General features: G+C 45.3%; 1 protein-coding gene and 1 long non-coding RNA gene across 3 annotated transcripts; one reads left to right on the top strand and one right to left on the bottom strand.

Moving 5' to 3' along the window:
- Window positions 1–8,867: 8,867 nt before the first annotated feature.
- On the bottom strand, window positions 8,868–77,806 carry LOC147106016 (glucoside xylosyltransferase 1-like). 2 transcript variants are annotated; one of them, XM_086008683.1, is made up of 8 exons: window positions 77,393–77,806; window positions 42,053–42,145; window positions 28,784–28,979; window positions 28,176–28,307; window positions 24,454–24,705; window positions 18,950–19,073; window positions 18,391–18,563; window positions 8,868–11,236 (listed from the first exon to the last, which is right to left on the bottom strand). In XM_086008683.1, exons 1-8 carry the CDS (start codon window positions 77,572–77,574, stop codon window positions 11,075–11,077), a joined length of 1,314 nt encoding a protein of 437 aa, XP_085864809.1. In that variant the 5' UTR covers window positions 77,575–77,806; the 3' UTR covers window positions 8,868–11,074. The 2 variants fall into 2 exon arrangements, with proteins under 2 accessions (XP_085864809.1, XP_085864810.1); XM_086008684.1 differs by lacking the exon at window positions 42,053–42,145 and having other exon boundaries at window positions 77,393–77,801.
- LOC147106017 (uncharacterized) lies at window positions 77,471–102,463 on the top strand. Its single transcript, XR_015081313.1, has 3 exons — window positions 77,471–77,562; window positions 97,090–98,485; window positions 101,068–102,463. It is a non-coding gene; the product is annotated as an uncharacterized LOC147106017 (long non-coding RNA).
- Window positions 102,464–144,179: the final 41,716 nt, after the last annotated feature.

The raw sequence follows: 144,179 nt of genomic DNA on the forward strand, positions 1-144,179 counted from the left end.
ATCTTAGTTGGGCTGCAGTTGAAGTATTGTGTACAGTCTTGAGCACTCTATTTTAGGAAGGATGTAGAAACTATTGAAAAAGTGTAGTGCAGATTCAATGCATGTTACCAGGGATGAACAACCCCAACAGTGATAGACCGGAATGCCGTACTGCTATCGTTGCCCGGGAGCTCAGACGTTTCGACATAGACATCACCGCCCTAAGCGAGACCCGGCAGGCAGGGGAAGGCCAGCTCAAGGAGCAAGGCGGTGGTTACACCTTCTTCTGGAAAGGCAAACCCGAAGAAGAACGCCGCCTCCATGGGGTAGGCTTCGCCATAAAAAATGAGCTAGTTGAACGTCTCAGAGACTCCCCTTGTGGAATAAACGAACACCTCGTGACTCTACGGCTCACCCTAGCCCGGAACCAGTGCGCTACGGTCATCAGTGCGTACACCCCAACACTGGAAGCCACAGACGAGACCAAAGAGAAATTCTACTCCAGCCTCGAACAATCCCTGTCCCGAGTCCCAACGGGCGACAAGCTCATCCTCCTCGGTGACTTTAACGCCAGAGTTGGAAAGGACACAGACCTCTGGGGAGGTGTGCTCGGCACAGAAGGGGTAGGGAAAGCCAACTCCAACAGTACCCTCCTCCTGTCGAATTGCTTAGAACATGGCCTTGTCATAACCAACACATTGTTCCATCAGAGAGATAAGTAAAAGGCTTCATGACAGCACCTTCGCTCCAAGCACTGGCATCTGCTGGACTACGTCATCGTCCGAGCGAGGGACCGCAAGGACGTCTGCATCACCCGCGCCATGACAGGAGCTGATGACTGCTGGACAGACCACTGCCTAATCCGCTCTGTCATCTCCATCAATGTAGCCCCAAAACAGTGGCGGCAACAGAAACAATGCCGCAGGAAAATCAACGCTGGAGCACTCAAAGACCCCGCTAAGAAAGCCCTATTCAGCCTGTGCCTCACAACCAACCTGGCAACTCCCAGTGATTCAGAGATACAGAGTGCCCACAGCACCTGGTCTGCACTCAAGGCCTCCATAATCAGCACCTGTGAAGAGACGCTCGGTCACTCGACCAGGAAACACCAAGACTGGTTCGACGAGGAGATCCAGGAGCTAATAAGCCGCAAGCGCAAGGCATTCCTGATCTAGAAATAGCAACAGAACTTGAGAGCAAGAAAGCAGCTCTACAGATGCCTGAAAGCCGAGGTCCAACAAAAAACTCGTGACCTAAATAACAGATGGTGGGTGGAGAAAGCGCAGGAGATCCAGCAGCTAGTCGACAACCACGACGTGCATGGATTCTTTAGCGCAGTCAAGACCACCTACAGCCCAAGCACCCAAGGTCCTACCCCACTGCGGGCCAAGAACGGAGAGGTACTCATCAAGGACAGAGAGGCAGTCAGTGCCCGCTGGAAGGAGCACTTCGAAGATCTCCTTAACCGAGACTCTGTCTTCGACGCTCCATCTCGCAGCATGCTACCCGCCACCACCTCAGCACAACCCCAGCCTGGCATGAGGTTGAAAAGGCCATCCGACAACTGAAGAACAACAAGGCCTCAGGAGCAGATGGAATCCCCGCCGAGGGAATACATGAACTCATTTCTCTTATTTGGAAGGAGGAGAGCATGCCAGGGGATCTCAGACACTGTAATCGTGACCATCTTCAAGAAAGATGACAAGTCTGATTGTGGTAATTACAGAAGAGTCTCCCTGCTGTCTGCCACAGGGAAAGTCATCACAAGAATCCTCATCAATCGCTTTCTCCCAGTGGCCGAAGAGCTCCTCCCAGAGTCGCAATGCAGATTCCGCCCACTAAGGGGCACAATGGACATGATCTTCACCGCGCGTTAACTACAAGAGAAATGCAGGGAACAGCACCAACCACTGTACATGGCCTTCTTTGACCTCACAAAGGCCTTCGACACTGTCAACCATGAGGGATTATGGAGTGTCCTCCTCAAATTCAGCTGCCCTCAAAAGTTTGTCACCATCCTCCGCCTGCTTCACGACGACACGCAAGCCATGATCCTGACTAATGGATCCACCACAGGCCCAATTCATGTACGGACCGGGGTCAAGCAAGGCTGTGTCATCGCACCAACGCACTTCTCGATCTTCCTAGCTGCAATGCTCCATCTCACCCTCAGTAAGCTCCCCACTGGAGTGGAGCTAATCTACAGAACAAACGGGAAACTGTTCAACCTCCGTCGCCTCCAGTCCAGATACAAGGTCATCCCATCCTCTGTCGTCGAATTACAGTATGCAGATGACGCTTGCGTCTGCGCACGCTCTGGGGACGAACTCCAAACCATCGTCAACACCTTCACTGTAGCGTACGAGAGCATGGGCCTTACACTAAACATCCGTAAGACAAAGGTCCTCTACCAACCTGCCCCCGCCACACAGTACTGCTCCCCGATTATTAAAATCCATGACAAGGCCTTGGACAACGTGGACCACTTTCCATTCCTCGGGAGCCTACAGTCAATATAGGCAGACATCGATGACGAAGTCCAACACCGCCTTCAGTGTGCCAGTGCAGCCTTCGGTCACCTCCAGTAGAGTGTTTGAAGACCAGGACCTCAAACCCAGCGCCAAACTCATGGTCTACAGGGCAGTAGTGATACCCGCACTCATGTATGCTTCAGAGACATTGACCATGTACAGCAGGCACCTCAAAGCACTGGAGAGGTACCACCAACGCTGCCTCTGCAAGACCCTGCAAATCCATTGGCAGGATAGATGCACCAACCTCAGTGTTCTCGCTCAGGCCAACATCCCCAGCATCAAAGCTTTGCCCACGCTCGATCAGTTCCGATGGGCGGGCCACATCGTCCGCACGCCCGATACGAGACTCCCAAAGCAAGCGCTCTACTCGGAGCTCTGACACGGCAAGAGAGCCCCAGGTGGGCAGATGAAACGCTTCACGGACACTCTCAAAGTCTCCTTGAAAAAGTGCAACATACCCACTGACACCTGGGAATCCCTGGCCCAAGACCGCACAAAGTGGAGGAGAAGCATCCGGGAAGGCGCCGAACACCTCGAGTCTCTTCGCCGGGAGCAAGCGGAAGCCAAGCGCAGGCAGCGCAAGGAGCGCACGTCAACCCAAGCATCCCACCCACCCGTCCCTTCAACCACCGTCTGCCCCACCTGTGACAGAGACTGTAGGTCCCGCATTGGACTCATCAGTCACCTGAGAACTCATTTTTAATGTGGAAGCAAGTCGTCCTCGGTTCCGAGGGACTGCCTAAGAAGAAAAGACCAGGGATGAAGGATTATACAGTTATAAAGAAAGACTTGAGGAATTAGGACTATTTTTACTAGAGATTAAAAGGTTAAAGAATGACCTGATCGAGCTCTTCAAGATACTGGAGGGTTATGACAAGGTAATTAGTGATGGATTGTTTCCAGTGATTGAGGAGACAGCAATAAGGGCACAATTAAAGAAAGTCATAAAAAAGGGGAGGTTGGAAAAAAATCTCTATGCAGGATAGCTATAAATTCTTTTAAAAGATGATTAGTTGCCTAAAAAAGAGCGATATTAGCGATTATAGGGAACAAGCAAGAGACTGGAATTAGACTAGGGGGCTTATGTGGAGGAAATCACTGCCTCCGATGTAATGGAATGAATAGCCTACTTGTGTTATAACATTCTGTTTCTAGTACAATGCAAACCATTAAGCTCAAGTCTACTTTCTGTGATCTCGAAGGATATATCAGCTAGCCACGTGTGAACAAATGTCAGCATTGGTTCAGTGGTAGCACTATCTAGTCCAACTCTCCCCTGCCAAAACTGCTCACTATTCCAGGATCATCCTGGAATGCAAAGATAACCCCCAGCTTCTTTTCTCTACTAGTCTTAAATCCTTCTCCCCGCCTCCTCCACCCTCACCTCCAACAAGTGCAAGGAGCTCATGGACTTCTTAGTCACTAAGATCGAGACCATCCGTTCAGCTGACTCTGCCACTTCCCTCCCTTCCCCATGCCCACCGCGCCAAACTTCCTCTAAGGTTTCCCCCTGCCCTAGCCCTGAACTCGCATCTTTCTCCAGTTTCTCTCCGATCTCCCCTCATGACCTCTCCGAGCTCATCTTGTCTATGAGACCCACCTCCCTCGACCCTATTCCCACTGAACTGCTGACCACCCAACTTCCCTTCCTGGGCTCCATATTAGCCGATATTGCTAACCGTTCTCTCTCCTCAGGTACTGTCCCCCTTCCCTTCAAATATGCCATCATCACTACTCTACTCAAAAAAAAACACCCTTGACCCCTCTGTCCTTGAAAACTACCACCCCATCTCCAACCTCCCTTTCCTCTCCAGTCCTTGAATGTGCTATCACCTCGCAAATCTGTGCCTATCTATCTCAGAACTTCATGTTTGAATCTATCCAAACCTGTTTCCACCCCTACCAGAGTACCAAAACTGCTCTTATCAAAGTCACAAATGACATCCTATGTGACTGTGATCATGGTAAACAATCACTCATCATTCTCGACTTGTCTTCAGCTTTTGACATGGTTGACCACGCCATCCTCCTCCAGCACCTCTACTCAGTCATCCAGTTGGGTGGGATTGCACTTGCCTGGTTCCATTCTTATCTATCCAGTCATAGTCAGAGAATCGCCTGCAATGGCTTCTCTACCTGCTCCTGCACCGTTACCTCTGGTGTTCCCAAAGGATCAATCCATGTCCCCTCTCCTATCTACATGCTGCTCCTTGGCGACATCATCCAAAAAATACGTCAGGTTTCACATGTATGCGAACGACACCAAGCTCTACCTCACCACAACCTCTCTCAACCCTTCCAGTCACGCTGCTCGTCTGACATCCAGTACTGGATGAGCAGAAATTTCCTCCACCTAAATATCAGGAAGACCGAAGCCATTGTTTTTGGTCCCCGCCACAAGCTCCAATCCCTAGCCATCAACTCCATCCCTCTCCCTGGTCACTGTCTGAGGCTAAACCAGACTGTATGCAACCTTGGTGATATATCTGACCCTGAGATGAGCTTCCAACCACATATCCGTGCCATCATTAAGACTGCCTATTTCCACCTCTAACATCGCCCGACTCTGCCCCTGCCTCAGCTCATCTGCAATTGAAACCCTCATCCAGGCCTTTGTTACCTCTAGACTTGACTATTCCAATGCACTCCTAGCCGGCCTCCCATCTTCCACCCTCTATAAACTTAAGCTCATCCAAAACTGCGCTGCCCATATCCCAACTCACAGCAAGTCCCGTTCACCCATCACCTCTGTGCTCACTGACCTACATTGGCTCCCAGATAAGCAATGCCTTAATTTTCTAAATTCTTATCCTGGTTTTCAAATCCCCCCATGGCCTTGTCCATCCCCCTCCCTGTAATCTCCTCCAGCTGTACAATCCTCTGGCCTATCGGCGCTCCTCCAATTCTGGCCTCTTGGGCATCCCCGATCTTAATCGCTCCACCATTAGTGGCCGCGGCCCCAAGCTCTGGAATTCCCTCCCTAAACCACTCTACCTCTCTTTCCTCCTTTAAGAAGCTCCTTAAAACCTACCTCTTTAACCAAACTTTTGATCATCTGCCCCAATAGCCCCTACATGGCTCAGTGTCAAATTTTGTTTTATAATGCTCCTGTGAAGCGCCTTGGGACATTTTACTACATTAAACGCACAATATAAATGCATGTTATTGTTGTTGTGCCAGAAAGCTTGCAGGCCAAGTCCCACTTCAGAAACTTCAGCACAATCTAGGCTGACACTTCAGTGGAGTACGGAGGTTGTGCTGTACTATCAGAGACGCTAAAATAAGGCCCCATCTATCTTCAAGGTAGATGCAAAATAACCCGATTCGAAGAGGAGCATGGGAGTTCTCCCAGTGTCCTGGCCAACATTTATCCCACCCAACACCACCAAAAAAAAAACTGGTCATTTATCTCATTGCTGTTTGTGTACAAACTGGATGCCGTGCTGGCAATTGACAAGTGACTACACTTCAAAAGTAATGCATCAGCTGTGAAGCGCTTTGTGATGTCCCGAGATCGTGAAACACACTATACAAGTTTGTTCTTTCAAATTACCAATGTACGAACAAATTTGGTACAGGAACAAGGTTAGGCCTGTCAGTTCAATGATTCTACTTTGCCATGGCAACCGTTGATCATTTTAACTTCAATTTCCCACCCTTTCTTCAAATGCCTTACTACCCTTACTTCTCAGGTAAGTATCTATCTCCCTTTTAAACCCTTCAATTTATTCTGCATCAATATCTTTATAGGGCAGTGCATTCCACATTCTGACAACTGTTTGTATGAAGTTGTTCCCCTGAATTTGCCATCAAGCAGAGTAGCTGTAATTTTATTATATCCCCTTGTTCTGGATTCCTCAACCAGAGAGAAGAGTTATTTCCTTTTGCCATATTAATTCTCTATTATTTTAAACACCTCAATTGGATCACTTCGTAACCTCATTGCCAGGAAATGTCATCGAAATTTACCCAGTCTCTCATGACCAAGTTCAGTTACCCTAGGTATCAAGTCAGATGAATTGCTGTTGAACTTCCTCCAAGACCAGTATGCCTTTCTTAAACTGAAAACAATATTCCAAATGAGGTCTGGCCAAAGTTCTAAATACAATGCAAGGTAAATCATTTTTTGCTTGGCCCCTCGCCATTGGCTCAGTAAGTTTATCCAATGAGGAACTGAGCCGTACAGATCAGGAAGGTCCCAGGTTTAGAGTCGGGCTCATCGTAGACACAACTGTAACTTGCGTATATCACACTATTTCAGCCATAGCTGGGTTTCACTTAATAACACCATTATAGAGCTATGCTTAAAGTCCATGATTACAGTACAGCTGAGCATGGTTAAGTTTACAATTTGTATTCAATGCGTTACTGAAAATTTCCAGCATTCAGCTATTCCTTCAAAATATGAACATAAAACATACAAACTCCTCGTTTTAGGTGGTTAACTGCTGTAATGTTGACCAGTTCTGTATTCATCTGTGATACTCAGCTCAGCTTCTCCTCTGGGGAATCATCGGTGCTTGTTGTCTTCTTTAGTTGTCTTCTACTCATCCTAGTTTAACTAACCATGCACATATGTTATATCTGTACGGTGTGCTGTTACTTTACTTCAGTTCAGAGAGCAAACAGTAACTAGTGGGGTGCCACAAGGATCGGTGCTGGGGCCTCAACTATTTACAATCTATATTAATTACTTGGATGAAGGGACCAAGTGTAATGTAGCCAAGTTTGCGGATGATACAAAGATGGGTGGGAAAGCAAGTTGTGCACAGGACTTAAAGAATCTGCAAAGGGTTATAGACAGGCTAAGTGAGTGGGCAAACATTTGGCAGGTGGGAGTATAATGTGGGAAAGTGCAAGGTTATCCACTTTGGCAGGAAAAATAAAAAAGCAAATTATTATTTAAATGGAGAGATTACAAAATCAGGTTCAGAGGGACCTGGGGGTCCTTGTGCATGAAACACAAAAAATTAGCATACAAGTACAGCAAGTAATCAAAAAGGCAAATGGAATGTTGGCCTTTATTGCAAAGGGGTTGGAGTATAAAAGCAGGGAAGTCTTGCTACAGCTGTACAGGGTATTGGTGAGACCACACCTTGAGTACTGCGTACAGTTTTGGTCTCCTTATTTAAGGAAGGATATACTTGCATTGGAGGCAGTTCAGAGACGATGCACTATAGGTTAATTCCAGAGATGAAGGGGTTGACTTATGAGGAAAGGTTGGGCCTATACTCATTGGAATTTAGAAGAATGAGGTGTGATTTTTTTGAAACATACAAAATACTGAGGGGGCTCGACAAGGTAGATGCAGAGAGGACGTTTCCCCTCGTGGGGAAATCTAGAACTCGGGGGCATAGTTTCAGAATAAAGGGTCGCCCTTTTAGAACTGAGATGAGGAGGAATTTCTTCTCTCAGAGGATCGTAAATCTGTGGAATTCTCTGCCCCAGGGAGCCGTGGAGGCTGGGTCATTAAATACATTTAAGGTGCAGATACAGATTTTTGCAAGCTAAGGGAGTGAAGGGTTATGGGGAGCAGGCAGGGAAGTGGCTTTGAGCCCAAGATCAGCCATGATCTTATTGAATGGCGGAGCAGGCTCGAGGGGCCATGTGGCCTACTCCTGCTCCTATTTCTTATGTTCTTAAGTTATTCAGCCACAAAATACTTTACAAGTCTTACTTTTGTTCAATGTTGCAATAGTTCTTTACAACCTGCTGTCCTTTCTAGAAACTTTATCCATTATAGAACATGTTACACTACTAATGCATAAGTAACTATCCGAAGATGGGTCCACAATCCTGTTTTCATAAATTTCTTATAGGAATCACCTTGCTAATTATAGCCACTTTTACACTGGTGGTCAGGTACCAGGAGAGCAGTGCTCAAGCAGAGAGTTGCGACCTCAGAGCGGCAACTCTTCTATTTCCTGTTGCTAATCTCTTTTGGAGGGCTGGAAGGAAGAGGAACTTGGACTCCATGCCTCTGACCTCTACTCTCGGGACACACAAAACCTTGGGTCCTGGGTGCCAAAGGTAGAGATTTACGCTTGTTCATACTGCAGCATGCTGGTGGTGGAAACAATATGATGACAGAACACCATTAGTGTACAAGTACGGTTCAATTCTCACCCAGTTTTTGTCTATTTTGCCATCTGTTGTTATCCCAACCTTCAGCATTTCAGACAGCTGGCATACCAGACTTCGGATGAGCAAACCACAATCTGAACACCCAACTTGCTCATTTTGATTTATGATCAACCTCTCCAGGACTCATTTAATCTCAAGGCTTCTAACATTCCCAGCTCCAGTGCTTATTTGAATGATCTCAGGGCAATATTATGCACAATGGTTCATATCCAAATTTCATATTCAATTTTATTTCAGTAACAAAGCACATTGTATAATGTTTACCATAACAATAGTTTTTGAAGTATATAATTAATGTCACAGTTATTAAAAACACCTAGATGTAGATAATTCCATGTTTACATATAACTTTTGGCACTGACTTGTAATAGCTATGTTCCACCAGAGGTTACAATCTGAAAGCACTAAAATAATAAGCACTCAAGCTAAAAAGCTTATGAAATAGTGGCTCTCAATTCTCATTAATTTACTGCTAAATTTACAGCAAGTATCAAAATATCAAGAATGAAGCCAAAAAGCATTTTTATCTGCCTCCTATTGTTTTTAAGAAGTGCACTTAACACCCTTTACCTCCATCTTTTGTGATACCCAAGATTAGTAAGGCACTTCACTGTATAAATCAAATACTCTCCAGAGTGGTTTTAAAGAGACTGCCATGTCAGGCAAGATTAGCTGTGGATTTTCTTTATTCTGGTCAAATTAAGTACATTTACAATTAGCTTTATGTATGGAGACCTCAACTAAAGAGCTTGTATTCAATTAACAGTGGGCTCAAATGAACATTTTTAAATAAGAAAAAAATGAAGTTAGCTGAATTCCAGAGTAAAAAGCCAGATGTAAACTGCTCAAAAAAGAACTCTAATTCAAACCATTTCAGAAGTTGAATTCAGAGTTAGAATCCTATAATCGTTGCAACTTCCTAACCTGCTGTTCCAACATTGACGGAGTCTACCTGGGCATTAAACACTGCAGTGTGGTGGCACAAGCAGGTTTCCAATAACTGGACACACATTCAGTTTAGGTAGCAGGGGAAGAAGGGAAGGAAGAATCAATACACTGAGGTGGTGAGGCTTTGTAAACCAAGAGTGAGATCGCAGTAAGATTCAATAGAACAAAAAAAATGAACTAATCCAGTTATTGTTTTCACATTATCGCTACATTGTGAAATTCTATTATGTCTGCAATTGTAATAATAATTGCAAGAGGAAATTCCAGGAGTAGTTTCGGTAAATTGCTCATGCAGAATTGCTGCTGCCTTGCCTACATAACAATCACTGCACTCCAAAAGTAGTTCTGCGAATCAGATATTTCTACGTGATATGATGTTCTATAAATCCAAGTATTTATTCACACTTCTAAACTACTATTACCTCAATTTTACCCAGTTAGCCTGAATATTTACACAGTTTTCAGATGTTAGTTCCAGAAAGCCTTCAAAAAATATCTGGCTGGGGGCAAGACTTTGACTCCTACAAACTTTCTGATGTCATACCCACTAAACAAAAATTGACTATTACAAGGCAATGAATACATTTCAATGCATCCAAGGTGGCGATTATCTTTATCATTTTAAATGGAGGCGGCTATGTTTTTCCTGCAATATCAGCTGTAACACAAATTCCACCGACTTGTATTAAAATGGGTAGAAAGCTATTTATTGAGCTTTGCTCATTCATTAGCTATGTAAACTGTCTGCACTTCGACTTGAAATGAAGTTACATCATATCAAGTGATTCTATTCCATTTATGCAAAAATTAGAAAAATTGTTCAGTAAAGGAATCAATCTAGCATATTGTCTAGTATTTATTTATTGCTGGCAAGATTGTAATCGGCTAAAGTGAACTATTTTTAGTTGCTCAGTTTCTTCATCAATAATCAGGCAAGCAATCAACTCAATTACACAGCACTGATATCTTCGCACTATATTACAGTGCCCCTAACTGATCCTTACACAGAGTAGGAGCAAAAACACCTAATGTGGTGTACTATTCAAGACCTGATTGTCATAAACATACAGGATACTAACGGTAACTTTGTAACGTATAACTACAGATTAATTACTATAATTTCATAATGAAACGCACATCATACAGATTGTCGACGATTCTAGTATATCTTCACATGACAGAATAACACTCCTGCCTCTGTAAACAATGTCTTCCACTAAATAAATTCTTCAATTTTTAAAAAGGTAAATCAGTGCTCAAGTGTGAGATAATGATTACATTCACAGAAGTTGGCCTTGAGGTTTCAGTGTAGATACAGTGCTTGGTGTGAGCACTTTCACTTCCGTATGTCACCTCAATATTTTAAGAACATCCTTCAGACCTTTATTTAGGTCACGTGAAAACTCAAGTCCCTGAAGTTCAAAGACAAAAATGCACGCTCTGAAAAAAGCTTTTAGTGATTTGCAAAATCACCTTCCTCTTGAAATTTTGCCCTGTAAAGTTCTTATACTCTTCTGCAGCTGTTGTGTAAAGACCTGATGGATCCTTCCACAGTATGTATTTGTAGTTTTCTGCAGTTCTTTTTCAAGTGGATGTAGGAGTGAACGGATGGGATCTTCCCCAAAAGGGTACTGTAGAGATTGCAAGACAAGAATGACAAAGTATCAATGAATTACTTACATTTGAAGTAAAAACATACATTTTCTTTTGTTTGAAAAGCAAAACTTAATTCAATCTTCAAATACCAGCTTTTGAACACTGACCCACCTTTCAGATGTATCTCAGATTTTCAGGAATTCAAAAGCAGTTGAATAGACTTGAGAGACCAGTGAAAGGATAAACACACTATAGCCATTTACAATTTATTATTTCCTAACTTGCAATCAGTGAAATAAACAAAGGTTATAATGTTCCTGTATATCACTACATAAAATGTGGTAATGAGCTAGTACAAAGCACTGGTATGGCCCCACCTGCCATACCGTGTACAACTTGGTTTGTCGTGCCAGTTGGGAGATTGTCATCATTGGCGAGGGTGTAGTGAAGGGCAAGTCAATTTATACTTTGGTTGGGCACTTGGGCTAGGAGAAAACTGGGAATGTTTAGTTGAAAAATAGGAGGTGCCTAGAGATTTACTTGAAATATTTAAGATTCCAAGGCATGTAGATGAATTGAACGTACTTAGCAAAGAAAGCAATTGAGGCAGTGGGGGCGGGGGGGAGGGAGGGGGGGGGGGGGGGGGAGGGAGGAGTGAGAGTGTGAACGCAGTGCATGGCATGTATAAAATTTTGGGGTTTGGCCAGTTGCTCCTTCATGGTCTCTTCTAATCCTGTACATTACAAATTACCTACAGTACAAAATTTAATTTCACCGCCATCTGGCATTATAATACTGTACCCAAAACAATCTTTTTCCACATGGATTAATATAAATACACAGTAATAGCAGTGGGCTTGTGGCAGACTGTACTGTTAACAATGCACACAAATTCACACCTTAAACACAGTACCCAGGAGCAGCATAGTGAGGTGCGATCTCTGTCTCAGTGTGTGTGTGTGTGTGTGTGGGGTGCATACTTCAGTGCTTTCTTGCAATTCTTCTGCTCTCTGGAGTGGATATTTCACAGGACGGAGCAGAAATATGGAAGTAGTCTAGTCGCTATGTTGTTCTGGATGAACAAGTTACTAACTAGACAACATATGAAGCACATAAACTAAGGACAAACTACAAGTAGCTAAATTTGAAAATTACAAGTAACCACGTTCAAGAAAAGGCACGCAGCACTCCATTCTCCTGATCACCATACTGAAAGTCAGGAACGGGCACATGTAATTTTAGTAGAGCAAAACCCAGAAGCTAAAGGATATTTTGTTTTTATTTTAAGCCTATTTTGCTTTCAGCTCATTCATATAACAGGTCAACCCTGACTATATATCAGAATCTAATTTATCAGCTCAAATTATCAGCTCAAACTTTTTAAGGCCGGCTAGAACAAAAATCTTGAGCCACTCATGTCTCTCTAGCCAAGAATACCTGTACAGGTTGAGCATCCAAAATCCGGAGTGCCGGAATCCGGGACAATTGGTGGCAGGGTCGTCCAGAATCCGCAAACTGTTCCGGAATCCAGACACCCTGTCAAAACTTACTCACATTAAGTATAGTTACAGAGTACTGCATTGCAAAAACAAGAGAGGGAGGCTTACCGTGCGTTGCGAAGAAGCGAGGACTACAAGGCCTGCGAGGAGAAGAACTACAAGGTGTCCAAAAACCGGAAATATCGCAACCTGGGGCCAGGCATTTCCGGACTCAGAACGTGTTTCTGATGTCCGAAGTCCAGAAACGCCCAAGCCCAGGTTGCGACATTTCCGGACTTCGGACATCAGAAACACATTCCGAAGTCTAGAAAAACACGAAAACCGGCTCGGCCTCAGTCCCAAGGTTGCCAGATTCAGGATGCTCAACCTGTACTGGTAAGTCTGCAAAAAATGTCTGCATGCAATGTCCCTGTAAGCTGCGCTTGGCCTGTTTCTTTTAATGCACAATCTCTTTAAAAGTCGGTAAGCGGCCTGCACGGGACCTTTGCGATTACTGCGTGGTCGCACACATTAGGGGGAACATTGTCTGCACACATATGTCTGTCCGTCTCTCTTCCCTCCTCCACTTATTTCTATCTCACTCTTCATTTCCATTCCCTTTCCTCCCTTCACTTCTTCCTCCTCCCCAACTTCCTCCTCTTTCCCTCTCCTCTACTCTTCCCTATCACTTCTTTCAAAATTACTTTCCCTTTTTTCTCCTCCCTTTTCTCAGCTCTCGATTTGTCCTTACAACACTTTTATTTACTTGACTTCCTGCACTGTTTTGCTGCTGTTTGAGGAGACTACAGGTGTGGGAAGGCAGCAGGTCATTGAATGAACACAAGAAGCAGGAGGGAGCAGAGTGGCACCTCTGACCAAGCAGGCTGGTAAGCAGGAGCAGGTGGGCCTCTGGAGGAGATGGGGTGGGAGAGGCCTGGGCTGCTGAAGCACCATAAAAGGAACAAATTGGGCTGCTGAAGAAGCACAGGGAGCGAGAGGGAATAGATTTCTGAACATCAGAAGAGGCAACACTCAGCAATGGAGGGAATGTGCAACTATATGTCCACCCTTGGAAAGTACTTACACATGAACCGCAGGTGAGGGACAGGTTCAGCATTGACTGTGATGTCCTCCGTGCTTAAAATGGTATCTGAACACTGGCTCACACATTAAAACTGAACATGGTAAAGGTGCTGGAAGACTTCTGGCACCTGTGGAATCATACTCCAGCATGAGTCACCACCTTTGGGGATGGGTGGGGGGACTAAAATAAACGTAGAGTTTCTATTATATACTTTAGTTTGAAGCAGGTCAAGGGTTTCATGCTAGAGCGGACATGAAGTAACAGAATTGAAATCTGGCAAAAGCTGTTTCCACTCAACACTGTACCACTGCTTTGTTTTGTATTTGATTGATAGTGTACTAAAATTTCCCAAAAACCTTGGCAATTTCACATCCGAGACAAATTTGAAATTACATCACCATGGGGATGAGTCACTGAGTGAACATAAAAGGGAAAGGCTCTCTCGGGCCTCACTTCCAATTTTGGATGCATAGCAAAATAAAATCCTACTTCTCTTGCCTGTTACCTTTGTATCTTGTATTTCTTTGACAATCATGACCTTATTAACTTGAGGGAAAAAACAGCTGTGATTGCTAACTTCAATGTGGTGGCTGGAAGATTATAATAGTGATAAGTTATATACTAGTCTGTGAGATATGTGTAAAGAAACAATGGCCTTCAAGTTGCATTGTGTGAATATTAGTTTACAAACTTAGTGCATCCAAATGAAATTGCTTTCTTAATAAAGCCTCTAACCCATTTATTTTAAACAGGTTAGTACGTCCTTTAAAATAGTCCACAAAAGAAAGTAAGTTGTATCCAAATAATTGTATAGGGTAATTTCAAGGCCAATCTATTGAATACATGAATAACTTACTATTGCTTCACACTCTGTCCATCACACTTTAAATGTCACAGAATTTAATGTGAATTTCTGCATCATACTTTAAGTGTAAAAGGAAGAAAGGCAGTCATTTGCATTTTACAGAAAAACAGAAAATACTAGATCCACAACAACTGTAGCATCTCAACTGACCTTACCACAAACAAAGCCAAGTTTATGGTCCCAGTTTGAATAACAATTAATCTTTGAACAATCTCAACCAGTATTTATCAATTAGACTTTATAGCCTTAAAAGGGACACAATCTACACTTCAGCAGCAGAATAATTCATTGCATTTTACATGGTGTAATGTTCCTGTGTTAATAAAGCAGCGCCTCATGAGCAAGTAGGATCATTAGAGATTTTTATTCAATATGATCACTTATATTTTGTAACATACTTAGCCAATAAATCCACTCCAGATTATTAGGACTGAGAAGTTTGTGCAGGTCTTGTACTGTGAAAACCACCAGAACCTTTTTGGAAACATATTTTTACGCTCTTCAAAAAAAAAAACCCTTTCACGTTTTTATGTTTCTAGTGCATTGACCTTAATGCTAGCATACGCAGAATACAAAACATCAAGGAAATTGCACGGAGTGATAAAAGCACTTTGTATATACTGTTTTTATGATACTCACAGGACATAGGCTGCAATCAAAGTTTTATAGCAATACACTTCCGCTGTAATCAATACAGTCTCAACTCCTAAACAGCAGATATCTTAATTTCTATTGTGAAAATCTCTGTCAATGAAAAGCTAGCTACTGGATATTGATTTTTTTGAATATAAATTTTAAACCAAGTTTTAGGCATCCTCCACTTGAAAGCCCAAAAGACATTGAAAGTCTATCAAAAAAAACTGCAAGCAAGCCCAACTCTGTGATTACTCAACATTATATCAGAACACTGTCAGAAGGAATGTGTGTGCGTGCAGACTCCTTAACCATCTCACAATATTCAAACTAAAGTTGAACTGTTCATATTGTATTATGAATCATACATAGAACCTATAGATGCAACCAAAACCAAAGCTCAACAGGATCACTAATACCAGTCACGCATAGTACGAGCAGGTACCTAGAGTGCTTCAGAAACTTCCCTCTTGGGACATCATGGGCTGAATTTTCATTGGGCCGTGGAGTCGGGATTGGAGGCGTGTGGGGGTTTAAAATCCCGAAATCGGGGGTCCCGACCCCATCCCACAAATGAGGAGGAATTTCTTCACCCAGAGAGTGGTGAACCTGTGGAATTCTCTGCCACAGAGGGCGGTGGAGGCCAGTTCATTAAATATATTCAAAAAAGAGTTGGATATATTTCTTAAGGCAAAAGGGATCAAGGGATATGGGGAGAAGGCAGGGACCGGGTACTGAATTTGGATGATCAGCCATGATCTCATTGAATGGCGGAGCAGGCTCGAAGGGCCGAATGGCCTACTCCTGCTCCTATCTTCTATGTTTCTATGTTTCGTGCCAATTAACCGGCAGTTTTTAGCCTAATCCCTATTTTCATTATTGAAATGTGGGATTCCCGACGGCTCCAAACCACGCCAAGTTAGCGAGGCGGGCCGTCGGGATGAAGGGCTTGGAGGGGTCAAGATGTCCGGTGTTCAGGTGAGTGATGGGTGCATGAGTGCAAAGGTAAGTGTGTTTGGTGTGTGTGTGTATAAAGTGTTTAAAGAAGTTCTACTAACCTTTTATTTACCTTTACAGCCTTCCCTCCTTCAGGTCTCGGGAGTCCCTCATCTCACCGGCACAGAAAGCAGAATGGCCGGCAGCTGTCAAAATCTGCAGCATTCAGCTTTCTGTTCCAGGGAGATCTCTAAATCATCCTGAGAGGAAGGAATTAATCTGGAGTACAGATTGTCAGTGTTTGACAGCTTCAAACAGCTGTGAAACGCTGATATTTCATCTGTCAAAAAGGTCTTGACAGATGAAATATCAATCTGTGATGTCACCTGTTGCCGAGTGGCCCTTAATTGGCCTGCTGGGCAGGCTCAACAAGGTCAATCAAGTCAAAATCGCGTGGGTTGGCTAGAACCCCAAAAGTTGTAGTCCTGCCTCCTCAATGAAAATCCAGCCCCATGTGTGTCCAAAATGCAGCACTGTTAAGAACATAAGAAATAGGAGTAGGCCATACCGCCCCTTGAGCCTGCTCCGCCATTCAATATCATGGCTGAACTTCTACATCAACTCCACTTTCCCGCCCTATTCCCATATCTCTTGATTCCCTTAGTGCCCAAAAATCTAATCGATCTCAGTCTTGAATATACTCAAAGAACGAGCATCCACAATCCTCTGCGGTAGAGAATTCCAAAGATTTACAACCCTCTTGAGTGAAGAAATTTCTCCTCATCTCAGTCTTAAATGGCCGACCCCTTATCCTGAGACTATGACCCCTACTTCTAGATTCTCCAGCCAGGGAAAACAACCTCTTAGCATCTACCCGGTCAAGCCCTCTAAGAATTTTATGCATTTCAATGAGATCACCTCTCATTCTTCTAAACTCCAGAGAATATAGGCTCAATCTACTCAATCTCTCCTCATAGGACATAAAAACAGAATAGGAGCAGGATTAGGCCATTTGTCCCTCCGAACCTGCTCTGTCATTCAAAAAGATCATGGCTGATCTTCTACCTCATCTCCACTTTCCTGCACTATCCCCATATCCCACGATTCCCTTAATATTCAAAAGTCTATCGATCTCTGTTGTTGTTGTTGTTGTTGTTGAATACTAACAATTGGAAAATGCTGTCACTATATATCCTATCTACTGGTAGTTTAATTTTTATTAGAGAGAGAGAAGTTAACCCACTGAGGTTGATCTCCTTCAGACATACATTTGGTCTGTTGGATAAATCCTGAGCCTGCTTTCTATTTATGAACAGCCGGGAGCATCTGAAGACAGATTCTGCAATAGAGTGGCAAACAGACAGTTCTCTGCTCTCTTCCCACATCCAAGATATGGTACTGAACAATACAGGTACAAATTGGATAGACTCCACAGCATAGCCTCACCGTACTGAACGCTGGACAGCTGCAGGGCTTAGTTAACATTGGAAGTAAGTGCGCTACTCAGAGGTATTCATGTTTTTTATTAAATTAAAATCCTTACAGAGGCCAAGTTTTAAAAAAATGTTTAAGATAAAAAAAAGAGACACAGACAAAAGCCTACTTCATTTAAAATTAACGAAGTGTTAAATGCATTCTAGTGAAGAGGAGCACTAATGGCTGGCATTTCATAACTTGTGGCAGGAACAACCTTATGATCTATTAATTTATACCATGGCATTGAGCACAAAAGGAGCTTACAACTGCTGCACACATGAATGGGAGGGCTTTATGTACACAGGAGCTCATTACCTGCCAGAGTGGTGCCTTTAATTGATGCAACTTTACTGTAGAATGAAAAAGAAAAAATGTCCCTATGTGCATTGGACTAATTACAAGGGCCATTACTATTGATTTTTAGTGAAAAATAACTACTGCTACATCATATTTCAACACAGGAAACCATTGCTTGAAATTCCCAGTCTTAAAAAGCATCTAACAGGAGCTAAGTAAATAACCCCTTACAAGTGAAAAATGAATACACAGAACAGCACCAGACCCAGGGGCAGCTGTGTTGCATACATTCCAGAAAAATACTTTTTTGCAACAGTATTAAAATGTTACACTTACAGTACAGCAATGGATCATTTCAAACAGAGGGAATAAAGACCTTTCATTATTTTTGAGGCTATATTTCTAGGCTGCAGTACTTACACTTTTTATTGCTTCATACACAGCCCTGAAAGCTGGCTGCTTTTCATCGTGGTAGACGCCACGACTTCCATGAAGAACAAAGATTCCTTCGTCTTCTGCTGCTTTGCAGTTGCTCCCATACATGCAGTGGTCAGGACGATAATTCCATTGACATGGAAAAATAAACAGGCTTTCTGCAATAGGAAAAAGAACATAAAAGATCAGATAGTGCAGTGCAAATGGTTATTTCTCAGACAAGTCTTTATTTTAATTTTAAGTTAAGCATAAATGGATCTTTAAAAGCAATGAAATCTTATGCAAACATTCCACATCAATTTTTCTGGTAAGATTCAAATGTCCCCAAACAACATAGAAACATTCTTGCAGCATATCTGCAGGGATAGTTAAACATCCAACATGCCATACCATTTAAAAACTAAAATGGCATCAGGAGTTCACAGCCCAAATTGCATTGCCAAAAGGGTATTTAAAACATTAATGGATCTTCTGCAAGGGCTCAGACAAGTAGAATATTAATGTGGGGGGGGGGGGGGGGGGGGAAGAAAGAAAGAAAGAGTACCTGGGTTGTGGTGGAAGACAATATTGAGTAAATCTTGGTCTCCCCAGGTAATGTTGAGCTTGTACTTCTTGAAGAGGGGTAGAAGTAAATCTTCCCATTTCAGCCGTGCAGCCGTCATATCATTCTACACGATAGAAAAAAATGCACATTACTCATTTTAACGCTGCAATCTATAATTATTTTGCTGGATAAACAGTTGAAAGAGGTTAAGTAATATTTCTAAATCAGAAACAGACAATAGGAGCAGATATATTTTCAAAGAAAAATGTCCAGGTTCTTGACAAAACACTTAATTAAACTCCTCAAATATACAGTTCCAAACACCCCAATTAACAGTTATCCATTTGCCCACACAGCAAGGATATTTCAAATGGAGGTTTTTCGCTTACTTGAGATCAACTATTGATTATTTTGAACAGAACAAAAAAAAATTCAATAGCAAAATACTGCAGATGCTGGAAATCTGAAATAACAACAGAAAATGCTGCAAATACTCAGCAGGCCAGGCAGCATCCGTGGAGAGAGAAACAGAGTTAACGTTTCAGGTCCGGGACCCTTCGTCAGAACTGGAGATGTAACGGATATTAAGCAGAAACAGCCTTTCATCATCAGATGTCACTACACTTTGTTCCTAATGCTTGAAGCACATTTCGTACCCAATTTACGCTGGCACCTGAAGGGCAGAGCAGACCAGAAATGGGCATCAATCAGACCTTAAAATGGCAATATAAATGCACCAAATTCTCTGTTTCAGAGCTCAGCCTAAAGCAACGCCACCTTATGGGTAGACTTAATAATAAGAGCAATTCAGAGATAAATCGAGTTATATTGAGCACAGAAACAGGCCATTCAAACCAACTGGTTTATGCCAGTGTTTATGCTCTACACGAGCCCCCTCCCACCCCTCTTATAACCCTATCAGCATATCCTTCTATTCTTTTCTCCCTCGTGCTTATATAGCTTACCCTTAAATGCATTTATGCTATTTGCCTCAACTACTCCTTGTGGTAGTGCTTTCCACATTCTTACCACTCTTGGTAACGAAGTTTCTCTTTAATTCCTATTGGATTCCTTAGTGACTATCTTATAACCTCTAGTTTTAGACTCCTCCCACAAGAGAAAACACTTTCTCCACATCTACCCCATCAAACCATTTCATTATATTAAAGACCTCCATCAGGTCGCCCCCTCAACCTTCTCTTTTCTACAGAAAAGAGCCCCAGCCTGTTCAATTTCCCAATATCCTGGTATCATCCTCGGAATCTTTTTTGCACCTTCTCCAGTACCTCTATATCCGTTTTATAATTCAGAGACCACAGCTCTCCCAGGTTTGGTCTAACCAAGGTTCGATACCTTGGTATCAGTTGACGGAACGGCTACTGAGTAACTTCTCTCTCTCTCTCTCTCTTCTCCTCCCCACCCATTACGAAATTGGAGAGATTGAGATGAGGCGAATAATGGCAGTGTACCGCAGCTTGGGGTCAATTATGAGAACTTGACATACTCCCCACGAGAAACAAAGCAGCTCACATTTTATAAAATTAAACCTTTATCTTCTTTTAAAGCAGAGCTGAATAAATACAAGAGACTACTCCATTTGCAAGCACAAAAAGGGAAGGTGGGGGAACAAAACTAATAGTTGTGGGAGTGGATCACAGGCAGCTTTCAGTGCAATAGTGAGGGGAACACCATGGAATTCAGCAACAAAATGTAATTGTAAGCCTGGACCAAGATACCAAAGCAAAAATTATTGTTTATGATATCCTACAAATGATAAATGCTTCATATGGCATTCCTCTGACTATTTTAACAGAGCTGTTAATTATGGCACAAGATAGTTGTGCATTTTAAATTGGAGTACAGGATAGCCACTGACAACACAGGGAACCTGTTATTACCTAAAACCGAAGTCTTCATTAGATTTTACAGCTAAATTTAAAAAAAATCCTAATTATATTTTTGGCTTCCCATCTTGGATAAGTGTTAAGTAACAGAAACTTGCACTTATATTGTGCCTTTACATAGAAAGAACACCAAGCATAATCAGACAAAAGATGCTGAGCTAAAGAAGGGGATATTGGGAGGGGCTTGGTCAAAGTAGTGGCTTTCAAGGAGGGTCTTAAAAAGGAGGAAAGAGAGGTTGAGAGGTGGAAGGCTTTAGGGAGGGAATTCCAGAGCATGGGGCTTACACGACTGCTGCCATTGGTGGGGCGAAAGAAAGGGGTTGCACAAGAGGCCAGAATCAAAGGAACAGAGAGTTTGGGTGAGTGCGTCAGGCTGGAGGGGGCTAGAGAGACGGGAAGGGCAAGGCAATGAAGGATTTTAAACACAAGAATGAGAATGTTAAATTCGAGGCATTGGGGGGGGGGGGGGGGGAGGGGTCCAGGAGCAAATGCTGGTCAGTGAGCACAGGGATGATAGGAGAGTAGGACTTTGTGTAGGTTAGAATAGGGCAGAAGAGTTTTCAATGAGCTGAAGTATACAGAGGATGGAAGATTGGGGTTGGGGGGGGGGGGGGGGGGGGGGGGGCGGGGTGGTGAGCATTAGAATAGTCATGCCTGAGGTTTCAGAAGATCATCTCATGGTCAAATGTGACAGAGGTTGCAAACAGTCTGGTTTAACTTGAGAAACTGGCCAGGAAGGGGGATGGAATTGCTGGCAAGCGCTGAAGACAATGCTGTCGGTCTTCCCAGTGTTTAACTGGAGGAAAATGGGGACCATACCAGGAGGAATGACCAGGATAAAAAGGTTATTCTGGCATCAAAGCTAGAGGTGATAGCGTGCTTGAGCAAATCGACAGCTGCAGCAAAGGCTATGTAGTTGGCAGCTTGAAAGTGTAATTGTAAGTGACTCAGCCTGACACCATCTGCTAAGAAAAGGGTAGACAAGAAAAATAACAGTTTAAAAAGGTCTAAAAAATGGAAGAGATAAAAATGTATTCATGCTAAGAAATATTTTATTCTATTGGAGTTAGTAATGTGTGAGCGAGAGCACAAACAAGCTGGAACACCTGTGACAGAGAAAATGAGAATACTGGGTATGGAGCACTATCCATTTTGGGCACCTTCATGTCAAATGTAACAGGTAAATGCGCAGTAAACTCTATTTTCCCCATTTCTTTGTCCCAGCCTTGGAATAGCATCTATTACTGCACATTTAACAGTGACATACTTACATTTTCCACACCAGCTATTCATTTGTCCTGAGTAAGATTGCTAATTACTCAATTAGGCAGTTTTGGGCTGCAGCCTCACTATGAAGAGTGATCAAGACAGGCTCAACCTCATTTCACACTGGATTCTTAAGGTCAGCAGACAGAGGAGACATTCAAGCAGTCAGGCTGTATTTGAACATAGGTCCTACAGTTGAAAAGCCACCATCTCTCACTCACTGTGCCATCCAGTCCTCTGCTCCATGCACGTCATGCAGTAGTCACGTGACTTAACAGAGATTAAACACCAAGAGTGACTTTTGTAACAGATTTTAAATGTGTTTTTCTAAATTTCACAAGATGTGGGTGATGCTGGCAAGGCCGCATTTATTGTCTCGAGAGGGTGGTACTAACCTATTCATTTCCTGCAATATACACTATAAAGGCAACAAATCGAACACGGTCAAATGCAACTTAACAGTCAATGTTTTAGACTGTTGCTTCAAGTTCATACTGAGTTAACTATCAAAGCAGGACTTCACATTAAATCAGACAGCAATGTCCCTACTATGTTTGGAAGAACTGCACTGTTCAGTCTAAGGACAGTTTTGAGAGACTGCAAGTAGGGGAAAGTCTGTAGCCTTCCCCCAATAATGTGGCAATCAATGCAAGTCAGAAAAAAGCCACCATGAGCCAACTATGAAAGTACAAGTGCAGGTAAACTACAGGAGGCAGCAGCAGTGTTTTTGTGGTCTAGACTCCAAGTTGGTTCACATCTCTGACAAGGCCTTAGATTTAGATTGGTCTCCAATGCTCAGGCCAGGTGGAGATGCTAAATTGTCAGCATTTTGTTCTCCAAATGGATATCAAATTCAAAAAACTGGCATGTAATTCTGATGCCCATTCAGAACACTAAATGGTCCATTTTTGTTCTTCCATTCAAATGACTCAAAAATATTACCAAAATAGATGTTGATAACTGTTTTGCTAACATAAACATAACTGATAAAAATGTGACAACCAAGTATTAAAAATGTTCTTTGATGCTTAATATTCAGTAGTTAAAAAAATTTGAAGTACATATTATTGTGATGAATTTGAAAAAGTGCTTGTGTAGTTGAAAAATATTCCCATCTAATTCTCTGCACAGATTCCACCACAGAAAAGATGACTGAACTCCTAATTATACCCACCAGACTAAAACCTGAACCGTGCATAGCTACACAAATCTAACGGCGCAACAGAAAATAACTATTACAATACTATAGTCAGCTTCCCCCATCTTAATAAGCAACCAATTTATCTTCTTTAAGTGTGTTTCAGTTGGTAAACAAAGCAATTTGAAACTATGCGAGCTTGTGACATATCAGACACTATTCAGTAATTAGCTGTATTCCATGTTTAAATTGAAATCAGACCCTTTTCCCTCTGCCAAAAATAGTTTCAGTGGTGCCAAAGGACAGCCTAATAGCGCCATCTGCTGGCCAAAGTAACTACTCATATTCAACCCTCCAGAACATAGACTCAGAGACCTTTCTAGATTGTAATTAGAGTTTACAGTCATTAATTAAGAAAATGTCTGCTATAACAAGATTCTCTAATTTGGTCACTAACTTTGATTATTCTGCTGCAAACTAATGATATCAGTTGGTACTTGTTAAAAGGTCTGCTGTTTAATGATTGAATTCTATTAGCAGGGGGAAATAGCAGCCAGGGTTCTCCACCTTGATCACTAGCCAGTGACTGCTGCTGGAAAGTGCACGAGAAAAGGACTGGATTTAACTGTGATGCTTCCACAGTCAAATATATCACCCCACCCCACTCAATACTCATTGTCTGGTCCATACACAAAAAATAACACCGTGATCAACACACTGGGTGCTTGTCCCCAAGTAACTGTACAATATGAGTCAGCGTCTTCAGGAAAAAAAAGAGGGATTAAAAATAATATTTCAGACTAAACACTAAAATAGTGGATTGGAGCCAGGAAGAATATATATTCCGTTACTATGTAATTTTTATTAACCGGCTGTGTCCTGGCAATTGGATTTTACACTTGGTATTATTTTATAAATTAAATACAATTAAACCACACTGTAAAATTAAACATTTACCAACTAAATAATCAAAAGTAAGTAATTCAACACTGGAATTTCCACAATAAAAGACAATGGGCTAACACAAAGGTATGAAAAGGAAATGCATTGTGCTATAGTCAACTTGGAAGGATCCCAATGTGTGTTCATTTACTTCCTACATCCTTTAAAGTACATTACAATAGATCAAACAAACCACAATGTACGCAAAATATTGCCAGTTTAATCATGACCAAAAGAAATCCAGACACGCTTACCTTAAAATATTTTTTTCGGATACGGGTCATGTTCATCAACATAACTCCAGAGTTGATTCCAGTCTTCCCATAATATGGATGTCTGGCAAAACGGTTGTACCAGCCAATTCGTGGCTCCTCATGTTCTGGTGCCATTCCAGCAATCTGAGTATGATTGAAATCTTCAAGAAATGCCCATATATCATCCATAGGACGCAAAAAAAGAATGTCTGTGTCTACATAGAGCAAGGAATCCACGTCCTTCAGAATCAACTTAAAAAAAAGGACAAACACGTCAGAAAGAACAGATAGGCAGGTAAAAATAGGTTCTGTTGAATCAGCTTTGTGCAGACTGAAGTTACTGAATGCAGACTACTCAAGATACCTCTTTATTTGGTAACAGTTTCATTCAGCACAGATCACAATCTGTGCAGTCAGTTTTTTCAGCTCCAAATGCTTTACATAAAAGGCAAAATTTAATGTACTTTACAACTAACAGTCCCTTGATAGGTGAGTGATTGCACTGACAAGCAATTTCTTAGAAGTATCCTTGACAGCAGTGTTTGCTTTGCAATTATCTTCATTTACAACATTTTTGTGCACTGGCATTCAATAAGGAATGTTCTTCAGTGTGTCCACTGCACGGGATGGGATCTCTGTTTATTAGTCTTGCTAAGAGGCCAATCAAGGCTTAGCTCTGGAGCAACACCACCCACTTACAGATTTTCAATTACCTGGATGTTACTGAATTTAAAGTCACGGAAGCCTCCGGAATGGCATAATCCAAAATTACTAAAGATAACTACATTTTCTGGTGTCCCTCAGTCCCCCCATGTTCCTATGTACCGGGTTTTAAAACTGGTGGTCTGAGACAGCCTGCAAAGACACATTTTATGTAGAATATCCTCTTCTGGTGATATTTTGATGTTACACTCTTTTTGATACACAATGATTTGGGAGTCTGTGTGCCAAGGCCAGCGCCCATTACTTTAGTATAAAATAACAACAGAAAACACTGGAAACACTCAGCAGGCCAGGCAGCATCTGTGGAGCGAGAAACACCAGACCTGAAACGTTAACTCTGTTTCTCGCTCTGTTTCCAGCGTTTTCTGTTGTTATTTCAGATTTCCAGCATCTGCAGTATTTTGCTATTGTATCCCATTAGTTTAGGGCTGTCTAAAAATATAAGTAGCACCTTAAGGGTCTGCGATCATCCCATTATGTGGGACAGTTCCTTCTATATTACAAATGCAAATATTTAACACTTTTTAATAGCCTCAACAAATTGACAAATATTTGGCTAGATTTTCAAATATGGTTGTTGAGAGCTCTGGTCTAAACATGGGGTCTAAACATGGCAAAGGGTGCTGAAGGGGACCAACACCCCACATATAAATGATGTCAGTCAATGCTAAAGGTTTGACTGGGGTGGTCTGTCTTGCAGGAACTGCCTCTGTTGTCAGCAGTGGGCACAGACAACTCAGTAATTAGCAACAACAGAAAATGCTGGAAATACTCAGCAGGCCAGGCAGCATCCGTGGAGAGAGAAACAGAGTTAACGTTTCAGCAACACTGTTAGGGAACTCTTTTATCCAACGGTCTGACACTGGACAATGACAAGGCATCAACTAGCTTGACTCAATCCATACCATTGGGTTGTCAACTGCAGCATACGTCAGTGAAGTAGAAGTCAGCAATTTCGATGTGGTCTGAGCCCTCTCCTACTAGATCTTGATTAATGTCAAACTGGCTCCTTGGGCATGACAGGACAGGTTCTTAGTCTTGGCCATTTTCTTGGTCAGGATTTAACGTTGTTAGGCTCAAACGATGCTCAGCATTGCTGATGGAAAGGTGCCAGTGACATTGCCACTTATCACAGCATGGCCAGTGGATTTCTCCATGTGTTTTCACCTCATTTCAATATTGAATGCACAACTTCACAGAAGTCAGTCCCAGTGGAGCAGGTAGAGAATGCAAGATAAATATGGCAAATGGATATATTGCTGGGGTTTTCCCCATTGTGGGCACACCAGCCTGTGATTTTTCTGTCAAATGCCCAGCAGGGGGTGTGGGGGTGGTGGTGGAGGGAGGCAGGAATTGCAGGCTGGCAAACCTCAGCAAAACTCCAGTCATTGTCTTTGGAAGATAGGCATCTATCATGACCATCAGCAGTGGCGAAAGTTGTGCTGCACTGCGCTTGGAGCAATCTTTCTGTTTACTAGAAGATGTGGTGCCATATTTTAAAATGGGAAACTTATGCGTCAAACAATCCAAACTATGACAGGTGTACATCAGTGTTGAGGAAAATGAGAAAAACACAACAACAACAACAACTTGTATTTATGCAGAACCTTTAACATGGAAAATGTGCCACGGTACTTCAGAGGAGAAATGCTTCACAGTGGTAGAGGAGGAAAGACATGCCATCATAAGCAAGGTTCAAAAAAAAGGATTGGTTTTAAACCAGGGAAAGCAGTAGCAAGGTCGTGGTGTTTAGGGATGGAGCTCGAGAGAGTAGGGCCAAGACAGCTGAAGCCTCTACCACCAATGGTGGAATAGAGGGAGAACGTTGCACAGGCCAGAGGACTGAATACCACGGTTACAGAGGTAGAGTGGCTTGAGGCTATGAACAGCCTGAGAAATAAAAGGGGAGGAAATTAAATCATTCATATATAAATAAAATAATTTTTTTTTTTTTTTTTTTAAAAACTGTTGGTGTCAATTGATTATGACCATAGTTAGTCCATATTGGACTATAAACAATTCTTGAGTAATAACAAAAAGGAAACTATATAACACTAATAATCTAACCATAGAAAACAGATACAAATCGCTTTCTGACTGGTTTAAGAATTAACCTAAAGGGCTTGGTTATAGAAAACATTGTTTCAGCTTAAGGAAAAGTGAACTTTTGTTTCATGTTGGGGCCCTTTTTTGCAGTGTGGGAGCAGAGGGATAACCAAAGCTGTTCACACAACCCAACAGTGCTGTATTCCAATAGCAAAAACAACACTAGAAGGCACCGCCCACCATGTAATTTGTAGCAGAACAGTTAATCTGCCATCTCAACTCCAGCACTGTGTGCAGAATGCTGAGTGAAGGCAATGAGTAATTTCCACTAGTGTGATACCAAAGTAGTTTCAACTGATTTTCCTCAACTTGATATTTTGACTAGGAGTATGAACAGATAAATAACTACTTTCCTGAGGCCAACCGCAGCCTATTTTGTGGCAGAGTACCTCACGAATTACCTGACTGAACTGCTGTCCATGACAAAGCCTCCCTAGCTTTAATGCTGCAATTGTTTTTCAGTTCAGAAACAGGAGCCAGCTCGAAATATGTTTTATATATAATCTATACCCAAACATAGGTTTCTGGTGTTCAGATTATTTGAGTGGGAAGCCTAATTGAATGCCAAGTCTAACAGAGTGGCCTAATTGTAAAAGGTTCAACAGGAAATATCAAGATGTCCACATTTCTTGAAAAATGACAGTATTAGGATATTCTATAATCATTTTTGTTCTACAGTATCAGAAAAAGCCCCACATTGAGACAGTAGTATCTGAACAAAGAAATATGGTAGCCTCGTCGGCAAAGGCTTGAGGGGCTAAATGGTCTATTCCTGTTCTTATGTTCGCATTCTTAATTACTTTCTTTTGATCATTTTATTAATAGAGAAGTCGTACCAAGTAACATAATTGTTGCAATGGATCTCGATATAAAACATTTAAAATAAATCTTACAGGTAGAAAGAGTCTCTGTGAAGCACAGGGCTTGAACAGTTTCTTCCACAACCCTGCAGTCTCAGCTGGAAATGTTATTGGGTAGATGATGTGACTGAACTTCTGATGAAACGCTTTCTTCCAGGTTTCCAGCTGTGTATAAAATAGAGCTACATCAATAACAGGACGTTCTACCAAAATTATTTTCCAGCAAAGAGCAACCGTAAAATAAAATAAATAAAAGATGCAAGAGGAGCACAACGCTTTGGGGCAATATCTCCTGCCAATCCAATGATCTGTTCTGCGATGGGAAGATACAAGTGGAGTACAGGTATCTTTTCATTCCAGGGTGGGTAGAAAAAAAACGAAGATAGATATTACAGGGCCACTGTTACCTCCCAGCTGTCTGAACAGTGGCATTGGCAGATGCCGGAGAAGAGGTCATCCTCAGTACAGGAGATGTTTAACCCAGCATGATGAGGGAACGGAAGTGAATTTAAAAAATTAAATTATTTTTAAAAGCTTTGAAATTATCAGAAATTCAATATACCCATGGGACACTTATTTTCTCATTTAGACAGGATTATCAAGAAATTTAATAAGTGCAAATATCAAATACAGGGACATACTGAGCTATTGAATTTATCATGGAGTTCATCCTCTGCAAATATGTGGAAATGAAGTGGTTTCTGACTAAATAAAATTGCAGACTTCAGCATAGTTAGAGTTTCTTCCAGTCTTTCTCCACAAGCTACCACCGCCAGATGCATCCTCCCTGATGAGTTTTCTGATGAGTCTGAAGGGCCCTGTCTTCCTACTTCATGCCTGTGGAATTAATCATACCAAGATTTTGTTAAAAATATATCTTGGACACTGGAGAGTTTAGATCCAATGTGCTCCCTGTCAAAACAATCTTAAACCCATGTAGCTTCTACTTAAAAATGAGTTTCTCTCTCAGTGCATTGATGTGGAATGAATTTCCAGGTCCCAACACGAAACAAAGGGGGTAGTTTCACCTTCACTGCTGGGCAGTAATCTGGTGAAGCAGATCTCCCACCCATTGTAGAACCCGCCGATTTTTTATTTTGATTGATTTTAATGGGATGAAATTCAGGTGGATTCTACAACAGGCAGGAGATTACTGACCAGGTGCTGAAGGTGAAAATTACCCTCTTAAACTCTTTCAAACAATTTAAATTTTTACAAAAGGAAACATATAATTGGGGAATCTAATGGAAGTTTCAATCTACAGTGCTCTCTGGAATCTGAACACCTGTAGTCTATGCATTTCACTTTTCTTCACACTTCACATCTAAAGCCTGAATGATCAACTAATCTTTAGTATGTCTCAATGTCTTGTACAATCTCTTCTCCAAATTAGACTCTTCCAAGGGTACACCAAATTTCCCCAGTACTATTAAAATTAATTTTAACTGCACTAACAGACAATTTAAGAAAATTTGAACATTAAGAAAATAATTATCAGTTTTGGTCAATATTGTCCCTGCCACAAACTATAGCCACGGCAACATTTCCCCAAATCAAAATGTGACATCTAGCCCCCTCAGATACCCAATCAGTTTTTTATACTGTCCTTTCACAACTCTTGGACCAAACCTATCCTCTCAGTGTTGGTAACAAATATTGTACAAGAAATGCAGTTTGACCAATCTCAACCCAGTAGGGACGGACTCTCAATATACAAATGTCCATTCTTAGGCAAGTATTGAATTTCCATCTCATTTAGAAAGACTAGTGCAAGAAATGAAAAATAATTCACTCTTCTTACATTTGCTCTCCTGAAGGTGCTGACTCATGCTTGGGCACAGTTCTACGGGTAGTGGCTGCACTCCAGACATTACCCAAGTAGTCATTCTTCATGTGTGCGCCAAGACAGTGTGCATTGGTAGGCTGTTCAACTGTGGAGGGAATCACAGCCCAAGCCTCATCTTGTCCTACCTGAGGTCCAGACACATGCACTTTCCAAAAGAATTTGCTGGATAGTGATCAGGAAGCCTAGCTGATATGATATTCCGCTCGCTCACCCAGCAACACTGATGTAAATAGTAGTACTCCTACTGCCAGGCCAAATACTCCTACTGCCAGGCCAATTGAGATCAGCTCAGTCAGCACGAGCCAGGGATTGAACCGGAGCCCTTCATGATCTGTATAGCTTAGCTACTCCTCGAGTCACTGAAGGAATAAAACAAGCAGTGACATCCTCACCTAGGTGAGCACACAATTCAACTCTTGCCCTCACACCACCAAAAAAAGTAAATAAAAATGGTTCTTGTGTCACATCTATACCGTTGACCTATTTCATCTTCTGACTAGGTCAACAATCCAATATCAGTTTCAAATGGGGACGTGTGCCCTTCTTCACCCACATCCATTTTCACAACTGAGCTGCGAATCTGGGATAGCCCCGGAGGTGTTGCAACTAAGTGGAATAGCAAACTGTCCTTTAAACCCCAACTCTGCCAATTATGAAATACATTAGTGGTCAACAAATTCCTAATGGAAGAATCTACAGAATAAATTGCCACTAATCTGGTAATAAGGCTGGCTGGTATTGAAGATTCACACTTGTGAGGTAGAGATGCTCTTCTGCGGTTGGGTTACAGTTGCAGGACCTTTTACTCGGCACCTGGTCAACACTGTACCCAAGCCAGAAGTGCTATGTGGTGTGCTCAGTACTGCTGTGTAAGCAATCCAAGAAAATTAAAGCATAATCTACTGTCCTGCAGCGGGTAGTCAAAACTGCCCAACGCATTACCGGCACCCGACCATAGAGCACATATACCGAAAACGCTGTTTACGGAGGTCACGGACCATCATCAAAGACCCTACCCACCCCAGCCACAGTCTGTTCGCCCTCCTGCCATCTGGGAGACGCTACAGATGCATTCGCACCCGTACGACCAGATTTAGGAACAGCTTCTTTCCCAGGGCTGTCATCCTACTGAACTCCACAAATAAACTCTAAAGCCTGCACATCTGCCAATGCACTTTATTATGGTTATGTTTATGTTAATGTATTACAAGCCAAATGTATGTTGAATGTTTAAATGTCTTAATCTAAATGTACACTCTCGGGAGCCGCAAGCCTACATTTCGTTGTACTGCACTTGTGCACTAACAATGACAATAAAGTTGATGATGATTATGATATTCCTTTATAATTATGATGATGTTCGCTGGATATTACCAAAACAAGATTCAAACTTAATCCTCTAGCTTATGTTATATTTCGGGATTTTTGAGCATGGGTTTAGGAGGGACTTCAGATTAATTTATAAACTGATAGTAAATTACATTCAGCATACAAAGGGTTAAATGCATAGCGCACACAAGCTTTTGGGAATGTGGATTGGATCTAGATGAATCGACTGGAAGGGAGGCTCCCCACATCCTGCATCAGCTTAAGACAATGGAGGTTTATTACGACATTCCATTAACATTCACAGGAGGCCAGTACTTATTTTAATTGGTAGCTCAACTGGACAATCTCCAAGCACAGAAAACTGGGGGCAGGTTAGAGATCAAGTCATTGTCTTCCTGTTGAACTGAGACAAAAGCTGTCTGTGGGAATCTGGAGCAGAAGTCAAATGCAGAAGGTAAGAACACCCTTAACAATAGCACCAACTAGTTTCAGAGAATTGACAGTCAGAAAAGTGAATTTAGCCCACGAACAGGGATAGTGTGGCATGCTTCATTTTCTTTGTCCCAAGGAGCACTAAGAAATGAATTACAATTCAGTGTAAACCTTAATTTGTTTACATATTTCATGTAAAATATGTCAGTTTGTTGGTTTACAATTGGACTCCGCTCACCAGAACATGCATCAGTCCACCTTCTGAAATACATGAGGAGGACATGTTGGGAGTGCAAGAGATCTCAGTATCCAGTTCGCACAACAGAGGGTTTCACTGTTACAACCCCAAGGTCATGCTATCATATGACTAGATACTGGGTCGTAAAAGGTAAACCACTGACCGTATGGACACAAAGTTCACTTGGGAGAGACCCTAAACCGGAGAAAACATCTAGTGCAAGATCTGAAATTTGTTACAATAACCTACTCTCCCATGTGCATACTCCATTACAATTATTATTCATTGTATATAACCAAAATGACATGCACACTCGGGTGTACCGGTTGAAAAGACAATGCTCTATCCTCTCTGAAGACAAACTCTACAATAGGATCTCCGCTTGATCAATGCTGGAAATATCAGCCAGTATAGAATTGATAAACAAAAGGCTTAAGAACCAGGACTTTTGATATTCATTGAAACTAATGGAACTGTCAAGCCTACCAACTGTGAAGCATGGCAAATAATTGTAACTTGGATGTTGTGTATATCAAAAGGTAACTGGTCTGTGCTAACTGGTGGGAATATCCATATATAAGGGTATCAGATGTGAGACTGCACACCATCCATCAGATTTATGACAGCTGGGCAAAGGGGACGTATCCACCACACCAGGTTAAAAGGAGTTTACAGTGCAAGCAACACCATTAGCTCAACTCAGCCTGTGATTGGATAATGTCTGACTACATGGTTTACGGGCTCCATTAGATGGCTGTACAGAGCTGCTCTGGAATCACAATGCAGCTACTTTTAATCATGCCTCAATTTTGTCTTTTTCAATTGATTACATGGAGATGAATCAACTGCATTTAGGATTTAGTCTCAACTATTAGACAAACACAAATTGAATGCAAGGAACACTGCTGCTAATTGCTGTACCTTCATATTTTTCAAAGTCATCCTTCAGTGTTTTTGACAAGACATCTTGAATTGAAATTTCTATAGTGCGCTGCAATACCACCACAAATAATTTTTTTTTTTTTTTTTTTTTTAAACTGCACCTTGTCACCTATTTATGACAATACAAAACTATTTAAATTGAAATGTTTTTAAATATAAAACTGAAGTGTGGGAGCCTTTTTAAAAAATCAGTATCAATTGCAATCCATTAATGATACAGTAGAGGGCACTACACATCCAAAATAGAAAGGGTAGATCATCCCTCAAAAAACAACTGGCCTGCCTGCAAGATATTAAATTATCATTTAAATTCTGCACACTTAATTACAAACATCAAAGGCAAATATTTTGATTCAACTGGTTTGGATAATGCACTGTAGCATATAGTGCATCAAGGATTTTGTTAATCAGTAACTCAGAACTAAGATCCACCCAAGGGTCCCGTAAGGAGATGTGACAAGTATTATACAAGCCCCTTACCTGTATTTTAAATAGTTCACCGGAGTTGGAGGAGGTTAATGTAGCTCCAATTTTAAAAAGGGGGATAAGGCACAACCAAGTAACCATTTGCCCATTAGCTTGATGTCAGTAATAGATAAAATGCTCTAGGGCATTATTAGGGATGTACTATATGACGGAGGATATTTGAAGGAGTCACCAGGTTAGTGGATAAGGGTAACCCAATAGACATTGATAAGATACCACACAAGAGATTGCTCTACAAGATAGAATCTTATTTCCTACATTACAACAGTGACTACACTTCAAAAAGTGCTTCATTGGCTGTACAGCGCTTTGGGACGTCTGGTGGTCGTGAAAGGCGCTATATAAATGCAAGTCTTTCTTTTTGAATGGTGGCAATCTGCTGCGGTGGATTCAGAATTGGCTGCATGCCCGTAGGGAGACAGTGGTCGTCAAGGGATTTGGATCTGGTTAGAGACTGGTTATCAGTGGGCGCCTGCAAGGATCGGTGTTAGGAATTTACTATTTACATTAATGAACTAGTTTGTACAATGATATACATTTCTTCCTTTATTCTTTAATTGCATTTGTAGGGAACCGGGAAATGATTATTCTAAATTGATTAAGTTAAAATGAAAACTGTGCTTTCTTTTGAGACTCTCAGGTGAGAACAGTTACACTGTCTGTGAGAACACAAGCCAAATGGTTTGATCTGTTAATTGATCAGATACCATATTTGCATGGTGAAACTTTGGGGGAAAACGGGCACATTTGTAACGGATGGAATGTTAAAATGTTAAAAACCTGAATCCCGTCCCCAACCCGCCCACTTCTTGTTTTAACGGAGGTGGGATACCAACCAGCTCCCAGGAGTCGGGTTGGCAATTTAAATATAAAATGAGGCTGCTGCCTCAAATGAACCACCAATTTTAAATTTAACCCTGGCCTGCTGAATTTGAGAGCCTTGGGAAACCCGGTGGCTAAACAGAGGCGAGGACTGCTGGATCCAGGAGGTAAGTGCCTTTCCAATTACCTGCTGGATCCAAATTATCTGCTTCACCCACCCCTTGCAATTGGACACCTCCCGACCAATGTTCCCGGCCGCACAGCGTTCTGCAGGTCCTGCGCAGCCAGTGAGCCGGCTTTTCAATAGAAAAACCGCACACGTGGTTCCCTATGGAAGATGACTTTGTGCAGAACACAAATAGAGTACTGGGAAGCAGCCCAAATTGTCATGGTACCATTATACTAAATAAGTCTGGTGACAACACTAGTTGATGTATGCTTGTATCAAACAGCAGAATGCAACATAAATATTCTTGTGGACAAGACCAATTCTACTAAATGGTTATACATGGAGGCTACCTACCTTTATTCAATTAAATACCCTACAGCCACCACCACTTTTTGCCCTTAATTTTCTTTTCTCTTTTTATTTCATTTATTCTTCCTTAGTAATTTCTATTTCCCAAATTCTTCTTCCAATAGTTTTTTTCAAGGAAGCTTTTACTTCCCAATTCTTTGCATTTTGGGGGTGTGGAGTTGGAAATAGGCAGTGAGGGCACATTCCATTTTTCTTTTTAAAACTGTTTTCTACCGCTCTGCGCTACTGTTATGAAGAATTTTGCCCAAATGCAGTCAAGAGCAAAGTGATTCCACAACCAACAGATGAGATCAAAGTTCTGCCACATTCAGTCGTGAATACTGGTGGACAATTAAAAAACTAATGGGAGGAGGTGGCTCTATGAACATCCCCATCCATCCTCAATGATGGCGGAGCCCAGCATGCAAGTGCAAAAGACAAGGCCGACGTGTTCGCAAACCTCTTCAGCCAGAGGTGCCGAGTGGATGATCCATCTCGGCCTCCTCCGGAGGTTCCCACCATCACAGATGCCAGTCTTCAGCCAATTCAATTCACTCCACATGATATCAAGAAACAGTTATGCGCACTGGATACAGCAAAGGGCCCCAACAACATCCCAACTAATAGTGCTGAAGACTCGTACTCCAGAACGAGCTGCGTCTAGCCAAGCTGTTCCAATACGGCTACAACACTGGCATCTACATGACAAAGTAGAAAATTGTCCAGGTATGTTCTGTCCACAAAAAGCAGGACAAATCCAATCCAGCCAATTACCGTCCCATCAGTCTATTCTCAATGATCAGCAAAGTGATGGAAGGTGTCATCGACAGTGCTATCAAGCAGCACTTACCAATAACCTGCTCACTAATGCCCAGTTTGGGTTCTGCCAGGTTCAATCAGCTCCAGACCTCATTACAATCTTGGCCCAAACATGGAGAAAAGAGCTTAATTCTAGACATGGGGATGGGGGCGGGGGGGGGGGGGGAAAAGAGAGAGTGACTGCCCTTGACATCAAGGCAGCATTTGACCAAGTGTGGCATCAAGGAACCCTCGTAAAATTGAAGTCAATGGGGATCAGGGAGAAAACTCTTCACTGGCTGGAGTCATAACTAGTACAAAGGTTGCGGTTGTTGGAGACCAATCATCTCAGCCCCAGGACATCGCTGCAGGAGTTCTTCAGGACAGTGACCTAGGCCGAACCATCTTCAGCTGCTTCATCAATGATCTTCCCTCCATCATAAGGTCAGAAGTGGGGATGTTCACTGATGATTGCACAGTGTTCAGTTCCATTGACAATTCATCAGATAATGAAGCAGTCTGTGCTGATATGGAGCAAGGCCCGAATAACATCTCCCACCATCAACATCCCAGGGTCACCATTGACCAGAAACTTAACTGGACCAGCCACATAAATACTGTGGCTATCACAGTAAGTCAGAGGCTGGGTATTCTATGGCAAGTGACTCACCTCCTGACTCCCCAAAGCCTTTCCACCACCTACAAGTCAGGAGTGTGATGGAATACTCTCCAGTTGCCTGGATGAGTGCAGCTCCAACAACACTCAAGAAGCTCGACACCATCCAGGACAAAGCAGCCCGCTTGATTGGCACCCCATCCACCATCACCTTAAACATTCACTCCCTCCACCACTGGTGTACCGAGGCTGCAGTGTGTACCATCTACAAGATGCACTGCAGCAACTCACCAAGGCTTCTTCAACAGCACCTCCCAAACCTGCAACTTCTACCACCTAGAAGGACAAGGGCAGCAGGCGCACGGTATCACCAACACCAAGTTCCCCTGCAAGTCACACACCATCCTGGCTTGGAAATATATCCCCATTCCTTCATTGTCAAAGGGTTAAAATCTTGAAGCTCCCTACTTAGCAGCACTGTGGTAGTATCTTCACCACATGAACTGCAGCGGTTTAAGGTGGCGGCTCACCACCACCACAAGGGCAATTAGGATGGACAATAAATGCTGGCCTTGCCGGCGACACCCACATCCTGTGAATGAATGTAAAAAAAATGCAGAGACCAGGCAGGCAACTTGCTCCCAAGGCTCCAATGTCACTTACCTCGTTGTCAGGACTTGTAAGAACATAAGAAATAGGAGCAGGAGTAGGCCAATCGGCCCCTCGAGCCTGCTCCACCATTCAATAAGATCATGGCTGATCTGATCCTAACCTCAAAACCTAACAACAGCTCACCGATAGCGCCACACCAATTATTTCTTATTGTTCTAATGAACTGTAAACCCTTTTATGTTAGCTTTTTGTCACGACAACCATCATCAGTCATGTCATTATGTTCTACTGGCTGTCCATTTCATGAAATTAAGAAAGCAGCAACTTCGAGTGGTCACAATATATACAGCTCAAATTGATACATTTGAAGCTGATTTAAAGAACATGTCAAAAATTTGAGGATGGTGCTGTTATCTGCTTAAGTCTAAACTTGAAAGCTGACTAACTACTTTACAAAATAAAAGCTTTTTTATAGCCAAATTAGAGTAACTAAATTATTTTAAAATATGGGTGCAGACAATCATGAGGGCATCACTGGATGCAGAGATGATCCCAGAGATTCTTTCCTTATTCTTTAAGTAACCATATGCAAAAGGGTTTAAATCTAATTCAGACAACTACAAATACAGTACCTCAGCTTTAGATCAATAACTGGTAAGATAACAGCCAACAAGGCTTCAAGGGTTGCCTGACTAAGCTCAGACATTTTGGAGAAATTGGTATCCCAAGTGGACTGTGGAAAACCACATGACAGGGTGTACAGAACTTTCCAGACACACTTTGATAAAGTTCCCCACAAAAGACTACTGTAGAAGCTGAAAGCAGAGGACATGGAAAAGAAAACCTACAAAAGGGGTAAGAAATTGGCTGAAGGAAAGGAAGCAGTGGATACTTGATGTAGAAGTTGTGAGACAGGAGAGAAGCAGTATTGAAAGGAGTGCCCAGAGAGAAAAGTACTGCGGTCCCTGTCTCTACTACAACAACTTGGATTCAGAAACTCAATTGAAATTGCTTAAATTAGGTGAAACTGAACAAAGAGTAGTTGCCACCGCTCCCACCACAAACATTTATAGCACATTTAAAGTAGTAAAGCATGCCAAGACGCTTCATAGCAGCGTTATCCAACAAAATTTGACACTGAGCTACATAAGGAGATTTAGGGTACAGCTTGGTCAAAGGGGTAGGTTTTATTGAGCGTCTTAAAGGAGGAAAGAGATGTGGCACGGCAGAGAGGTTTAGGGAGGGAATTCCAGAGCTTTGGGCCTTGGCAGTTGAAGGCATGGCTGTCAATGGTGGAGCGATTATAATCCGGGATGCTCAAGAGGCCAGAATTGGAGGAACACAGATATCTCAGAGGGTTGTAGGGCTGGAGGAGATTTCGGAAATGGGGAGGGGCGGTGCCATGGAGGGATTTGAAAACAAGGATGAGAATTTTAAAATAGAGGCGTTGCTCAACAGCGAGCACAGGGGTGATAGGTGAATGGGACTTGGAGAGAGTTAGGACATGGGCAGAGTTTTGGATGCCCTCATGTTTATGGAGGGTAGAAGAGTTAGCCAAAATATATAAATTGGTGAAGCAGTGCCAGATACAGACACAAGTACAAGGTACTTATACTGAAGGAAAAAATGGGAGTCATATTTCTATTATGATTGGTATAGAACTAGAAAAAGATAGCACTGAAAGGGAGAATAGACTCGGAAAGAAACTTGTCAAATTACTGTGCAACAGTAATAAACAAAGCATTACTGCAAAGTCAGTAAAGTACAAGTTGGAGGATATCATGCTAAAAACTGCATGGTGCACTAGTCAGTCAGCACTTTAAATGTTGTGTCCAGATTTGGTCACCAATACAAGAGGGAAGTATTCAGGTCATTGAGGCAATGCAGAGAAGAGCCACGAGGCTGATCCCTAGTATCAGGTGATTGGTTTATGGAGAAGACTGGAGAAACTGGGGCACTTTTACCTTGAAAGGACATGACTGAGAGGGGACTTAGAGATATTAAGTGTTATTGTAGATAAGGCTAACTCCAAAGCACTACTTCAAGGCAAACCGAAACAGAGCAAAAGAATACAGGCCAAAACTGGTGAACGGTCAACTAATAACTGGTGTCACAACAACAACTCACATTTATACAGCACCTTTAACATAGTAAAATGTCCCAAAGCGCTTCACAGGAGCGTTATCAAACAAAATTTGACAGAGCCTTATGGAGTTATTAGGACAGGTGACCCAAAAGCTTGGTCAAAGAGGTAGATTTTAAAGGAGCGCCTTAAAAGGAGGAGAGGTAGAGAGGCGCAGAGGTTTAGGGAGGAAATTCCAGAGCTTAGGGCCCAGGCAGCTGAAGGCATGGCCGCCAATGGTAGAATGGTCAAAATCAGGGAATGTAGGTTCGTGAGCACAGGGGCGATGGGCGAACGGGACTTGATGCGAGTTAGGATACCTGCAGCATAGAAGAATCATTGGGAATGATCTTCCGGGTAGGACAGTGGAAGCAAAAGCTTTAGATTCATTACAGACGTAGCTCAATGACTTGATGGGAAGACAAAGTTATCTTCTCTAGATAATAAACCAAGAGGATCTCTTCATCTGAATTTCTCTCATGATTGCCCAAGAGATTCCAACACTTCATCTGTGCAGAACTTAAAGGTGCAACCACACAAGTTTATCATTGGTTTGCAGTGGTTTTGACTTTACACCAACACGAAGTTCGTGTAGCATAAATGAGATGTTAAAGCCCACGCTGACTCTGAAGCAAACCAGAACAAGACCCCTTCCCTCCGGGTAGTTCAGGTAGTCTTGCACTGCTTCGCTCTGGTGTCAGGCTGCATTTACACTACAACAGTTGTAATGTAACCTAAATGATTGGTGAGTACAAAGACTGATTTCTACTGATCCAGGGTGCATTTACTGTTTCTAAACCTTGAAGTCTGTCACACAACTCAATTATCTAAAGAAAGAACTTGTACTTGTATAGCACCTCTCATGTCCTAAAGTGCTTCACAGCTAATGGATTACTTTTGAAGTGTAGTCATGGTTTTGTACACAAACGCGCCAGTCAATTTAAGCACAGCAAGGTCCCACACAGCAATGAGAAATTACAAATTAATTTGTTCTTTTACATCAAAAGTTATCCAAAAGCAGAAATCCTAAATAGAGGGATAAATGTTGGCCAGGACACAGAGAAGTCCCTTGCTCTTCTTTGAATAGTGCTGTGGGATCTTTTATATCCACCTCAGCAGGCAGACAAGGCCACGGTTTAATGTCTAAAAGAGGGCCCTTCTGACAATGCATAGACAGGCTGGTGGAATGGGCAGACACGTGGCAGATTAAATTTAATGCAGAAAAGTGCAAAGCGATACATTTTGGTAGAAAGAATGAGGAGAGGAAATATAAACTAAAGGGTACAATCCTAAAGGGGGTGCATGAACAGAGAGACCTAGGGGTATGTGTGCACAAATTGTTGAAGGTGGCAGGGCAGGCTGAGAAAGCGGTTAAAAAAGCTTACGGGATCCTGGGCTTCATGAATAGAGGTATAGAGTACAAAAGCATGGAAATTATGATGAGCCTGTATAAAACACTGGTTCGGCCCCAACTGGAGTATTGTGTCCAATTCTGGGCACCGCACTTTAGGAAGGATGTGAAGGCCTTAGAGAGAGTGCAGAAAAGATTTACAAGAATTATTCCAGGGATGAGGGACTTCAGTTACATGGATAGACTGGAGAAGCTGGAGTTGTTCTTAGAGCAGAGAAGGTTGAGAGGAGATTTAATAGATGTGTTCAAAATCATGAGGGGTCTGGACAGAGTAGATAGAAAGTGTTCCCATTGGCAGAAGGGTCGAGAACCAGAGGACACAGATTTAAGGTGATTTAAGGTGAAGAACCAAAGGCAACATAAGAAAAAACTTTTTTACACAGTGAGCGGTTAGGATCTGGCTGCCTGAAAGGGTGGTGGAGGCAGACTCAATCACGGCTTTCAAAAAGAATTGCAAGGCTACGGGGAAAGGGACTAGCTAAAGTGCACTTGCAGAGAGCTGGCATGGGCTCGGCAGGCCAAATGGCCTTCTTCCGTGCTGTAACCATGCTATGATTCTAATCCCTTAATATTGCACTGAAGTGTCAGCCTAGATGTAGGAATTCTGCTCTTGGATAACTTTTGATGCAAAAAATGTTTTCCACCCTTATACCGTGCCTGCTACATCACTTTGCCTCTCATTAGCACTATTGCTGCTCACTCTCTTATCAGGGCTCTGCCTTCCTCAAAATTAGTGAAATCACATTATACTGTTCTGTGATCAGATGAACCCTGGCTGATTTCTCCCCCCTCTCTAACCTGGGGTTGCTGAGTCCAAATGTAGAAATCTGGCTGTGTTCAACAAACTCAGATTAAGGACAAGGAGTAAGTCTAGGCCCTTCCCTGGCTGGCTCAGCTACTCAATGGACAAATTCATTGAGCCATTGGAAGGGCCTTATCTGGTGGTCATTTAGTTCTCATCATGTGTTAAGCCCCAGCTAAGATTCCTGAAACTACTGATTAGATGTAGGAAGCTAAGAAAGTTTGAGTGGTAAAATAAAACTATGACTATATCTATTCACACACCAGCCACAAATCAAACCATGTTAAATTCAACTCGGGAGTATCTGAACCAAAGTGGATTCCTGAAAATTGCCCATGACTGTTCATGCGCTAATGATTTAAATATCAGGAAATAGTAAGGCTTAGAAATGGGAGTTTTCAGTCTCCCATGAGCACAAAACTCTCAAATATTCATAGTGGGATAAAACTGCAGTCTGTCGCTAGAAAACAAGATGGGGCTTAAACCGGCATTTCACTGTTCTGTTTTACAATTTATGCTTGTGATCTCTTATTAATATTGTTGTTGTTCAATGCACAGATTCAGACAGTGGATGTAAAAAAACACTTTGAACTTTATGTACAAGGAATAAAGACTAAGGAGACAGGTGTACAATCTGCAGCATGGCTGCAATCATGCTGCTCAATTGTTCTAAGCATATGAAATATACCTGTGTTACATACACCACATCTCAGTCATTCAATACATTCAGTATGTCTGCCACTCCACACGCAAGCACTTGTTTGCATCCATGTGTATAGGAATACAGTCATTTGTATTAGAACTATCAGTGTGTAACTCTTTTCTGCTTGTTTTCCAAATTTAAGCACTTTTTTCCACAACACTACAAACACTAATCTGATGAAAACCGGAGCATACAAGTTAGACTGTTCTGTATACAAATTACAAGGCAGCCTACCTAAATGCAGATTCCCAAAAGCAGTTCACTGCACAAACACCAGTGGGCAGCATCCAATATGGATTCCAGAAAGACACAGAAACATCTTTACACCTGATTGAATAAAAACAAAGTAGGCTATGTATGAAAAATAACTCATACTTTTCTTAAGCAAAGTAAAATAAAATTAGCAAGCATTAAAGGAAACCATGAAAAGTGCTACTGAATTCAGTTTACATATTATATATTGTCAATAAAACATCATGACCCTAAAATTATGCTGTAGAATAATAGTTTATTGAAGCTTAACACATTTGTCTGAAATTACAGTGTTGAAATAGCAGAGAATTTCAAACAAGTTAAGCTTAAATTAAAGGGTCTATATTTTTGTATTCCAAAGTTCCTCACTGAATATTTCGGGTTTATGCCATTTGGACAAGGACTATTACAAGTGTAAAGGATGCTTTAAACCCTCTTCTGAGAGGACCAGATGCTGTCTTGGAAACGCCCTCTTTTTTAAATAGGTGATGAACTCAATTCACAAAGTTGGCATGACTGAAAATAGAACATGTTGCAGGCATGTGGCATGAGTCTATGAGTAGGTTTTATACACCATGCTCTACTAAAGGATACCCAAAATATTTCTTTAAAGAAGCAGATACGTGCAGGGACCACAAGTGGCTGGGATGATTGACCACACTCTATCTCGTCAGGATAGTACAGGCCAGAGCTTGGATAATTCTTCAAGAATGGGGTGAAAATTAGGAGCCTCAGCACTTCAAGCTTGGGTAGAGAAAAATGTGATGGGGACTCGCATATAAAGAAAATAATTGCTTGGAAAACATACTTGTGTAACGGTACTCAGCATCAGTCACCTTAGGAAAGTAGGGGGGAAAATTTCTCAAATGCTGTTCAACATTTTGTCTTCATAAATCAAGACAAAGCTAAACCTTAAGTGGAACAATGCAAGTCTCTGCTGTTGCATGCTCAACTTTAAGCCAGTTTGGGATCGCAAATATTACTCACCGTTACGAAACAGTTATAAAAACTACAGGGGAAAGTAGAATCAATAGAAATTTCAGCAAAGATGGTGGTCATTCGGCCATTGTGTCTGTGCCAGTACCAGCTCCAAATTAAAGTTATCTACTTTATCCCAAATCCCTGCTCTCCAACAGAATCCTTCACAAAGGCTTAGCTTGAGGTTGCCAGCACCCCTGCCCTACAGTTGGCTACCTACCAACAGAATCTGAGATTCTACCCCAAATACACAGCAGCATTACTAGCATCCCTTCCCACCATGTTCCAGACACAGTGGCCACTTCTAACTTACCCACCCATCTGAATCCTGATGCTGCTGTTTCTACCTACTACCCAAGTCCCCGTCTTCTGCTGCTTCCAACTTGAACACTCATCTAAGCCCCAATGCTGTTGTCTCTAACCATCCATACTTAAAGAGCTCTAAAAACAGAAGAATAAGAAGGGGAAAAAAGTAAAAGAGCAGTGGCTGGAGGAAAGAACCAGTATTGAAGACAGCGAGAGGAAGAAACAGAAATGCATATGGAGACACACAAACAAACATGATTTAAGTGAAGAGAGAGAGTGCGAAGTGAAGGAGGAGAGACACAGAAACAGAGGAGAAAGCAATTTATAGTTCAACTTTAGTACTGTATCAGGACAAGGTATAGTGTAAATGCACCATTAATCAGACACTGCTCACTCACTGGTTGTATCACAAGGATCTGACCCACCACTCCAAAAAGGGTGGATATCCCCGACTTAGGATACTGTACTTACAATCAGACAGATCAAAGTTCGTATCAATCCCAGCTGTCAGGTTTTGATCTGGATCCAGGCCCCAGAAGTATAAGGTGCATTCTACTCGATCACATAGTCCCTTTTTTTTGGGGGGGGGGGGGGGGAGAAAGAGAGAAGAGCAGGACAACCATTCATTCATAATTATACTTCATTTGTAGTTACAAATAATACATGATTCAGCTCCCATTTGCGCTATAAACAACAGTATTGCAAAAAACAACATTCTGGATGTGTTTCCAAAAAGCTCAAGAAATAGCTAATCACTTTCCCACAAGTAGAACCCGTAACTATAGTGTCAAAGTGAAACCAGTAATAAATAAAAATAAATTGGCCGCCAAATAGAATTTCATGCACAAATGATGCGGTTTTAACTAGTGCTGGGACTCCTTTGCCTAGCAATTTAAAACTCACCAAATTAAAAATTCATGAAGTTTGTTATGCACATCTTTAAAAATTAAAATCAGTCTTAAAACGCTAGATAAAAAGAACTTCAGCAGGAAGTGTTCGTTTAAACCACTTCAATTGCTGAAAGAGGAACAGGAAGCAGGTGGTAACCAACATTTTTAGCCACTGCTTTCTCCCTTCTGCTGATGAAACTATGCAAGATTATAAACAGGACATTTTAAATTAGCAAAGCAAAAGCAGAGTCACTACTTTAAGAGTAATGTCACTGCATCACAATATTGGAATACATTTTCTTCCTGCAATGACTTCAGCACAATCTGCTCTATTCACTGCAAACAACATCACACTAAAGGTTCTAGCTTCCTCGTAACAATTTCAACTTGTGTTCACAAGAAAAATACAATTTCGACAAGCAGAGTTCTTCTATGAGCTGACACATGAATTCTTAGGTACGTCATGAATAAGATAGCATACTATGGGATGAATAATTACCATTTACTTATACTGCATTGCACTGCAGATCACTTGGGGGGCCCACCATATTCTCCTGTCTACTCTGAAAGGCTGTAAATACCACACAGACAGACGATTACTTTCAGGCTGAACTTAATTCACATAAAGGTTGAGCGTCCTGAATCTGGCAACCTCAGGACCGAGGCCAAGCCGGTTTTCGTGTTTTTCCAGACTTCGGAACGTGTTTCTGATGTCCGAAGTCCGGAAATATTGCAACCTGGGCTCGGGCGTTTCCGGACTTCGGACATCAGAAACACGTTCCGAGTCCGGAAATGCCTGGGCCACTCCGCATAGCGCTGACGGGTTTCTCCGCCCCGCCTTCTGTTAAAGGGGAGGGACGCTGCGAGCTCTGCAGAGCATCCGATGGCCCACACTAGGCCACCAGGGCGGCGTGGTGCCCTGGTGGCCGCAGCCTGGTGGAAACTCTTAGTGGAGCGGTGTAGATTAAGGAGGATAAAACACAACATTAAAGTTTTATTGCATCACTCACATTTTTCATCGGATTTTTCAAAAAAAGTCAACAAAAAAGTTAATGGTGTACAGGTTGAGCGTCCAAAATCCGGAGTTCCAGATTCCAGAACATTTTACGGATTCCGGACGACCCTGCCACCAAATTCCGGAACTCCGGATTTTGGACGCTCAACCTGTACTGATTTACAAAAAAGATATTACACAGAAGAGAGGACATAACAAGTAGTTGAATATTACACTATACATAAACTATTGCAAAACATAAACATTCGGTAATCCATATAGTTCTTTTCAATTGAATCACTGAGATATTGACCTCACATGAAACCCTTTTAGCCCCGGTTAGTTGAGGCATTGCAAAGCAGGGAACTAGTTCCTCAACTGTATGTCTGACTTTATTTAGGTGTTAAGAATATATTTGATCATCAAATGAGTCTGCTTTAACAGTTAAGACGTTACCCTATTCTAACATCGGATAAGGTGTGAACAGTAGTCTACAATCCATCTGATGCCTTGTTTTCTTTTGACATTTGATTCAAAAGGTTGCACATCAAGGGAGCTTTCTCTGTAAACCCAGACTGTGACATCGGCCAGCAACATTAACCCTTCTCATGCCTGACAGACAACTGTTGGAGTTTACAGATCAAATACCCAGTGTCCTTCAAGAAACCACTAATTCAGTTTTCACCTGAAACCAAGCACCTGCTTCTTAACCAATAGACACTTTGTCCAACAAAGAAAAAATGGATAAATCACATGTTGTGCACTGCCCAATCTCCTACCACAGAGGCAAGGGCACCTTTAAGGATACAGCTATCTAAAGCTGATTTTACTTCAGATAAAGTCATATTAAAAAAATGTTCTCCATTTGACACAACATGGATATTCTGCTTTCGTCAACTTTGCTAACCCATCTGTCATGCGATTTTACACCACAAGAATGATGTTTAGTACAAGCCATATGGTAGTGCCCAGAGGATACAAATTATGCTAATAAGCAAACCTATACATGAGTTCTTAGCTCATGGCACTCTTGCCTTACTTCAAGGGGACATAAGTACAATATCAATGAATTTACACATTAAATTTACACTACAGTAAGGATGTCACTTCAAATTATTCAACTGTGGTGGCACCCTTCATGCACTGGAATTCTTAACTCATCACATGTATTGGAAATCTTAAAACTGAAACAGCCCTAATACATAGAATTGCTTTTTTATTTTCCGTGTAAAGCAGGAGGAACCTATCACAAGTACAAATGTCTCACAATTCCACTTTGCTGGTATTTGGGAGCACAGAAAGTCCCAGTAACCAGGTTTCAGACACCACGCAGCACGGTTAGATCCCATGCTGCCTTGTAACACCCTCAGTGACACGTCAAGAGTTTCCATGGCTGGCACCAGATGGGTCTTTCATACGCAAGAACACAAGAAATAGGAGCAGGAGTAAGCCATTGGGCCCTTCAAGCCTGCTCTGCCATTCAATAAGATCATGGCTGATCTTCTATCTCAAAACTCCACCTTCCCGCACTATCCCCATATCCCTTGGTTCCCCGAGTATCCAAAAATCTATCGATCTCTGCCTTAAAGATACTCAACGACTGAGCATCCACAGCCCTCTAGGGTAAAGAATTCCAAAGATTCACAACCCTTTGAGTGAAGAAATTTCTCAGCGCAGTCCTAAATGGCTGACCCTTTATTCTGAGACGGTCACCCCTAGTTCTAGACTCCCCAGCCAGGAGAAACATCCTCCTATCATCTACCCTGTCAAGCCCCTTATGAATTTTATACGTTTCAATGAGATCACCTCTCATTCTTCTAAACTCTAGGAAATATAGGCCTAGTCTACTCAATCCCTCCTCACAGGACAATCATCCCATCCCAGGAATCAGTCTAGTGAACCTTTGCTGCATTCCCTCCAAGGCAAGTGATATACCTATCAATTCCTCCAATAAAAGGCGAAGAGTTACGAAGGTGACTAAAGGTTTTTATTGACTAAATAACAGAGCCCACTCTCGTGGGTGATCCGATCCAAGCAGGAGGAATACCAGCCAGTCGCTCACCTTTATACCTGGCCTGGTGGGTGGAGCCAAGGCGGAGTCGGCAGTGGTCATCCCAGGTATAGCAGTGTGGCAAGAGGCGACCTCGTACCGTGATACAATAGTGGTCAGTGATACAGTTATAACGAACAGTGGTGAACAGTGCTAACTACTAACAGTGATACAATAGTGAACGTGGTTTACCACATTCACCCCTTGTTTAGAATTAAGTCCGGCGGGGTGAAGTGTACTACCAATTCTGGTAGGTCAGTCTGTCCGGAGGCTTCGTAAGCCTCTCCGATCGCCGCAGCGGTGGTGTTGCCTTATCCGGTGCTGGTGCCTTATCCGGTGTTGATGCTGGTGTTTGCGTGGTCGGCGAGGGCTCGTGGGGTTCCGGCATGCCGTCTACCTGGACTGAGGTAGGGGGGGGGTGGTGGCGGTGTTTCCGGATCGGCTGAGGGTGCGAGGTCTCGTAGGGAGACAGTGTCCTCCCGCCCGTCTGGGTACGCCACGTAGGCGTACTGGGGGTTGGCGTGCAGGAGGTTCACCCTCTCGACCAGGGGGTCCGTTTTATGGGTCCTCACGTGTTTCCGCAGCCAGACCGGCCCCGGGGCGGTCAGCCAGGTTGGTAGAGTGGTTCCCGTAGTCGACTTCCTGGGGAAAACGAACATTCGTTCATGGGGGGTGGTGTTAGTGGCCGTGCAAAGTAATGACCGGATGGAGTGCAGCGCTGTCGGGAGGACTTCTTGCCAGCGGGAGGTTGGGAGGCCCTTAGACTTTAAGGCTAAGAGGACGGCCTTCCATACCGTCGCGTTCTCTCTTTCCACCTGACCGTTACCTCTGGGGTTGTAGCTGGTGGTCCTGCTTGCTGCAATACCTCTCTCTAGGAGGAATTGCCGGAGTTCCTCGCTCATGAAGGAGGAGCCCCGGTCGCTGTGTATATAGTTCGGGAACCCGAACAAGGCGAAGAGGGCATTCAGGCACTTAATGACCGTGCTACTGGTCATGTCGGGGCAGGGGAAGGCAAAGGGGAAACGGGAGTACTCATCAACGATGTTGAGGAAGTACACATTACGGTCAGAGGACGGGAGGGGCCCCTTAAAGTCGATGCTCAGGCGCTCGAAGGGGCGGGTGGCCTTGATCAGGCTTGCTCGGTCCGGCCTATAGAAGTGCGGTTTGCACTCCGCACAGGTCTGGCAGTTCCTGGTCATGGTCCTGACCTCCTCGATGGAGTAGGTCAGGTTGCGGGCCTTAATGAAATGGTAGAGTCTGGTGACTCCGGGGTGGCAGAGCTGGTCGTGGAGGGTCTGAAGCCTATCGATATGCGCGCTGGCGCATGTCATTCGTGAAAGGGCATCAGGGGATTCGTTCAGCTTGCCTGGCCGGTACAAGATCTCATAATCGTAGGTGGAGAGCTCGATTCTCCATCTCAAAATCTTGTCATTCTTGATTTTGCCCTTCAGCTTGTTATTAAACATGAAAGCCACCGAACGCTGGTCGGTGAGGAGGGTAAATCGTTTGCCTGCCAGGTAGTGCCTCCAGCGCCGTACTGCCTCCACGATCGCCTGGGCCTCTTTCTCGACCGACGAATGTCGGATCTCGGGGCCCTGTAGGGTCCTTGAGAAGAAGGCCACTGGCCTCCCCTCCTGGTTTAGGGTGGCGGCTAAGGCGAAGTCGGATGCGTCGCTCTCCACCTGAAAGGGGATGGACTCGTCCACTGCGTGCATCGTGGCCTTGGCTATGTCTCCCTTAATGAGGGAGAAGGCCGCGCACGCCTCCTCCGTGAGGGGGAAGGAAGTGGCTTTCAGGAGGGGTCTGGCTTTGTCCGCGTAATTGGGTACCCATTGGGCATAGTAGGCGAAAAGCCCCAGGGTTCTCCTAAGTGCTTTAGGGCAGTGGGGGAGGGGTAGCTCCATGAGGGGGCGCATTCTTTCTGGGTCGGGGCCGATGATTCCGTTCTCCACTACGCAGCCGAGGATGGCAAGGCGCGTGGTGTTAAACACGCATTTCTCCTTATTGTAGGTGAGGTTCAGCCGTTGGGCCGTACGGAGGAATTTCTCCAGATTCGCGTCATGTTCCTGCCGGTCGCGGCCGCAGATAGTGACGTTATCTAGGTAGGGGAATGTAGCCTGCAGTTCGTTCTGGTCAACCATCTGGTCCATCTCCCTTTGGAAGACCGAGACCCCATTAGTGACACCGAAGGGGACCCTAAGGAAGTGGTATAGGCGCCCATTCGCCTCGAAGGCGGTATACTGGCGGTCCTCAGGGTGGATAGGGAGTTGGTGGTAGGCCGACTTCAGGTCGATGGTCGAGAATACTTTATACTGTGCAATCTGATTGACCATGTCAGATATGCGGGGGAGGGGGTATGCGTCCAGCTGGGTATATCTGTTTATGGTCTGGCTGTAGTCGATGACCAGGCGGTTTTTATCGCCGGTCTTTACGACTACGACCTGGGCACGCCAGGGGCTGCTGCTCCCCTCGATAATGCCCTCTTTCAGGAGGCGCCGCACCTCAGAGCTAATGAAGGCTCTGTCCCCGGCGCTATACCGCCTGCTTTTGGTAGCGACGGGTTTGCAGTCAGGGGTAAGGTTAGCAAACAGAGAGGGTGGCGGGACCTTGAGGGTGGAGAGGCTGCAGGTGTTACGCGGTGGGCGGTTTAACGTTTGCTGGTTGTTGACTGTGAGTGGGGGGAGGGGTCCACCGTATGCTAGGGTTACGCTTTGGAGGTGGGATTGGAAGTCCAGCCCTAGTAGGACGGCAGCGCAGAGATGGGGGAGGACGAGGAGTTTAAAGTTTTTATACTCCGTGCCCTTAACCGACAGGGTCACGACACAGTAGCCGCTGATGTCCGTGGCGTGGGACCTCGATGCCATCGAGATTCGGCTGCGCGTTGGTAGGACAGAGAGGGAGTAGTGGCTCACCGTGTCTGGGTGGATGAAGCTCTCCGTGCTTCCGCTGTCGAACAGGCAGGTCGTGGCGTGGCCGTTCACTTTGATGTCCATCATTGACTTGGACAGATGGTGCGGGCGGGCTTGGTCCAGGGTGACGGAAGCTAGTGTGTAGCCGAGCGAGTCGTTGTCATCTGCGGGCGAGGCGGTCGGGCGTGGTGAGTAAAATGGCGTCTCCCACGAGGTAGGGCCCCATGAGGCACTATTGGGGTCGGTTGCCTTAATCAAAGATGGCCGCCCCCATGACTCATGTGTGGGGATGCTGGCCTCAGTTGCCCTAAACAAAGATGGCCGCCCCCATGACTCATGTGTGGGGATGCTGGCCTCAGTTGCCCTAAACGAAGATGGCCGCCCCCATAGTTCGCATGCGGCACTGCTGGCCTCTGAGGATCCGCTCCTGCAGGCCTTGGAGAAGTGGCCTTTCTTCAGGCAGGTTTTACATATGGAGTTCTTGGCTGGGCAGCGCGACCTCGGGTGCTTCTCCTGGCCACAAAAAAAACAGCCGGCGGCCCGATCGCGGATGCCCGATGTCGGGGCCGGTGCCGGGGGTGGCGGGGCCGGTCGGGTCCGGGACGCCGACGCAGAGGTAGGTCCCGGGGGCGGCGCTGGGAAGGGTGCTGTGGTAGGGGTCGGGCCCGAGTCCCAGGGTCGCGAGCAGTACCTGGTGAATGCTTCCTGATCTTGGTGGGCCACTTCCAGGGAGATAGCGAGGGCTTCAGCTTTTTCCATGCTGAGGTCTTTAGCTTCCAGCAGTCTTTGCCGTGAGTACTCGGACCGTAGGCCTTTCAGGAATGCGTCGCGGATATTATCTTCAGTATTTTCGGCTGCCGACACCGATTTAAACTCACAGTTCCTGGCGAGTGCATATAGCGCCTGTGAGAATTCGGCTACTGATTCTCCTGGCTGTTGCGGCCGTGATCTTAGGAGGTGCCTAGCGTACATGTAGTTTACCGGGGTCCGGTACTTCTGTTTCAGCAGGTTGATGGCGGTCTCGTAGGTAGTCATGTCCTCGATGAGAGTGTATACTCTCGGGCTCAGTTGTGCCTGCAGGACACTTAGTTTGGATGCCTGAGGGACGCTGGATTCTCTCAGGTATGATTCGAAGCAGACCAGCCAGTGTTTAAAGTCTGCGGCTGAGTTTGCTGCTCGTGGGTTCAGGTCCAGGTACGGCGGTCTGAGGGCTCGCAGCCAAGCTGGCTGGTGTGGCTGTGCTCCTGGGAGCTGCGCTGGTGGCTCCTCCGCCGGTTGTGACTCGTTGTTGGACATCATTAAATTTAGTCAATAAAATTGATATACCTATCAATTCCTCCAATAAAAGGCGAAGAGTTACGAAGGTGACTAAAGGTTTTTATTGACTAAATAACAGAGCCCACTCTCGTGGGTGATCCGATCCAAGCAGGAGGAATACCAGCCAGTCGCTCACCTTTATACCTGGCCTGGTGGGTGGAGCCAAGGCGGAGTCGGCAGTGGTCATCCCAGGTATAGCAGTGTGGCAAGAGGCGACCTCGTACCGTGATACAATAGTGGTCAGTGATACAGTTATAACGAACAGTGGTGAACAGTGCTAACTACTAACAGTGATACAATAGTGAACGTGGTTTACCACAGCAAGTATATCCTTCCTTAGGTAAGGAGATCAAAACAGTACACAGGACCCCAGGTGTGGTCTCACCAAAGCCCTATATAATTGCAGTAAGACTTCTTTACTCTTGTACTCCAATCCTTTTGTAATAAAGGCTAACATACCATTTGCTTTCCTAATTTCTTAATTGCTTGCTGTAACTTGGAGTACAAGAGTAAGGAAGTCTTAACTACAATTGTAATTGATTGGGCCTTTACTCTCTGGAGTTTAGAAGAATGAGAGGTGATCTCATTGAAACATAAGATTCTGAGGGGGATTGACAGGGTAGATGCTGAGTGGTTGTTTCCCCAAGCTGGAGAATCTAAAACTAGGGGGCATAGCCTCAGGATAAGGGGTCGGCCATTTAAGACTGAGTTGAGGAGGAATTTCTTCACTCAGAGGGTTGTGAATCTTTGGAATTATCTACCCGAAAAGGCTATGGATACTGAGTCGATGAGTATATTCAAGGCTGAGACAGAAAGACTTTTGGACTCTAGGGGAATCAAGGGATATGGGGAATTGAGCAGGAAAGTGGAGTTGAGGTCGAAGATCAGCCATGATCTTATTGAATGGCGGAGCAGGCTTGAGGGGCCATATGGCCAGCTCCTGCTCCTAATTCTTATGTTCTTATTTTTACTTTCTGTGATACACAGGTCCCTCTGAATACCAATGTTTCCCAATCTCTCACCATTTAAAATATTTTCTGCTTTTCTATTTTTCCCACCAAAGTGGATAATTTCACATTTCTCCACATTATATTCCATCTGCCATGTTCTTGCCCACTCACTTAACATTTGCAGCCTCTTTGCGTCTTCCTCACAAATTACTTTCCCATCTAGCTTTGTATCATCAGCAAGCTTGGATACATTACACTCGGTCCACTCATATAAAAGTAATTGATATAGACTGTAAATAACTGAAGCCCAAGCACTGATCCTTACGGTACCCTACTAGTTAGTCTGCCAACCCGAAAATGACCCGTTTATTCCTACTCTGTTTTCTGTCCATTAATCAATCCATGCTAGTATATTACCTCCAATCCCACGAGCCCTAATTTTCTGTAATAATCTCGTGTGGCACCTTATTAAATGCTTTTTGAAAATCCAAATATACTACATCCACTGGTTCCCCCTTATCTACCCTGCTAGTTACACCCTCAAAAAACTGATTTGTCAAACACGATTTCCCCTTCATAAATCAGCGATGACTATGCCAATCATATTATGATTTTCTAAGTGCCCGGTTACCCATCCCTAATAACAAATTCTAGCATTTTCCTTACTACTGATGTCAGGCTAACTGGTCTACTGTTCCCCATTGTCTCTAGGGTTATATTTGCTATCTTCCAATCCACAGGGACCGTTCTAGAATCTTGGGAATTCTGGAAGATCAAAACCAATGCATCTACTATTGCTGTAGCCAGCACTTTTAAAACCCTAGGATGTAGGCGATCAGGTTCAGGGGATTTATCAGCTTTTAGTCCCGATACATCTATCTACTGGGGGCGGGAACAGTTCAATCTTTTGCTTCTTTACAGCATCAGTTTTCTTTCAAAGGCAGTCATTTATTTTGCTTTCTCCAAATCACTCATTTAAAAGGATTTCCAGTAGGGTGTCCACACTGGAAACAACTTTGGCTGGTTCTGTTTCTGAAGACAAGTTGATTTCACAGTTCTGTTCTGTTTTGCCCAATATGGACCCAGTGAGCTTATCTTGCTTTCAAGAGATAGGAGAGGACTGCTTTGACATGGACATTTGAGAGAAGGGGTGGAAGGATATATCTCAAGATATTCACAACATTTTCACAAGCAATTTGCCTGCATGTGGGGCACTTAATGATTACGTACAAGACCTACTGTATGCCAGGATGGAAGTCTCTTTGGATTTTTGCTCCATGTCAGTGTATCCCAGCCTTTTGGAACAAGTTGGCAGCAAGCTACACGTGGGTCAAGTGGTTATGGAAGATCACCCAATTTGTGTGCCAATATGACCAAGTTCAAGCAGGTGTGATGACCCTTCTTCACTATGGTGCTGGAGGACATCTTAGATTTGTTGTAAATATGCTAGCTTCTCGATAGGGGGTTCCCTGTTTTATGATTTCCTCTCCGCAGGTTTCCCATTCATTGTGTTTCTGAATTTGCTGTGCACTGTAGCTCTCATTTAAAATTCTCATTCTCGACCACCCACCCACGTACAATAAAAATTTTATTACTGAGATATCTTCACTGCTTTCCTCCCTCAGCACCGAGTGATTTCTCATCCTCGTGATTTCAACCTCCGTCTCAGTTCATCATGCTCTCTCTCCTCTGAGTTCACTAGCCTCCTACCCTCTCTTAATCCCTCTCTCCCATGTAAACTCCCCAAGCCATATTCACGGCCACCCCCTCGAACTTGCTACCTCTCGTGGCTGCGCTACTCCCATCATGTCAATCGCAAATAAGGCCATCTCTTACCACTTCCTCATATCGCTCTCCACCCAGCCCCCACCCCCAACTCTACTTCCTTCTGTGTCCACCCCTGGAAAAAATCTCTTCCAACTGCACTTAAGAAATCCCAACTGTCCAGCCTTTGGCCCTCCATTCACCACAACATTTCTGCAGCTACCGGTCTGCTCAACCACACCCTCACCATCACCTTGGATGCCCTAGTCCCTATTAAAACGATTACTCTCTCTCACCCAGGCCGTTCCCCCTGGTACAGCCCTCATCTTCGCTCCCTTAAGTCCAAGGGATACAGACTATAACGGATATGGTGGACAACTGGTTTAGCCATTCACCGCCAGATCTGGCTGGACCACAAAGCATTATCGGGCCCTGCTCTCATCTGCCAAAATTGCTCACTATTCCAGAATCATTCTGGAATGCAAAGCTAAACCCCAGCTTCTATTCTCCATTGCTAACCGTCTTCTTAAACCCCTTTCCCCTGTCTCCTCCACAAAGTGTGAGGAACTCATGGACGTCCTTGTCTCCAAGATTGAGACCATCCGTTCAGCTGCCTCTGCCACTTCCCTTCCTTCCCCTAGCCCACTAGGCCAAACTTCCTCTAAGGTTCCCCCGTGTCCTAGCCCTGAACTCACATCTTTCTCCAGTTTCTCTCCAATCTCCCCCATGACCTCTCTGCACTCATCTTGTCCATGAGACCCACTTCCTGCTCCCTCAACCCTATTCCCACCAAACTGCTGGCCACCCAACTTCCTTTTCTGGCTCCCATGTTAGCTGACATTGTTAACGGTTCTCTCTCCTCAGGTACTGTCCCCCTCTCCCTCAAATCTGCCTTCATTACCCCTCTCCTCAAAAAACCACCCTTGACCCCTCCGTCCTTGCAAACTACTGCCCCATCTCCAACCTCCCTTTCCTCTCAAGTCCTTGAACGTGTTGTCGCCTCCCAAATCCTTGCCCACCTTTCCCGCAACTCCAAGTTTGAATCCCTCCAATCAGGTTTCCACCCCTGCCACAGTACCGAAACGGCTCTCAAAGTCACAAATGACATCCTTTGTGACTAGGACAAAGGTAAACTATCCCTCCTAATCCTTCTTGACTTGTCTGCAGCCTTTGACACGGTTGACCACTCCATCCTTCTCCAACGCCTCTCCAGCATCATCCAGCTGGGTGGAACTGCACTCGCCTCTTTCCATTCTTATCTATCTAATCGTAGCCAGAAAATCACCTGCAATGGCTTCTCTTCCTGCTCCCACATCGTTACCTCTGGTGTACCCCAAGGATCTATCCTTGGACCCCCTCCTATTTCTCGTCTATGTGCTGCCTCTTGACGACATCATCCAAAAACACCGTCAGTTTCCGCATGTACGCTGACGACACCCAGCTCTACCTCACCACCACTTTTCTCGACCCCTCCACGGTCTCTAAATTGTCAGACTGCTTGTCCGACATACAGTTCTGGATGAGCAAAAATTTTCTCCAATTAAATATTGGTTAGACCAAAGCCATTGTTTTCGGTCCCCGCCACAAACTCCATTCCCTAGCCACCGGCTCCATCCCTGAACCACACTGTTCGCAACCTTGGTGTCATATTTGACCCTGAAATTAGCTTCCGACCACATATCCGCGGCATAACTAAGACCGCCTATTTCCACATCCGCAACATCGCCCGTCTCCGCCCTTCCGCTGTGGAAACCCTCATCCACGCCTTTGTTACGTCTAGACTTGACTATTCCAACGCACTCCTGGCTGGCCTCCCGCGTTCTACCCTACGTAAACTTGAGGTCATGCAAAACTCGGCTGCCCGTGTCCTAACTTGCACCAAGTCCCGTTCACCCATCACCCCCGTGCTCACTGACCTACATTGGCTCCCGGTTAAGCAACACCTCGATTTCAAAATTCTCAATCTGGTTTTCAAATCCCTCCATGGCCTCACCCCTCCCTCTCTCTAATCTCTTCCAGCCCCACAACCTCCGCACCCCACCCAGAGATATCTGCGCTCCTCTAATTCTGCCCTCTTGTGAATCTCTGATTTATAATCGCTCAACTATTGCTGGCCGTGCCTTCTGTTGCCTAGGCCCTAGAATTCCCTGCCTAAACCTCTCCGCCTCACTACCTCTCTTTCCTCCTTTAAAACGCTCGTTAAAACCTACCTCTTTGACCAAGTTTTTGGTCGTCTGCCCTAATTTCTCCTTATATGGCTCGGTATCAAATTTATTCATCTTAGAATACTCCTGTGAAGCACCTTGGGACGTTTTACTACATTAAAAGCACTATATAAATACAAGTTGTTGTTGTTGTCTACACGGTTCTTCTCTTCTTCCCCACTCCCACCCAAAAAAAGTTGGGTTTTTTTTGATTGTGGTTGTCTCTATTTTTCCTTGCGTTATGGGATTCTATTCTCACTAATCAGAAACTGCTGTTTGTTCTTTTTCTTTCAAGATGTCAAAACTTTCCTTTTGTCTGCTGTGCTCTGCAGTACTCCTTATTCTCCCACAGCGCTCCAGATTGATCTTGGATTACCTGGATACTTAAAACGTCTAACTTTCTGCTCTTTGCCAATTGCCAAAGCTCATTGGTTTCAAAATTGTTTTTGTATTTTGTCTCTTTGCCATCTGTATTTGTTTTATTTTTGCAAAAAGTCTTTGAAATCCATTTTTTTTGGAAGGTTTTTTTAAACATTCATCCGTGGTACAGACTATAATCTCCAACTAAGGACTCGGTTTTACATTACACGTGATTCTCACTAATCTTTTAACCAAACTCCGTTATACTACATTATGATTCACCCACAGTAATCCTTTGATATGCATGTACAGCTCTTTCCAAGTACAAGATGTTGTAATACTTCCACTGGCACGTGTCATAGCTGCCCTCAAATGCTTTAAAAGTAAATTATATGAAAATATACATTTCAAAAGCACTGCTCGAAACTGCTGGTTATTGCATATTAGAATAAAAATAGTTTAGATAATTTTGTTTTGCGTTTTGTCCTTTTAGTATTTGAACCTCGGTGTGAAAGCATGTGATCTGTGCCTACCTTGATTGAAATGGCAGTAGCAGCAGTTACTGTAGCTTCACACCTCCAACTAGTGGAACCATTATTTAAAGGGCCATGGTACTGTATGTGTCCATGCTGTGATCAGGAGGATGGTGGTTGTGCACTCAGTTTATGGGGAGTTGTGCTGATCATCTCCTCTCAATTATTCCTGGTACCTGCTTGCCAGGACTGAAACCCACTCTCATCAGCTGTCTAATTTCCATCTAATGACTACATTCCTTTGGGGGAGGTGGATGTATGCAGGCTCTCTTTGGGATGGAGTTGATTCTAAAATGGCATGGCCACTGATGCCAGATTAGAACCAAATATACGCTCAATAGCAGACTCAATGATCCAATACCCGAGTCAGGCAAGTTTGCAGTACTCAAGGACACTATTGATGATTAACCATGCAGCTTGCTTCATTGATGGGACCCTGAAAGAGTAGACAAGTTACTGAGGACTGGGATTCTTCCCACCTGACTCTAAGTAACGCTGTAAGCCAATGTCCCAATGGATGAGGATGATCCTGGCTAGATAGGCTGTAGAAAGCTGGTTTTGGCTGGTTACAATCCAGCAGTAATCCTGAGCACACTCTAAACCTTGGTTTTGCCAACCTGAGCCTAAACTCAGGTAAGCGAGGTGTATTTGGGAAGAGAGAGTGCACTCCATATCAGGCAACAAGAAACTCTACCAGTGTGGCTTTTGGTTTGGAGATTCTTAAGTATATCAGACATAAAGTTGAACAAAACAACATTACTAACTAATAAACTTCAATGGATTTACTAAGTAACTTGAAACATTCAATAAATGAAAATCAACATCTAGTTAGAACCAAAGAGGAGAACACAGCAATTCTGAAAATGGCCGACAAGAAAAGTTGTTTTTCTCTAAAAGTACTAAGACTGCTAGATATCTTATGAATGCAACATTCGGGCTGATCTATATCTTTTTGAAACCCCATCTGCCATCTGTGCAGGCAGCTTCCTATGTCCCCCTTTCTAAATCAGATAAACTGCTCTTACAATAACTTGGTTATAGTTGCAAACTGGAACTGAATTAGGAAAGCTGCATTCATATACCCTGGGAAAATTATTTGTAATTAAAAACTGTTCTGTCAATTCCCTCTCTTTCTCTCCCACGGATTCCTTGCTGGGGTATGGTACCTCCCCGTAGTAGCAATTATTCTTGTGCCAGATAGAGACAGTCAGCAGGTTATTTAGTTATAGGGGCATCACAACCAGGCAGATTCTGTCCTCGCATGACATTCACACATTTTTCCAGCAGTGGTCACTGGCTGGCAATCAGGAGCAGGTTCCCTGGCCAATTTGCCCCTCCTTAAACCAGGCGCAATAAGACAGATTATCGAGCCCTACCACACCCTCAGCCGAGACTCCTTAAACTCACCACAAACCAAGGATCGAACCTGAAATATCCCCACTTTGTATGGCTCAGTTACTCACTGAATAACCTCAGTGTGCCATTGAGGAGCCCTTTAATGGGGTTTATTCTGAATTCTCCAAATTTACAGGCAGCACTGGATCCAGAGCTGAATTTGAAGCAGCATATAAACTTGTCCATTGCTTTATTAATACAACCGTACTCTTAAGCTTTACTTACATAACATACGAATTAGGAGCAGCAGCTGGCAATTCGGCCCCTCGAGCCTGCTCCACCATTCAATACGATCATGGCTGATCTTCGACCTCAACTCCACCTTCCCGCCCAATCCCCATATCCCCTGGTTCCTTTAATCATAGAATCATAGAAATTTACAGCACAGGAGGCTGCTATTCAGCCTATCTTGTGGCTTTGAGCCAAAGATCAGCCATGATCTTACTGAATGGCGGAGCAGGCTCGAGGGGCCAAGTGGCCTATTCCTGCTCCTATTTCTTATGTTCTTATCTTGTCCGTGCTGGCCGACAAAGAGCTATTCAGCCTAATCCCACTTTCTAGCACTTGGTCCGTAGCCTTGTAGGTTACGGCACTTCAAGTGCATATCCAAGTACTTTTTAAATGTGATGAGGATTTCTGCCTCCACCACCCTTAGGGAATCGATCCTCAAACAGGCTTCTTCCTCAGCAGAATAAAATATAACACTGAATTGGAAAAATAATTTGCCACTGGAGCCAGGTTTTTCCCCCCCTTTACCAATGGTGGAGCAACTCCACTTTTCTTCCTAGTGCCAACGTGACAGTTTTATCTGGAAGCAGTCTCTCCCCAATCGTGACTCTGAACACCTATGCTTCAATCTTGCATTAGACAATTGTTTGTCTTGGTTCTTGCTCTACCCTTTTGCCTGCCTCTTACTCCATTAAAAATACAAAGATAAGAAATAACACACAAGGCTCCCACTTGTTAGAACTCAAAACAACAAAGATTGTGCAGCACATCCTTAATTCACAAAGTATCAATTTTACCAATAGCTTCATAGTCCCAATACAATCCAGGAAAATCACTATTTTTTTGCATAGGTGGTAACGCTACACAAGTGCGTGCACATTTTTTTACCAACGTTGCCCGTAATTTCTTTTGGGTGCATGGCCCCTTTAAGGGGCTCCCAGGCACACTCAGTTTCACGCACGCGAACTTTAACATTGCAAAAGCCAGTCCCGGGCTGTGCGGGACCGGCCGAGAGCTGCGTGGCCGCGCAGCTTATAGGGAACGTTAGTCTTTACCCGGTCCCATTTGCCATTATCAATTAAGTAGACTTATTGATGTAGGCAAGAGCCTCCATGGGCTTGTAAAACAAAGTAGCTGCCCCAGTAAAAATAACAAAATTTGAATTACGGTTGAGAATCATTTATGAACCTTTGACCTGCTTGTAAAACACAATACTTCAATTCACCTTTGTTTTCAAAAACATTATGGGGGTTAAATTGGATAAGATCCAAAAACGGGTGTGGGGATCGCAGTGCACAATTAACCTGCGCCCATTCATTGTGTTGCAGGCAGGATATTAAATTTGTGCTGCATGCTGATTTTTACAATTGCTGCATGCAGCCAGCGCTACCCATGCTGTTCATTGGCTGCACACATCAGCAGGGACCCTACATCGTGTGGCTAGAGCTACTTAAAGGTAGCCTGCACCACTTAAAGGGGAGATGCATTGTGGGTGCTGGAATTCGTGTCAGGAAGTTAATTACTTTTCAAGATTATTCCAAGATGGCTCAATCTGCAAGAGAGCGTGCACCAAAGTTTTCTGATAATGCACTTGGTGCAAGATGTGGAGAGGAGGAGAGACATCCTGTATCCACAGGGGGGGGGGGGGGGCAAAAGGATTACATAGGATATACGGCACAGAAACAGGCCATTCGGCCCAACCAGTCCATGCCGGCGTTTATGCTGCACTCGAGCATCCTCCCATCTTTCCTCATCAAAATCTGTCAGCATAACCCTCTATTCCCCTCTCACTCATATGTTTGTCCAGCCTCCCCTTAAATGCATCTATACTTTTTGCTTCAACCACTCCCTGTGGTAGTGAGTTCCACATTCTCACCACTCTTTGGGTAAAGAAGTTTCTTCTAAATTCCTTATTGGATTTCTTGGTGACTATCTTATATTGATGGCTTCTAGTTATGCTCTTCCCCACAAATGGAAGCATTCTCTCTGTATCCACTCCATCAAAACTTTCATAATTTTAAAGACCTCTATTAGGTCACCCTTCAGCCTTCTTTTTTCAAGAGAATAGAGACCCAGCCTGTTCATCCTTTCCTGATATGTATACCCTCGCATTTCTGGTATCATCCTTGTTAATCTTCTCTGCACCCTCTCCAGTGCCTCTATCCTTTTTATAATATGGCGACTAGAACTGTACACAGTACTACAAGTGTGGTCTAACCAAGGTTCAAAATAGGTTTAGCATAATTTCCCTACTTTCCAATTCTATCCCTCTAGAAATAAACCCTAGTGCTTGGTTTGCCTTTGTTATGGCCTTGCTAACCTGTGTCACAACTTTTAGTGATTTGTGTATTTGTACTCCAAGATCCCTTTGTTCCTCTACCCCACCTAGTCGCACCCTCCAAGTAATAAGTGGCCTCCCTATCCAAAACGTAATACCTCACATTTATCTGCGTTGAACATCATTTGCCCATTCTGCCAGTTTATTAATGTCCTCCTGTAATGTGTTGCAGTCCTCCTCAGTATTGACTATCTTCCCCACCCCCCCCCCTCCAAAAATTTGGTGTCATCTGCAAATTTAGTTTTTGATTCCAAAGTCTAAATCATTAATATAAATTGTGAACAACAGTGGTCCCAGCACTGATCCTTGTGGAACACCACTACCCACCTTCTGCCACTGTGAATAGCTACCCTTTACCCCTACTCTCTGCTTTCTGTCTTGAAGCCACCTAGCTATCCATTCTGCTACTTGTCCCCTGACTCCGCATTCTCTGACCTTGTTCATCAGTCTATTTTGGGGTATCTTATCGAAGGTCTTTTGAAAATCTAGATAAATTACATCGAGGCATATGCTCAGGAGGCAGTGGGAAGAAGTAGCAGCTGAGTTCAATTCCAGGAGTGCAGCTCCAAGAAGTATGGATGCAATGCAGGAAGAAGTTAACAAATTGACACGAGTAGTCAAGGTGAGCGAGTGCAATCTTCAAATGACGTATCCTACCAAATGCACCACTAGCCTCATCCATTGCTCAATTCATTGCACCCCCATCAATCAGTACTCAACCTTTCAATCCATGTTTTGCCTCACCTTCACACACTTAGCACTGTGGCAAGCTTTACACCCACTCGCACACACTGGCATCTATTCAACCATGACAGCCAGATCATCCAAACATATTGCAGGACACTCACTGATACAAGAAGGAGGGAAGTGTAAGAGGCAGCAGGAAAAAACTGGAGGACGACAAGCGTGCCTGTACGTTTTAACCCCCATGGAGGAGACAGTGCTGGCCATCATGGGAGGGGGCATCGTGGAGGCCATGGCCACTGGAAGAATCAATGATGAGGGCATCTGCATACCTAATCCTCCTTCTCTCTTCTCACTTCTCCCTCATCCACAATCTCTTCTGACTCATAAGCTGCAGATGGTGTAAACACGCACTTCTTACTTTCTCCTCTCCACTCACCACAGCCCCAGCCTTGTCCCTTTTTCATTTGGATATCCAAGAACTGGAACCTTCCCAGTCAGAGGAGGAAGAGGAAGATGACAGTGAAGATAAAGGGACACTGTTACTCAATCTTACATTCGCAGCAACCAGCTCAGAGACTGACACTGCGCATATTTTAGAGGCTAGGATAGAGGGGGATTTGTGCGTGGGGAGACATCCCAGGAGCCAGGGCGAGGGGAAAGGATAGCACAGGTGCCAGCTCGCTGGAGAGCAAGGTTGCACACTAGTTCTGCTGCAGGGGAGTCAGTTGAGGACTTTGATGGCCCAGGCTACAGAAAGCAGCTGATAGGTGTACTCGAAAACCTGCCAGAAAGCCGGCACACAAGAAGCATGGAGTCCAGCTCTAACTTGGCACAGGGCTTTGCACAGACTTTGGAGCCCATCCTTTCCCACATGGAACGGGTGGTCACCTCCAGCAGCACACGTGTGGAACATAAGAACATAAGTAGTAGGAGCAGGAGTAGGCCATACGGCCCCTTGGGCCTGCTCCGCCATTCAATAGCATCATGGCTGATCCGAACCTAGACTCACGTCCACTTCCCTGCCCTCTCCCCATAACCTCTAATTCCCTTATCAGCTAGGAAACTATCTATCTCCATTTTAAATCTATTTAATGTTGCAGCTTCCACAGCTCTCTGGGGTAGCAAATTCCATAGATTTACTACCCTCTGAGTGAAGAAGTTTCTCCTCATCTCAGTTTTGAAAGGGCAGCCCCTTATTCTAAGATATGCCCCCTAGTTCTAGTCTCACCCATCAGTGGAAACATCCTCACAGCATCCACCCGATCAAGCCCCCTCACAATCTTATACGTTTCGATAAGATCGCCTCTCATTCTTCTGAACTCCAATGAGTAGAGGCCCAACCTACTCAACCTTTCCTCATACGTCAACCCCCTCATCTCCGGAATCAACCGAGTGAACCTTCTCTGAACCGCCTCGAGAGCAAGTATATCTTTTCTTGGAACCCACCATGATGCAGCGTCTGATGGCTAATGTCACAGCTTCCATTGCACCACAAACAGCTTCCATCAAAGGTCTGAGTGCTGCAGTGAATCTCAGACTGCTGCCATCGTGGCTCTGGATACCACTGTTCAAAGGGGCTTTCAGGGCATCACAGCAGTCCATCAATCTGTTCTCCAACAGATCAGCAGGATTGTTGAGGCGCCGCCAGGAGAGTGGCAGTGGCTCCATGGAACAAGAACCTGTTGTCCTCAGGATGACAGCACTCCTGCTCCCACCCCTACCACTCTGCCAGTGCCCTTGCTGTTGCCAGTCAGCCCAGGCCGAGATAGCGCAGTTCAAAGCCAGGACCTCTAGGCCCAGAGCTGCTCGAGGTCATCTTCTTAAGGTCAGCTGCAGTCTCCTCAATTGAAGATCAGCAGCCTTCCATCACCCATGCTGCAGCCACTGGGAAAGCACCTCTCAGGAGCACTAGGACAGGCAAAGGCTCACAGAAGACAGGCACTAAGGGAATGCACAAGGGTGATTAAATAATGCATTCAAAATGAAACTAATGAGTAAATTTATAAAATTGGATTTGAATATGCATTTTCTGGTGATTTTTATTTTTGTGTTGTCAGAAAGAGGACGATGTGATGGTCAGTGATGGAGGAAAGGTAAGGAGTGTGGGACTGTTAGTAAATGGAGAGGTGTGCTTAAGATTACTGATATCGCTCGTGAATGATCTGATCACATAGAACCGTGACAGAAAGGGGCTGTCTACATTGTAGCCTCCCTTCCTCTTCCTCTACTTCCTATTGCACTTCCTCCTCTTCCTTGTGCTCTTGCTCCTCAGCTGATAGGTGGCGGTAAGGGCTGTTCCCTCATAATGGCCAGGTTGTGCAGCATACCAGGAACATAGGAACAGGAGTAGGCCATTTAGTCCCTCGAGTCTGTTCTGCCATTCAATTAGATCATGGCTGATCTGTGACCTAACTCCATATACCCACCTTTGACCTATATCCCTTAATACCTTTGGTTAACAAAAATCTATCAATCTCAGATTTAAAATTTACAATAACCTAGCATCAACTACGGTTTGCAGAAGAGAGTTCCAAACTTTTACCACCCTTTGCATGTAAAAGTGTTTAACTTCACTCCTGAAAGATCTGGCTCTAATTCTTAGGCTATGTCCCATGGTCCTAGACTCCCCAAACTAGCAGAAATAGTTTATTTCTATCTGCTCTCTCAGTTCCTTTTAAGATCTCGAAAACTTTGATCAAATCAACCCTTAATCTTCTAAATTCCAGGAAATACAACCCTAGTTTGTGCAATCTCTCCTCGTAATTTAACCCTTGGTGTCCAGTTTTCATTCTAGCAAATTTACGCTGCACTCCCTCCAAGGCCAATCTATCCTTCCTAAGGTGTGGCACCCAGAACTGAACATAGTACTCCAGGTGTGGTCCTACCAGAGTTTTGTATAGCTGTAGCATAACTTCTACCCTTGTATTCTAGTCCTCTAGATATAAAGGCCAGTATCCCATTAGCCTTTTTGATTATTTTCTGTACTTATCCATGATATTTAACAATCTATGTACCTGGACCCCCAAGTCTCTTTGGACCTCCACTGTTTCTAGCTTTTCACCATTTAGAAAGTATCTGATCTATCCCTTTTTAAGTCCAAAGTGGATGACCTCACACTTGCCTATGTTTTGCCCATTCATGTAATCTATTAATATCCTTGTAATGTTGTGCTTCCATCTACACTGCTTACAAAGCCGCCTAGCTTTGTGTCCTCAGAAAATTTGGAGATATGGCTCTCTATCCAGTCATGTAAGTCGTTAATAAAATATGGTGAATAGTCGAGGCCCCAACAGATTCCTGTGGGACGCCACCAGTCACATCCTGCCAATTAGAGTACCTGCCCATTATCCTTACTCTCTGGCTCCTGCCACTAATAATTTGCCCTCAATTCCATGAGTTTCAACTTTAGGTAACAGTCTCTTATGAGGGTATTTATCGAATGCCCTGGAAGTCCAAAGATGTGTGGGTTAGGTTGATTGGCCATGATAAAAAAAATTGGCCCTTAGTGTTAGGGGGGATTAAATACGTGGGGTTACTGGGATAGGGCTTGGGTGGGATGGCTGTCGGTGTAGGGACCGGGTGCTAGGGTTTGGATGATCAGCCATGATCTCGTTGAATGGCGGAGCAGGCTCGAAGGGCCGAATGGCCTACTCCTGCTCCTATCTTCTATGTTTCTATGTTTCTATAACAGCCATAGACATTCCCCTGTCCACTACTTCAGTCACCGCTTCAAAAAATTCAATCAGGTTCATCAGGCATTACCTACCCTTCACAAATCCTTTACATACTACCACAAATCTTGCTACCTGCTCAGCTAAGTACTGCAGGGCTCCTCCAGAGTGGTCCAGGCAGCAGAAGCGTTGCTTGAGGATGCCGATGGTGTGCGCTATAATGGTCCTTGTGGCAACATGGCTCTCATTGTAAGCTTGCTGGCCACGTGTGCATGGGTTCTGCACCAATCATGAGCCACGTCATGAGGGGATAACCCTTATTGCCCAGTAGCCAGCCTCTGACTTGCCGTGGTGGTTCAAAGGACTGCCACAGAATGAAAGAATCAAGATTTCTGCCAAGATAACGGCCATCACTTGCATGATGCACTGCCTGTGGTCGCACACAAGCTGAAGGAGTGGAATCTCTTTCAGAAAATGGCCAAATTCAGATGAGGAGCACGCAAGGTAATATGCATGGAGTCGATGGCACCCTGCACCATGGGGAAGCCTGCAATCCGTACAAAACCTTGTGCTCATTCCTCCTGCTTGTCTCTGGCAAGAGAAAAGTGAGATGAATATGTTTCTCTTGGTGTAGAGACGCTCAGTGACCACCCTTATACTGTAAACTGCAAGATGTTGCTTATATCTCCAGCAGCAGCCTAAAAGGAGCCAGACACCAAAAAATAAAAGCCATAGTCACTTTGACAGCCACAGGCAATGCTGTCCTTACCCTACTTTGAGGTTGCAGTTGTGGCTGTAGCAGTTGACAGATTTCACTCACAATCTCTTTTATGAAGCAAAGATCTCTAATGCATTAGTCCTCACTAAAGTTAAGGTAAGAGAATTGCTCCCTGAAAACCCTTGGCAGGTATGGTCTCCTGCTGAGTGCCTGTCTCTCCTCCCCTTTCTCCCCTCCCCCTTCTAGCAGCTTGTCCTGCTCTGCGTGGCCTCTTTTCATTCTCCCAGTCATGTTCAATTCCCAGAGGAAGCCCTACTGGGCTACCCATGTCTGGAAGCACCTTCTTTCAGCACAATATTTTATATGACGATGATACAAAGCTCGATGGGAAAGTAAGCTGTGAAGAGGACACAAAGAGCCTGCAAAGGGATATAAACAGGTTAAGTGAGTGGGCAATAAGGTGGCAGATGAAGTATAATGTGGGGAAATGTGAGGTTATTCACTTTGGTAGGAACAATAGAAAAACAGAATATTTTTTAAATGGTGAGAAACTATTAAATGTTGGTGTTCAGAGTTTAAGGTGTCCTCGGACAGGAAACAGAGTTAGCACGCAGGTACAACAAGCAATTAGGAAGGCAAATGGCATGTTGGCCTTTATTGCAAGGTTTTGGAGTACAAGAGTAAGGAAGTCTTGCTACAATTGTACAGGGCTTTGGTGAGACCACACCTGGAGTACTGAGCACAGTTTTGGTCTCTTTATCTAAGGAAGGATATACTTGCCTTAGAGGCAGTTCAACAAAGGTTCACCAGACAAATCCCTGGGATGAGAGGGTTGTCCTATGAGGAGAGATTGAGCAGATTGGGCCTATGCTCTGGAATTTAGAAGAATGAGAGGAGATCTCATTGAAACATTAGATTCTGAGGGGGATTGACAGGATAGATGCTGAGAGATTGTTTCCCATGGCTGGAGAGTCCAGAACTAGGGGGCACAGCCTTTTAAGACCGAGACGAGGAGGAACTTCTTCACTCAGAGGGTTGTGAATCTTTGGAATTCCCTGCCCAAAGGGCTGTGGATGCTCAGTCATTGAGTATATTCAAGGTTGAGATAGATGGATTTTTGGACTCTAGGGGAATCAAGGAATATGGGGATAGTGCAGTAAAGTGGTGTTGAGGTCATGGATCAGCTATGATCTTATTGAATGGCAGAGCAGGCTAGAGGGGCCGTATGGCCTACTCCTGCTTCTACTTATGTTCTTATACCAAAAAAGTACTGCAAGACCAGCCAGACCACTCCCTGTAGAGTATTCAAGCTTTAGTCAAGCATAGGAAACCTCTGAAAACACGTACAATTGCACCAGCAGCCAAAAAAATCCAGCAACTAACCTGTGAACTCTTTAAAATCCTTTTAAATAACGTTGGTAGGGGGGGGGGGGGGGGGGGGGGGAATCCTTCATTCTGTTTAACGTCGTGTTCAGCTGTGCAAGGTTAAGCCAGGGCGTTGGCTGGAGTGAGGAGTTGGAAAATGGCAGCAGTAACTTCAAATCAGCATTGTGCACTCATTCGCATCATCATCTCACTGCTCTGCATGCTGCCAGCAGTCAGTAAGAAACCCCTTTACCAAAATGGCATCTCGGACCCCATGCGAGTCTTTTTGGCCACGTAGCGCCTAAAAAAATAGGCGCTACACAGCCCAATTTAGGCCTCGATAAGTAAAGATCCAGTTTGCTTTTTTTTTCTCCTTTTTGTCTTTAGCATAATCATTTCTTTCAAATTTCTTCTTTGAATACTGAACCAAACATTAGCACATAAAAGGATCAAAATTAGAGTGTACCAGTCTTTGATTATTTTTGTTCAAAATATTAAAATAAAAGACATTTATTTTTTCCATAACATTTTTCTGAATCAGAATAAATTTTACCATAGGAAATATGTTAAAAATGCATAATTGTTTTCTTGTTGCTTTGCTCTTTTTAAACCCAACATGTGGAAGATTGTTCATCAAGCCATGTACAAAGTACTTTCCATACTACCATGCACACAAGAACAAACAGAAACATTATTATTAGTGCCGCACTGAAGTCACTAAATCAAATTTATTAGAATAGATAAATCATTGCATAAAAGGGAGAGGGAAGAGAAATGCTTGTGTACTGTCACCTTTTTACAAAAAAAGTCATTTAGCCATTTCCTTCCTGCCAATCATGATTTTTAATTGGGAAAATTTATTGTCACCAGAAACAAGTGAAATCAAGACCTGCTATACTGCACCTGACAACTGGAACAGTGCTAATGTTTCTCATGCCAATACCTGCAAATTCTACGTCCTTATTTTTAATAATCAGCTCAGTATGTAAAAGATAACTCATTATTTGAAGCACTGTAGTGATCAAAAAGGGATTTGTAACTGTCTTAGTGACTAAGAATTTGGCTTTTTGGAAAAGATTGATCACCTATGCCACTGGGATGTTTCATTTACTTCAAAACTCATTTGAGCAGATTGGATGCTCAATGCCATTAAAGCTTGTAACGTGCCTTGTGTGGATGTAGTTTCAAGCATTGCATTTCATGATCTGCTGCTCCTGAAGCTAAGCACTACAATGGGGAATTGGTTACCAGGCTAAGCCCACAGAAATCAACACCAAATGTGTTTTTGGAAAGCACTTTCACATTCATACTAATGATGTTGAAAATTTGAAGAGGCCTAATGCGCAGATTAAATACTGAGCTACATATTAATATTTGGGAATCTATAGATCACTTTCAAAAGCTTGCAAGTAGAAGGTGTTGAATGAGGTCATCTTACATAGGTGCAATGTAAAAACACCTTCAAAATGCACTCCAAGACAGGACAATGAAAGCAGGGGCTAGCAGTGGTTTTCTATACAGTTCCCACCGCTTATAGCGGGCGTGTTCGTGTGATGGCTGGTATACCCGATGGCTGGTATAACATGGTAATGCTAAAAAAAAGAGTCAGTTCAGTTGCAGTGCCAGAGATTTTTTGGAAACTTTTGAAACTTCAGTGGCACGGTAGGTTTCGTGTACCAATACAAAAAAGGCACCGCACTTTAGGAAGGATGTCAGGGCCTTGGAGAGGGTGCAGAGGAGATTTACTAGAATGGTACCAGGGATGAGGGGCTTCAGCTATGTGGAGACACTAGAGAAGTTGGGATTGTTCTCCTTAGAGCAAAGAAGGTTATGGGGAGATTTAATAGAGGGGTCCTGACGAGGGGACAAACTGTTTCGCCTGGCAGGATGGTCGGTAACCAGAGGATACAGATTTAAGCAAAAAGAACCAGGAAGGAGATGAGGGAAAATGTTTTTACGCAGCGAGTGGTTATGATCTGGAATGCACTGCCTGAAAGGGTGGTGGAAGCAGATTCAATGGTAACTTTCAAAAGGGATTAAAAGATTGCATGGCTATGGGGAAAGAGCAGAGGAGTGGGACTAATTGGATAGCTTTCAAAGAGCCAGCACAGGCATGATGGGCCGAATGGCCTCCTTCTGTGTTCTATGATTCAATAATACGTTGAGCTATGGAGTGGATATCTTTGAAAAGGGTTGTAACTCCGAGCATGCATGCTGGCTTGTTCCACATACAAATGCACAGTAAATAATTAACCTGCCGAGAATATAGAGGGCACGTAGACCCAGGAAAATCAGGGCCTATGAGTCACAGCTATTGGATCAAGTGGGTCTCATCACCCAAGCTAAATGTGGGGGAGAAGGTTCGGCCAGTCTGCAGACAGGTCTCTGTAGTACAGTGGAGCTCAGCTGGTAAATAATCTTCTCAAACAGCAGCCTGACACATGAAAATATTGCCACAAAAATAACGCCTATTGGGAAACAGAAATTGATCCTTCCTTTTAAACTTAATGTGAAAAAGTGAGTAAAAACAACTGTTTCTGCCCAAAATAAATAGAGCACTTAAGGCACTATATGAAGCATTTAAGGGGAAGTTAGATAAATACACGAGGGAGCAAGGAATAGCAGGTTATGCTGATTGGGTTAGATGAAGAGGGGTGGGAGGAGGCTTGTGTGGAGCATAATCACCGGCATGGACCATAGAAGTATATGGCACAGAAGGAGGCCATTCGGCCCATTGTGTCTTTGCCGGCCGAAAAAGAGCTATCCAGCCTAATCCCACTTTCCAGCTCTTGGTCCGTAGCCTTGCAAGTAACAGCACATCAAATGCATATCCAAGTACTTTTTAAATGCGATGAAGGTTTCTGCCTCTACCACCCTCTCAGGCAGCGAGTTCCAGGCCCCCACCACCCTCTGGGTGAAAAACGTTCTCCTCAACCCCCCTCTAATCGTTCTACCAATTACTTTAAATCTATGCCCCCTTATCATTGACCGTTCTGCTAAGGGAAATAGATACTTCCTATCCACGTCCCTCAGAATTTTATACACCTCAATTAATTAAGGAGGAGTGTGAAATATTAGATGAGATAGACATAGTGAGAGAGGAAATATTAAAGGGTTTAGCATCTTTGAAAACAAATCGCCAGGCCCAGATGAAATGTATCCCAGGCTGTTAAGAGAAGCAAGGGAGGAAATAGCAGAGGCTCTGACCATCATTTTCCAATCCTCTCTGGCTACAGGCTTGGTGCTGGAGGACTTGAAGACTGTACCGTTGTTTAAAAAAGGAGAAAGGGATAGACCGAGTAATTACAGGCCAGTCAGCCTAACTTTGGTGGTAGGCAAATTATTGGAAAAAAATTCTGAGAGACAGTATTAATCGTCATTTAGAAAGGCACAGGTTAATCAAGGACAGTCAGCATGGATTTGTTAAGGGAGGGTCATGTCTGACTAACTTGATTGAATTTTTTGAGGCGGTAACAAGGAGGGTCGATGAGGATAGCACGTTTGATGTAGTCTACATGGGTTTTAGCAAGGCTTTGACGAGATCCTACATGGCAGACTGGTCAGAAAAGTAAAAGCCCATGGGATCCAAGGGAAAGTGGCAAGTTAGATCCAAAATTGGCTCAGTGACAGGAAGCAAAGGGTAATGGTTGAGGGGAGTTTTTGCGGCTGGAAGGCTGTTTCCAGTGGGGTTCCACAAGGCTCAGTACTCGGTCCCTTACTTTTTGTAGTATATATTAATGATTTAGACTTCAATGTAGGGGGCATGTTTAAGAAATTTGCAGATGATACAAAAATTGGCCGTGTGGTTGACAGTGAGGAGGAAAGCTTTAGACTGCAGGAAGATATCGATGAACTGGTCAGTTGGGCAGAAAAGTGGCAAATGGAATTTAATCCGGAAAAGTGAGGTAATGCATTTAGGGAGGAGCAACAAGGCAAGGGAATACACAATTAATGGGAGGATACAGAGAGGTGTGGAAGAACACAGGGATCTTGGAGTGTATGTCCACAGATCCTCAAAGGTAGCAGGACAGGTCGATAACATAGTCAAAAAGGCATACGAAATGCTTCCCTTTATTAGCTGAGGCATAGAATATAAGAGCAGGGATGTTAAGCTAGAACTGTATACAACACTGGTTAGGCCAGAGCTTGAGTACTGCGTACAGTTCTGGTCACCAAATTACAGGAAGGATGTGATTGCACTGGAGAGGGTGCAGAGGAGATTTACGAGGATGTTGCCAGGACTGGAAAACTTTAGCTATGAGGAAAGATTGGATAGGCTGGGGTTGTTTTCCTTGGAACAGAGGAGGCTGAGGGGAGATTTAATTGAGATGTATAAAATTATGAGGGGCCTAGATATAGTGGATAGGAAGGACCTATTTCTCTGAGCCATGGGGTCAAGAACCAGGGGGCATAGATTTAGAGTAGCTGGTAGAAGGATTAAAGGAGAGATGAGGAAATATATTTTCACCCAGAGGGTGGTGGGGGTCTGGAACTCACTGCCCAAAAGGGTGGTAGAGGCAGAAACCCTCATCACATTTAAAAAGTACTTGGATGTGCACTTGAAGAGCCGTAACCTACAGGGCTACGGACCTAGAGCTGGAAGGTGGGATTAGGCTGGGTAGCTCTATCCGACCGGCACAGACACGAGGGGCCGAATGGCCTCCTTCTGTGTCGTAATTTTTTTATAATTCTATGAAGTGTGATGTAATGCATTTGGGCAGGGCTAACAAGGCAAGGGCATACACAATAAATGGCAGGATACTAAGAAGCGTAGAGGAACAGAGGAACCTTGGAGTGCATGGACCAGTTGTGCCGAATGGCCTGCTTCTTTGCTGTAAATTCTATGTAACCGGCAACTTTGAAATTATTGAGGTTACAACTGTTTTATGATAAATTAGAAATTCAAGTTCTCCATCAAAATATCAAGTTGTTAAATAGCTCAATTTTGATGCCTACAAAAGCATTTTCTCTGTAGCTTCCTCACTCAGTAAAAATATGATGGATATAAGACTGCCAACAAAACTTCAATGACCTCAATAACTGAGTGCCATCTACTTTGGGTAAAAACAGGAATCAATCTATGATTCACATCAAGTCCACAACAACAGCAAAGTAGCTGTGCTTTATTTCTTCTGCTTACTAACAATGCCCTAAAGTGAATGATGAAATGACATTTTTTAAAGATATATTTTCCTCATTAATTTCTCCTTATTCTACACTACTGTTAAACACCATATATTGCTAAGTTGTTCCCTCCTCGCATGATCTTCAGATTTGAAGATCTAGGCATTACTTAATCACTGCCTCCTGATTTACCTCATCAATTTTACTCTCGTCAACTTTTGTGCTGTCTTGCATCACAGACCTTCCTCCTCGTTTTTCATGAAAGAAAGTGGTCTTCTCTCTCGGGCGAGCAGGTCTTCCAATTGCTTGCGGATAAAAGCCCTGCCCAGTTTGAGTAAACATGCGATTTTCCATCAAGTGTGCCTGTCTAAGGTGATACATTTGCAATTACTTTAAAGTTGCACTTATGGCTTTTGTTGTTGGTCCATAAATCTGCAATCCACAATATAAATGGGGTAAATAAAAATTCTGACATTTGACCATACATATGAATATGGAGGAGAATTGCAAGTTGTGTTATTAGCCAAGATTATCTGTCTATTTGCTTCATTAGTCCACCATCTCAAAGCAGCAATACTGACAGATTTAAAATGTGGGTGCATGGCACAGAATCACAAGAAAATCTCATGGTTTCAGATGACTAACAAACAACTGAAGCATTGTTCTCGTAGTTGGATGTCATCTGAACACCTTGATTAGATTTCTGCCTTATAACTGGTACCATACATTCTTCATTCAGTCAAGATGTGCACAATTTGATGCCCCCTCACACAAATATCTACTGACTAGCAGATCTTCCATGGCATTGCTCAGTGGATCAGAGGATATAGTATTTTATAACAGAAATGTTATAACATGTAATGTACAATTTAATATCAGGGCCACTGACTTATAAAGTGAATAATTAAATCAAATTGCAGTTTTATTACGATACTTTGGAATTTTTACCAGTGTTTTGATATTAAATTCCGTAATTCTGTCCATTTTTTGAGAACGTCATTTCATCATTCACTCTAGGGCATTGAGAACCATAAATCAGTGAAAGAAAAACATGCATTTATATAGCGCCTTTCACAACCTCAGGACATCCCACAGCCAATTAAGTGTAGTCACTGTTGCAATGTAGGAAATGCGAGGAAATACAATAGCCAATTTGCTCATAGCAAGGTCCCAGCAATGAAATTAATGTTTTTGTGGCGTAGAATGAGGAATGAAAATTGGCCAGGACACTTGAAACACTAAATAACAACAGAAAATGCTGGAAAAACTCAGCAGGTCAGGCAACATCCGTGGAGAGAAATTTGAGTTGACGTTTCGGGTTGGACCCTTCTTCAAAACTGGAAAGAAAAGAAACTAGATCGGAGGCAGGGCTGCGATCGGACAAAAGAATAAAAGAAACAAAAGAAGTAAAAGAGATTAGAAGCTAGACGAGATGGTAATAGGCTGGGATTAGGTGTAAAGTGTACTGGCAGGGCAAAAGATAGCTGCCAGGTGTGTGAGAGAAACAAAAGGAAAGGGGAGGGGGGGGGGAAAGGAGTGGAACAATTACAAGAGAAAATGAAATGGGGGCCAAGCTTATGATCTGAAATTGTTGAGCTCGATATTGAGTCCGGAAGGCTGCAGACTGCCTAATCGGAAGATGAGGTGCTGTTCCTCGAGTTTACGTTGAGCTTCCGTGGAACAATACAAGAGGCCAAGGACGGTGAGGTCCGAGTGGGAATGGAGCGGTGAATTAAAACGACAGGCGACCGGAAGCTCGGGGTCACCCTTACGGACTGAACGGAGGTGTTCCGCAAAGCGGTCACCCAATCTGCGTTTGGTCTCCCCAATGTAGACTCGTAAACTCGTGGAACAGCACCTCATCTTCCGATTAGGCAGTCTGCAGCCTTCCGGACTCAATATCGAGTTCAACAATTTCAGATCATAAGCTCGGCCCCCATTTCATTTTCTCTTGTAATTGTTCCACTCCTTCCCCCCCCCCCCCCCTTTCCTTTTGTTTCTCTCTCACACCTGGCAGCTATCTTTTGCCCTGCCAGTACACTTTACACCTAATCCCAGCCTATTACCATCTCGTCTAGCTTCTAATCTCTTTTACTTCTTTTGTTTCTTTTATTCTTTTGTCCGATCGCAGCCCTGCCTCCGATCTAGTTTCTTTTCTTTCCAGTTTTGAAGAAGGGTCCAACCCGAAACGTCAACTCAAATTTCTCTCCACGGATGTTGCCTGACCTGCTGAGTTTTTCCAGCATTTTCTGTTGTTATTTCGGATTTCCAACATCTGCAGTATTTTGCTATCACACTTGAAACACTCCCCAGTTCTTCTACGAAACATGGCATGGGATCTTTTACTTTCACATACGAGGGCAGACACAGCTTTGGTTTAACATCTTGTCTGAAAGATGGCATCTCTGACAGTACAGCAGTCCCTCTGTACTGCAATGAAGCATCAGCCTAAATTGTGTGTTCGAATCTCTTGAGTGGAACTTGATCGCATGACCTTCTGACTCAGAACCCAGAGTGCTGCAACTAAGCCAAACTGACAGCTAATAAAAGGTCATCTAATTTCTCCAAATCATATTAATCATAAATCTGAATTACTCTATAGAAACCTCAGTCCCTGGCCACTATCACGTTAATCTAATCTATGCTCCTCATTTAAAAAGTTTCTTCCTTTTCTTTTCCCAGTACAAGTACCTTAGAAGGTAGATTTCATAACTGGGGGCTGTTGGAGAACTTTAGGAGGTCCACACAGTGATCAGATTTCTGTTTGTCTGGGGCCAGGCATCTTGCACGTTGCAATCCCAGTATCTCAAGAATTCTATATTCAATATTTTTTCTGTGTTTGTTGATTTTCTAGCTGTATACTAATGAAGAACCACGTTCTGCAATATGCCTCTTTGGATGACTTGCACAATCATTCAAAGTGAGAATATGAAGTGCCATTATTGCCATGGGTTCCCATTACAAAAGAGGTTTGAAAACCACTGCCTTATAAGCTCAGGGGGAGGGTAAAGACAGACATTTCTATCATTGAAACTACCCAAAACCATTTATTATCTCCTTGTTTCCTCAAGGCACTAATCTTTTTGGGCAAGGTTCTTTGGGTATTGGAAGCTCTCCAGCATCCCTTCGAAGTGCCCACTCTTCCCGATAGCCTAGACAATGCGTGTCAGCAGGCTATTTGCTGGAAAATCCTTTCCTCACTTTCTAGCCAGAGCCATTGGATAGTGACCAGGAATGTTTACCCCCAGCACCATGGGGTGAGGGGACAGGCAGTACATTCACCCACAGCACCATGGGGACATGCAGTACATTCACCCCCAGCACCATGGGGACAGGCAGTACATTCACCCCCAGCACCATGGGGACAGGCAGTACATTCACCCCCAGCACCATGGGGACAGGCAGTACATTCACCCCCAGCACCATGGGGACAGGCAGTACATTCACCCCCAGCACCATGGGGACAGGCAGTACATTCACCCCCAGCACCATGGGGCGAGGGGACAGGCAGTACATTCACCCCCAGCACCATGGGGTGAGGGGACAGGCAGTATATTCACCCCCAGCACCATGGGGTGAGGGGACAGGCAGTATATTCACCCCCAGCACCATGGGGTGAGGGGACAGGCAGTATATTCACCCCCAGCACCATGGGGACAGGCAGTACATTCACCCCCAGCACCATGGGGCGAGGGGACAGGCAGTACATTCACCCCCAACACCATGGGGTGAGGGGACAGGCAGTACATTCACCCCCAGCACCATGTGGACAGGCAGTACATTCACCCCCAGCACCATGGGGCCAGGCAGTACATTCACCCCCAGCACCATGGGGCCAGGCAGTACATTCACCCCCAGCACCATGGGGACAGGCAGTACATTCGCCCCCAGCACCATGGGGACAGGCAGTACATTCGCCCCCAGCACCATGGGGACAGGCAGTACATTCGCCCCCAGCACCATGGGATGAGGGGACAGGCAGTATATTCACCCCCAGCACCATGGGGTGAGGGGACAGGCAGTATATTCACCCCCAGCACCATGGGGTGAGGGGACAGGCAGTATATTTACCCCCAACACCATGGGGTGAGGGGACAGGCAGTACATTCACCCCCAGCACCATGTGGACAGGCAGTACATTCACCCCCAGCACCATGGGGCCAGGCAGTACATTCACCCCCAGCACCATGGGGCCAGGCAGTACATTCACCCCCAACACCATGGGGACAGGCAGTACATTCGCCCCCAGCACCATGGGGACAGGCAGTACATTCGCCCCCAGCACCATGGGATGAGGGGACAGGCAGTACATTCGCCCCCAGCACCATGGGATGAGGGGACAGGCAGTACATTCACCCACAGCACCATGGGGCGGTGTTTTTGCCCGCCCCAGCCGGTAGGAGGCGCTCCAGCGACGGGTTGCCGGGGCTCCGTGTTGTAATGAGGTGCCAATCCTGAACGACCCGGACGCAAACTCCGATCCTGAGCTGCCCGGACCCGGACCCTCCTGATCACAGAAAACTTCTCCCCTCCTCCTTTACCTGTCCAGCGGCTCTGGCCGCGCCACAGCAGGCGGGCCAGCTCCCCGTCCTCGGCCTCTCCCATCCTGAGCGGACGGCCCTCGCGCTCCTTCCTCCGCCTCGGCGATCTCGTTGAACACATACAGGATGAAGAAGGCGGCGAAGGCCGAGCAGAGCAGCACCGCCCGCAGGTAACGCCGCATGCCGTCCGACACTGGGCCGCCCCGGGGCGCCGGCGGGCGGGCGGGCGCGCGCTGACGGTTATAGTTAAATTCGAATGCCCGCCCCGTTCGGAAAATGTCTCGAGCTCTTTTTTTAAATGAAAACTTTCTTCAAGGAAGGGTTAAACAGCGGCCCCGCCCACATTGTCTCCCTTGGGACCTTTCATTCTGTCAATCATTCTGACGCAATCACGCACGTCCAATAGGAGCTGCCTGCGCCGAGGTCTCAATCATGAATGAGCTGAAGGGCACTGGTTGCTCGACAATAGGTGTGTGTACCTCATTATGTTAATTTATGTGATTAATGATGGCATCCACAAATAGGAGGTATCAGGTACCCCCTTCTTAAAGAGGCACAACTAATAAACTCTAAATTAAACAATTAAAAAAATGAAATTTAACAAATTAAATTTGGTTTCGGGTGTCGATGAAGCACGCCAATCCCTCTGGTGCCCACAATAAGTGTGTATTGCTCAATGTGTGATGTCCTAAATAACAAAAGACTTACATTTTTATAGCGGCTTTTATGACCTCAGGACGTCCCAAAGTGCTTTACAGCCAATGAAGTACTTTTGAAGTGTAGTCGCTGTTGTAATGTAGGAAACATTTGCGCACAGCAAGCTCCCACAATCAGCAGTGTGCGAAATGACCAGATAATCTGTTTTTAGTGATTTTGGTTGAGGAATAAAAATTGGCCATGACACCGGGGCTCATCTTTGAAATACTGCCGTGGGATCTTTTACGTCCATCTGAGAGAGCACACAGGGCCTCGGTTTAATGTCTCATCCACAAGACAGCACACCTCCAACGGTGCAGCACTCCCTCAGTACTTATCCATACATGTTGATAAGGCCTACAGATTCAATTCCGCTCTGCTCTCAGGTTGCAGGACTACAGAGAGTGGTTACCACAGATAATTTTATTAAGAGCAATAGTTGTAATATAATTTTTTTTACACGTGAAAGAGACCAGCTTATTCCATCAACTCTGTCTCCCCACATGATGCAACCTACTCAAACCATTAAAACCATCTCCCCGCCTTCCCCCCAGAGTTGGCAACGCTCCAGGATTGCGCTGGAGTAAACATAGAAGATAGGAGTAGGCCATTCGGCCCCTCGAGATCATGGCTGATCATCCAAACTCAGTACCCTGTCCCTGCCTTCTCCCCATATCCCTTGAACCCTTTAGCCTTAAGAAATATATCTAACTCCTTCTTGAATATATTTAATGAATTGGCCTCCACTGCCTTCTGTGGTAGAGAATTGCAAAGGTTCACCATTCTCTGGGTGAAGAAATTCCTTCTCATCTCAGTCCTAAATGGCTTACCCCTTATCCTTAGACTGTGACCCCTGGTTCTGGACTCCCCCGCCATCGGGAACATCCTTCCTGCATCTAGTCTGTCTAGTCCTGTTAGAATTTTATAAGTTTCAATGAGCTCCCCTCTCATTCTTCTAAACTCCAGCGAGTATAAGCCCAATCGACCCAATCTCTCCTCATACGTCATTCCTGCCATCCCAGGTATCAGCCTGGTGAATCTTCACTGCACTCACTCCGTGGCAAGAACATCCTTCCTCAGATAAGGCGACCAAAACTGCACACAATACTCGAGGTGTGGTCTCACCAAGGCCCTGTACAACTGCAGCAAGACATCCTTGTTCCTGTACTCGAACCCTCTCGTTATGAAGGCCAACATACCATTTGCCTTCTTAACCACCTGCTGCACCTGCATGCTTACCTTCAGCGACTGGTGCACAAGGACACCCAGGTCTCGTTGCACTTCCCCTTCTCCCAATCTATTGCCGGTCAGATAATAATCTGCCTTCCTGTTTTTGCCACCAAAGTGGATAACCTCGCATTTATCCACATTATACTGCATCTGCCATGCTTCTGCCCAATCACCCAACCTATCCAAATCATACTGGAGTTTCTCGGCATCCTCCTCACAGCACACACGCCCACCCAGCTTTGTGTCGTCTGCAAACTTGGAGATATTACATCTAGTTCCCTTGTCTAGATCATTTATATATATTGTGAATAGCTGGCGTCCTAGGACCGATCCCTGCGGTACCCCACTAGTCACTGCCTGCCACTCGGAAAAAGAGCCATTTATTCCAACTCTTTGCTTCCTGTCTGCCAACCACTTCTCTATCCAAGTCAGTACCTTGCCCCCAATCCCATGTGCCTTAACTTTACATGCTAATCTCTTATGCGGGACCTTATCAAAAGCATTCTGAAAGTCCAAATACACCACATCCACTGGTTCTCCCTTATCTATTGTACCAGTTACATCCTCAAAAAATTCCAGTAGATTAGTCAAGCACGATTTACCTTTTGTAAATCCATGTTGACTTTGTCCGATTCTGTCACTGTTTTCCAAGTGCTCTGCTATTACATCTTTTATAATGGACTCTAGCATTTTCCCCACTACCGATGTCAGGCTATAATTCCCCTTCTCTCTACCACCTTTTTTAAATAGTGGGGTTACATTAACTACCCTCCAATCCATGGGAACTGTTGCAGAGTCTATCGAATTTCGGAAGATGATCAGCAATGCATCTACTATTTCTAGGGCCACTTCCTTAAGCACCCTAGGATGTAGATTATCAGGCCCTGGGGATTTATCGGCCTTCAATCCCGTCATTTTCCCTAACACCATTTCCCTACAAATACTGATTTCTTTCAGTTCCTCCCTCTCGTTAGACCCTATGTTCCCCGACATCTCTGGGAGGTTATTTGTGTCCTCCTTTGTGAAGACAGAACCAAAGTATGTATTTAATTGGACTGCCATTTCTTTGTTCCCCATTATAAATTCCCCTGATTCTGACTGCAAGGGACCTACGCTTGACTTCACCAGTCTTTTTCTCTTCACATATCTATAAAAGCTTTTACAGTCAGTTTTTATGTTCCCTGCAAGCTTACTCTCATACTCTATTTTCCCCCTCTTAATTAATCCCTTTGTCCTCCTTTGCTGAATCCTAAATTGCTCCCAATCCTCAGGTTTACTGCTTTTTCTGGCCAATTTATCTGTCCTCTCCTTGGATCTTATGCTATCCCTAATTTCCCTTGTTAGCCACGGTTGAGTCACCTTTTTTGTTTTATTTTAATGCCAAACAGGGATGAACAAATTCTGTAGTTCATCCATGCGATCTTTGAATGTTTGCCATTGCCTATCCACCGTCAACCCTTTGAGTAACATTCCCCAATCAATCCTACCCAACTCGCGCCTCATACCATCGTAGTTTCCTTTATTTAAATTCCGGACCCTAGTCTCTGAGTCAACTACTTCACTCTCCATCTTAATGAAGAATTCTATCATATTATGATCGCTCCGACCCAAGGGGCCTCGCACAACAAGATTGCTAATTAATCCTTTCTCATTACATAATACCCAGTCTAAGATGGCCTGATCTCTAGTTGGTTCCTCGACATACTGGTCCAGGAAACCATCCCGTATACACTCCAGGAATTCCTCCTCCACAGTATTGTTACTAATTTGGTTAGCCCAATCTATATGTAGATTAAAGTGACCCATGATAACTGCTGTGCCCTTATTGCACGTGTCTCTAATTTTCCATTTAATGCCATCCCAAGTGTCCAGGAATTGAAGATTAATCTCTTGGATACTGCTGCAAGCAATCCAGGAGAAAAATCATAGGGGCTTTAAAAAAAATTCTGTGTTTTTCGTTTTCTTAGAACACCTTTGTTTATTCATTATAGAAATATTGGTAATGACAGGAAAAACTGTTTAACTGTGCAGGGCTGTTGGAGGTGGGAGGTCTTCATGATGAAGCCTCCAGGAATACATCCAACCAGAGTTGTCAACCCTAACCACCCCCCCCCCCACCCCGGCACACCCCATCCTTCCTGGCAGTCACACACACTCCTGGGAGAGGAAAAATCCAGAAGAACAAATCTTAGGCCCATTTAACAAAATCTCTGGGGAAGTCCTACCTGACCCCACTATGCAATCAAGTAAGCTCCACAGAGCTGCGGTGACTGGTATCGCCATCCCTGTCAACTCAGCTACTTTCTATAACTTGAGATGTCTTCCACCTGCAGGAATTCATTCAGCTCCCTTATGGACCCACACTCACCACAGGTACAGGCAACCCGTTGACTACGCTGCAATAATAACTTCCAGCCATCTAACTTAACGGGCGGAATTTTCTGGGGTTCGTGCGGGCGCGATTGGAGGCGGGTCGGGTGGGAAATTTGAAGTATCTTGCAGCAGGTTGGGAGCCCGCTGTCATCCCACCCCCCGCGCCTTTCCCTTGGGTGCGTTTGCTGGCGCGGTAGCGCCCCTAACGGCAGAGGCGGGCGAACTAATTTAAATCATTACAGGAAACTCTCGTTTAAACGGCACCTAAATATCCAGAATTCTCTATTAACCAGCAAAATTCATACTCTGAAAACACCTCAATAACCGGAAATGTTGCTGTGTCCGAGTCTCCCGTGGTGGCCGAGTTAGTCAGTGGAGGTAGTTCTCCAAACTGCCACTACTCGGCTTCTTGGCGCTGTCGGAAGTCCGAACACCTCAATAACAGGAGTCTGACTCTCCCGCGCTGTCGGTAGTCTCTTTCGATCCGCCATTTTTCTGTTTACTGTATAAGTTTTGTTTTACTGTTAAATAATTAAAGAGTTATGGATTACCCTCAACTGGCAGTACTGTACTTAATCAAGCATCTTCCACCATCCATTTAACACAATATTCTGTAGGTGAGTACCCAATTACTGTATACTGCACATTTCTTGATTTTTTTATTTTTGCTTGTTAAAAATAGCCTCGGTAGATAACCCTCTCCGTCATCCAGAATTTTTAATCAGCCGGCACCATCCCGGTCCCGTCGGTGCCGGATACCAAAGAGTTTCCTGTATTAGGTACTTGTCAGACCCTTAAACCTCTTTTTAACCCTACCTTTCAAATTTCCCTGGATGAGCACAGGAATCACACAGCTCGAGAACCACGTCTGTGAGCCTGAGGCAGAAGTTGAGCGGCCATTGATTCAGCTCATTACTGCACAGCATTAAAAGTACAATAAAAACTCCAACCTCACAGCTGATCACTTTCATAAGGCAGATGCTGTTGTTGACTACATTGCCAGCACATATTTAGCTTCCTAGAGATTGCAAGTGTTTCCAACAACGTTGGGATCCACTGTCACCTCATTGGTAGAACCTATAACACCATTGACATATTGCTTCTGTCATCTCTACTTGACCTGCCATCTATTCCATCAGTATGGGTGCTGTTTATACTGTCTCACCTTGATCCTCCGAATCCAACCACGATGAGCCCCAACACTAGCAGCACCAGGCACACTATCAGCACCAACAACACCACCAACCTTCTCCTCAACCACCAAATGCTCCACAGAACAGAGAGCATCAGCGCAGGGCTGCACCGTGCCAGAGGTGATCCCCCCAACACAGGGTATCAGGCAGAGGATAAGCTTCCTCAACATGACAGTGCAGCAATGCCAAAGGAGGCTCAGGCTATCGAGCCAGGTCGTTGCAGAGATTTGCAGATTGCTGGAGGAAGACCTGCAGCCCAGAGGAGCAGGTGGACATGCCTTACAAGTGACTGTCAAAGTCACCAGCACCCTCAACTTCTTCGCCTCAGGCTCCTTTCAGGGATCTGCAGCAGACATTTATGCATCGCGCAGTCGGTTGCCCACAGATGCATCACACAGGTCACCGATGCCTTCTTTGACAAGTCAGCCAATTATATCAACTTTGCCAGGTTGGTACCACCCCACAGCAACACCATAAAGCATCCTTACAATGACCAAGCCATTCGTTTCACACTGACCACTATTGCTGGAGGTAACGTTACGTCTCACCATTTCACTCCAACTCACTAAGCCAATTCCAAAGTTGCACACAAATTTATCCATGTGGTGAAAGTGGTGAAAATAATTTTTTTTATCTGTGACATCATAGTAACGGAAACTTTACAGAAACATTTAATAAAACACCCAAGTGGTGATCCTTGTGAATCTACTTGTGTTTCATCTTTCTCTTACGCGTGCTTCTACAAGGAGCTACCCCTATGGATTCAGCAGAGGTAGTGGCAGCCTGCTCACTTCCCTGCTGCAACTGCACAGACCCTTTTGGCGGACATCTTCTGGGTTTTGGCACCTGTGATGGCCCCGCCAAAGTCTGCTCCTCCTACAACTGTGCAGAGGCAGACTCGGCCATCGCAATCCGAAGAGACATCTGGGGCTCTGACTGGTGGGGGGGTGGTTGCAACGGGGGAGAAGTGTGAGCGCTTTGAGAGGAGCCCCCACTTCCATGTCCCCTCTCGCCATCATCCCTCTCGTGGGCCACCCGCACTTCCCTGCTAGCAAGGAGGTGGAGAGCACCTTGCTGCACAGTAGTGGAGCCATGAGGACCCAAGTCTATGTTGACATCCCTCCCAGAGAGGAGGTCTATGAGCCTCTGCCATCTATTCTACATAGATAGCCATCTATTCTCCATAGAGACCATGTGCTCCTGTGAGTGATGCATTAGCTGCTCGATGCAGGTGGCCATCCTATCCATGGAAGAGCCTACAGTCACCATCGCCTGTGACACGGTGGTGCTCATGTTGGAAATGGACTCGTCCATTCTCTTCACATTTGCAGACATCGCGTTGCAAAACCTGTCAAAGCCTCCTGCACTTATTGCTGCAGCTCCAGGATTGCCCTCTTTCTGGATGGCCCCCGAGGCTCAGCGTCTGCATGCAGCTGAGCAGAGCTGGGAGCGTCTTGCGTCCTCCAGCGAGGAGTCTCCACTGCTGTTCTTCTCCACCATCTACTCTTGCTCACTTATGAGTTGTGAGACACCAGGTGACTTCTTTTTCGGCAGTCCCTCGGAACCGAGGATGACTTGCTTCCACATTAAAAATGAGTTCTCAGGTGATTGATGAGTCCAATGCGGGACCTACAGTCTCTGTCACAGGTGGGGCAGACGGTGGTTGAAGGGGCGGGTGGGTGGGGTGCTTGGGTTGACATGCGCTCCTTGCGCTGACTGCGCTTGACTTCCACTTGCTCCCGGCGAAGAGACTCGAGGTGTTCGGCGCCTTTCCGGATACTTCTCCTCCACTTTGTGCAGTCTTGGGCCAGGGATTCCCAGGTGTTGGTGGGGATGTTACACTTTTTCAAGGAGGCTTTGAGGGTGTCCTTGAAGCGTTTCCTCTGCCCACCTGGGGCTCTCTTGCCGTGTCGGAGCTCCGAGTAGAACGCTTGTTTTGGGAGTCTCGTATCGGGCACGCGGACAATGTGACCCGTCCATCGGAGCTGATCGAGCGTGGTCAAAGCTTCGATGCTGGGGATGTTGGCCTGAGCGAGAACACTGACATTGGTGCGCCTATCCTGCCAATGGATTTGCAGGATCTTGCGGAGGCAGCGTTGGTGGTACCTCTCCAGTGCTTTGAGGTGCCCGCTGTACATGGTCCATGTCTCTGAGGCATACAGCAGGGTGGGTATCACTGCTGCTCTGTAGACCATGAGCTTAGTGCCGGGTTTGAGGTCCTGGCCTTCAAACACTCTCTTCCTCAGGTGACCGAAGGCTGCACTGGCACACTGAAGGCGGTGTTGGACTTCGTCATCGACGTCTGCCCTTGTTGACAGTGGGCTCCCGAGGTATGGCTAACACTACTCTATCTCATGTGGGACCCACCGAGGTGTCCGTATCTGTGCTGGTGCTGGGTGCACTTATGTCTGGTGATGCTGCGCCCGCAGTGGCTGGAGGCTGCTCTGAGGAGTTGTCTTCCTCTTCTTCCTGGATAGTGGGGGGAGGGGGGGGACCGTTTGATGGACCTGTGGGAGAGTAAAGAGATGAGTTACATATGTCATATGAAGAATGGGTACAGATACCATTATGCACATGATGAACATTCACTGCCTGCTGACATAAGTCCCCATATGAGTGACTGATGTATGATATGTAATTCTGTCATCAGGTTGCTATGTCCCCCTCTCTCCGTCTCCCACCTCCAGCTGCTCGGCGACCTCCGAGACTTCCAACGCAGCCTCTGCTGATGTTAGGGTGGCCAATGATGACGTGCCGCCTCCGGTCCTCTCCCTCTTATTGTGGGCTCTCTTTTCCTGCAAGGAGGGAAAGAAGGGAGGGTTGAGTGAGAGTGATGGAATGAGTGTAAGGAATGAAAGGGTTACATCTGTAGAGGGTGACTATGATGGAGTGTGGTGGCAAAGCCAAGTGGCCTCCTTGTGTGTTGTTAGTTGGTATTGCATTAGGATGAGGGTGAGTGTGACAGGTGGCTGGTCAGATGGGGATGTGATAATGTAGATTGAGAGAGAGGGATGGGTGGGCGCCAAGGTATGTTGGTGTGAGTAAGGATGTGCAGGAGCAGGGTTGGGAAGGCAGAGTGATGGGGATATGATGAGAGGAGCAGCAGGATGAAGTTGAGTCTGGCTTTGCACTCACCTTTCCTGATCTAATGAGATAATTGAAACGTTTGCAGCACTGCACCCAGGTCCTCCTGACCATATCCCTGCTGTTGACCTCCTCTGCTATTTGGAGCCAGGCTCCTTTGGTCTCCTGGGGAGGTCTCTTGTGCCCATTAGAAGGGAAGAGGACCTCCCTGCGTGCTCTCACTCCCTCCACAAGCATATGGAGGGAGTCATCAGAGAACCTGGGTGCAGCCCTCTGCCTCTGTGCAGTCATGTTTGGCACTCTTAGTAGCAGTTCAATTGTGCAGTGTGCTGCCTGCACACTCCTAGATGAACCTTCAAATGTACTGTGGCCATGGCTCCTTTAAATACCCCAGCTGAAAACGCATCATTGCTGACGTCATCAGATCCACACCATTTAATAGGGCCGGGTAACGCGCAGGGCCCCATTAGTGGAAAGTCGATCTCGGGAGCGGCATGGTATGAAGAATGGGGTCACGACCGCCCGCACCCGGCCCGCTCAGGTACAGAAAATTTCGGCCAACATCTCTGCTTTTGTAACTTGTACTGATGACCCTAATTCTCCTCTACCTATTTAGCTCAGGTAACCTATCCACATGGACAGTGTCTAATCCTTTCATTCTTTTAAAGACCTCATAATATCTCCTTGAAGTCTACGCTATTCCAATATTAAAAGTTCCAGCTTTCTAAGCCTGTCCTGATAACTAAAGGCGCTTAAGCTAGGTACTAATCGATTGATTTGCTTCTGAGCCTCTTCCAGGGCCTCGATATTCCCCACCATGTGAAGAGACCAAAACTGGACACTGTATCCTAGCTGTGGCCAGACCACGGCCTTGTACAAGGTAAGATTGTAGTTCTAGTTTTGTATTAAATTGACCTAGCTATACATCCTAGCACCCTATTCAAGGTTAGATTACAAAGGGGAGAAAGTTATGCTTCAACAACAACTTGCATTTATAAAGCAACTTTAATGTAGTAAAACAACCCAAGGCGCTTCACAGGAGTGATTATCAAACAAAATTTGACACCAAGCCACATAAGATAAGACAGGTACCCAAAAGCTTGGTCAAAGAGGTAGTTTTTAAGGAGCATCTTAAAGGAGGAGAGATAGAAACATAGAAGATAGGAGCAGGAGTAGGCCATTCGGCCCCTCGAGCCTGCTCCGCCATTCAATGAGATCATGGCTGATCATCAGATGGAAAGGCAGAGAGGTTTAGGGAGGGAATTCCAGAGATTAGGGCCTAGATAACTGAAAGTACTGCCGCCTGGTGGGGTGAAGAAAGTGGGGTATAGACAAGAGGCCAGAGTTGGAGGAACGCAGAGTTCTTGGAGGGTTATAGGGCTGGTGAAGGTTACAGAAATAAGGAGGGGTGAGGTCATAAAGTGATTTGAACATATGAATTTTAAAATGGAGGCGTTGGTGGATTAGAAGCCAATGGTAAGTCAGCAAGCACAGGGTTGATGAGTGAATGGGACTTTAAAAATGTTTAAAATAAACTATCCACCCCAAAAAAAACATTGTGGGGGTGATTTTTGTAATATGCTCAACACATGGACACGGGATGTATTCCTTCAGCCATCAACACGAGGCTTCTTTATTCATTTCCTTTCTCTGTTTACTCTCCGTCGCCCCCTACCGGGGCAGAGGGTAACTATCACCACATCTCCCTTTCTAAGCAGACTTTGAATACTATTCCTTTACTATTAACATTTCAAATGACCTTTCAAATCATTACTTTTTTACTGTGCTTAAGAAATAACAAACTCTAACAAACTTAACATCTCTAATGCACAATGTATCTCTTTTTTTTAAAGAGAGAAACACGAATAATGCAAGCAGAGTAAGCTTGGAGGGACAAGGTGAGTGCCTGAACCCTCCACCAAGTACCTCGGGGATTATTCTGACCCAATGAGGTGTCTTGGTTCTTAAGCTATTCATGTTGCAAAGTCCTGGAGGTATGAAGGAGGATTGCGGACCCTTTCAGGGTATCGTCTGGAACCCGATGGAGGCGGGGTATCCCCTGTGGGTGGAGGAGACGGAGGTGGGGTATCCCCTGTGGGTGGAGGAGTTCCAGGACCCGCATCCCCATTGTAGTCCTCGGGAATGGAAGGCTCATCAGCAGCGCCTGGGGGCTGCTGGGTAAGTGCGAGGTGTCTGCGGTTCCTGCGAACAATCTGGCCCTGGATATCAACCAGATACGATCTTGGGGTGTTGGCCTGTCCTTGCACAATGCCTCTTTTGCGGGAGTCACGTATCCACACATTGTCACCTGGAAGGAGTGGACACAAGGGCTTAGCTCTGTGGCGACTGTTAAAGTTGGCCTGTTGTCTTAGTTTAGATTGTTTGTCCTTGTCTGTAAAATTCTGGAGGTTGGGCCAGCCTGAGGTCAGGAGTGATGGCATAGTTGGCACGGTTGTATGAAGTTTTCTGCCTTGTAGCAACTCAGCAGGGCTGAATCCGCTAGAAAGAGGTGTGGAGCGGTATGCAAGGAGTGCCCGGTATGGGTCAGGTGACTTTGTAAAAAGCTGTTTGGCTGTCTGGACAGCGTGCTTGGCAGCCCCATTGCTTTGAGGATACTGAGGACTGGATGTGACATGGGTGAAGTCCCAGCTGTCGGCAAATGAGCGAAAGGTGTCCGAGGCAAATTGGGGGCGATTAATTCAATTCAATTCAATTCAATTTCAATTCAATTCAATTCAAATCGCTTTATTGGCATGACAAGTTACATCTTATGTTGCCAAAGCATCAAAAAACATTCATGTTTGTTCACAAAAATACAGATCTATCCATACAGTGTATAAACAGATATATCCCTGAGTGTATAAATATACTTTCATATAATTTATATATATTCTTTTCTTATATTTAGTGGTTGTCCCTCTGTTTATGGCAAGCTGTAACATAGTATGCCGCTAGTGTTACACAATTTCTCTCTTCCCTTAGTAGGTATGGGAGTTTTTGGTCGTCATTCAAATTTCTGAAATCCGGGCATATTTTTGTGAATTTTGGGTAGAAATTCTCCCTTATGCCCTGATATGACCAGCAGGGGGACCCCTAGGCGGGCAAAGCAGGATTTCATACATTCAACGACTGCATGTGAGGTGGTGGAGAGGAGCTTGATAACTTCAATGAACTTAGAGAAGTAGTCAAACATTACCAGGTAAGTTGAGTTATCCAAATGAAACAGATCAGCCCCAACCTTCTGCCATGGGCCCTCAGGGGTGTCATCTGGAATCAATGGCTCTGGTGGTTGTTGTCTCATTTGGGCGCAGCTTGGGCATTGTTGTACTTTACGTTGTAGTTGACCGCTTAATCCAGGCCACCAGACAGAACACCTGGCTCATGCTCTGCATTTTGTGATCCCTTGATGGCCATCATGCAGTTTGTCCAGAATGTCTTTCTGCATTGATGCTGGAATGACCAACCGGCATCCTTGTAGCAGCAACCCTAGTGCAATAGTGAGGTCACCTGAAACGGCCGCGTAAAGTCTAAGAGCGTTGTCAAGTTTCGCATGATCTGGCCAGCCCTCACGGCAGTATGCGAAGACCTGACAAAGTAGTTCATCCGTTTCCTGTTCTTGACGAAGTGCAGCCAGGCGTTTCTCGGTAATGGGCAGTGCAGTGAGTATTGAGTGTACATAATTCTCTATGCACTGCACCTCGGGAATCATCCACCGGCGGCTGGTAGGGAGCCCTGGAGAGGACGTCGGCAGTTGCTAGGCTCTTCCCTGGCACATGTGATATAGTGAAGTGAAAGTGCATGAGTCGCATCCGAAAGCGCTGAATGCGGGGGGACAACTCGTCCAGGTTTTTAGATCCCAATAGTGTAAGGAGGGGCTTGTGATCTGTTTCGACCTGGAATGTCCTGCCTATTAGGAAGTCTCTATAGCGCTCACACGCCCATGTAATGGCCAGGGCATCTTTTTCAATCTGCGCATAGCGCTGCTCTGTTTTTGAAAGGGCTCGTGAAGCATAGGCTACAGGGTGCCAGTCAGTGTCAGGTCTCTTTTGCAAAAGGACTGCACCCAAGCCAAACGATGAGGCATCAGCTGACACTTTAGTGAGTGCATTGGGGTCATACAGTGCAAGGCCTGGCGGGGTGGTTAGCTCCGTCTTTATCTCAGTGAAAGCTTGGGACTGCTGGGGTCCCCAATACCATGAGGTCTGCCTGTTGAGGAGATCCCGGAGTGGCTTGGTTTTATCGGCTAGATGGGGTATGTATTTGCCCAAGTGATTGACCAGGCCCATGAAGCGGCGTATTTCAGGTACATTCCTTGGCGCGGCCATGTGTGCGAGGGCCTTGACTTTGTCAGGATCTGCTCTGACACCGGTCCCATCGATGACCTGGCCGAGAAATTTCACCTGCATTTTGGCGAATTCACATTTGGAGTTAAGAGTAAGTCCAGCTTGCTGTAGTTTACTGAGAATTGCAAAAAGTCACTGATCGTGCTGTTCTTGTGTTGCGCCAAACACCAACACATCATCCATTTAGCATAAGACACCATCAAGTCCCTCAAGGAGGCGAGACATGCGGCGCTGGAAATGCTCAGGGGCGGAGGATATTCCAAAGGGCAGTCTGTGGCAACGTCCGAATGGCGTGATGAACGTGGTGAGATGTTTTGACTCCTCTGACAAGGGTATTTGCCAGAAACCAGATTGAGCGTCAAGCTTTGTAAAAACCTTTGCATCTTTCAGCTGCCCCAGAGTGTGCTCTACGCAGGGTAAGAGATGCAGCTCTCTACAGACACTTTCATTGAGTTTTGTTAGGTCTACGCAGATTCTGATTTTTTCGTTGGGTTTTGGGACTACAACCAGGCTGTGGTTTCCTCAGCTCTTGCAATTATCCCCAGTTGCTCCATGTGGGTGAGTTCCTCCTTAACTTTGGACATAAGGGGGAGTGAGACACGTCGGGGTGTAGAGAGAGCAAAAGGTTTAGCATCCGGCTTGAGGCGAATGTGATACTCCTCTTGCAGTCGCCCAATGCCTTGAAACAGTCTGGGGAACCGCTGTCTGACCTCCCGTTCGAGGTCCGTAGATACTGTCTCTGCTACTTGTGGGTCCAACCTGGACACCAGACGCAGGGAAATGATGGCGGGGCGACTGAGGAGCGCTGTTCGTAGACCGCGTACCACATACACGTCCTGTTTTGTAGACCATGAACCACGGGTCAGGGTAGCTGAAAATTTTCCTCTGACATTCAGCGGGACTTGACCAGGCCCCTGAAGAATCTTACTGGTGCTCTGAAGAACCTCTTGACCTAGGTCGTTGTAGAGGCACTCCGGGATGACAGTGACATCAGCCCCTGTATCGATTTTGAATTCAGTCATGTGACCACACAGGCTTAGGGTGATGGTCCACGGCTGGTCCTGCCCATCTCCAATTGACCCCAGGAACGCTCTCATTGTCGTCGTCCTCTGATATTTAAGCAACCACAGGTGTGGATCAGCAAACTGCAGCAAAATGTCCCTTTTTCTGGCAATTCCTGCAGCTAACATCTTTGGCTGGACAGATTTGTCTATTGTGTGTACTCCAGCCACACCATCTGCAACTCCGCTTTTGTGGTTGGAAATGTGTTCCAGTTTGAGTTCCAGTGCGAGGCCTCTGTACATATTCATGTGAGTCAGTTTGTCTTGTTTTGGTAGAAAAATGTTTTTGGGGGGCTGATTGTCAGGGGGCAATTATGGTTTCAATGGACTCCTCCTCCTCATTACTATCTTTCTGAAGCATTGATTGTTGTTTCTTTATTGCTTCACTTTGGAAAACCTGTGTTTTTGCTTTGTCAACTGTGAGGTCTGGATCCATCTGTAATTTTTCAGAGAGTTTAAGATCCCTTAGTCCAACAACCAATCTGTCACGAATTAGTTCGTCCCGCATAGCTCCATATTCACAGTGTTCTATGAGCTCATATAGCGCTTTGATGAAACTATCACCCGATTCCCCTCTCTCCTGCACGCGCCTGTGGAATCTTGCGTGTTCAAATATCAAATTCCTCCGCGGGATGAAATGATTAGAGAACTCCGTTTTAACTGTGTCATAGCTTTTCAGTTGATCAACCGTAATATTCCTGCACCAGACGATCGCTTCAGCCTCCGCTCCCATGGAATATAATAGCATGTTGACCTGTTTTTCCTGTGACTGTTTATCAAGGCCTGAAGCCTGTCTGAAGCGTTCAAATCTGCTGAGCCACAATGGCCACTCTTCCGGCCGTGTAAAATCAAATTCGGAGGGGGGAGAAATCTGAAAGAATGCAGGACTTTGAGTGGCCATGATAGTAAGCAACGTGGGGTAAGTACACTTTTTTTTTTCTCAGTCTCTCTTGTTTATCTCCGTCCTGGCTTAACTAGCTACTATGCTACACCCGTATCGTAAACTTTCACGCACCGGGAGCTGACTGGTTTCACCGGGAAAGTTAGTTCCATTGACGCGGACAGTCTTTAACATGGGTATTTCGGGTACTTGCCACTTCTGTCACCATGTAATGTGCTCAACACACGGACACGGGATGTATTCCTTCAGCCATCAACACGAGGCTTCTTTATTCATTTCCTTTCTCTGTTTACTCTCTGTCGCCCCCTACCGGGGGGGAGGGTAACTATCACCACAATTTTCTCAATGGGAAGCTTTTGGAGGTGGGACTCACACTTGTCGTGTTTCAGTCCCGCTTCTGGCCAACCAGTGGGATTTTCTCCTGATTGACCTTGTTAAGCCCACCTGGCGGGCTTAGCAGGCCAATTAGGGGGAAGCCGGTTGCAGAGCACGTCAACGTATGACGTGTCATCTGTCAAGAATTTTTGAAAGAAGAAATTTCATCGTTTGACAGCTCTGTGAAGCTGTCAAACACTGACATTCTGGGGGCGATTTTCTCAGCCCCGAGGAAGCGGGTATGGAGGCGGGACTGCCGGGAAAATGGCAGATTTTGGGGGTGGGTGGCAAACCCACCCCCAACCCGCCTCCATGCCACCTTCCCAGGAGGCGGGTTGCCGTCCCGTGCCGGGTCCCGTCTCCTTGGAGGCGGGAAGGGATTAAAGCCTATTAACTACCTGTTAACAGATAGTGAACAGGCAGAAAATAGGATTATCCCATTTTTGCCCTCACAAGTGCGGGCTTCCCGAAGGCTCCAAAACCCGCCAGGGTCACCGAAGCGAGTAGTGGGTCTGCGGGGGTCGGGGCTGCAAAAGTGTGGTGTGAAGGTAAGTGATGGGTACAAGGGTGTAGAGGTGAGTATCTGAGGTAAGTCCTAAGTATTTTTAAAAGTGTACTTACCTTTGTTTATTCCTGCAGGCTTCAGTCGGTTTCTATACGGAGAGACTCGCACCTCCGTGTTGCAGATTAGAGATGTCCATTGCATTCTCATATGCAACAAACATCTCATTTCTGTAAAAGAAAGAAGGTTGATGAGATCTTGTATGCAAGACCTCATCAAACTACACAGAGGGAGGAATTTTGTCCCGGTGTGAGGTCAGTGAATAAAGCTAACAATCTAATCAAAGGGTTCAGGTGACATTATAAACAAATTGGGTGAAATGGGAGTGATTATAATCATTTAAGTGACATGACATTCACAAGATTTAAAAAAATATATCTTCCAAGGCAGAGTTTTACTTGATGGTGAGCACAGACTGATGAATCAGGTACAGAGGGCAGCTCACCTGAATCATAGGGCATCCCGATTTTTGAATCTCTAAAATCAATTACCGGTGAATTGGGAGCTCCGCAAATCGGGTGCGATGACCTCCTCATTCAATTCTCCAATCTGCGCTCTCGACAAGCAAGATGCCTTGTCGGGCTCGGAGCCTCTCATTTCCAGGGCTACAAAATACACGCGGGAGTTTTGAGTGGTGATTTTATTTAGCTTTGTATTTTTGCCAGTACCTAATATGGTGGATGCCAACAAACAGTGTTCAATGCCATTGATGCAGTCAAGCTGACACCCATACTGAAGGACTAATGATTTTGAGGTAAATTTATTGAGTGACAATCAACAGTTGATTACCAGAAATACATTCAGTCAGCTTATATATTAATGCAGATTAAATTGTTGAAGAATTATTTTGTGCTATAAAAACTGACAAACGCATAAATCTCACAAGGGATGACTTGCATCCTTTTTGGATACCTACCGAGATAAACTGATGTTTTCCCCACACCACCAGCACCTTGCTAGTATTCTGGTATTTGAAGTATAAGTAGTTCTTTGAAAGAAAGACTTTATTTATATAGCACCCTTTCACCATCTCAGGATGTCCAAAAGCACTCTACAACCAAATACTTCTGAAGTGTAGTCACTGTTGTAATGTAGGGAAACGTGGCAGCCAGTTTGCGCGCAGCAAGCTCCCACAAACAGCAATGTGATAATGACCAAATCATCTGTTTTAGTGATGTTAATTGAGGGATAAATATTGGCTAGGATACTAGGGGTAACTCCCCTGTTCTTCTTCGAAATAGTGCCATGGGATCTTTTACCTCCAGCTGAGGGGGCAGACAGGGCCTCGGTTTAACGTCGCATTCAAAAGATGACACCTCCAACAGTGCAGCACTCCCTCAGTAGTGCACTGGAGTATCAGCCTAGATTTTTGTGCTCAAGTCTCTGGAGTGGCACTTGAACCCACAACCTACTGACTCAGAGGCACTGTGCCACAACTGATAGATAATTGTGGATATTGTTTTTTGCTTCAACAAAACTGAAGAAAGTAAGAACTATTTAACAGAACAGGTGACATAGCATGTTGGTAGTTCAACAAAGTGCAACAAGGATTGGTGGGATGCGAGTGTCCCTTGTCTCTCAACGTCCACTGGACTATCAGGGAGAGGCAGGGGGATGTAGCAGGAGACAGGTGCACTTCCCTACAAGTAAGTAAATTCAAAGCGTGGGTCACCACAGGTCACTAGAATAGGCTGCCGGAGACTTGGGAGCAAGCGGCCAAACTTTCCGCTCGGTTGATAAATGCATTGGTTGTGTGCATGGACCTGCAAATAAATGCGGCTAGTTAGAAAGAAGGACTTGCAATTATACAGCACCTTTCATGACCTCAGGACATCCCAAAGTGCTTTACACCCAGTGAAGTACTTTTGAAGTGTATACACTGTTGTAATGTAGGAAATGCGGCAGCCAATTTACGCATAGCAAGGTCCCACAAATGGCAATGATAATTATCAGATGATCTATTTTTAGGTGTTGGTTGAGGGAAAGATATTGGCCAAGACACTGGGGAGAGCGCCCCTGATTTTCTTCGAAATAGCAGATGGGGCCTCGGTTTAACGTCTCACCCGAAAGACAGCACCTCCAACAGTGGTGTCAGCCTAGATTATGTGCTCAAGTCTCTGGAGTGGGACTTGAACCCACGACCTTCTGACTTGGAATCGAGAATGCTACCCACTACACAACTACATGAAGTATGTTTGTTAAATAGATGGAGAAATTGCTTTAAGTAAATTCTTCATTATTCAAAAATTAATTTCTCAATAAGTGGGATTGCAGCTTGTTTGATGATAGTTGGAGCAAAGATGTCCTTTAAAGACAAATAGCATGTAAGAGGTTAAAGAGTGTGCAGCTTCCCACTCAGGCATTCATGTTGTCTGTAGAATGGCTGACTGTTTCTATAGTGATGTTTTCTTTTGGCCATTTTCAGTATTTATTGCTCTATTTCAGACAGGCTCTTTCCAAACACAATACCAGAAAATCTCACCTTACAATAGTTTAGTGCTGATGGTTCTTAAAGCAGAGGTACTGTGTCGCTCCGATCTGATAGCAAAATAATAATCTCTTCACAAATGTAATCAGCAGGGAATAACCTGGTGGTGCATAAGAAGTAGGAGCAGGAGTAGGCCATACGGCCCCGCGGGCCTGCTCCGCCATTCAAGAAAACCTATAAATATAACTACATTTTCTCTTGTTTCAGGTAGTAGTTCGCTGAAGAAGGCATCATGGCTTGTTATGCAGAAGATGGTTTAGCCGGACAAATGTTTGCTAATGTGTTTGGAGATGTCGCTTAAATATTTCTCTTAATCCAGCATAATCTCCTCCAATGAAAGCTCTTGATCATCTGGCATATACTTTCTGACACAATTATTGGACCAATCAAATTTGGAGCCATTTATTATCTCATTGCTGTCACCATTGAGATGCAGCAGCAAGCTGACCAAGGTGGAATAGATGCATTCCATAAATTCAGGGTTCAGTTCCATATTTCCAAATCTGACGAGCAGCCCAAGTAACAATGGCCCAGAAATTCGGGTCGGAGGCTCCCCGCGAGTGCAAGCCTCCGACCTGCACTTACCTAGCGCGCCGGCCGTTGTGCTGTGGGCCCGCGTGGGATTCCGATCCTGGGCCTCCTCCAACTGCCGGCGTGCAGTGCTTGCGTATCCCAGGGGCGCAGTTAGTTCGAAGCATCCCCTGGGATCACGTGGGCCATGGAGAGCCAATGGTAGCAGGGAATGCCCATTCATAAATTTGACAGGAAGAGCTGTCAAAACTATAAATACAAATCAGCCCCAAAACATAACTAAAACTTCAAATACATTTTTTTTAAATCACCTTTTTAAAATAACTATAAATTACTTAAAATAACTATTTTAAACAATAATTAAAATTTTTGAAAAAATTAATTACAGTTTCTAACGGGGCTAAAAATAAACTTAACTTTCTTTAAAGTATTTAAAAATAATAAACCTGTGGAAAAAATGTTTTAATTTTACTTAATTCACCACTTACCTTGTTAAAAGCAGGCCTTGCGACTGCTTTTTAAAAGCATAGCTGCTGGAGACTTACCCTCCCGGAGAAACCTGCAAAAAAAACGGAAGTTCCAGGTGTACGCACTGCCTCTCCGGCGCACGCGTTCGACCTGTGAACCCCTTCCTTTAAGGGAACGGAAGTTCCGGTTTCCTGTGCATGCGCAGTGTATGCACAAAACCGGCACTTTCGTTGGGCCTACGCGTGAGTACCCTGCGTGTACTCACCCGTGGGGACCCGAATTTCTGGGCCATCAAGTGTTGCAGTTCTCTCTTTGTCACATTCATCTTTAATGAAAGGCTCAGTTGCAACTGCTATATTGATAAGGATGGAATTTACACCATTCTCTTGCAGCTGATCTAGGATCTTCGAAATGATTGACAATGCCTCAACTGCTATGAGAATGCTGAGTTTAGACTCCTCATCTATCACAGAAATCATTGCCGACAATAACTTTGTGGAGTACTTTTCCATCTTTTAAGAAGCTCCATTTGCAGCATTTCCCCCAAACCACTGGACAAATGGTCAGGCATCGACGTCAGCTTCCCACAAGAGTATCTGTGAGCAACAATTTGGACACCACTGAGCAATTTAAAGGTACTCAAAAAAAAAAACCGCAACTGGAGTGATTCTCTGACTCACTAATGTTAACAAAGACAGGATTGAGTTGGTCAACAATGTTGATCAGACAAAGGACAGCAAACACAGTCATTGTGCTTGGCGGCAGAATAATACCCTCATGGTGCTCTCCTGGGCTCTTGATCAGATCCCAACATCCCTTTTCTTTTATATTTGTGTTGTTTCCCTTTCCCTCTGTCAGGTCAGCTTGAGGTATCTGAGCAGTGTGATTGTAAACATCAGCGTTATTAGGTTTTTGAGGCAGGCTGAAGGTTTTCCTATCCTTCGGAATGCTAAGAAAATCCCCAGGGAACTGGATCAGGATACTAGAACAGAGATGAATCAGGAAGGTGCTGAATAACTGGAAGAAAAGAATATTTATCACTGTTTCTGAGGCAGGGTTACATATCATTTCATGAAGAGCACAGGTAACCACGAAAGGCTGCTGAGTTGCTGCATTTGTCACATCTTGCCAAGATATTCTTTGCTGTCACTATACAGTAACTTTACATTATCCAGTAAGTCTTTAATTGAGGTTGTGACTAGTGAATTATCTCTGTGTAGTGATCTCCATATGTCAGTAGTGTGCTTGTCAAATGGAATAGGATATGTGAAAAGACATGGCCAAACTAATGGGACATTCTGTGAAGCCAGACTGGCGATAGAATGTGTCACTGCATGTCATACCTGCAGCTGAGTAACTTACTACAAATTATTGTACAATTCGTCGATTATTCCAGGGACATCTACAAGGTTAGTGCCACATTTTTTAACGAGGACATTCATGATAAAAGAAGCCGCACAGGAACTGTTGCATTGCTTGTCAGTAAGTCCTTTTAAAAATATTGAGTAGAGGGCTCAACTGGTCAGAAGCCACACATTTTGACAGAAATTTGCCAATTTTGAAAGAGGACTTCATGTTAAGATGATTTAACCCAACTTTGCTGACTTTCAGACGCTGCACTACCTTATTTTTATGATCAACAGAAAACCATTCAAGCAGCCTGCACAAGTTTTCAATAGCTGTCTCCCTTACAACAAGTGATGGATCTATGCATCAAAGCACCGTTGCTCCAATAATAGCTGCCAAGTTATGGGATGGAACCTTACTGTTGATATCAGTCTTTTCCCGGTAAACCATTGTCAGCTGTAAAAGTAATCTCTATTGCTTTTCCTCGTTCATAGTCCTTTCTGTATTGTATCCAGTTCCCCGTGTTCTTAAACATAGACTGAAGGCCATCGGTGACAATCCAAAATAAGCGATAGATTATCCTGAACAAAGTCCACTGTCTAGTGTAAGGAATCTTTAGAAGACCAAAGGAAACTGCAAAGGGATATTGGTAGGATGGGGAAATGGGCTAAAAGTTGCAAGATGTCAGTAAGTGTGAGGTGATGTAGTTTAGTAAAAAAATACCCGCAGTAATTATACTCTGAATGGAAGTAGACGGTGGAAGAGCAGAGGGATTTGGGGCTACAGGTTCACAGAACATTAAAGGCAGGACCTCAGGTTGATAAGTCTGTAAAAAGGTAAGCAGCGAATGGTTTTATCACAAGAGGAATAGAATATAAAAGCCAAGAGATCATTATGAGCCTATATAAAACCTTAATAAGACTTTAGCTAGAGTCCTGTGTGCAGTAATGGGCTGCACCCTATAGAAAGGATATTGCGGATTTAGAGAGGGTCCAACAGATACACTAGGAGGCTGCCTGGCGTGAGGAACTAGAAATACGAAGAAAGATGTGAAAAATTGAGTTTTTTCATTAGAACAATGCAGATTATCAAGCGATCTAATAAACGTATTTGGAATTATGAAAGGATGGGATAGGATAGATAGAAACAGACTGTTTCCAGTAGTTGAGGGGTCAAGAACGAGTGGCCATAGATACAAGATTAAATGTAAGTGATTTAAAACAGAGGGCAGGACAAACTTCTTTACAGAGAAAATTCTGAGGCTGTGGAATTCCCTTCCAGGGTTAGAAGTTGAGCTAGAAACTCTGTCAACATTCAAGATTGGATAGATGGATAAAGGAAAAGGAATTGAAGGGATATGGGAATAAGGAGGGTAAATGTGATCAGGACTATTTGCTTATGTGGAAGGTAAATAGTGACACAAACTGGTTGGGCTGAATGGCCCGGTTCTGTGTTGTAACTTCTATGTATTTCTATGAATCTATCTCTCTACCATGCCCATGTTTGTGCTTTCATTAGCACTGCTGGTCTCCAAATGTGGCAAGCTGAAAACACTATTTAGGCATATTTTAATTAATTCACCATTGCCATTTGATAAAGGCTCCAGTTTTACGAGAGACACACATGGCAGACTTACAAACAGAAGTTGTCTCTGTTGGCTTGTCTCGATGAGCTTCTGCATGTAGGTCAGCAATTTCATTTTTTCTAGTGAAATTGGAGGTGGGCCGTTGTTGAATAGGTTGAATAGCTCTGGTGAACTGGATTACAGTCTTTATCAAACTTAACTTCATTGTCAAGTCTCTAATCTCAACCTTCATTCCCAAAGTCTTCCTATTGAAATGGTTCAGCACATTATGTAGAATGTTGGTCTTCACTCTGGGCAGAATGAGATCCTTCGGCGAATGTGATATCATGAGAGAATTTTGAACCCCACCCCCATCCAACATAAATTGGGCGGGGCCAGTTATAATGAATGTAGAGTATTAAAAATTCTCCAAGTCCGCTGCAGCACCAGAGCTGAACACTTCTAGAGAAACCGCTTCTCTTGTGGATAAAGATGTGTAATACAATTCGACGAGACAACCAATACGGTAGCAATCAGTAACTTTAATGATTAAATACAATCAGCTATAAACAGTAACAAGGCAGTTAAGTATACAAAAGAGGGATGTTACCCCAGTCTTTTTGGAGAGCAGTTGACCATGTATACAAAGCGATCTAGACCTCAGGGTGTTCAGTTTTCTGCTTCTCTGGCTCCCTCCCCTCAGGGGAGCCCAGTTGTACCCCCAAACCATGCGGTACCCAAGTGAGCATGACATCATCCAGCCATTGGTCGACTCATCTGTCCACCCAGACTGTGCGGCTCCTAGTTTGACCCCTTCCCAGATTCCTTCTGTCAGACAGGTCAGGGCATGTTTTAATCCCAGACTACAGTCCCCACCTTGAAGGCGAGAAAAACCCAAAGGTTTTTCAACTCACATTTCCTCGATTGACCAGTTCCACCAATTCAAGTCAATCTCGGCTTCTTGTACATTACTGAAATATTGGCGCTATTCAGCAAAGAGTTGGCTGCCCCACGTAATCCTAGCCATTCCAATGGCTTTGTTTAACTCGTTCTGAGTGATTACCACCATCAGGGCTTTTTCCCTCTAAGGTCATAGTTGGTGGGAATTCTGTCACTAGTCTTTCCTTTATTATTTCTGTGACGCAATTCCACTCAGCCACCCTTTGTCTGAATTGCTTCTCCAACTGACCAATAACAGCCTCATTTGAATTGCAACAAAGTTGCGGCAATGGAATCCGTGATAAATCAAAGATAACGGGTACATTTTCAAGTGCCACATTATTAAGCAACATTTAATAAGTCTGAGAAACCACCAATCCATTCGTCAGCCCCTCGGTGTGCAGCGGACACAGGTGGTCCATGTCATTGTCCCACATTGTTTGCACTTTTATCTTGATAATACAGATGCTTGCCATCTGATCCTCACATCTCCCCTTGTGTATCCCATTCTTCAATTCAGGTATATCGCCCTTGATGCCTAGGGTATACGTATTGCATGTTCTCCATGGTTACTACCATCATCTTGCCCTCTGGATATAACTGAGTCTTAATTCCACCAACAACTTGCATTGTCCACTCCAAACTATTGCTGTACAACTTCAGGGCTGAAGGGGTTAAAAGTTGGATTAGCAGCTTAACAACTAGCTGGCTGATGTAAAAGAGAAGTCTGGCAGAACAAAGACGGTTGGAAAAAGCATATTACACGATGATTGGGGGAGTGAAAGAGGCATTGAACAATGGGCTGCCAAGATGTGATTTACGAAGATGTGGTTAAGCATATGTAAATTGGATAGAACAATGGCAGATGTGGAAACATGGCAAATGAGATAAACAAGATGTGTTTTGTGGAGCTGTGATTAAGTGTACATGACTTGGACAATTAATTGGCCAAATCCCGAAGATGTGAAGGAAACAAGATGTAAGATTGTATATAAGCCAACTGCTCGAACGTAAAAATTAAACTCCCGTCTCAGGTCAGACTGAGAGGGCCTCTCCCTGCACGTACTTGAATAAAGATCGCTTGTAACCAATACACACTCCTCTCCATCTGCTTTGGGGCAGAGAGAAATCCCACAACAAGTGCGATATAGGTTGTTACTACAGAATGATGGCCCACGTACACCAAAAACTGGGAACACGGTTCAGGACATGGAGTGACCAGACCATTGATCTGGGGATAGCCAGGAATGTCTACCATAGTGATTCTTGTCTGCTTCATATAATCTCTCCTCCCAATAGCATAGTTTGTTCTCTTTTTATACAGTTTTGAGATTTTGTCTTCTGGTTTCCAACTCCCATAAAAGGGGCCTCTCTGTCATTGCATCTAGTGTAGGAACTGGGGTTCCTAGCCGAAGAATTGAGATCGACTCAGAAAATCAAAAACAATCAAATTTAATGAACAAACGAAGCTGTACAGGAAACTGTAGGATACAATGCAAATAGGTCTGGTCTGCTTGAAAGCCTCTCTGGAACTGCGAGAAGGTTCCGAGCTCAACTGCTAGCAGGTTCCGAGCTCAACTGCCAGCAGGTTCCGAGCTATGACGTCATCACGTTCTTCCCACCGTTGAGAGATCACGTGACGGACAGCATGACGTCATCACGCGGAGTACAGGAAAGAAGCCCTAGTACAGTTAACAGATACATTAAAGGTGCAGCCCCCAGCTGTACTACATTGCTGTAAAAGGAATTATATACAATTGTCCGTAATCCTCTGGTGGTTCCGCCACACTAGTATCTTTTTGTTGCAGTGTCCAAAGTAACAACTTTTCCCATTCTGTGTCTGTTTTCTGTTTTTCTTATCCCTAGACAAAAGTCTGTGGTTTGTTGCTATGTCTAAAGTCACGACTTTTACCTTTTTCTGGTTTCTGCCTTTTTTCTCTTGCAGTGGACAGTGTTGTTTGTGGTTAACTTACAGGCTGGGTTTTCCATTAGCCAAAGAGTCAAAAGTTCATGACAGTTAAATGTCCCAAAACAATCCATGCCTTTGTTACCTCTAGACTTGACTATTCCAATGCACTCCTGGCTGGCCTCCCGCATTCTACCCTATGTAAACTTGAGGTCATCCAAAACTCGGCTGCCCATGTCCTAATTTGCACCAAGTCCCGTTCACCCATCACCCCTGTGCTCGCTGACCTACACTGGCTCCCAGTTAAGCAATGTCTCGATTTCAAAATTCACATCCTTGTTTTCAAATCCCTCCATGGCGTCACCCCCCTCCCTATCTCTGAAATCTCCTTCAACCCCCCTGAGATATCTGCGCTCCACTAATTCTGCCCTCTTCAGCATCCCTGATTATAATCGCTCAACCATTGGCGGTCGTGCCTTCAGCTGCCTAGGCCCTAAGCTCTGAAATTCCTTCTCTAAACCTCTCCGCCTCTCTTTCCTCCTTTAAGACACTCTTTAAAACCTACCTATTTGACAAAGCTTTTAGTCATCTGCCCTAATTTCTTATGTCAAATTTTTGTCTTATAACTCTCCTGTGAAGCGCTTTGGGACGTTTTACTACGTTAAAGGCGCTATATAAATACAAGTTGCTGTCCCTCCTCCAGCAGGTATGAATCTTGATGATATTCCTGCTAATGATGCTTTCTTCGTGGTAAACACTAATTATTTCTCCCAGAACAAGATGTCTGATCGCTGCCCAAATGCAAGTGAATCTGTTTATATACTTGATCAAACAATCATAATGTATCTGCAAGCACTTTATTAGCATATTATCTTCCAGTATTAGAGTGCGACAGATCACGGGATGCCAGTCGTTCATAACGATACTCCACACACGAATCTCTGATTTATACGGTTTAACACATAACAGCAACAGAATAGTATAATCAAGGCAATGATAACAATAATCCCTTGAACTATCTCAAAACACTTAAGAATGAACTCTGGAGGTGTACCTTTAATGAAGAACTCATAATCACCTTTGGATAATAATTGTTTTATGTTATGTTTCACCGTCTCTATATTATTGGTACTGAGGGTGAGATGAAGCATTGCAGCAAGGAAGATTGAGAAGAGCATTGGTGTGATGACACAGCCTTGCTTGACCCCGGTCCATACGTGAATTGGGTCTGTGGTGGAACCGTTGGTCAGGATCACGGCTTGCATGTCATCGTGAAGCAGGTGGAGGATGGTGACAAGCTTTTGAGGGCAGCCGAATTTGAGGAGGACACCCCATAATCCCTTATCAGTCACCTGAGAACTCATTTTTAATGTAGAAGCAAGTCTTCCGAGGGACTGCCTAAGATTATTGGTAATGGTGATGAGGTGTTTATCCTTCCGTTCCATTAGACCTGTCAAATTTAGGGTCGTGTTGCCGATTGGTATTGTAAAGTCTGGAATATAAGGTGTTGGGTCAATGGGTCTGATAGCATCTATTTTGTACTCAGTCTTGTGTACAGGAATGGGGGTTAATAACATGAGACCCAACAATCATGGGGTAGTGAGGAGTAAAACAGTCATTCAGGATAGTCGGACATGATAAATTCTGATGCTTGCATTGGCCACCACACAACACTGATCATCCATATTATAAGTTATAAAAACAGAAAATGCTGGAAATACTCAGCAGGTCAGGCAGCATCTGTGGAGAGAGAAAACAGTGTTAACGTTTCAGGTCGATGACCCTTTGTCAGAACTGGAAAAAGTTGGAGATGGAACAGGTTTTTAAGCAAGTGTAGGGGCAGGGAGAGGGGGGAGGGGATGAAAGAACAAAAGGGAAGGTCTGTGATAGGATGGAAGGCAGGAGAGATTAAGAGACAAAAGGGATGATGGTGCAAGGCAAAAGGAGATCGTAATGGGACAAGTTAAGAAACAAAAGATGATTCTAGATGAAGTGTTAATGGCACTGGCAGAATGATCGACAGCTGCCATGTGAGAGAAAAAAAAGATAGGGGCAGAGGTTATGGTCTGAAATTGTTGAACTCAATGTTGAGTCCAGAAGGCTGTAAAGTGCCTAATCGAAAGATGAGGTGCTGTTCCTCAAGCTTACGTTGAGCTTTATTGGAACAGTGTAAGAGGCTGAGGATGGAGAGGTCTGAGTGGGAGTGGAGTGGAAAATTAATGTGACAGGCGGCCGGAAGCTCAGGGTCACCCTTACGGACTGAATGGCGCATCCGCAGCATTTTGCTTTCATATTATAGGTTACCTCGGTTCTACTTCCCTTCCAGGTTGTTAACTTTACTCAGTGGTAGAGTTGTTCTCAGAGGTATCAGATGGACCAGCTATCTAAAAACCATCACATCGGTATAGGTGTCAGCTCCCCTGCTTGACACAACAATCCAAACTGGGCACCTTTCATGATGCAGTTTTCATGTCAGGTACCATGAACTTCGATAAGTTTACCCTTTGCTTGTACATTTCTCCCTCTAAGTATCCCACAGAATGTGGTACTGCCAATTCGATAATTACTTTGGTTGTAACAGCCATGTAAGTGTAATACCCACTGGAAATGTTATGTACGCTAAGTATGGTTATCAATCTTTAACTTAGACACTGTATTATCATTGTTATAAATCCCTGGGTTAAAGTTGCCCATGTGAAGGTACGGCAAGAACTTTTAAGGACACAATGTGACTAAGAGCAGACTTTCCATAATTCTGCACCAGTATCAACTGTTGCAGACAGTGAGGCTGCGCAGTCTCCAGGCAGAAACCCCAGGAGGAAGGGGTGGAGTCGGGTTTTTCGAGCGGGAAACGGGAGCGACTGGAAGAAAAGAGGGCAGGAGCTCTGAAAAGAGGGCTCAGGAGGCAAAGGGCTGCTGCATCCCATCCCGGGCTTCCAAACTCGGCCGCCGCCCTTCGTATTAGTAGCTCTGCATCCAGAACTCAAAGTGATCGTGAAGAGAATTCAACGAAGGGGTTCGGAGTCGTAAGTCTTGCAGACATTATACATACCATGGGCTCCAACTTAAGCGCTCCAACGAAAGAGTGCTCTCGAATTTGGACACAGGGACAGATTCTCCTTTGAATCCATATAAATGGAGAATGTATGTTTATTATGTCTAGATTCATTCTAATGTATGCAAATGTCTAATTTAGGTCATTGACCCGTAATCTTCTTATACTGTCTGACGTTAAAACTATAAAGTAAGATAATTAGAATTAAGCCATTGTAGTAGTGATCTCCTTACTGGACTATAGAATACTGTCTACAACAGAGACCACATCTCACATATATCTAGAGAACCGTGAAGGGGTTACATAAGGATAGGGTAAATGACACATAAATTATTTTGTAAAAATAGAGGTTTATTCTTATCACTAACTTGGCCTATTGGCTGAATGGTAACATACCCCAGATTGTTGATTCAGGTGGAACTTCAACCCTTGCATTTATTTCACCATTTTCCTTAGAATACCAACGGACAAGGATGTCGTCCCTTAAAATATCCGAGACTTCACCTCGCATCAAAAAATCCCAGTGCTTGATCAATAGGTGAAAGCACATACGCGCCAAAGGCCGTACAAATGGTTACGCCTCCTATTTCCTTTGCTCTCTTGTTTCCCCTGTATATCATCTCATTTATTTTATTCTGCATCTGAGTGAAATACTTGGCAATGTCATGCATGTGTAGGAGCAAAAAGGTGCAAAGTGATTTTACATTTTAATATGGGGAATTGCCTTTTTATCTCCACATGATTTAATTTGATTCTTAATGGGATCTTTTTCCTAAAGAAACTTCATGCACAAATCATGGCTTTATAAAGAAAACAATCATTTATTATTAATACACTAGAAAATTGACGTTAGAATTTAAACAACATCTTGGGTTTATGCACAAATTAGAACTGCCTTAACAACAATACAACACCTTCTGAATTCCCAAAATACATAATCTTTTGGAAATCAAATGTCTACCTTAGACTAACCCCATAACAACAGTTATATACTCATACAAAAAGAAAATACTGCAGATGCTGGCAATCTGAAATAAAAACAGAAAATGCTGGAGATACTCAGCAGGTCAGGCAGCATCTGTGAAGAGAGAAACAGAGTTATCATTTCAGGTTGATGACCTTTCATCAGAACTGGAAAAAAGCAGGAAATGTAACAGATTTTTAAGCAAGTGTAGGAGCTGGGGGGGGGGGGGGCGAAGGGGGATGAAAGAACAAAAGGGAAGGTCTGTGATAGGATAGAAGGCCGGAGAGGTGAAGAGACATTAAGAGATATTCAAGGCAAAAGGAGATGATAATGGGACAGGTTAAGAAACAAAAGATGGCTCTAGATGATGTGTAAATTGTGCTGGCAAAATGAAAGACAGCTGCCATGTGGGAGAGAAGAAAAGAAAACACAAACAAAAAAAAGTGTGGGAAAAAAAATATATCGATGATAGGGGCCGAGGTTATGATCTGAAATTGTTGAACTCTATGTTGAATCCAGAAGGCTGTAAAGTGCCTAATCGAAAGATGAGGTGCTGTTATCGAGCTTAAGTTGGGCTGATGACGGTGTGGTCTGAGTGGGAGTGGAGCGGAGAATTAAAGTGACAGGCGACCGGAAGCTCGGGGTCCCCCTTACGGACTGAACGGAGGTGTTCCGCAAAGCGGTCACCCAATCTACGTTTCGTCTCCCCAATGTAGAGGAGACCGCATCGTGAGCAGCGAATACAGTATACTAAATTGCAAGAAGTACAAGTAAATCGCTGTTTCACCTGGAAGGGGTGTTTGGGGCCCTGGACAGTGGGAAGGGGGGAGGTATAAGGGCATGTGTTGCATTTCCTGCGCTTGCACGGGAAGGTACCAGCCGAAGGGGAAGGGGAGTTGGGGTGATAGAGGAGTGGACTAGGGTGTCGCGGAGGGAACGGTCCCTTCAGAATGCTGAAAGGGGAGGTGAGGGGAAGATGTGTTTGGTGGTGGGATCACGCTGGAGGTGGCGGAAATGGCGGAGGATGATTCGTTGAATGTGGAGACTGGTGGGGTGAAAGGTGAGGACAAGGGGAACCCTATCGTGGTTCTGCGAGGGAGGGGCAGGGGTGAGGGCAGAAGTGCGGGAGATAGAACGGACACAGTCAAGGGCCGTGTCAACCACAGTAGAGGGGAATCCTCGGCTGAGGAAAAAGGAAGATATGTCGGAAGCACTGGTATGGAAAGTGGCATCATCAAAGCAGATGCAGCGGAGATGGAGAAACTGGGAGAATGGAATAGAGTCCTTACAGGAAGCGGAGTGGGAGGAAGTGTAGTCCAGGTAGCTGTGGGAGTCAGTGGGCTTGTAGTGAATGTTTGTCAATAACCTATCCCTATTCTTAACCTGTCCCATTACTGTTAAATCTGGATATCTTTAGGTAGTGTGTCCTTCAAATAATCGACAGAGGCTGCAGATAACAAACAACAGGTGTTTACTGGATGAGGGTTGCTCTAAAATTAAACAGTACAGTGCCCTACTCAGGGTATATATACAGGTGTGGTCACTGCCGGTACTACAGTATACAGGAGCTGTAAAAGTAGTTCTCCCCTTAAAGGTACATACACTACAATTCCTCCCCTTTTAGATTAACAGTACCATCACATTCATTTAACAATTAACACTTTTAACATGCAACATTAACTGAAAATAGTCCATTTATAAATTCAGTCTTTGGGGCGGCTTCCTGATCCTTTCTGGATAGCGCCTTTCCTGAGTGTCTTGCTCTTGGTGCGGAGGTGATTCTGGCCCCCTGTCGTCGGTTGGTTCATCAGCTTCCGATACTACTGTTTCTGGGGTAGATGCTACCTGTATGTCGGGTTCATTACCAGGTACGCAAGACATGGGGTTGATTCATTCCTGTGATGCTAGGATCTGGTCGACATGGCATCTCACAATGTTCCCCCCAACATCCACTGTGTACATATCGTTCCTGGTTGCCATTTCTCTGTTCGGTAGTCGCGGGCCAAGACTGGTTGCCCTACATTGAAGCTCCTTGTCGGCTTCTCATTGATGTGCTGGAATTGCTTATTCTCAACATCTCTTCATACATTTGGTCTGAGCAAATCCAGACGAGATCTCAACCTTCAGTTAAAGAACATCATTGCCGGGGTCTGGTTGGTAACTGCATGTGTCGCATTTCTGTAGGCTAACAGGAAATTGTCCACCTTATGCTGCAGTGGAATGTCGTCATCGCACATGGCCCTTACTGCCTTTTTAAAGGTTTGTACGAACCTCTCAGCCAATCCATTTGTGGCTGGATGATACGGGGCGGATGTGTAATGCCTTACCCCATTCCTTTTCATAAATTTCCGAAACTCTTCGGACACAAACTGTGGTCCGTTATCAGAGCAAATCTGCTCTGGCAAGCCGTTCCTGGCAAATATGGTCCGTAGGACTGCAATCGTTTTCTCCGTGGTGGTGGAGGACATTTTGATCACCTCAGGCCATTTCGAGTGCGCATCCACGGCTATTAAAAACATTGAGTCCATGAATGGACCAGCAAAATCAATATGCACCCATTGCCATGGAGATGAGGGCCACTCCCATGGGTGTAGAGGGGCATGTGGTGGTGTATTTTGGACCTTCTGGCATCCTGAGCAGCTCTTTGTCAGGTCCTCGATTTGCTGATCGATCCCCGGCCACCACACATAAGCCCTAGCAAGGCTTTTCATTTTCACCCCTCCCAGATGGCCTTCGTGAAGCTCATTGAGCACTCTCTCCCTTAACTTGGGTGGAATTACCACTCGGGATCCACACATCAAGGTCCCCTGGCATACTGACAGCTGTTCTCTTCTGGATGAGAATGCTGGCAACAGTGAGTCGCCATGTGTTGGCGATCCCTTCACCGTCAAATCATATACCCGAGACAGTGTTGGGTCATTTCGGGTCTCCTTCTCTATATCCGCGTTAGTTACTGGCAAGCGTTCAATTATAGACGAATAAAATATTTCGACAGGATCCACTGCTGGTGCTTCCTCCGCAGTAGGCAGTGGCAGGCGTGATAGCCCATCAGTGTTTCCATGCTGTTTCGTGCCCTTATACTCTATTTTATATTGGTTCGCCCCTAGAAAAAGGGACCATCTTTGTAGCCATTGCGCAGTCATCACCGGAACGCCCTTCTTTGGATTAAAGATGGAGACCAGTGGTTGGTGGTCAGTCAGCAAGGTGAACTTCTGCCCGTGCAGATAGTGGTTGAACTTTTTCACTCCCCACACTAGGCTGAGGGCTTCCCTGTCAATCTGGGCGTAGTTACGCTCGGCTGAGGTTAGTGACCAAGACGCAAAGGCTACCGGCCTCTCCGAGCCGTCCGGGAATTTGTGCAACAGCACCGCTCCAATACCATAGGGTGATGCATCACACGCCAACCGAATTGGTAGTGCTGGGTTGAAATGAGCCAACACCTCTTTTGATGTGATCAATTCTTTGCACTTCTGGAAAGCTCGTTTACATTCGTCATTCCACTTCCATGGTACCCCCGTTTGCAGTAGGGTGTTCAGTGGGTGTAGTACTGTAGACAAATTCGGCAAGAACTTGTGGTAGTAGTTCACCAGCCCGAGGAACGACCTCAGTTGTGACACATTTTCCGGTGCTGGAGCCTTGACTACTGCCTCAATCTTTTCAGGGGACTTATGTAACCCCTCTTTATCAATAACGTGGCCACAATATGAGATCTGCTTCTGGAAAAACTTGCATTTGTGGCGATTAGCTCGGAGCCCATATTCCTTCAATCTAGTGAGCACCTGCTCCAGGTTGGCGAGGTGATCACTGTCATTTTCGCCCGTGACCAGGATGTCGTCCAAATAACACTGGGTCCCTGGAATCCCTTGCAGGACTTGATCCATTGTCCTTTGCCAAATAGCCGGAGCTGATGCTACCCCGAACACCAGCCGGTTGTATTGGTAGAGACCTTTATGAGTGTTGATCGTGAGGTACTGTTTCAAGGCTTCTTCTACCTCCATTTGCAGGTACGCCTGGGCCAGATCAATCTTAGTGAAGTGTTTTCCTCCAGATAGCGAGGCGAAAATATCTTCAATCCGCGGAAGCGGATATTGTACCGTGTGAAGGACTGGGTTCACTGTCACCTTAAAGTCCCCACAGATGCGAATCTTCTTTGGTTCCCCAGGCGTATTACTCAACGACCTCTTCATTACAGGAACGATGGGTGTAGCCCACTCGCTCCAGTCCACTTTGGACAGTACTCCAGAACGTTCCAAACCTTCCAGCTCTGCTTCGACAGCTGGGCGGATCGCATAAGGCACCGGTCTGGCCTTAAAAAACTTTGGGCTTGCATTTTCCTCTATTTTGATCGTCGCTGTTATGCCTTTTAGTGTTCCGAGTCCCTCCTGGAACACTTCTTGTGCATGAGTTAGCATTTTTGACAGTCATCCAGGTGTGACGTCGTCATCCTTTTTGGCATCTACCATCAGTGCTTGTATGGAATGCCAATCTAACTGTATCTTCCGGATCCATTCACGTCCTAGTAGTGGTGGTCCTCCATCTGGCCATACATATAGGTCCATTTTTGGTGTTTCCTTGCCGTTGTATATCACGTTCACCCTTATTTTTCCTTTGGGGTAGACTTTTTGCCCCGTGTACGTCTTCAAGACACTCTGTATCGCTCAAGGGTATATGTGAGAATAGCCGCTTGTAGTCCCTTCGGTTTATGACTGTTAGGGCTGATCCTGTGTCCAATTCCATTTTCACTTGGACTCCGTCTATCTTGAGCGTGACCCGGATAGTTTGGTGATCCTCCATTTTCGTTACATTATGTAGTTTCAGACAACCCAGCTCCTTGCTTCCGGAGTCTGTATTACTTTTCTGTTCGTCTGAACTACACTCCGTCACCTTATGTACCTTTTTGTACTTCTCCTGTGGAGGTTTCTTGCTGCTGGTTTTCTTTCCCGACCTGCAGACTTTTATTATGTGTTACATAAGAACATAAGTACATAAGAAATAGGAGCAGGAGTAGGCCAATCGGCCCCTCGAGCCTGCTCCGCCATTCAATAAGATCATGGCTGATCTGATCCTAACCACCAATCCACTATCACAGAACCATCTCCTGAATCTAACAGAATTAGACACACGAAATAGGAGCAGGATCAGGCTATACGGCCCCTGGGCCCGCTCTGCTACCCACAGGGCCATGACCGATCCGAACCTAGACTCATGTCCAATTTCCTGCCCGCTCCCCATAACCCTTAATTCCCTTTACTTCTAGGAAACTGTCTATTTCTGTTTTAAATTTATGTAATGATGTAGCTTCTACAGCTTTTTGGGGCAGCATATTCCATGGACCTACCACCCTCTGAGTGAAGTAGTTCCTCCTCATCTCAGTTTTGAAAGAGCAGCCCCTTATTCTAAGACTATGCCCCCTAGTTCTAGTTTCACCCATCATCGGGAACATCCTCCCCGCATCCACCCGATCCAACCCCTTCACAATCTTATATGTTTCAATAAGATCGCCTCTCATTCTTCTGAACTCCAATGAGTAGAGTCCCAATCTACTCAACCTCTCCTCATATGTCCATCCCCTCATCCCCGGGATTAACCGAGTGAACCTTCTTTGTACTGACTCGAGAGCAAGTATGTCCTTTCTTAAGTATGGACACCAAAACTGTACGCAGTATTCCAGGTGCGGTCTCACCAATACCTTGTACAACTGAAGCAATACCTCCCTATTTTTATATTCTATCCCCCTAGCAATGAAAGCCAACATTCCATTGGCTTTCTTAATCACTTGCTGCACCTGCATACTAACCTTTTGAGTTTCGTGCACCAGGACCCCCAGATCCCTTTGTACTTCAGTACTTTCCAGTTTCTTGCCATTAAGATAATAACTTGCTCTACGATTTTTCCTGCCAAAGTGCATAACCTCACACTTTCCAGTATTGTATTCCATCTGCCAAATCTCTGCCCACTTACTTAGCCTGTCTATGTCCCCTTGCAGGTTTTTTATGTCCTCTTCACTCACTACTTTCCCTCCCATCTTAGTATCATCTGCAAACTTTGATATGTTACACTTGGTCCCCTCCTCCAAATCGTTAATATAGATTGTAAAGAGTTGGGGACCCAGCACTGACCCCTGCAGAACACCACTAGTTACTGATTGCCAGTCTGAGAATGCCAGTGTTCTACTTTTCCCCACTGTCTGCACACTTGGTCCTTGAACCAACAATCCTTTTGGTCGTGTGTTGTTCTGCCGCAGCGATAACACTTCACTGCTCCATATGACATTTCATTTGTGCCATATTCTTGCGGTCTCCGTTGTATCTGCAGCACCCAGTGCGGCTGCTTCGTGTGATACTGCCATGTTGAAAGCCTTGTCCAGCGTAAGATCCTTTTCTGATAGAAGCCGTTTGTGGGTTCCTTCACTTTGAAGCCCACACACAAACTTGTCCCTTAAAGTATCTGCTAGTCCCGTTCCAAACTGGCAGTGTTTTGATAGCTCGCGCGGTTCCGTTAAATACTCAGCATTACTTTCGTCTTTATGCTGGTTCCTTTTGTGAAACTTAAATCTTTCTGCTACCAGCAGCGGTGTGGGGTTTAAGTGGTCCTGTAGGATTGCCACTATGCTTTCAAAATCCTTTTCCACTGGCTTCTGTGGGGTGACTAGGTTTCGCAGTAAGCCGTACATTTTTGCACCCATGGAATTCAACAATACCAGTGCTTTCCTGGCATCTGGCACTTCATTCGCCTTGCAGTACACTTCTATGCGTTCTACATATATCGCCCAATCTTCGACTTCATTGTCGAACGCTGTGACCCTGCCACTCTTCTGCATCCCTGGGTGTGATTAGACTGGCTAAAAATGGCGTCTCCCGCGCTCTCCCTTCTTCTCCGCTGCAGCCCAAATGGCGTCTCCCGCGCTTTCTTTTCTTCCCCCGCAGACGCTGATCAGCCCTTGAAACCGGCTGCGCTCTATGCGTTTTCCTGCGCGCTTCTCTCGTTGATGCCGCTCGGTCTTCAACCCCGGCTGCGCCCTGCGCGCTTCACCATCTCTCTTACCCGTCGACGCTGCTCGGCCTTTTTCTGTGCCGTCGGTCGGCTCCCGCCGCCTCTGTCCGGGAAGGGTCTGCGCCGTACCTGCTGCCAGCCCGCTGTGCTGGATCGTTGTGGCTGGAGAACCAAGCCCGGCTCTCTACAGCCTCCTCTACGATGCTCAAGTTCTCCCTGGATGGTCGACGCCCGCACTGGTGGAATCGGCCTTCTTCTTCAGAGTTGCAGGTAGGTTCGAAACGACTCGTCGCCACTGTTAAATCTGGATATCTTTAGGTAGTGTGTCCTTCAAATAATCGACAGAGGCTGCAGATAACAAACAACAGGTGTTTACTGGATGAGGGTTGCTCTAAAACTAAACAGTACAGCGCCCTACTCGGCATATATACAGGTGTGGTCACTGCCGGTACTACAGTATACAGGAGCTGTAAAAGTAGTTCTCCCCTTAAAGGTACATACACTACAATTACCATCTCCTTTTGCCTTGAATATCTCTTAATGTCTCTTAATCTCTCCTGCCTTCTATCCTATCACAGACCTTCCCTTTTGTTCTTTCATCTCCTCCCCCCTTTCCCAGCTCCTACACTTGCTTAAAAATCTGTTACATTTCCTGTTTTTTTCCAGTTCTGACGAAGGGTCATCGACCTGAAACGTTAACTCTATTTCTCTCTTCACAGATGCTGCCTGACCTGCTGAGTATCTCCAGCATTTTCTGGTGTTATATACTCATGGTTGGCTCAAGCTCGTCACAAAGATTCCAAGTACTGTATTTGGATGGATACCGTTGTAGTGTAGCATGGCTTTCCCTTGTAGCCAAGTTATCTGCTTCACAGGCAGCCTGTAATCCTGTATAGGCATGATGAAGCTGTGAGGTAGCGAGCAGTCAGGAAGATACAAGGTGAGGTGGCGCCTGCAAGAAGCAAAAGGCAAGGTTGGAGCAGTCGCAGTGGAGCTGTGTCTCTTACCACTCTCAATTCAGCCTAGCTTTAAAAGACCTTGTTAACATAGAACCACACCTCTGGGGCGGTAGCTTGTCAACAATAGGTTCCTACAAATACAACCCACAATGTGATTGCCACTTTGCTTGTTTTCTCTCAGCGTCCCCAATATAACATATGCAGGTGTTCAAATGACCTCCAGCTGACCTGGGCTCATTCTTGTTGCTATGGTGATCTATTCTCTGCTGTGTGGTCTTTTATAATGTGCCCTTTTAAGAGTCCCTTTCCTTTAGACATGCTGGAGCCGATTTAGTATCAGGCTTTTGTTTATCAGAGGAATTTTCATTACACATGTTACAGACGGTATACCGTTATTCCTATGCTAACTCATCGATAGCATTTAGGATTGGTGCATCAACCAGTTTGGCCCGTGCATGTTCATAATGACGCCCATACTTCATTATAGTCTCAACATCTGCCCGATTCCAAATTGACATTCCTGTTCTGCATACTCTGGTATTGCACCCATTCGTCCCACAGCATCTGACTGTAATTGTCTCGTCCTGAAAATACCCTCGTCTGGTCTAGTTTCTACCCCCATTATGTCACTCTCTGCCTCTCATTCCCATTTTATCTGCATGCCTCTTGTGGGCATTTACCACAATACCGTAAATTGGACGCTATTCACGTATGGTACATTTTACAGTTTCTAAGTCCCCTGTCATATTATACTCCCCAATAATAAATGCAATTAATATACTAAACAACATGCTCATTGTCCATTTTGCTTCCTCTGTGGAGAAAGCACAAAGCATTATTTCTTCCCAGCCTCCATTTTGTTTTTGGAGACAAGACGTAGAGCACCCTACACAATCAGGACCTGATGTCTCAACTGCCTGCCTTCTTGGATGCAATGTATTTTGCTACCGACTAACTTACCCCGTTGAACGGCTGTAGACCCACAGGGTCAAAGTCGTCCCAAAAGTGGAACTGACACTGTAAGGCAACATGATTTAAAAACTTTGTTACAGCACTGACCATGAAAACAGGACGGAGTTAGCTTCATCACAGCAGCCCCATACTCAGGCAGATTTCAACTAAATGTAAAGAAACTTTGCCCAATTGAAAAGAAAACAATTGATTTAGATCTCAAACCTCACAGACATAAAATATTCCCATTACCGTATAATAATTCTCCAAACTCGTTTGACTTTTTCTTATACATTTAACAGTGGTACTATGCGATTGCGATGCTTATATTAAACGACCAGGATTACAAAGGGTGAACGCTGCTTTCGTTTTGTGTAAAGAAAGGGAAATGGAGTCACTTGCAACCTGAAACTACAGAGTGCAACACACTGAAAGAGCACATTTCCTCCTGTTTTAAATCATCTATCCTTTACCCCTCATCTGAATTTTCAATTCCTGATGTTTTCTACTTAACTGAATTTTGTACCGATTTAAAATCTCGTGAGAAAGATCATTTATCAGGCTTGTATTGACTTTCCTGTTTAAAGGTTTTCACCGTTGGTGGAAGGAAAGGGTATAGTGACATCGAGTATGGATGAGGAGGGGGATGGGGATCCAGTCAAAGGCTCCAGTACCTTTCCTGGTTCACATTCCAGAACCACTACAACTGACACTCTCCCTCCTGGTTTCATATCCTGTAACACACTTTGGGTTTGCATAAATGCATCTTTGACTTCTGCCATAGCCATTTCTCCTTCCTCATCTGAGCCTTCACAATCTACTTCATTCTCTTATTCTCAGCATCAGCTCCTTGTGTCATTATGTCGCCTGGGGATAGTTTGCAGCCACCCCTGCCAACCGTTCTCCATTTGTAGATAATACTGCAGCTGTTCTGGCCCCGTTTCGGAGCTGGGCTGCTAACTGATCTGCTTATCTCTTGCCCTCTGTGTGACTTTCTGGTCAGATGGGGTGCCTTTCCATCATGACTGGGTGTCAGCTAGCTTGCCGGTTAAATGGATAATCTCTTTTTTAAAGTGTTCATTCTCTAACAGTGCCTGCTGGGCACTCAAACCGTGGGTGGAGGAAGTAGTGCTACTGACTGTAATTGGAGCGCCTCTTTTCAGTAGGACTCTGCTTAATTTCGAAATGTCCCATTCTGCAATGAGAGCTTTATGATAGGCAACCGTAACTTGGCTGTATCATCACTTCTTTCCGCACAGAAGTGGGCGGCATAATACAACAGCTTCCACCCCTTCTCTACAGGCAGCTCTTGCTTTGTAACTCGACCATCCACATGGTCTCTCACTGTTTCATACGGCTGCTCGCCCCTCATCAGGGGCAGAAGCTCCTCGATTCCTTTAATTGCAGACAGCTTTTTAAAAGCCCTAGTGGCCTCCATGGTCCTAACTACTGGAAAACTTTTAGTTCCCTCACCCATGTGGCAAAAGCAATGGGTTTCCCATGCCCTGACCAGGTTATGACCCTCATCCCGGTGGACTTGTACTTAAATCACCAAAGTACAGATGCTTGTCTCATCTCTTTGTGGTCGCTAAACTGAAATACAATTCGACGAGACAACCAATACGGTGGTGATTGGTAACTTTAATGATTAAATACAATCAGCTACAAACAGTAACAAGGCAGTTAAGTATACAAAACTCTAATCCTTTTGGAGAGCAGATGACCATGTATACAAAGTGATCTAGACCTCGGGGTGTTCAGTTTTCTCTGCTCTGGCTCCCTCCCCTCAGGGGATCCCTGTTATACCCCCAGCACCATGCAGTACCCAAGTGAGCATGACATCTTCCAGCCATTGGTCAACCCGTTTGTCCACCCAGACTCTTGCTCTCCTAGTTTGACCCCTCTCCCGTTTCCTTCTGTTGGACAAGTCAGGTCAGGGCATGTCTTAATCTCAGACTACAGGTGGTAACAGTGAATGTGGTCAGTTATCTCTTCACTAAACCCCACAATCTATTCCTCATCTTCTATAGCTTCCAGAGTTTGGAACAAAACTCCTAAAGCTTCTCTTCCCTCTGGTTTTGAAGCATGGATTGCTTTCAATTCTCCCACAGATAGTCAACTAAAATTGGACGTTTCCCCCTCTCCCATAGTTTCACTGCTGCTGGGGTGGAGTTACTGCAAGATCTGGGTATTAGGGTCAGAGCAGGAGCACCTCTGATATGGAGATGACATGGTCAACAGACGGGTCAGCAGTGAGTTAAGAAGATTCTATTGTTCCAGTTTTGTGTTTATGTATTCCAAAGTACACCAAGGAACTACAGACTGTTCCTAAGGCATTGGTGTACCGTACTATGATAACAAACTCCAATAGAAATGACCAGAGAAAATCATCAATCATCACTATCGCAATCTTTGTCTGTAACCATGTCTGGAGTTACGTTACAGAGCTCCTTTGGGCTTTCTGTGTTTTCCTCATTCTCCCCTTTCCTCTAGGTAACTGTGATTGACTATAGCGTATATTGTCTGGCCAAGCGTTACCTTCACTTTGTTACTTGAGCTGCAACTTGTAGTTTCATGCTATTCAGAACCTGCTCTTTCTGATGCACAGAGGGACGATATAGACGAGATGCGCCTCACCACCAGTGCTCCCAGTTGAATTTGGTCTTTGTTGATAGAATTCTGTTACTGGTTTGTAACGGCTGGAGTTAGAACTTGGAAGCAGCAAAGGATTTCATTTTGATACATCTCAGAAAATACAATGGTGGTTTGGTCCACAGATTTGATTTATGCAAATTGATTACTAGATTCTCAAACACTTCACTGTTCCTCTCTATGGCAGTGGGTCGTCCACCAGAGACCCTGAGTGACAGTAATATCACTGGAGGTTTTCTGGTACATGGAATTAATGTGGGCAGCTCCATCTTAATTGGGTATTGGTAAGTTATCTGGCCAGTCCAAATACTGCTATGCTCACTTTGGGTTCTTTCATGGTCAACCACAAATTTAAAAGTATGTGGTAGAAAACTGATGAAAGAATAAATGCTTCTTCAGAGTAGGGTCAATGTTGGCTGGGTACTCACGAATGCTCTCATTAAAGCAGCATAAGGCAAAACAGAATATGCACATCATTTTCTCATCTGTTGCTATATGAAGCATAGTTTATAAGACAGGATTGAACAAAGCTACGATACAATTTATATTCGCTGTATAAGAATCTGCCAGCGTCAGCACCACATAGAAATGGAGTAAATTCCTGGTTGTCCGTTCCCTAGCCACCGACTCCATCCCCCTCCCTCGCAACTGTCTGAGGCTGAACCACACCATTTGTAACTTTGGTGGTGTAATTGATCCCGAGATGATCTTCTGACCACATATCCGCTCCACCATCAAGATTGCCTACTTCCACCTTCGTAACATCACCCGTCTCCGCTCTTGCCTCAGCTCATCTGCTGCTGAAACCCTCATCCATGCCTTTGTTACTAGACTTGACTATTCCAACGCTCTCCTGGCTGAACTCCTATCTTCCACCCTAAATAAACTTGAGCTCATCCAAAATTATGCTGCCCGTATCCTAACTCTCACCAAATCCGTTTCCTCTATCACCCCACGCTTGCTGATCTACATTGGCTTCCGGACCGGCAATGCCTCGATTTTAAATTCTCATCCTTGTTTTCAAATCCCTCCATGGCCTTGCCCTCCTTATCTCTGTCCTCCAGCCCTACAACCCTCTGAGTTCTCTGCTCCTCCAATTCTGGCCTCTTGCGCATCCCCAATTTTAATCACCCCACTATTGGCAGATGTGCCTTCAGCTGCCTAGGCCCTAAGCTCTGGGATTACCTCTTCGCCTCTCTACCTCTCTTCCTTTAAGACGCTCCTTAAAACCTACCTCTTTGACCAAGCTTTTGGTCATCTGTCCTAATATCTCCTTATGTGGCTCGGTGTCAAATTTTGTCTGATAACGCTCCTGTGAAGTGCCTTGGGATGTTTTACTACATTAAAAGCGCTATATAAATGCACATTGTTGTTGTTGTTGTCCTTAACTCTCAATGTCATTATCTTTCCACTGGCAACTTCTTGTATTTGATGAGACAGAACATCAATACCATTTCTGTAATGGTGCATTCCAGTTTTTGCAGTGATTCAGAAATTGGCAGACTAACCAATTCACCATCCTCAAAAAGCATGCCCAGAATCATACCAAACAGACTTTCCATGTTGATAAATGCCATTTTACTCTGATTCCCACTCTCGGGCATCACAAGCCTCCAAGTTCCTCAATTCAGTATTTTAATATCATGCACGTTATTGCACCAATTTCTTTGTTTCCTTGCAAACTAGTAACTATTTACTATTTCACCAAATGCTGTAGTGTACTTGCAGTAATCTTTCTTCCGACTGTAATTTCAGTGTCTTTGATCCTTGCAGCAGAGTTCCCAACCCCGCTCAGAATCTTGCTCAGATTTTCTTTTGTTGTTTATGTTCTTAATATTCCTACTTAAGTTTTACTTAAACCTGTAATTCCCCAAAAGTAATAGTGATGTTGGATTTGTTTTGAGGGACGGATGAGGGGAAATCAATCAGCTCTTAACAAGTCTTAACAAGCTCCGCATATATTTCAAATCACAGAATGACATGACTACCTAGTTGATTTACTTTCTGCTGTTGAATTCCATGTATATTTGGCTCTGTTCTTTTTTGAACTGTCCTTTCCCTTTTTTGTTCTGGTACAAAATGTGTATGTTTAAAGTTAACACACTAGGCCAGAAATTGCTGCAATGGCAGGTTTGATGGCAAACAACATTAATTAGACTTTACTGCTCATCACTGATGTTGTGTATGTACCTTTAAGAGAATAACTGGTCTCAGACTGCAGTACCGGCAGTGACCACCCCTGTATAAAAGGCGCTAGAGAGCCTCTGTTGTTTAGTTTCGTTATTGACTTCCACCAGTAAAGATCTGTTTGTTTTCTCTCCTGCTAGTCCGTGTCTCAATCATTCACGGACTTAACACTGGCGACGAGTAAGAAACGAACTTACCTGCAACTCGGCAGCAGCTCCGACGACGTTGTTGAAGGTCGGAGCCAGAAGAAAAAAAAATAGAGTCCATTGAAACTCGAGAAACGGGCGTCGACCGTCAATCATCGGGTTCAAAACTTGCAGGAGAGATTGTCCAGAGCCAGGCTGGGTTCCTCAGTCCGTGGTTTCCCAGCTAATCGGGCTGGTGGCAGGTAGTGCTCTGATCCTTCCTGGGCTGCGGTGGGCTGAAGCTCGATCAGGTGGCCTTTCAACGGGGCCGGGCGAGTCGGGAAGCAAAGAGAGAGAGAGGGTGGAGCATACAGGGCGCGGCCGGTGTTTCGAAGCCGGGCAGCGTTCGGACCTAAGAAGAGGGAGGGAAGTGTCCCAGAGGGTCCGCTCCACGACGGGAAAATAATAAAAGAAAAAGAATCAATATTTAACGCGCAGGAAACCGTGGATAGCAGCGCTAACAACAGCGGGGAAGAAGACAAAGCGCGGGAGGCGCCATTTTGTTAAATCGGGGAAGAAGGCAAAGCGCGGGAGGCGCCATTTTAGATTTGCAAGATGCCGAAGACTGGCTGTATCACTGCTTTTGATAATACATTAGAGGACTGGACCACGTATGTGGAAAGAGTCGAGGTATATTTCGAGGCAAACGAAATAGCGGAGGGGAAAAAGACATCGATATTGCTAAACTTAATGGGCGCTAGAACGTACGGCCTATTGCGGGATCCGATTACTCCAGCCAAACCGAAGGCGAAGAGTTTTAACGAAATTGTTGCTGTTCTACAGGAACACTTAAACCCTGCACCGCTGTTGATAGCAGAAAGATTTAAATTCCACAGGAGAACTCAGCACAAAGGTGAGAGCAATGCTGAGTATCTTACGGAACTACGCAAGCTATCAAAGCACTGCCAGTTCGGAGCAGGACTGGCAGATACCCTACGGGACAAATTTGTCTGTGGACTCCTGAGTGAAGGAACACAGAAGAAGTTAATCGCAGAAAAAGAGCTGATGCTAGATAAGGCTTTCAGCGTGGCAGTATCGTATGAAGCAGCAGCCAGGGGAGCTGCAGAAATTCAACAAAAACCACAGGAATACGGCACCCACGAAATGGCACGGGGATTTGCAAAATGTTATCGCTGCGGCAGAACTAACCATGACCAGAAGGACTGCTGGTCCAAAGACAAAATATGCAGACAATGCGGGAAGATTGGACACATTGCACGAGTTTGTAGGTCTGGGAAGAAGACCAGCGACAACAAAAAGGCTACTAAGGAACCGTACAAGAAAGTACAAAAGATGACGGACAGTAGTTCCAAAGACCAGATGAGCGATAGTGAATCCGAGAACAGGAGATTAAGCTGTCTCAAACTTCACAATGTAATCGCAAAAGAGGATCACCGAACCATTTGGGTCACCCTCACGATAGCAGGGTCCCAAGTTAAAATGGAATTGGATACAGGATCAGCGCTAACCGTCATGAATCGACGAGACTATGAGCGGCTATTTTCACACATACCCTTGAGAGAGACAGCCATCGTCTTGACGACGTATACGGGGCAAAAAGTATAACCCAGAGGAAAAATAAGGGTGCCTGTCGAATACAATGGCAAGAAAATACGGAAATTGTATCTCTACATACTGCCAAATGGTGGACCACCGTTATTGGGACGGGAATGGATCAGGAAGATAAACTTAGATTGGCATTCCATTCATGCAATAACGGTGAACGGTAAAAAAGATGAAGACGTCACTCCTGGACGATTGTCAACAATCTTAGCTAACGCCAAAGAGGTATTTCAACAAGAACTGGGCACGCTTAAAGGCGTAACCGCCTCGATGAAAATAGAAGAGAATGCAGTTCCCAAGTTTTTCAAAGCGAGACCGGTACCATATGCAATTCGCCCAGCCGTCGAGGCAGAGCTGGAGAATCTGGAGAAGGCGGGCGTGTTGTCTAAGGTCGACTGGAGCGAGTGGGCGACACCCATCGTTCCTGTAATGAAGAAAACGTTAAGCAATAAGGCCGGAGAGCCAAGGAAGATTCGCAGCTGTGGGGATTTCAAGGTGACGGTGAACCCTGTCCTTCGCACAGTACAATATCCTCTTCCAAGGATAGAAGACATCTTCGCCTCGCTGTCTGGAGGAAAGCGTTTTACAAAAATTGACCTAGCACAAGCATATTTGCAGATGGAGGTTGAAGAGTGCTCTAGGAAGTATCTCACGATAAACACTCACAAAGGTCTTTACTAGTATCATCGATTGGTATTCGGAGTAGCATCTGCTCCGGCAATATGGCAAAGAGCGATGGAACAAGTCCTGCAAGGGATTCCGGGGACTCAGTGTTACTTGGACGACATCCTTGTAACAGGTGAAGATGACAGTGAACACCTTAACAACCTAGAACAGGTGCTCACTAGACTACGGGAACATGGGCTGCGAGCCAACCGCCCCAAGTGCGAATTTTTTAAGAAACAGATATCGTATTGTGGCCGTGTGATTGATGAAGAGGGGTTACATGAGTCCCCTGACAAAATTGAAGCGGTTGTTAAGGCCCCAGCACCTGAAAATGTGTCGCAACTGTGGAAGTACAGTTTCTTACTTAGACACAAAATGGCTTCCTGGGCATAGAATAAAAACTGAAATGGCCGGCAGCATGATTCACTAATTAGTTTCAAAAGGATGAGACAATTTAGGAATGCAACATATGTACTCCTTATCTGTAATAAGCTTAGCAAGGAGCCTCATTTACCAAACAAATAGCCAAGGACATGTTAAGGTAAACATCGGCCCACAGGCTCAGTTGGTACAGTGGGAGAACAGAAGGATCCCATAATAAAGGATTAATTAATCTTATCTCAAGGTATTTCTGTTCATTATTCTAACGAAGCCTGGAATACGTTTGATGCGCTATCAATTACTCATAAAAGACTGAGAGTTAAGAGAGTAACTAAAGGCTTTTATTAACAAAAGAATGAAGGTCTGCCTCGAGTGGTCGACCGGTCCAGAAATACAAAGGGCTGGGGAGCAGTCACCTTTATACTAGGACTTGTGGGAGGAGTCAGCCGAGGCATGTACACAGTGGAATACAAACAGTGGTTTACCACATTCACCCCTTGTTTAAAATTGAGTCCGGCGGGGTGAAGTGTATTAAAAGTTAGTGTATTGGAGTCTCTCCGGAGGTCTTGTCTGCCACTGTGATCGGCGTGGCGATGGCAGGGGTAGTGGAACTTCCGGCGTCGAGTCCTGCGTGGGCTGTGGCACAGGCGTGTCGTCCTCGTAGATGTCGAGCGGGTCGCGGGGCCCAGGCCTGCCGTCTGCTGGGGCTGGATATCGGATCGTGGGGGGGGGTGGTAGTGAGTAGTGGGTTACTGCGGCCCCCGAGGGTGCAAGGTCTCTTATGGAGACTGTGTCCTCCCGCCCGTCTGGGTATGCAATGTAAGCATACTGGGGGTTGGCGTGGAGGAGGTCGACCCTCTCGACCAGGGGGTCCGTTTTATGGGTCCTCACGTGCCTTGTCAGTAGGACCGGCCCTGGGGACGTCAGCCATGGCGGTAGCGATGTCCCCGATGTGGACTTCCTTGGGAAGACAAACATTTTCTCATGAGAGGTGGCGTTAGTGGCAGTGCAGAGCAGTGACCGAATAGAGTGGAGCGCATCGGGGAGCACATCCTGCCAGCGGGAGGTTGGAAGGCCCCTAGACTTTAAGGCTAGCAGGGCGGCCTTCCAAACTGTCGCATTTTCTCTTTCCACCTGTCCGTTCCCCCGGGGGTTGTAACTGGTGGTCCTGCTTGTGGCAATACTCCTAGTTAGCAGGTACTGACGGAGTTCGTCGCTCATAAGCGATGAGCCCCGGTCGCTATGGATATAGCTGGGGAAACCGAACAGGGTGAAGAGGTCGTTCAGACATTTAATGACCGTGGCACTGGTCATGTCCGGGCAGGGGATGGCGAACGGGAAACGGGAGTACTCATCAATAATATTGAGGAAGTACACATTGCGGTCGGAGGAGGGGAGAGGCCCTTTAAAATCAACGCTCAGGTGCTCGAAGGGGCGAGTGGCTTTTATCAGGTGGGCCCTGTCTGGTCTATAAAAGTGCGGTTTGCACTCAGCGCAGACTTGGCAGTTCCTGGTCATGGTCCTGACCTCCTCAATAGAGTAAGGCAGGTTGCGGGCCTTGATGAAGTGGAAGAACCTGGTGACCCCCGGGTGGCAGAGGTCATTGTGGAGGGCCCGCAGTCTATCGATCTGCGCGCTGGCGCAGGTGCCACGCGATAGCGCATCCGGGGGTTCATTGAGCTTCCCGGGCCGGTACAAGATCTCGTAATTGTAGGTGGAAAGTTCGATTCTCCACCTCAAGATCTTGTCATTTTTGATTTTGCCCCTCTGCTTGTTGTTAAACATGAAAGCAACTGAACGTTGGTCAGTGAGCAGGGTAAATCGTTTTCCGGCCAGGTAGTGCCTCCAATGACGCACAGCCTCCACAATCGCCTGGGCCTCCTTCTCAACAGCGGAGTGTCTGGTCTCCGGGCCTTGGAGGGTTCGTGAAAAGAAGGCCACGGGTCTCCCCGCCTGATTGAGGGTAGCGGCCAGGGCAAAGTCGAACGCGTCGCTTTCCACCTGGAAGGGGATGGATTCGTCCACTGCGTGCATGGTGGCTTTGGCAATGTCTTCCTTGATACGGTGGAAGGCTAAGCGGGCCTCTGCCGTCAAGGGAAAAGAGGTGGACTTGATCAGCGGATGGGCCTTGTCCGCATAGTAGGGGACCCACTGGGCATAATAGGAGAAAAACCCTAGGCACCTCTTCAGGGCCTTGAGGCAGTGGGGCAGTGGGAGTTCCATAAGGGGACGCATCCGGTCGGGGTCGGGGCCGATGACTCCGTGTTCCACAACACAGCCAAGGATGGCGAGGCGGTTTGTGCGGAATATGCACTTCTCCTTGTTATATGTCAGGTTCAGGAGTTGGGCGGTGCGGAGGAATTTTTCGAGGTTTGCGTCATGGTCCTGCAAGTCACGGCCGCAGATGGTCACATTGTCCAGATATGGGAAAGTGGCCTGCAACGCATTTTGATCTACCATCCGGTCCATCTCCCTTTGGAAGACGGAGACCCCGTTGGTGACGCCAAAGGGAACCCTAAGGAAGTGGTAGAGGCGGCCGTTTGCCTCAAAGGCAGTATACTGGCGGTCCTCAGGGCGGATAGGGAGCTGGTGGTACGCTGATTTCAGGTCAATGGTCGAGAAGACGCGGTACTGCGCGATCTGGTTGACCATATCAGCTATGCGGGGGAGTGGGTAGGCGTCCAGCAGGGTGTAGCGATTTATTGTCTGGCTGTAGTTGATGACCAGGCGCTGCTTCTCGCCGGTCTTAACGACCACAACCTGGGCTCGCCAGGGGCTGGTGGATGAAGGTCTCCGTGCTCCCAGAGTCAAAAAGGCAGATTGTATCGTGGCCATTTACCTTAATGTCCATTGTGGAACTGGCCAGCTGGTGCGGTCTCGCTTGGTCCAGTGTAACGGATGCCAGCGTAGGGGTCGGTGTGTCGCTGCGGGTATCAGATGAGGCGGTGTTGGGGGCCTGCTGCATTCCGGCTGTCGTCCAAGATGGCGGCGTCCATGATCCCCATGTGGCTGGAGGCGTCCAAAATGGCTGCTGTACCGGTGGTTCGCACATGGCCGGGGAGGCCCAAGATGGCGGCCCGCATGGCCCACACGCGGCGCTGCTGGGGTTCGGGGTGGCTTTGGCCCTGCAGACGTTAGCGTAGTGTCCCTTCTTCCCGCAGCCCGAGCAGATCGCGTTTTTCGCCGGGCAGCGCGCTCTGGGGTGTTTTGCCTGGCCACAGAAGTAGCATTTCTGGCCTTGGGGCACTGCTGTCTGGCCTTGGGACACTGCTGCGGTAGTTGGGCCGTTGCTGGGGTGTGGCTGGGGTGGCACGGCGCTATGAGGCGGTCCTACCGTGTCCCAGGCTGTCATTCCCCGTGGCGTCCACGGTGCAGAGGAGTAGGCATCCATGCCCCGGTAGGCTGCATCCAATGATAGTGCGAGTTCAGAGACCTTGTTGAGGTCGAGGTCACTCTGCTCCAACAGTCGCTGTCGGGTGTAATTGGATCTGTGGCCCGCTACAAAAGCGTCCCGGATAAGTTCCTCTGTGTACACGGCGGCCTTTACATCCTTACAACCACAGGCCCGGCCAAGCACAGACAGTGCCTGAAGGTATTCCACGGTCGATTCCCCAGGTTGTTGTTTACGACTCCCCAGAAGGTGCCTGGCGTACACTTCGTTCACTGGGCACGTGTACTGGTCCTTGAGGAGCTTGATAGCATCCGCGTATGAGGTCGCGTCTTGGATGACCGAGTACACTCGGTGGTTCACTTTGGAGGTCAGGACATCCAGTTTGTCCTCGTCCGATTTGATTGCTGCGGAGGCGGTCAGGAATTTTTTGAAACACTTAAGCCAGTGAGTGAACTTGGTGGATGAGTCCGCCTCCCGATGATCTAAGTCCAGGCATGCTGGTGTGAGGATCTTCTCCATTATAAAAATGTTGTTAATAAAATTGATGTGCTATCAATTACTCATAAAAGACTGAGAGTTAAGAGAGTAACTAAAGGCTTTTATTAACAAAAGAATGAAGGTCTGCCTCGAGTGGTCGACCGGTCCAGAAATACAAAGGGCTGGGGAGCAGTCACCTTTATACTAGGACTTGTGGGAGGAGTCAGCCGAGGCATGTCCAGGCATGTACACAGTGGAATACAAACAGTGGTTTACCACAATGTTGTTCCAATAATTCGCAAGGTCTGTGCCTTTGTAATCAGGTATGATTCAATACTATGTCATGTGGCATAGAAAGCCTGTTTTGTTTCTGTACTGTATAAATATGTTACAAATTCTGTATTACTTTGAAGAGGTCTGATGTAGCCTTTGACTACACAACCCTTCCCTTGCAAGCAAATAAAGCCTGTCTTTAACGATACTTTGTGTTTAAAGAGTCTTACTCGGGAGTCGAGACTTCGACAGTATTACTTGGAGGTTCCACCGAGATCGCTTGCTGCCTTTCGGTAAGTCACGGACAAGGACATCGTGAATCTCTAATGACAGATCCTGAATGGCCACAGTGATGTTTTATCACATAAAAGGATTTCTCATTAGATATTGAATTGGTGTGGTCTGTTTCTTCCGACGGGAGTACTGTGATCAAGTTAAGACTCGTGTTTCAGACTTGAGTTGAATCCTGTAACTTTTGCTTCTTTTATTGTTGACCACTGAAAGGAGGAGAATACTGACAACTCAAGTCTTTAAAGAAAAAAGTATCGGGCAAAGAAGGCAAGAGGAAAGTCGACAGGGCTGAGTCCCAGACAGATAAGGTACCAAGTTAAAACTGCAGTATCAAGGGTGGGTCCCTTGAGCCGGGGTGAGAGACCCACGGCAGAAGGTATCGTTTGAGGATTGTCACTGTGTTTTAGAAGACCTGTATTACCAGGCTCAGGATTTTTCTCCGTTGAGATACCTTCTACGAGGGTTCAAGCCCCTCGCATCAAAGCATAAGGATTTTATATGAATATAGAGGTTAAGAATTATCGCAACCATTGTTTTCCATTTTTGTTGACTATTGACAACATTAAGACAGAAAACTCTCACATAAAGTATAAGTTAAACGTTAAGGACTCAGCTTGTAGTGGCGTATAACGCAAACTGAGAATTGACTATTTGTTTAGTTTAAAGTATAAGATAAATGTCTGAATATTTGGTCTGTTTGCCTGTTTGGGCAGCTGCATTACTTGTCATTTCTTTGACTGTTGTTATTACTTGTTATTTTTCATCACTTATGGTCCTTTGGACAGTCAGTAATAGTCGTAAGGGGGTAAGGGTCGAAACTTGCGATCTAGAAGAAGAGAGCCTAGTTTTTAAAAAAAACAAACAAACTAAGATGGGAGCTGCACAGAGCAAGATCCCAGAAAAAGGAACTCCCGCTTCTTATGTCTTTACCTACTATGGTCAGATATCCATAAATGATTTACCTAAGTGGGCTAGATGGACCAAGAAAGACAGACACCCTTTCCCCGTGGATGGTACATTTAATCTAGATAGAATCACGTGTCTAGAAAACTGCCTAGCAGGCAGAGACCCAAGGAGAAGGGGTGCAAAGTCAATAAATTGGTCTGCCTTCTCAGATTGGAAAAGGGAAGCAGAAAAACGTAAGGAACGCAGCATATTAGCTAGTAAAATTGAGAACAAAAATAAGAAAAGAGATCTAATGAATAAATTGATTAAACAAGAAAAGGTTACGCTAATGCCTTTAAGACAAAACCCGAAGCCTACCGCTCCTCCCTGTGAATATCCTCCCATGCCCACGACTCATTCCAGTGATGACGAGGATCAGGGATGGTTCAGAAGACCAGCCCCGCTTCCTGAATACGAAGTGCAACAACAAGGCGCAGCGGGTGGTGAATCACCCGACCCCAGTGCTGTAAGTCAGGAGAATATAATCAACACTAGATAAGATAATTGAGACAACTCAGAAAAGGGATGAAGACGTTGAGGATTATATAGAAAGAATGGAAACAGTTATGGGACAGCATTCGGGTATGACAAAAGAAAATGACCAAATCCCTTTAATTAACGCCCTTGTAAACGGCCTCAGAACAGAACTTAAGGAACCGTTGACTTTAGTTTGCCTTGACTGGAGACATAAAACCATTCCTGAATTGACACAAATCTTGAAAGGAATACAGGAAAGGAATAAAGATCAAAAGAGTAAAATTTCTTTGTTAATGGAGCAGGCAGCTTCTCCAGCCCCGACCGCCCAGACTACTATTTACTACCAGGGTCAAAACAGAGGACGAGGTAGAGGGTATAACAGAGGCAGATTCAGAGGCAGGGGTAGAGGAGGTGGTGGCAGGGGCCAGTGGAACGGAAGAGGAAATACAAGCTCATGTTTTAATTGTGGTCTGATCGGCCACTGGAAAGCCAATTGCCCTTACCCAAAACCGCACAATCAAGGTTGGGAAGGTGCACCCGACAATATGAATACCCAAGCCCAGGTTCACAATCGTCCGCAGGCAAATTTCACAACAGGGAACCCCTGGGAAACTCAAAATATGGAAGGACAATCCGGAATGCCAGTGCAAAATTATTCAGCATGACGCAGAGACGCAGCCTCAGACGTTACCCACCTCCTGCAGTTACCACTAGTATCACTAAATTCTAGCGATGAGCCATATTTATCCATAGAAATGCAGGGCATTAGAGTCCCTTTTCTCGTCGACACAGGAGCCACAACCTCACTATTGACAAAACAATACGCTAGAGGAACTCCGTGTACTGGAAAGAATGTCACATGTGTAGGACTTTCCAGCGTCTCACAGACTATGACGTGGTCACAACCATTAGAAATACAAGCAGACAATTTCTCTGGCCAACATGCCTTTCTTCTATCAGATGAAGCCCCCATGAACCTTTTAGGGAGAGACTTGTTGTGCAAAATGCAGGCAACAATAATTTGTTCAGAAAAGGGACTGCAGATACACGTTCCGACCGATAGATGTACTATGTGCCTTTTACAAGAATGCTCCCCTCCCATTGTCTACCAGTGGGCAAATGAAAACCAAGAAATAAGCCATAAACTAATGATAATTGTAAGAGCACTACACCGTGCCTCAAGAACAGTCTCAGAATACCAGAAGGATTTGAAATTAGACAGCTGGCACATGAATCTGCATTGCACTGCCTTTTATGAAGGCACGGGAAAAGACACAACTATAAAAGACAGTTACTCAATTGGATCCCGTTGCATGCGGCCTGCCTGGGTGCCTGCCAATTCTAGCTGCTGCCTATTACGCTGTACAACAGGCTCAAGGCATCACGCTTAATCACCGAACCGTTTTGTTTGTACCACATTCAGTGGAAGTACTGTTATCAAAATACGCCACTCAGCATCTAACATCAGCCCGTAGCAGCAAATATGAGGTTGCACTGTTACCCAACTCCAATCTCCTAATTCAAAGATGTTCAGTTTTGAATCCAGCCACGCTGCTACCCACAGAAGAGGACGGAATCCCGCACTGCTGTGACACGGTTACCCAATTAGCTACCAAGGCCCGAACAGATCGATCTGAAACTCCTATTCCTAATAGTGACTTGGTATTCTACGTAGATGGATCGGCCCTTAGGGATGACAAGGGATCACCTAGGGCTGGGTATGCCGTTTCAGATGATCATTCAGTTGTGGAAGCGCTCTCACTACCTCAATCATTTTCAGCGCAACAAGCAGAACTCTTCGCTCTTACCAGAGCTTGTATATTGGCTACTGATCAAACTGTTAACATTTATACCGACTCCAGGTATGCTTTTGGAGTTGCTCACGATTACGGACAGATCTGGAAATTAAGGGGGTTTCTAACTTCCTCAGGATCAACTATTGAGAATGCTGAGCAAATCAATAATCTTTTAAAGGCTCTAGTGTGCCCCACTAAGATTTCAGTTATTAAATGTCAGGCTCATACAGGCAGTCAGGATCAGATATCCTTGGGTAACGAGCGATCAGATAGAGCTGCTAAATCAGACGCTCTGTCGGACACAGGGCCACAGGTCTCAGCCTTTGTTTTGCGTCAACAAAAATCAGATAATGACCCACCTTCTATTAATGATGTTTTAGCCTTTCAGTCACAGGCTAACCCAGACGAAGTGTTAAGTTGGGCAAGGGATTTTTGCTTTAAAACGCCTGAAGGAGTATGGGTTCACCATGACGGCCGCATGGTGGCTCCAAAGTCTTTACTTCCATGGATTGCCCGATGCGTTCATGTTTTCACGCATGCGGACAAAGGGGGGATGGCAGACTATATTAATCAAACATGGTATGCACCAGGTATTTCGGCAATTGCAAAACAAATTAGTGAAAGGTGCACCATATGCCAGGAAATGAATCCAGGCAAGACAGAGAAAGTACAGGCTGCCTCCCACCCAAATCCATCAGGCCCTTTCATACATTTACAAATGGATTTTATTGAATTACCTCCATGTTTAGGATTTAAGTATGTGTTAGTAATTATAGATATGTTTTCAAGATGGGTTGAAGCTTTCCCATGTAAAAAGAATGATGCTGTAACAGTAGCAAAGTGCTTGTTAAAAGAAATCATACCAAGGTTTGGAATACCTATGCAGCTTTCAAGCGACAGAGGATCGCACTTCACTGGAGCAATTATAAAAGAACTATGTAAAGCTTTGCAGATTAACCAGCATTTTCACTGCAGTTATCATCCACAGTCCGCAGGACTGGTGGAAAGACATAACGGAGTACTGAAGAATAAAATTTCTAAACTTTGCAGTGAAACTGGACTTAAATGGGTCGAACTATTACCCTTAGCATTGATGATAATGCGAGCAGCAACTAACAGGACAAATGGATTGTCTCCACATGAGATTGTTATGGGACGACCCCTAAGACTGCCATTTTCGGCACCATTTACGGTGAAACAAATGGACATTCATAAAATGGACGAGGCTATGCTAAACTATTGCATCACATTAACTAAATGTATTTCCAGCTTTCACCAACAGGTAAAGGAAGCTCAAATGAGTCCAGCAGAGGGAAAGTGCCACGACTTGGAACCTGGGGATGACGTCTACGTGAAGGTTTTTAAAAGGAAGAACGGTCTGCAACCACGCTTCGAAGGACCATATCAAGTGCTCCTGACTACAAACACAGCCGTAAAAGTCAAGGAAAGATCTTCCTGGATTCACGTATCCCACTGCAAGAAGGCACCGAATAGAGACAATTGAATTTTGAAAGACTCTAACAATGAAGACGTTACTTATATTTTGTATACTAATCGGACTACTGAGTCTAATATGCCAAGGAGATGGGGAAAGATCCTGAAAGAAACGAGAATTACACGTGAATACTTTTTTGTACATGTCTTACGAATATGCTAGATGCAGTAAGTCAGTATGAAAACCCAAAGAACCAAGGCTGGGCTGACTGGATATTGGGAGGAAGGCTGGAATCAGTAGGACAAATATTATTGCATGGACTGGCAGTAGTAATAGCCCTGATTATATGCATTGCTCTGTTTGTCACAACGATTAAGTGTTGTTGCAATAGGTTAGGCAAGGCAGTCTTGCCTGCAATGAATATGATGATACAGAGAGAAGTAAAGTCAGTAGAGGAAAAGAATGGTCCCCTAGATGAGGAACTGAGACGATTGAATAAAATACAATTATAAGGATTAGAAGACTTAGACAAAATATATATACATATATATTCCACATGCTCTCCTCTTTCTGTAAAACTTATTTTTCCACTCAAATGAGAACTGCAGGCTAATATAAGCTGCAGGGAAATTAGAACACTGCAGGCTAACATAAGCTGCAGAACTATACAAAGACATAAACCTGAAATCAAATCAAACATAATTAAACCCTACAAGAACACACGCTCAAACACTAAGAATAGACAGAGAAGAAAGACGATCTTAGACAAGGTCAAGCATCAATACAGGTAAATCCCGGGGATGGTTCAAAACGGCAAAGAAGTCGGTATCCTTGGCTAAAATCTAAATTTGGTATGAGGACCGATAGGAAGAGGTTAATTTCAGTTATGTTGTCCTAGTAAGGACAAAAGGGAAGAATGTGGAAGTACAGTTTCTTACTTAGACACAAAATGGCTTCCTGGGCATAGAATAAAAACTGAAATGGCCGGCAGCATGATTCACTAATTAGTTTCAAAAGGATGAGACAATTTAGGAATGCAACATATGTACTCCTTATCTGTAATAAGCTTAGCAAGGAGCCTCATTTACCAAACAAATAGCCAAGGACATGTTAAGGTAAACATCGGCCCACAGGCTCAGTTGGTACAGTGGGAGAACAGAAGGGTCCCATAATAAAGGATTAATTAATCTTATCTCAAGGTATTTCTGTTCGTTATTCTAACGAAGCCTGGAATACGTTGTTCCAATAATTCGCAAGGTCTGTGCCTTTGTAATCAGGTATGATTCAATACTATGTCATGTGGCATAGAAAGCCTGTTTTGTTTCTGTACTGTATAAATATGTTACAAATTCTGTATTACTTTGAAGAGGTCTGATGTAGCCTTTGACTACACAACCCTTCCCTTGCAAGCAAATAAAGCCTGTCTTTAACGATACTTTGTGTTTAAAGAGTCTTACTCGGGAGTCGAGACTTTGACACAACTGAGGTCGTTCCTCGGGTTGGTGAATTACTATCATAAGTTTTTGCCGAATTTGTCGACAATTCTGCACCCACTGAACGCCCTGCTACGAACGGGGGTAGCATGGAAATGGAGCGATGATTGTAAGCGTGCTTTTCGGAAGAGTAAGGACTTAATCACTTCAAAGGAAGTATTGGCTCACTACAACCCAGCACTGCCAATCAGGCTGGCGTGTGATGCGTCTCCCTACGGCATTGGGGCGGTACTGTCACATAAATTCCTTGATGGTTTGGAGAGGCCGATAGCTTTTGCGTCACGCTCGTTAACTTCTGCCGAGCGTAACTACGCCCAGATTGACAGAGAGGCCCTCAGCCTAGTGTGGGGGGTGAAGAAGTTCAATCACTATCTGCACGGTCAAAAATTTACTCTACTAACCGATCATCAACCTCTTGTCTCCATTTTCAACCCTCAGAAGGGCGTACCGATAATGACAGCACAACGGCTGCAGAGATGGTCCCTTTTCCTAGGGGCACACCAATATGACATCGAGTACAAAGGAACTAAACAGCATGGAAATGCTGATGGATTGTCACGTCTACCGTTGCCGACGGTGGAAGAAGACGACCTTGCAGTGGATCCAATGGAGTTATTCCACTCGACCATAGTCGAATGTCTTCCCGTGACGAATGCAAACATAGAAAAGGAAACACGGAATGACCCGACACTATCACGGGTCTATGATTTAACGGTGAAGGGATGGCCAGCACATGGCGAACCACTGCTGCCAGCATTCTCGCCGAGAAGAGAACAGTTGTCAGTGTGCAGAGGAACCTTGATGTGTGGATCCAGAGTAGTAATTCCACCTAAGTTGACGGATAGAGTGCTCAATGAACTTCATGAGGGTCATCTGGGTGGGGTAAAAATGAAGAGCATAGCCAGAGCGTTTGTGCGGTGGCCGGGAATCGATAGAGAAATCGAAGAGATGACCAAGAGCTGTGCAGGATGCCAGAAGGTCCAAAACGCCCCACCACAAGCTCCTCTGCATCCATGGGAGTGGCCCTCATCTCCATGGCAAAGGGTGCACATTGATTTTGCTGGTCCCTTCATGGACTCGATGTTTTTAATTGCGGTGGATGCACATTCAAAGTGGCCAGAGGTAATAAAAATGTCCTCAACCACCACAGAAAAAACTATCACAGTTTTACGAACCATATTCGCCAGGAATGGGCTGCCTGAACAGATTTGCTCTGACAATGGACCACAGTTTGTGTCTGAAGAGTTCCGGAGGTTCTTAAAGAACAATGGTGTTAAGCATTACACATCTGCCCCATATCATCCAGCCACTAATGGATTGGCCGAGAGGTTTGTCCAAACATTCAAGAAGGCTATCAAGGCAATGTGTAATGAAGATATACCCTTACAACACAAGATGGACAACTTCTTGTTTGCCTACCGGAATGCGACACATGCGGTTACCAACCAAACTCCAGCCACGATGTTCTTCAATCGAAGACTACGATGCCGCTTGGATTTGGTTAAGCCAAACGTCCGAAGAGATGTGGAGAACAGGCAGTTTCAGAATATGAATGAAAGGCCGACCAGGAGTTTTAAGATAGGTCAACCAGTTTTGGCCCGGGACTACCGCACTGAGAAATGGCAGCCAGGAACGATTTGTACACAAGGACCTCTCATGTATACCGTGGACGTTGGGGAGAGCATTGTAAGACGCCATGCTGACCAGATTCTAGAGTCACTGGAAAACGTCAACTCCACACCACGATCTGATACACCTGGTAATGAAATCGGCGTTCCAATTGCAGCTACCGCAGAACCGGTAATATTGGAAGATGAACCAAACAACGACATTGATTCCGACTCAACATTGCCAGAAGAACCTGTTGCCCCAAAGAGGCATTATCCAGACAGAATCAGGAAGCCTCCTCAAAGACAACTTATAATTGCTTAAACTTAACCACTGTATCTAGTAACAGTAATTGTGATTGTAATTCGTTATCATTTAGTTGTTAAATGAATGTTATGTACTGTTTATCTAAAAGGGGAGGAATTGTTGTGTATGTACCTTTAAGAGAATAACTGGTCTCAGACTTCAGTACCGGCAGTGACCACCCCTGTATAAAAGGCGCTAGAGAGCCTCTGTTGTTTAGTTTCGTTATTGACTTCCACCAGTAAAGATCTGTTTGTTTTCTCTCCTGCTAGTCCGTGTCTCAATCATTCACGGGCTTAACAACTGACATCGCACCGTATTTGTGCCACAAATTACTGTAATATCGATAGGATAATGGGGAAGTGATGTCAATGTCGCATCTGGTGAATGTCATGCCCAATAGCTCTTCTTAACCAATGAAAGACAAGGATAGAGAAAGAAACAGAACGAACGACGAAGAAGGAAATAGGGTGAATTTGAGTCAAACGAAATTTCGAGACAGAAAGAATAAAGAGAGGGAAAGAAAGGGAGTGGATTAAGAGAGAGAAAAGGGTCAGAAAGAAAAGTAAGAACAAAATTAAAAAGAACAAGCAGAAGAAGAGGACATTGTAACCCAGTTGTGTTTGGGAATTGCTGTATTGGTCCTTGAGAATTTAATGAGCGAATGGCAGCACAGGTGTGTGAAATGTACAAACATTTGTGACCCATTAAGTATAGAACCAGCAGCCCCATCCATCCATGATCAGGAACAGAGGAACACCCAGTGGATACGCCATTGCACTGCTTTCACCCTCTTCTGAGTGTCAAAACAGCTTTGCGTCCTATAAATTATTGCCTTCCGACACTAACAGGAGTGTGAAAATTGTAATGTATATACCTTTAAGGGGGGGAACTGCTTTTTACAGCTCATGTATACTGCAGTACCGGCAGTTACCACACCTGTATATAGCACTGAGTAGTAATCTGTACAGACCAGTTCCCGTGTGAGCCACGTTGAGTAAACACCTGTTATACCGTTCTCCTGCAGTCTGTGTCTTATTATACACAGACACAACATTGGCGACAAGGCAAGTTCGAACCTACCTGCAACTTTGCATCACCTCCCGGGGATTCGTTCCTGGACATCAGTGGATTGGAGGTCAAGGCCAGAGACTCGGGCGTCGACCACAGGCAACCACCCAGTCATCCAGCAGAGACTCGAGAATTGCGGGGGAGGCTGCCGAGAGCCAGGCTTGGCTTTCCAGTCGAGGTGGTCCAGCGAAACGGGCTGGCAACAGGTAGTGCGCAGACCCTTCCCGGACAGCGGCGGGCTAGAGCCCAACTGAGCGGCACAGCAAAGGGCCGAGCAGCGTCGACGGGGGAGAGAGAGCGAGGGCAGAGCACACCCAGTGTTCAGGGGCCGAGCAGCGTTGAAGAGAGGGAGAGAGAGACGCGCAGAATCCCGCGAGGCGCCGCCATTGCCACGAGGACCGCCGAGAGTGGCGTTGGCAGCAGCGCAGGAGAAGCGCGCAAAGCCTACAGGGTGCCGCCATTGCCACGAGAACCGCCGGGAGCGGCGTTGGCAGCAGCGGGGGAGGAAGGAAAGCGCGGGAGACGCCATTTTAAGCCATTGGGAGACACCATTTTAAACCACACCCAAAATGCCGAAGAGTGGCAGTATCACCGCATTTGAGAATGAAGTCGAAGATTGGACTACATATGTCGAACGAATAGAGGTATACTGCAAGGCAAATGAGGTGTCAGATGACAAGAAAGCGTCGGTATTGTTAAATTTAATGGGTGCAAAGACGTATGGTTTATTACGAAATCTAGTAACCCCAACGAAGCCAATGGAAAAGAGTTTTGAAGACACAGTAGCGATACTACAGGAACATTTAAACCCCACACCGCTGCTGATAGCAGAAAGATTCAAGTTTCACAAACGGAACCAGCATAAGGATGAAAGCAATGCTGATTATTTAACAGAACTGCGCAAACTATCGAAACACTGCCAGTTTGGAGCGGGACTGGCAGATACCTTAAGGGACAAGTTTGTGTGTGGGCTTCAAAGTGAAGGAACCCAGAAACGGCTTTTATCTGAAAAGGACCTTACGCTGGAAAAGGCTTTCAGCATTGCGGTATCATATGAAGCAGCAGCACCACGGGACGCTGCAGAGATACAACAGAGACCGCAAGAATATGGCACAAACGAAATGTCATATAGAACAGAGAACTGCTATCGCTGCGGCAGAACAACACATGACCAGAATGATTGCTGGTTCAAAGACAAAGTGTGCAGACAGTGTGGAAAAGTAGGACACATAGCACGAGTCTGCAGTTCGGGAAAGAAAACCACCAAAACGGTCGTAAGCGTATTTACGTTTCGGCCGGACAAAAATTGCGCACGCGGTATCCAAAAAAAGTTCAAAATTCCGCTCATTAGCATCTCATTATCCGCTCATTAGCAATAGAGTGACCTCGAGGTCGACCAATCGTACGGCGGGTTCCTGGCGCGTGCGGGCGGGCCCTCCTACAGTCGAGTGACGGGACAATTGACCAATCCTACGCTTCGGTGACCTGACGGTCGACCAATCGGTGCGTGTGTGGGCGGGCCTTATCGTTCTGAACCGAGGTGAGTCACCGCCATCTTGATTCCAAACTTTTCCTTTCTTTTTCCCGCTTTCTGCGTGTTTCTTTTCAAATCTACATTTCCAGCAAAAAAAAAGTTGCTTTTAAAAGACAAATTGTTTTTAAAAAAAGTTTATTAATTTGTAAATCTTTTCTCTAACCTCTATAATTCTCCTACCTTTCACCGTTTTTCCAGGCCTCAAAGCCTGGGCATCTGTTGACGAGCCACGCCCGAGCTAGGCGCCTCCCGTCGCGATCGACAAAAGGCCAGCGATCGCCGCCATCTTTGTGAAGGCTGGAGGGGGCGGGCCTGAGCCGAGCGTCGCCACCGCCGCCATCATAGTAAAGGCAGGCGTGGCGGGAGTCAGCGTCCACGTCATCTTCTGCCCGGCGGGAGTCAGCGTCCACGTCATCTTCTGCCCGGAGCGCGGCTTGAGCCCGGCCGGGCCTCACGCAGTAGGTTGCGCGGTGGCGTCTCTCTGGTCTTGAAGCCAGCTCGGGCGGGGAGCGGGGCTCGAGAAGGCGGAGCTCGGCAGAGCGGGAGGGCGGGGCACCGGAGAGCGGGAGCGCGGGGCTCCGGAGAGCGAGAGGCCGGTGCTCGGGAGGCGGGGCTCAGGACATCGGGAGGCGGGGCTCGTGACATCGGGAGAGCGGGGGGCGGGACATCGGGAGATCGGGGGGCGGGACATCGGGGGACGGGAGATCGGGGGGCGGGAGATCGCGGAGCGGGACATCGGGAGATCGGGGGGCGGGACATCGGGAGATCGGGGGGCGGGACATCGGGAGATCCAGGGGCGGGAGATCGGGGGGCGGGACATCGGGAGATCCAGGGGCGGGAGATCGGGGGGCGGGACATCAGGAGATCCGGGGGCGGGACATCAGGAGATCCGGGGGCGGGACAACGGGGGGCGGGAGATCGGGAGATCGCGGGGGCGGGAGATCGGGAGATCGCGGGGGCGGGAGATCGGGAGATCGCGGGGGCGGGAGATCGGGAGATCCGGGGGCGGGACATCGGGAGATCCGGGGGCGGGACATCGGGAGATCCGGGGGCGGGACATCGGGAGATCCGGGGGCAGGACATCGGGGGGCGGGACATCGGGAGATGGGGGGCGGGACATCGGGAGATGGGGGGGGCGGGACATCGGGAGGCGGGAGATGGGGGGCGGGACATCGGGAGATCCGGGGGCGGGACATCGGGAGATCCGGGAGCGGGAGATCGGGGGGCGGGAGATCGGGAGATCGCGGGGGCGGCACATCGGGAGATCGCGGGGGCGGGACATCGGGAGATCGCGGGGGCGGGACATCGGGGGACGGGAGATCGGGGGGCGGGACATCGGGAGATCGCGGGGGCGGCACATCGGGAGATCGCGGGGGCGGGACATCGGGGGGCGGGAGATCGGGGGGCGGGACATCGGGAGATCGCAGGGGCGGGACATCGGGGGGCGGGACATCGGGAGATCGGGGCTCGGGGACCCCCCTTCCTCCCTCTCCCCTTCCTCTCCCCCCTCCTCCCCTTCTCCCCCCCCTTCCTCTCCCCTTCCCCCCTTTCTCCCCCCGTCCTCTCCCCTTCCCCCCCTCCTCCCCCACCCCTCCCCCCTCCTTCCTCTTCCCCCCCTTTGCCCCCACCCCTCCCCTCCCCCCTCCTTCCTCTTCCCCCCCTTTCCCCTCCCCCCAGCCGCTCTCTCTCTTCCCCCCCAGTCGCGCTCTCTCTCTTCCCCCCCCAGTCGCTCTCTCTCTTCCCCCCCCCAGTCGCTCTCTCTCTCTTCCCCCCCCGTCGCTCTCTATTCCCCCCCAGTCGCTCTCTCTCTTCCCCCCAAGTCGCTCTCTCTCTCTCTCTCTTCCAACAACATGCCCTCGAAAAAGCCTCGGCACCGCCGGGCAGTCCAGCTAGCCTTCTATATATATAAACGGATCGATCTGTCTGTCTGTCTGTCTGTCCTCCGGTGTGCGTCTGTCCGGCTATGCGCTCGAAAGTTATAGAGCGTACCTGCGCGTGCGTTACCTCCGAAGAAAGCTTAGGGTTCCGGGACGGTCGTAAGCGTATTTACTTTTGTGTAGGACAAAAATTGTTCGCGCCTTATGCAAAAAACCTTCAAAATTAAACTCATTATCTGCTAATTAGCATTAATTGACTGACGTCAAGGTTTGACCAATCCTGTGCCGTCACGATTGACCAATCCTACAGTTCAGTCGCCTGATGCTTGGCCAATCGCTGCGTCTGTGGGCGGGACTAATCGTTTTCATCTCAGGGATGCGGCAGCCATTGCCTCAAGCTAAAAAACCCATTTACGTCCAGCTCAAAATCTGCTCATCCAGCTTCGAAAAAGTTAGTATCTCTTATGCTATTTTTAAAAGATTTACCAAAAACGTTCACTTTCATCTTTCAAGGTATTAAAGGTAGAAATGTTGCCCGGCAGCAGATTGAGAGAGGACACAGAGACAGGGCCCAAAGCCTGGACTCGATTTAAAATGTTGCCCGGCAGCAGATTCACAGAGGGACACAGAGAGGCCCCAAAGCCTGGGACTCCATTTAAACCGCCCCGCCCAAAACAGCCCTGCAAAGCCGGGCTCACCCAGCTAGTATCTATATATATAAACAAATCGTTCTGTCTATCTGTCTGTCTATCTGTCCTCGGGTGTGCGTCTGTCCGGCTATGCGCTCGAAAATTATAGAGCCTACCTACGCGCGCGTTACCTCCGAAGAAAGCTTACGCTTCCGGGACGGTCGTAAGCGTATTTACTTTTCGGTCGGACGAAATTGTTCGACGCCTTATGCAAAAAACCTTCAAAATTAAACTCATTATCTGCTACTTAGCATGATTGACAGACGTCAAGGTTCGACCAATCTGTGCCGTCACGATTGACCAATCCTACAGTACAGTCACCTGATGGTTGGCCAATCGGTGTGTGTGTGTGGGCGGACTAATTGTTTTCATCTCAGAGATGTGCCAGCCATTGTTTCACTGCTTCCAGCTCAACTACTCTGCTCATCCAACTTGAAAAAGTTAGTATCTCTTTTAAAATACATAAGATTTACCAAAAACGTTTTATAAGTACTTTCACTTCATCTTTCAAGGTATAAAAGGTAAATGTTGCCCGCAGCAGATTGAGACAGGGACACAGAGACAGGGCCCCAAAGCCTGGACTCCATTTAAACCGCCCGGCCCAAAACAGCCCTGGCAAAGCCGGGCTCCCCCAGCTAGTATCTATATATATATAAACGGATCGTTCTTTCTGTCTGTCTGTCTATCTGTCTGTCCTTCTGTCTGTCCTCGGGTGTGCGTCTGTCCGGCTATAGTGCTCGAAAGTTTACAGCGTACCTACGCGCGCGTTACCTCCGAAGAAAGCTTACGCTTCCGGGACGCTCGTAAGCGTATTTACTTTTCGGTCGGACGAAAATTGTTCGCGCCTTATGCAAAAAACCTTCAAAATTAAAATCATTATCTGCTAGCATTGATTGACTGACGTCAAGGTTCAACCAATCCTGTGCCGTCACGATTGACCAATCCTACAGTACGGTCCCTGATGGTTGGCCAATCGGTGTGTGTGTGTGGGCGGGACTAATCGTTTTCATCTCAGGAATCTGGCAGCCATTGTTTCACTGCCATTACTTCAGCTTCCAGCTCAAACTACTTGATCATCCAGCTTGAAAAGTTAGTATCTCTTTTAAAAATAACATAAGATTTACCAAAAACGTTTTATAAGTACTTTCACTTTCATCTTTCAAGGTATTAAAAGTAGAAATGTTGTATCTACATATATATAAAGGAGTCTATCTGTCTGTCCTTCTGTCTGTCTGTCCTCGGGTGTGCGGTCTGTCCGGCTATGCGCTCGAAAGTTACAGAGCGTACCTACGCGTGCGTTACGTCGGAAGAAAGCTCACCGTTCCGAAACGCTGGTAAGCGTATTTACGTTTCGGCCGGACGAAAATTGCGCCCGTGGTATCCGAAAAACCTTCAACATTCCGCTCATTATCCACTCATTACCATAGGAGTGACATTGAGGTCGACCAATCGTACGGTCGACCAACCCGATGGTCGACCAATCAATGCGTGGCGGGGGCGGGTTCGTCGCATGTGCAGCCGGGCCCTCCTAGAGTCGAGTGACAGGACGATTGACCAATCCTATGCTTTGGTGACATGACGATCAACCAATCAGTGCGTGTGTGGGCGGGCCTTATCGTTCTGAACTGAGGTGAGTGGCCGCCATCTTTATTCTCACCTGTGTGTTTATTTGTTAGGAGCGATTTTTTTTTTAATGTGTAAAACGTTAAAAACACAATGTCTAAAACGTTAAAACACAATGAAGATGGTGTCCCATCTTCTTAACAGCCGTTTAAAAAAAAATAACTTTTGGTGTTTTCAGCAAGAATGCGCGTTCCTTCTCCGTGGCAGCTTTTTAAAAACATTAAAAAACTTTCAAGATGGCCTCCCATCTTCTTAACACCGTTTATTAAAAAAAAACATTTCTGTTGGTTTCACAGACTGCGCGTTCCTTCTCCGTGGCAGCTTTTTTTTTAAAAATAAAAAAATTTCTGTTCGTTTCAGACTGCGCGTTCCTTCTCCGTGGCAGCTATAAAAAAAAAATTCTGTTGGTTTCACAGACTGCGCGTTCCTTCTCCGTGGCAGCTTTTTAAAACATTAAAAAACTTTCAAGATGGCCTCCCATCTTCTTAACACCCGTTTTTGAAAAAACATTTTTTTTGCTCTTTCGCTGACCCCCCTCAAAACACTCCTCCCCTCCTCCCACTCTCCCTCCTCCTCCTCCCCACCCCCCCTCTCACTCTCTCCCCCCCCTTCTCACTCTCTCCCCCCCTTCTCTCTCTCTCTCCTCCCCCCGGCGCCCCCTCCCTCCCCGGCAGCCCCCCTCCCTCCCCGGCGGCCCCCCTCCCTCGCCCCCCTCTCCCTCGCCCCCCCTCCCTCGCCCCCCTCTCCCGCGCCACCCCCCCTCTTCCCTCGCCCCCCCTCCTCTCCCTCACCCCCCCCTCTGCCCCTCACCCTCGCCCCCCTCTCCCTCGCCCCCCCTTCTCCCCCTCGCCCCCCTTCTCCCCCCTCTCCCTCGCTCCCCCCTCTCCCCCTCGCTCCTCTTCCCCCCCACAGTCCCTCGCTCTCTTCCCCCCCACAGTCGCTCGCTCTCTTCCCCCCCACAGTCGCTCGCCTCTCTTCCCCCCCCACAGTCGCTCGCTAGTCTCTCCCCCCCCACAGTCGATCGCTCTCTTCCCCCCCCCCCACAGTCGCTCGCTCTCTTCCCCCCCCCCACAGTCGCTCGCTTCTCTTTCCCCCCCCCAGTCGCTCTCTCTCCTCTCTTCCAACAACATGTCCTCGAAAAAGCCTCGGCACCGCCGGGGCACTCCAGCTAGGTATATATATATAAACGAATCGATCTGTCTGTCTATCTGTCTGTCTGTCTGTCCTCGGGTGTGCGTCTGTCCGGCTATGCGCTCGAAAGTTATAGAGCGTACCTACGCGCACGTTACCTCCAAGAAAGCTTACGCTTCCGGCCGGTCGTAGCGTATTTACTTTTCGGTCGGACGAAAATTGTTCCCGCCTTATGCAAAAAACCTTCAAAATTAAACTCATTATCTGCTACTTAGCATTGATTGACTGACGTCAAGGTTCGACCAATCCTGTGCCGTCACGATTGACCAATCCTACAGTACAGTCCCCTGATGGTTGGCCAATCGGTGTGTGTGTGTGGGCGGGACTAATCATTTTCATCTCAGGGATGTGGCAGCCATTGCCTCAAGCTAAAAACACCACTTACTTCCAGCTCAAAATCTGCTGATGCAGCTTCGAAAACGTTAGTATCTCTTATGTTATTTTAAAGAGATTTACCAAAAACGTTTTATAAGTACTTTCACTTTCATCTTTCAAGGTATTAAAAGGTAGAAATGTTGCCCGGCAGCAGATTGAGACAGGGACACAGAGACAGGGCCCAAAAGCCTGGACTCGATTTAAATGTTGCCCGGCACCAGATTCACAGAGGGACACAGAGAGGCCCCAAAGCCTGGGACTCCATTTAAACCGCCCGGCCCAAAACAGCCCTGGCAAAGCCGGGCTCCCCCAGCTAGTATA

This window comes from Somniosus microcephalus, chromosome 16, assembly GCF_052327205.1.
Source record: "Somniosus microcephalus isolate GS21.2 chromosome 16, FLI_Smic_1.0, whole genome shotgun sequence".
In the NCBI taxonomy this organism is placed as follows: Eukaryota; Metazoa; Chordata; class Chondrichthyes; order Squaliformes; family Somniosidae; genus Somniosus; species Somniosus microcephalus.

Bases quoted from the DNA above. Each gene is read 5' to 3' on its own strand.
- LOC147106016 (XM_086008683.1), bottom strand. From the start codon at position 77,574: ATGCGGCGTTACCTGCGGGCGGTGCTGCTCTGCTCGGCCTTCGCCGCC. The intron at 28,980-42,052 runs GTAGGCTGCCTT...TTAATTCCACAG, and splicing joins TTTTGGGAATCTGCATTTAG to GCATGAAGTAGGAAGACAGG. The intron at 11,237-18,390 runs GTAAGTACTGCA...CAATCTCTACAG, and splicing joins TGTATGAAGCAATAAAAAGT to TACCCTTTTGGGGAAGATCC.